Raw genomic sequence first — 143,319 nt, forward strand, 5'->3', positions numbered from 1 at the left:
GGCTTCTCCATGTAGCCCTGGCTGTCCTGGAACTAGTTCTGTGGACCAGGCTGGCCTTGAACTCAGAGATCCACCTGCCTCTGCCTGGGACTAAAGGCATGCGCCACCACTTCCCAGCTTGTTTTTCCCTTTTGAGATAGCGTCATCTTATGTAGTTTGGGTTGGCCTGTAACCAAAATCTTCCTGGTTCAGCCTTCAGAGTGTTGGGATTACAGGTGTGGAGAGCCACACCTGCTCTCCGTCAATCTTTGCAGAAGAAAAAGGAAGCCCTCCTTGACTCATTTATGAATGAGTTACAGCCTCGATAAGCAATGCACCCTTCCTTCCAGCACGGTAGAAAGGCTGTGTGCACCCTGCCCTATTGTAACAAAGGCATCTTGGTTAGAGAATTTGAACTTTGAATTTCTGATCTGATAGTTCTGCATTTGCCCCTTACTATCTGTGTGATCTAATATAAGTCACTAGGCTTATCTGGCCTGCTTCCTCACATTAAAACAGGTGTTTCCTTAATGTTCTCTGAACTTTAGTGCCTTGTGACTATATTGCTGTTCAGTTCATAAGAACTGATCAGCTAGTTATCTGACACTAGAGTGGGGACAATGAAAAATTCCTAGGCATACCTACCCTGATGTCATGAGGTAAAATCTATATCTATCTATCTATCTATCTATCTATCTATCTATCTCCTGTAGCCCGAGCTGACCTTGAACTCCCTATGAACCAAGGCTCACCTTGAAATTTGTATTACTATAGTATTATTTAGTGGGGGGATGGTATAAAGTGTGCCACAGACCTCATCCAGAGGACAGCTTGAGGGAGCCAAGTTCTTACTGTTGTGGGTTCCAGGAATCAAAATCAAGTTATTAGACTTGGCAGCAAGAGCCTTTAGCAGATGAACCATTTCTCTGGAAATTACCTTGAATTCCGACCATCCTGCCTCCGTTTCCTGGGTGTGGGAATTACGGGCAGATGCCATCAGAGCCACTTTATGTGATGTTGGGGATCAAAGCCAGGGCTTCCCAAATCTTAGTGTTCTACCAACTGAGCAACATCCCAGGCTCAAGATGCAAACATGAACTTTCTTTCTGAAAAGATAAAGTTCTCACTTTCATGGCTAGCTTGAAACTCTTCTGTACATCAGGATCATCTTGGAATTGGGAGGATTTCTCCTGCTCTGCTCTGGCACCCTAGGGCTGGGATTACAGGCATAAAACACCACACCCAACTTTTTTGTTTGGTTATAATACACTTTAAGGAGAAAAAAAGAGGGCAAGCAGGAGGTTATGTGCTCTGTTACTGGTACCCCCTGTGGGTGGTGAGAGGCCCTAAAACTAAGGGGATGAGAGGTGGTCTCTACTGCCTCCTTGAGTTTATAATAAATATAGTGGGAGGACAACATGGACAAGCAGATGGGGACAGTGCTTGCCACCAAACCTGAAGACCCGAGTTTGACTTCTAGGATCCACATGGTGGAAGGCAAAGAGCCAACTCTTTGCCAGCAATACAACTTTTACACATGCCAACTGTGGGTACACACATGCCAATACACATACACAAGCTTAAAAAAATGTTTTATGAACCTTTTGAGAATTTCATACAATGTATTTTGATCGTATTTGCCCCAACTCCACCCCTAAATTCATCCAGATACAGCTTCACCTACCCAACCCATAACTTTGTGGCTTTTTTTTTTTATTAATGAAAAAAGGCAGATAAACAACCAAAGATGTAGAGAGACGTAGGACTGAGGAGAAAGGCTGTGCAAGGACTCACTAGCCTCACAAACAGGAAGTGAGGGAAGTCTCCCAGGAGGAGGGGCTCCCACCTGAAGCCGGATGAAGGGTGCTTCTCCTGGCCCACACCCCTCACACAATACTCCCCCCTTTAACCCTCTCACCCCTCTCATTGTGAACTAACAAAATAAACAAATTAAGAGACTTTTTTTTTTTTTTTTTTTTTTTTTTTTTTTAAATTATGAATTTTTATTTTATGAATTTTTATTTTATTTAGTGTGAAGGTCTCAGATCCTTTGGAACTGGAGTTACAGACAGTTGTAAGCTGCCATGTGGGTGCTGGAAATTGAACCCTGGTCCTTCAGAAGAGCAGACAGTGCTCTTAACCACTGAGCCACCTCTCCAGCTCCGAGACTTTTACTTTTAAAAATTATTTACTTTTCCCAGATTTTAGTTGAGAATAACTTTATAATATTTTGTAATTACTTATAATATCTTTGCAGGGTTTCACTATGTTAGCCCTGGCTGTCCTGGAACTCACAGAGATCTGCCTGCATCTGCTTCCTGAGTGCTGGGACTATGTGTGTGTGCTACTCTGCTTAACTAACTTTATGATTTTTTTTTTAAGTATTGCTGCATGTGGTGGTGCACTCCTTTAATCCCAGCACTCAGGAGGCAGAAGCAGAGCAGATCTCTTTAAGTTTGAGGTCAGCCAGTCTACACCTTAAGTTCCAGGTAGTCGTTTATTTTTTTTTTTTTTTTTTTTGAGTGTTTTGCCTGCATGTTATTTCTGTGCACCAGGCATGTGTAGTGCCCACTTGGGCCAGAAGATGGCATCAGATACCCTGTAACTGGAGTTACAGATGATTGTGAGTGCTTGAAACCAATCCTGGGTTCCCAGCAAGAGGACCATGTGCTCTTAACCACGAAGCCATCTTATCAGCCTCAAGAACTTTAAAAAATTAGATTTTCTTAATGTTTTTTTTTTTTTTTTTTTTAATGTGCTTTGGTTTAAAAACATGTTGTTTGTCCTGATGTCTTTGGACATCTGTTTTAAGAAGCAGGCTGTAGGCTCAGTTGATAAAGGTGCTTGCTGCCAAGCCTGACAGCCTGAGTTCAGTCTCTGGGACCAATGTGATGGAAGGAGAAATCTGACTTCTGTGAACTGTCCTGTGACCTCCAGAAGCATTTGAACTTGTGGGTACTCACACAATAAATAAATCTAATTTCAAAAAATTAAGGCAAATAAGCATAGAAAGTCATTGCCCCTTTTCTCTTTTTATATATTTAATTACGTATATATTTGGTTTGGAAATAACATCTCCAGTATTTTCTCCCTCTCCATCCCCTACCTGTGACTTCCAGGTAGTTGGCGCTATTTAGAGAGAGACCTTGTCTCTCTAAATTTATTTTGTATTTTGCCTGCATGTTATTTCTGTGCACCAGGTATGTGTAGTGCCCACTTAGGCCAGAAGATGGCATGAGATACCCTGCAACTGGAGATGCAGATGGTTGTGAGCACTTGGAACCAATCCTGGGTCCCCAGCAAGAACAGCAAGTGCTCTTAACCACAGAGCCGTCTTACCAGCCTCAAGAGGAACTTTAGAAAACTAGATTTCCTTAAAGTTTTTTTTAATGGTTTACAAACATGTTGTAAACCCCATTACTCCTGTTTTTCCCAACCTCACCTGCCCCCAGTTACCCTCAAAATCTAGTTTCTCTTGGGAGATTTTTGTGTCCCTCCCTTAAGAGGAGATAAAGTCTCAAATAGCATTCAGCCCGGCCTGGCTCTTGTTACAGAGCCAAGAATGAGTGACCTTTAACTTTGGACACTCCTCCTTCTACCTCCCAAGCTGGGATTATAGAAATGTACTACCATGCCTAGAAAAAAAAAATGCTCACTGTTGCTGTAAAGCAGATTGCAAAAATATGCTTATGAATACCTCATTTTATACACTTCTTGTATTGATATGACTTTCTTTTTCAAGGAGGATTTACCTGACTCTAACTCTGGGTTGACCACATGACCCCTTTGGCTAACGGAGTATTAACAAATGTGGTTTAAGCAGAGCCTTTTTTAAAAACGCACGTACAGTAGGGTTGGCCTTGCTGCTGATCTGGGAACCCTGCCAACACCATGTGGTCTGATCTGGCCTGGCCTGCTGAGGATAACAGGTTACACAGAACACAGTGGAGCTTACTCAGTTCCAGCCAATCAGCCTGTCCATCACATCTGTGAGGGAGGCTGTCCTAGGCTGCCTGGCCCTGCTGAGCAGGCTCTCTAGCAGAACACATAAGCAGACAGGTTAGAGTCATGCTTCCCATTTTAAGCTACTGTATTTGTGGCGGCTTGCTGTACAGTGGAGGTGACCCAACACATGGTCCAGCCTTACTGAATTGTTTCATCTTTCCTTAGTGCAAACAAGCATAGGTAATATTCCAGTGAGGTAAAGATGGCGCTCAGTAGTAAAGGCCACGTGCTCCATACCTAGTGTGCATGTGAAAAAGCACGTTTGGTCTAAGCAGGTAGTAATGCCTGTGATCTCAGAACATGGAGAGCTAGACAAGAGGGTGGTCACTGTGACTGGAGGGCAGCCTAGGCTACTGGAGACTTGTCTCAAAACAAAACAAGGGCTATGTTGTCACACACCTTTAGAGGCAGAGACAGGTGAATCTGTTAGTTAAAGGCCACCTTTGTCTACACAGTGAGTTCTATCCAGGCCAGCCAGGGCTACAGAGTAAGACCCTGTCTCAAACAGCACAAATGCACACATACACAAATAATGACAATTCAAAAATGTTTGCACACACCTCGAATCTCAGCGCTTGGGGAGTCAGAGGCAGGTGAATTTCTGAGAGTTCAAGGCCAGCCTGGTCTACAAAGCAAGAACAGGACAACTAAGGCTACACAGAGAAACTGTCTTGAAAAAAAAAAAAGTTTGATTTATTGAAACCACAACTGCCATAAACACACTTTAAAAAATATTTATTTATTCATTATTTATACAGTATTCTCCCTGCATATACACCCGCAGGCCAAAAGAGAGTAACAGATCTCACTATAGATGGTTGTGACCCACCATGTAGGTACTGGGAACTGAACTCAGGACCTTTGGAAGAGCAGCTAGTGCTCTTAACCTCTGAGCCCAATCACAGACTTTTTATCTTCTTTTAGTTTTAAGATTCTGGTTCTCTTATACCGCTGTTCCTTTTCTTTGCTGTTGTCTTCCTAGGAGAAAGAGGGTGGTGAGGGCACGGAGCAAACATTAGACATTCTGGACAGAGAGGGAACTGGAGTGAGCTGATGACGGCGGTACCCACGCTAGGCAGGCTTGGCCACCTCGGTGCTGAGGGAATCCCATTCTACCCAACTCTGTATGGATCCCTGGTTCTGGTCAGATGTACCTGTGTGAAGCTGCTAACCCTCATGCTAAAATCTCCCCTAGGAGCCTTGCCCATGCTGGTGCACGCTGCCATCATTACAGCACTCAGGAGGCAGACAGAGGTGGATTCTGTGAAATCTAACACAGCTTGGTGCAAGCAGCAAGTAGCTGCCCAGACAGGACTATTATACATAGAGTGAAGCCCTGTCCCAACACCCCTCCCATACCCACCACTCTTACTACCACACCACAGACACACACACACACCCCTGCCAAGAAGTTTCTGCTTTTGAACTAGCTCAGGAGACTGGAGGCCTGGCCTCTACGTGGTAGTCTTGGTGGACCCTAGGCATGCACCAGGAAGTGCTCAATAAACAGCTCTAATAGTGCTTCCAAGGACCAGGCCTCATCACATCAATGTGGTCACAGACAGGCTTAACGGCCAGTCTAAAATCTATGCTCTCCATGGGGCCCTGCACAGGATTGGCAGCTCAGAGGATCCATCCTGACTGACAAAGGCAGCTCATCATTTAAAGGATTTCTGACCAGAGGAAACCGAGAACCAGTACAATCCTGTATGCTCTCTGACATCCACATGTGTGTAGATGCTCCCACACTCACACACATGCACATCTCACACAAGGGCACATCATACACAGACATACGTGCACACACACGAAGAAATTCACTAACATCACACACACATATCCATCATTGCACACAGACACAAATGTGCACACCACAGTCACACACATGCCCATCACACATGTGCACACAAACTCACACACATGCATATCACATACACACATGAATTCACACACATAAACAGGAGCATGCACATTACACACCAACACACTTACACATCACACACACAACACAGTAAGCAGAAATTGTCACTCACTGTTGCTAAGCCCGTTCTCTATTTTCTAGGAGGAACTACAAATCTTGAGTTTTATATATAATATTCTAGTTTTAAACTTAATTTAGGAAAAAAAAATTAAGAGCAACCTAAACTTCTTTGAGGGTCTTGCCTGGCCCATGAGTCAGACTTAATTATTAATAATAAATAAGTAGCTAGGCATGATGGCCCATGCCTTTAATCCTAGCAGATCTCTGAGTTGGAGGTCTACGTAGTGAATTCCAGGACAGCTGAGGATATATGTAGTTAGACCCTTTTCTCAAAATTAATCAATCAAATAAATAGAAGAAAAATAAAATTGTGAATTCAGAATATTTCTCACAAATGGTGAGAAACCAAAAGAGCATTAATAATGTTAATACATAATATTCACCCTATATTCCATGCCTTAGTTTCTTTCATTCTTCTTCACTATTCAAAAAAATGACTGTTTTCATGAACTTTTTTGGCTCCTAGTGACAGAGCTCAATCTAGCTCAACCCAAAAAGAATGCTGGAGTAGCTTTTATATCCTGAAAGTCAGGCTCATTCTCTGCATAGGACTGACTTCCGGTGCTGTACTGTAACCCCACAAATTGTCTGCCTCACCCCCATCTCTGGCTTCTGCTTCCCCGGCCTGCCGGCCTGGCCTACTGAGTGAGCCTGCTTGAGTAGTAGCCATGGCCTATTCCATGGCTCTGGCTTAAAAGGTCCAAGCCCTCCTCCTCCTGGATGATTATCCTGGTCCTGTTAGGACCAAGAGGCACAAGTCAGAGATTGGGAACTATCCCAGACCTCTTCCTTAGATCACAAAGACATGTCTACTGTACTTGTGTCTCAGGAATTCATTATCTGTCTTCATGGCTGCAGCCACTGTGCTTTGTCATGCATTGGTATTTCTGGTCTTGGAAGAAAATGTCTTTCTAAGTAGTTCTGACTTTGCTCACCTCAGACTAATCTACCATGCCTGGTGCAATCAAATCTCTTAGAACTGTAAAATCTGAAAACTGTGTTTCTTGCTTAAAATGTGTCGGTACATGATTTATATACCTGCTCTGAAAATGTAGGGTACAGCAGGATCCAATTTGTTGACTTTTGTTTTCAAGTGCTCACTTGAACCCCCTGCTGAGTGGCAGACAGCCAGGTTATCTTAGGAACAGAGCCTGAACTGGGATAGGCATTTAGCTGTTATTTTAGTAGCCTCACTGTTCTTTGTCACTGGGCTGTGACCACACTTGCTTGAATGGCCTGCCCACCCATAATGCATACTTCTGGTAAAAAGGGTTGGGGGTCCGTGTCTTTCTCTGGCTGCAAGCTACCTTACTCAGTAACAATCTCTAGCTACCTGGAGTCAGGAAAGGTAGTTTGGATCTAGTTACAAAATGTTCTTTTATTCTAAGGGTCAACAGCTCAGATGCCTCCTGGGGCCAGCAGATAGAGCAGCTTCTACTCCAGTTTTACCCACTAGGGCTTGGCACTCACAGTTGCCAAATCCTTTCTTCCTACTCCCCCCCCCCTCCAGGAGGAACCAACAATCTTAAGTTTTATTAAAAAAAAAAATACTCTGGTCTTAAGCTCAGTTTTACTTAGGAAAAAAAAAAAACTGAAAGGCAGTCAAAAAAAAATTTGTCAGAGAGTCTTTTATCTGGCCCCTTTTGCTGTCAGCCTGTGACTTCGGTTTTATTCACTAATCCCAGAACAATGGATGCCACCTGCCCTACATCTGCATAACTAAAATCGCCCTGGCAAGGATGTGGGACTGAACAAAGATTAGTTGTGAATTGGCTAAAGAAGGTTCATGACTTCAAAATAAAATCAAGCCTTTAGCTTTCACCTTCTGGTCTACCTGGACAGTTTCTGCCCTTCTGGTCTTAAAGCTACCCTTTCTTCCATGCCTCCAACAACCGTTTGAGACAGAGCTTTGTGTTCATCTGACTCTCCCTTTACCTCTTCCAGTTACCTATCCACAACCCTGTCACCACACCACCCTCCAAGATTTGATTCAAACCTCCCTTCCTCTGGGCGGCCTTTCTCTGACCTAACCCTAGGGCTTACCTCACATGTGCCAATGGCAGCCACAGCCACGATCCTAACCCCCTCTTTAGATGCCTGGCACACACGACCCTAGAAGGCAGGAACGGGTTTCCTTTGCCTCAGTGTCCCCGTGGGTGGCTTCATAGAGTAACTCGAACCTTAAAGGGGTATGAAAAATAACTGCCTTGACTATTCCCTCCCACACTAAAAATCCATTTGTGAAAAACCAGTGCTTTAAGGAAATGAAGCTGCAACTGGGAATGGTGGCAAACAGCTGTAGTTCCTGGTACTCTGGGGGGCTGAGACAGAAGGAGGGTGAGTTTCAGATCAGCCAGAGCTACAAATCAAGCTCCTGGGTTTGTTTGTTTAAGTTACAGGGAGTGGAGGAAGAACTAGAAACGCTGCTTGATGGTAGAACGCTGACCTGGCAGGCTAGAACTCTGTTCAGTCTCCACAAACATTCCAGCTCATACCTGCCAAAAAAACTGAGCTGAACGGGCTGCTGTGGTGAATACTTTCAATTCCAGCACTCAAGGAGGCAGAGGTGGGTAGATCTCTGAGTTTGAGACTAGCCTGGTCTACAGAGTGAATTCCAGGACAGCCAGGACAACACAAGAGAAACACTGTCTCAAAAAAAACAAAAGAGGAAAAAAAAGAGAGAGAGAGAAGAAAGAAAGGAAAAAAAGAAGGAAGAAAGAAAAGAAATTTAGTTTAGGTCCTAAACTTTAGGAGAATAGATTTCTTCTCTGTCCATGTGGTGGCGCTCGCCTTTAATCCCAGCGTTTAGGAGGCAGAGGCAAACTGAGTTCCAGGCTAGCCAGGGTTAGGTAGAGACTTCGCCAAAAAAAAAAAAAAAAAAAAAAAAAAAAAGGGAAGGGCGGGCGGAGGGGATGATCCCTTCACATGCTGGTTTAAAAACACAAAACGCAAGATTTTATTCATTCAGCTATGGAGACCACTCTGGCATGTTACTACAGAGTTTCTGAATGAGTTTCTTTCTCTGTGCTCAAGGGCTCCTGTGTCCCTAAAACTGTGTAGGTGAGGATGACCGTGAGGTTCCAGATCTGCGAGGAACTTATGGCCAGTTTAATGAGGGGTTGGGGAATCGAACCCAGAGCTTCATGCACACTAAGTGCTACATGCACTCTAACAACGGTACATACCCAGCCTGATTTAGAAATTCAAGTGCTGGAGGAGAATCTTCCCGCCCCATAAGATTCGGTTTGCAATCTTCTTGCCTTCTGTTGAGAATACCGGACTGCATCCTAATGGCTTCCCCGGCTTTCCTAGAGTCGGTGGAGATGGGGCTAGAACGGGGTAGGAACTTGCTAGAAACAGCTCTTCCCAGCAGCGGCCAGCTAGAAGGTGAGCAGCCACAAACGAAAGACCCTTTGCATAACCCATTCTTAAATCGGCTGAGGCTTGTACAGTTGTAAACTGAAACTTGGGGCAAGCCCTGGCGGTTACATTTTTACACAAAGAATACTTCCTTCTCCGCTGCGTCGATTACTTCCTGCGTTCTGTTCCCCCCTCCCCTCCCGCAAAAGCACACCCAAGGCCTTGGTGAGCTGCCGAGCTCAAGTCCAGCTACCCCTCCTACCTGAAGTGGCGACCTCAGAGGCTTGTCGGAGTTGCCTTCTCATTCATAATACCTGAACCCTCACGGAGGAAGGCCGGACAGGGGCCTTTCGTCCCTATTTAATAAAATCCTGGCTATGCAGCCGAAAGGGAAACCGATCTGAGAGTGTGCCACCCCGGGGATGAGCCCTGCGCCTCCGCCCTTGGCTAATTATACCGGAGATTGTGCAATGGGCCCGGAGCCATTCATCCTTTCATCCTGCAGGGCAGTGGCCGCTTCTCACTGAGTCTGCACTCTCCTGGGCTCCCTTGGCACAGCGAGGACCCGCGGCTGCTTGCCCGAGCGTAGAGGTGCAGGCTCTGCAGCGGCCGGGCGCGGCCGGAAGGAACTGATAAACCCGCGCGCGAGAGGGGTACCCCTCCCCCGCGTCGGAAGTGTCCTAGAGCGCCGGCCATTGAGAAATACTGAAGGGGCAGAGTGGGGTGAGGCGAGGACAGCTTCCAGGACCGAGGCTCGTGGCCTGCGAGCCCACGAGCAGCCAGGAGCTCACCCGGGCGGAGAATGAGGGCTGCGGGGAAGGCCTAAATCCCCGCTTCGCGCTGCGCCCCGACGCTCCGCTGGCTCGGAAGGCAGGATCTGTCCGGCTGCTGAGCTTGCCTGCCGGTCCCGCCACCGAGGGGTGATCCGGGCTTTCCCCGCAGCCCCCCTTACCCAGAGGAAGAGCTGCAGGGCCTCCCCCGCCCAGCCAGCTGAGTTAAGAGGCAGGCAGCTGTACTGGGTTTCTGTGAAGTTGTTAGCAGATCGATAGTTCTTTTGAAGTTCTGTGATCTTACTGATTCAACACTTTTTAAAAAGACAAGAGTCTCAAGTAACAGCAGGCTTTCCCCGGAACTCAATGACCTTGAACTCCTGACCCTCCTGCCGCCACACTTTTGTCAAAAAACAAAACAAAACAAAAATCACTCTAGTTTTGCTGTTGTTTGTGTTTTGTTTCTTTTTTTGTCTTGAGGCACGGTCTCATTCTAGCCCACGCTAGCGTGGAACTATGTTCCCCAACTGACATTGTTTATCTTGCCTCTGTCTCTTAAGTACTGGTTATACAGGTGACGCCACCATGCCCAGTACTGTCAGGCTGCTGCTGCTGCTTCTGAATTGAAATCTAAAATCAAAACAAACAATATTTTCAAATGTGTCCAATTACTTGGGGGAGGGGAACTATTTTAATTATAGTTTGTGGGAGTGACAGAGAGAATGAGAAAAATAATAAGCTGTCCATGGAACAAGTCAACACAAACACAAATATATCCTGAGATGTCACAACAAATTCTAGAAAGGGATCAGTGTGATCCAAGCGGTTCAGAAGACTCTGTAATGATGGGTAGGCAGCCGTTTTCCAGGATATGCTGCATACACAGGATAACCGGGCCATGCCACAAGCCTCCCAAACCTTCATGTCCAAATGGGAGAGCTAGTCATCCAGAACAGGTGGCTCGTCCATGTCTACAGGCTCTGTTAGTATTCATATAAAAATGCCATGCACACAACCTATCTTCTATGAGAGAGGTTTGCTGGATGGAGATGAAGATGTCCGAATTCATGCTTATCAGACAGCTAGTATTTGACTTGTTCAACTCTTTAACAGAAGTTCTAGCTCGAGCCTTACACAGGCAAAAAAACGATGCCCTTCCAGGTAGTGTGTAGTCATAGAGTCCTCCTAGTCAAAAGCTCTAGCAACAGCAAATGTCTCATTCGTGTGTGCCCGTGTAGGCTCAAGCACTGCAGGGGTGGGGCTGGGCGGGTTTTATCTTGGTTATTATACCACAGGAGCCATCCATCTTGCTTTTTAAGATAGAATGTTTTTGGAATCTGGGACTTGCCAGTTAGGTCACAGGAGTGACCAGTGAGCCCCAGTGGAATTTGCCTGCCTCCACCCATCCAGCATTGGGATTACAAATGCAGGCCACCAAGTGTGGGTTCTAAGGATGTAGCATAGGTCCTCCAATGGCCAGGCAAACCTCATACTAACCTATCCCCCTATCCCTGAACGCCTTGACTTTGTTTGTTTCTTTTATTTTCATTTTCTCTTACGTGTATGGGTATTTTGCCTGTGCGTATAACTATGTACCGTATGAGTGCCTGGTGCCCTTGGAGGCCGGTAGAGGATGTCAGCTCTTTGGAACTGGAGTCATATAAGGTTGTGGGCAGGCATATGGATGATGTGAATCATGCCTGGGTCCTCTGGAAGAACAACCATTGATCTTAACCACTGAGCATCTCTATAGATCCTGCCTCCCCGCACACCCCTCTTTCTAAGCCAAGGTCTCACTAGTTTGCCCTAGCTGCCCTGGTACTACCTTTGTAGACCTGCATGGCCTTGAACTCAAGAGATCTACCTGCCTTTACCTCCATAGTGCCAGGATTAATGGTGTCTACCACCACACCCAGCATGTCTCATATTCTTCATGGTCTCAAAAAAACAGAAACAAAAACTGAAGAGAGGAAAGGTTTGCTTCGTTAACCCTGTGAAAGCTGAAGAATAATAGAGACCTCACTTTCAAGGTCTCAGGTCTTCTTGGAGAAAAACAAAATGCAGGTGTTCACGAGGTCTAGTGTCTTCACCCCAATGGGTCACTAGCACTCAGAATCAAGCATCGAACCTCAATCTGTACACAAAGATCATGGTTGTGAAAAGCATGAAAACCACCAGTTTCTACCTGACTCAAAGGTGAAACTCTTAGTTTTCAAGCCCTTGTGGATCTCTCACTATGCATATTCCTCTACGGGCATCTCTATTTGTTTTGTATAGGGGTTTTGTTTTAGTTGTTGCTGGTGGTTTTATTATCACCACCACCATCACCACTACCACAATCAGGGTCTCACCATGTTCCTCGTTGGCCTGGAACTCATTATGCAGACCAGACTTAGCCTTAAACTCACAGAGATCCACCTACTGTTTTGCCTCCAGAATGCTAGAATTATAGACATGATCCACCATGCCTGGCTGGTGGTTATTTTATAGTTTTGTTTAAGACTGGGTCTTGCTTCATAGCTCTGTCCAGCCTAGGATTCTCTGTGTAGACCAGGCTGTATTTGAACTTGTATCACTCCTCCTACCTCTTAGAATGGGAGTATCCACTCCAGCAGCTTTCTACTTTTGAGGTAAATATTTCATCCCTAGTTTGTTTAGTAGCTCTACTTAGTTAAAATCTCTGTGGAATATCTCTCATGGCATATTCAGGAGGGCAGAAATTCACTGCAGGACTTCAGGAAATATCCAATGCCTCTTAACTCCTGGGATCCAGTGCAAAGTGAAAACATGGCATGCCCTTCAGAAATTGTAAAGGATTTCAATACCACAAATTTAAAGCCCAGGCATTTGCACAGGTTGAAGACCTGGGAGCAATCCTCCCCATTGTCCAATGGTGCATGGGATGGGTCCTCTCTGAAAACTTCAGGCGGGTCCTAGGCCACTGCCTGGGGTGGGGAGAGATGACTCAGCGGTTAATCTTCCAGAAGGCCTTGGTTTAATTCCTAGCACCCACGTGGAGGCTAACAACCAGCTACAATTCCAGTTCCAGGAGATCCAATACCCTCTTTCCTCCTCTCCCTGCACCACAGGTGGTGCAGACATGCATGCATGCAGCCCCCTCCCGCCCCACAACTCTAAAAAAAGAAAAGACAGGATGTGGGTAGAGTAATGAGGAGTTCTCTGGCCTCTCTCTTCCAAGGACCAGTAATTTGTAGTCCAGTTATGGACTTAAAGAGCTGGAGGCAAGATACATTATTCACCAGCAAGACAGACTATTGGATAACTTTACTTCATTTCTGCCTGCAATGCCAAGTTTCTCGGCTGATGTACCTTTTGTTTCTGTGTACAAACTGACTTTTATAAAAAGCACGCTCTAAGGTGTTGAACAACAGTAATCCCATCACTTGGAAGGCTGAGGCAGGAGGATCAAAAGTTCAAGCGCAGCTATACAAGTTTGAAGCCACCTTGGAAAACATGCTAGCAAAACACTTGTTCTCTGTCGGGGGGAGGGAATAAAAAAAAAGCACGACTGGCAAAGTCCAAACCACCCCTCTCTTTGCTGGGTTTCTATCAGAGTTGGGATATTGAGGCCAGCAGAGGCCACCTGCACTGCCCCCACCCAGCACCCTGCAGTGTTTCTCCAAGCTCTCCTCTCGGGCTGCATCTAAACTCCTCCCCATCTCCGCCCCGCCCCCCCCCCCCTGATTTTTTTAATCCAAAGGTTTGGGAGGAGGGAGGGGACAAAACAGGAGCCAGATGTGTTCTTGTCCTCCGCTCCCGCCTCCTCCCTCTTGGGCTTCCTAAAACCCGGAGCCCGGGAGACAAGGGATTCGGAGCCGGACAAACGGAGCGCCAACCACGCCGTTTCCCGGCTCCTCCTGGACTGGAAGCTAGCGGGAGGGGGGAGTAGAAGCGGGACTCGCTCAGTAGGCGGGACAAAGTGTTTTGTGTGTGTGTGTGTTCTCTCTCTCTCTTTTGGGGGAGTTGCAAGTAGGAAGCTTTTTGCACTCCACCACCTCTAGCCGCTGGGAAGACGTCATCGCTTCCGCCCTACTTCCTCCTCCTGTTGGCGGCGCTGAGAATCCAATATGGAGTAAATCGGTGGAGTGGCGAGATGGGGCTCGGACGGGGCGCCCTGCACCGCCTCCAAGGCGCACCTCCCCCGGCCGCAGAGCACTACCCGGAACCCTGATTGGCCCGGTCCCCGCGGGCGACCCCGGCCCGGCCCCAGTGCAGCCGGCTGCCCGCCCGCCGCCTCGAGCGTTCTTGTTTTTCTGCTGCTCTCCCCCTCCGGGTCCCCTTCCCAAATCTCCCCCTAGCACTGGCTCGGAGCCTGGGGGGGCAGCGCCCGCCGGGCCAGCGGCGTCCGCTGCTCCGTGCGCCCCTTCCCAGACCTCGCTCTGCGCTCGGGAGCCCCGTTTCCCCGCCTGCCTCGGCGCCCCCTTCATCTCTAGCCTCCCCCCCACCTCCACCACCAAATCAGGAGATGTCGGAGATGTGAGGAAGGGGGGCGAGCGCACAGGAAGATGAAGGGAGCCAGGCTGCCCGGCGCGGGACAGGCGTCTAGGTGAACAAGAAGATGACCGAAGAAACACACCCGGACGAGTAAGTCCGCCGTGGGTGGGTGGGATGAGGGTGCCCGGTGGGGTGGCGTGGGGGCCCCCGCCAAGGACGCAGGCGGGGACTCGTCGGGGGAACTTGGCACGGGGTGCAGCCGCTGGCTGGGCTGTCGGGGCTGCGCGCGGCTCTCGGGCTTGCCTGGGGGAGGCGGCAGGAACCGCCAGGGGTCTGCGAGTCCAGGTCGAGGCCGGGCCAAGGGCGCGCGGTTGACCTCGGGGCAGTCCCGAGGCCCGCTCGGGGCGGAAGCTCTGCCGCCCTGCACGCCGGGCATCCCAGTACCCGATGGGTCTGTGTGCTTGGTGACTTGGTGATTCCCGGCCCCACTGCCCGCCCCACGTCCTCTCCAGAGCCCTCTAGGGCTCCGGGCTCCGCCATTTCGGTTTTCTTGAATCGCTCTCATTTGCATACCACATTTTCATTCATAAAAAAACCGGAGGAGCTGGGGGTGGAGTAGGGAGAGGAGGGCCGGTCGGGCTCGGCGCGGGGTCCGTGTGTGTGTGTGTGTGTGTGTGTGTGTGTGTGTGTGTCTGTGTGTGTGTGTGTGTGTGTGTGTGTGCGCGCGCGCCCCGGGTCCGCGCAGCCGCCGGAGCGCGGGAGCAGCCCCGCGGAGTCCCGGTGCCCGCGAGCGTGTGCGCGCGCGTGTGGGCCGGCACACGCGCCCCGCGGTGTCCGGGCAGCTCCGGGGGCGGGAGAGAGCGTGCGGGGAAGCGCGCTCCTGGCTGTTAAGTGAGAGAGAGCGCGTGCCCGGCCCGCGGGCCGAGGGGGAACAAAGCTCTCGGTGCTTAGTCGAAGATACTTCTGCGCTGCCTCCCCGGGAGACCCGGGCCTGTCACTGTCTCCGGGCCGAGGAACGGCTGTCTCCCCTCTACTCCCACCCCCGCAGTCGTGCTCAGGGCTGGGTCTCCGCTCTCGGGTTCGGAATATCTCCCTGCGGGGCGCGGGGGGCGGGGTCGCCCGTCTTCCCTGGTGGTACTCGGCCAGGGGTCCGAGTGGTCCCCACTCTGCCACTGCGGTTCAGTGGCAGTGCTCGCTCGCTCACCACTTTTTTTTTTTTTTTTTTTGTGAATAAGACGTTCTCCTTTATTGTCACATGATATCCCTCCTCCCCTGCACATTCATAAATCCTGAGGCTGCCTCCGCTCCTTTCATTCAGTGCTGCCATTAGCCAAGGTGGCAGCGGCGCCCGCTTGGACTCCCGAATGGGTCAGTAGTCTCGTGCACGCTGAGGGGAGGGAGACCTGGGCCGGTGGAGCGAGGATGGCTGGAGACTGCCTCCCAAACCGTGGGTCTTTGGCTTTTGTGTGTCGAGACCCCCTCCCCGTGATCACTGACACTCTGGAATGCGGAGAGGGGAAGTGAGGCAGGACTGGGCCATCGGGAGGCTTAAAGGGCTCTTGGAGCAGGTGGCAGAAAGCTGTCTGTGCTCCACTGTAAGAAACCTCACTTTTTTTCTTCTTTGTTTTCTGTGCTGGGATTCCCAACCAGGGCCTGGTGCATCCAGACAAGCAAGCCCCTCTACTTCTGAGGTGCAGTCCAGCCCTCATTTGTTTTTTAAATGGCCCTTTATCCTTTGGTGTCCATTGTCAGGCCGGAAGCTGCCCTAATCTGTCAAGACACCTGTCCCACCTGCTGTACAAGTCCCGGAGCTTGTGTTGGTCTGTTTCAGACATTCTATTTTGCCTTCTGTACCTGTCATTGAAATCATGAAGGCGCGGGGGGGGGGGGCAGTCAGGAGTTTTAATGCTGAAATATGGAGGGGAAGGAATATCAGCTAGGCCTTGCCCTTTTGGAACTTGGCCAATAAGTAGTTCTTTTTCTGGATCCCTGTTTGTACTTGTACTTAGGAGCAGTGACCAGTACCTGTGCTGTTGGGGATTCTTGAGAGTTTTGCTTACTGTGCCTTAGGTTCATTGGCTCCTTCCAGCAGGAGCACAGGCCTGGCATGTGCCCCTTTGAAGCAGCACACCAGCCTTGCATCTTTCCCCACTTGCTGGCCCAAGCAAAAGGATTTCAGCTGGGGACACTGGCGGCTCTAAGTGAGCACCTCCCCATTCCAGTCTTGGGGAGAGAAATCAGAAGCCATGTTGAAGCTGGAGCTGGTGGCTCACACTTGTTATCCCAGCAGCAGGAGGATTGTCATGAGTTTGAGGCCAGGCTCACCTGCACAGTTCTAGGCCAGGTTGGGCTAAGAGTAAAATCCTGACTCTAAAAGTTAAAAAAAATTTCATTGAGACAGTAGATAGTATAGATGGCTTCTAGTTTTGGAGGTTTAGAAAGCCCTGGTGTCCGAACCACTGTTGAAAGTGGCTTTTTGGGAGTTACATTTTTGTTCTTGTCTTTAAGACAGGGCTTGCTATGAATCCACTGGATAGCTTGGAACTTTCATGGTAGGCCAGGCTGGACTCTGACCTAGAGAGATCCTTCTGTCTCAGCTTCCTGAGTGAAGGAATTACAGATTTGTTTCCTCATACTGGCTTTTGAAGTAATTCAATATGACTACTGTAGCAATGAAATATGTTAAACCCACTGCCATGTTATCTCCATTTATATTTGGGGAAACTGAGGAGAGTTTAAGCACTTTGCCTTTAGTCACTGAGGAAGTGGAGAATTCACTCAGCAGCCAGTCTCTGCAGAGAGTGGTGGCTAGCCGAAGTGAACCTGGTCTTATGCAGGCTAGGTGAGGGTGGCGTTTCCACTACAGCTGTAGCCCTGCCTCCTGGCCATATTTACCATGTCTGTGAATCACTCTGCTGGTACCTCATTGTTCTAAATTGGTGACAGTCTGTCGTTGCCATGGGTATTCTTTGAACACTGCTGTGAAGTATGAGGAGCATAAAAAATTAAAGGAAAGTCTAACAAACTTGGGGATGAGAATTCTGTATTTCTTACCAAGATTATGGATGGAGGTTCAGAGTAATACTGGAGCACTAGACCTATATTAAGATGAAACAAGTGTGGGACATTAAACTCAATACAGACAATGCTGAACCTTATTTGTGTGTATGTACAGTGTGTATGGTGTGTGTGTGTGTGTGTGTGTGTGTGTGTGTGCGCGCAGGTGTGCCATGTTGCTCCTGTGAAGGTAAGGGGATAACTTTGTGGAGTTGGTTCTTTCCTTTCACCTTCATGTGGATTCTGGGGACCAAACTCAGGTGGTCAGGTGTGTGTAGCAAGTACTTTACCTGCTGAGCCATCCACTGACCCCAGCGGGGCCCCAATTTTTGTTTTCTTAAGACAGGGTGTCATGAGTTCAAGCTAGCCTCAGACTCCATGTACAACCAAGGCTGACTTTGAATGCCTCCCTGATTCTCCTGTCTCTCCATTCTAAGAGCTGGGGTCACAGCTATACAATACCATGCCTGCTTTTGTACTGATATTTATGTACCATTAGTTTGGGTATGAGTTTGTGCATGAGTGTAGTGCCAGTGAAGTCTAAGAGAGAGCGTTGGATCCCCTAGATTTGGAGTTAAAGGCAGTTGTGAGCCGCATGATGTGAATGCTGGGATCCAGACTCCAGTCCTCTGGAAGAAGGGTGAATGTTCTTAATCACTGACCCAGCTTTCCAGCACCAGCCTTTTCTTTCTTTTTAATTATTTTTCAGAAATTCTTAAATTTTGAAACAGCCTTACTAAGTTGTTCTGATTGGCCTTAAACTCGCTCTGTTGTCCCGGCAGATTTGAACTTGAAATCTTCCTGTCTCTGCCCTCTGAGTATTGGAGGTCATGTATAAGTGTGTACCACCAAGCCCAGCTGACTGCATTAGTGTTTGTTTGAGACAGGGTCTCACTCTGTAGCCCTGGCTCACCTGGGACTTACTGTGTAGATAGGACTGCCCTTGAGCTTGCCGTAATCCTCCACTTCCTGCTTCCCTATTTCCACAACCCGGCTTCCCTTGGCATTTAAAAAAGCAGTGCTTCCATTCTGTGTAAGCAGGATCTTTTATTATTTGTTTGTGACTGTCTGTCTATCTATCTATCTATCTATCTAGAGACAGTTTTTGCTGTGTAGCACTGGCTGGCTTTACAGCTCACAGGTGTGAGTCCCTGTGCTGGAAATCTTTACAAGTTGATGTTGGAAATCTTTACAAGTTGATGTTGGAAATATGAATTGGACACGTGAAGATGGAATCATGGTCCGTTCATTAGAGAATGCTATTATCTTTGTGGCTATGGCAAGAAGTCTCACCTACTTTACTGTTGTGTGGAAAACCTACAACTATTTTTGCCTCGACAGCTTGCTTACTCTTGCTGCTTTTGTGGGTTTTGAGATAGGATGTAGCCCGTGAATTTATTATGTAGCTGAGGCTTTGAACTCATGGGAGTTAGATTACTTTGACAGTTTCTCTTCATTCTGGAATTCTGTTTTACTTCCCATCTATAGGTGAGTCCTACTCATCCTTACAGCAGGCTCTGAGCCATCCTTTTGGGAGGTTGTCCTCCGCTTCCCTTACTCTACCTCCAGTGGGGTCTTTCTCCTCTTGTTGTGCCGGTTCTACGCAGTTCTCACCACGTAGTTTCTCCCAGGCTAGATTCTGCATCACGCTTTCTGCATTCAGGGTTATTGCTTAGTGATTCCATTGCTTAGTTTTCTGCTGTTGGCCCAGTACCATTGAGGACATTGTGTTTGCTCTATAAATGTGTACTGAAAAAAGTAATAGATACGATTGTTCCAAAATGCTGTTTCAGGCTTGGGGAGGACCTGAGTTAGAATCAATCCCCAGAGCCCATATGAAACTGGACACGATGGTGCTCATTGGGAATCTCAGGGCTCCTGTTGACAGGTAGGAGACCTACACAGGGGAATCGCCAGAAGTTTGTGGGTGAGGTAGCCTGGCATACAAAGCAAATGAAGAAGAAGGCCCAGGGACTGGAGAGGTGGCTCTATGGTTAAGAGCATTTGCTGTTCTTATGGAGAACCCAGGTTCAATTTCCACATGGCAGCTCACAACTAACTCTAATTCTGGTACCAGGGAATCTGATAAGCTTTTCTGGCTTCTGTCAGCACCAGGCATTCACATGGTATACATACATACATACATACATATGGATGATATAGATAAAAACTAAAGAGAAATCAATACTAGGTAGAAAGCAAGGATCTATACTTGAGGTTGTCCCTTGACCTGTACATGGCCCAAATATGACCCCACCCTAACCCCTAGTCTTACCCTAATCCCTGTGTTGCTTGGGCTGGCATTGAACTCTTGTTTAGCAGCCCTCCTGCCTCTGTATCCCAAGGAGCCTGGACTGTTGCATTGTGTCACTGGATCGGTGCATTTTCCAGCTTTAGAAGTACATCTCTGGCATAGTGAGACAGGTCTGTGTTTCTGCCCCTTCAGGAAAGTCTGTGGAAATCACAATATTAAAAATTTGCAGTAGCTGCAGGGTTCTGGGAGTCTTCTCATTTGATGTTGGAGACAGCTGTGCTGATGAACTCCAGTACTGGCATAGGTCCGACATTACTAGCTGAACACAAGCACAGAGTCTTAACAGCAGATCCTCAGAATGGAGGAGGGCTAATGGAGGTAGAGCAGGAAGTTCTGATACATGCGGTTGTTTGTTTTGGCTCATTTTCTCTGAAGGGAATTAGACTGACTTTAAGACCTTAAAAATACTACATTGGTGATGGGGGCTCTTTCATGTTCTTCATGGATGCCCTGTGTGGCAGAGCTTTTAATGTATTCTTTCACAATTTCATGCACACACATACGTTGTCCTTTGTTCAGTTACCATCCTCCCACCCCACCATCCTGTCATCCTTTTGTTTTTCCCATCCAACCCTTCTTCCTCCCTCCTGCCTGCTGTTTTGTTCCTGTGGACTAATGCAATCAATTTTAACTGTGACACTTGTTTGGCTTAGGATATTTATTTTTTTCTTTCTTGTTTGTTTGTTTTTGTTTTGTTTTGTTTTGTTTTGTTTTGGAGACAGTGTTTCTCTGTGTAGCTATGGCTGTCCTGGACTTGGCTTTGTAGACCAGGCCAACGGAGAGCTAGCTCACAGAGGTCAGCCTGCCTCTGCCTCCCCAAGTGTGGGATTACAAGTGTGCCCCACCACTGCCCGCCTTCTTGGGATATTTCTAAGCGTGTCCCTGAACAAGTCACTGTGCTCTGAGGAAACCCATATGGTGTGTCATGGAACTACATTCAGAGCTGGGTGCAGATGTTACTTTTGTGTGTGTGTGCTTGAGACTGACCCCCTGCGTTTCATTAGGGTTTACCTGAGTGTGGGTGTGAACAAGTGTGTTTTCTACCCGCTTGCCCTGAGTAGGCACATACTTAAATGGCCTGACAGGTCATGGAAAGACCTGTGTTTGTGTTTTGTTTTTAGTGTTTTGTTTTCTTGTCTTTGTTTTCTGAAACAAAGTTTCTCAGTTTTAGCTCTGGCTGGCCTGGAACTCACTATAGACCCAGGCTGTCCTCAAACTCCCAGAAGATCTGCCTGCTCCTGCCTCCTGAGTGCTGGGGTTAAAGGTGTGTGCCGCCCTCTTCCCACTTCAGTCCCTTTCCTAGGTGATCTTCATTAAAAACACATTTATGTACTCTTTTGTACATGTGACTATCAAAGTCATGCTTACGGCCTGGTTGTTTTGTTCATAGTTATATTCCCCATGGATCCATTCATAAATGCATAAAAATGTGCCAGGCTAAATGTCAGTTGTCTTTCCCTTATTTGTCAGGTAATGACATCCTTTTCTTTCTGTTTTCATGATTTATTCCTCTTATTTCTTTCTGCAGTTACATAGCCTTGGTTCTCACCTCTAGCCCTGATGGCTCAAATAATCCTGGCTGGGCTTATATTTGTGTCCCATAGGAACACAGGGTACATAGGGAAAGTTTGCCGATGGTGTCTGAAGAATTTAATGACTTTTACATTCATGGCCTGACAGTGCGTATTGGTAGGTTTTCTGCAAACATACTGATAGAAGTTAATGGATTTTTTTTCCATTTAAAAAAATCATTCAGCTGCATAAATTTAATGATAATCAGTTTTTCTTTTTGGCACAGGGTCTCATGTAGCTTAATCTGGCCTGGAATTCACCATGTAGGGAATTATGACATTGAATTACCACACAACCCAGTTCTGGGAATCAAACTCAGGGCCTTGTGCATGCTAGGGCCTCTATCCTCCTAGCTAGATCACAATCCCATTTTTGCTTGTTTTTTTGAGACAAGATTTCACTATGTAGCCCTGGCTGGCCTGGAACTGTGTAGACTGGGCTGACCTTGAACTCACTGCTTCTGCCTCCTGGGTGCTGGGGTTAAAGGTGTTCACAGGGATTAAAGGAGTATGTCATCACTTCTGGTCCCCATTTGTTTTTTAAGACAGGTTCTTACTATGTATGTAGCCCAGGCTGGCCTAGAACTCACTGTGTCCTGGACAAACCTCACAGTATTATCCTCTTCTCTCAGCTTCCCATGTGCTAGAATGAGAATTACAGACATGAACCACTACCTCTAGTTTAGGAATATATATTTTCAGGACTGCCAAGACCAAGAGGGAGGCTGCCGTGATGGTATGGAATAAATATGGCTTTGGACAGATCTTACTTCTTTCCCCTTTCTGACTCAGGAGCTCTGGGTGGCCTACAGAAGTTTGCTGTGTTGGACTGGTCCAGACTGGGCTCTTAGTAGGGAGTGTAGAAGCCACCATAAAGCTTTCAGCTGACATCTAATGTTAGGAATTCACTGGACCCCATCACACCTGCTTCTTGTGTGACAAGGTATCTTGTCTTTTTGGAATTTACAATTTCAAGTATCTGCTGCCTTTTCTCATTGTAAAGTGGAGGAACTTGTGAAAGGAGAGCTTGAGCCTGAAAGTCAGGTTCTACTGTTTTTTTTGCTTCCCTGATGTCCTACTAGAATCTTCTAGAATAAAATGTTTTTCCTTTTTTTTTTGTTTTTGTTTTTTTAATGTAATGACCGACTGTCAGTCTCTTGGTCATTGTTTTGTTTTGTTTTTTTGAGACAGAATTTTGTTATGTACCTGACTGGCCTGGTCTGGCCTAAAGCTTTTGGTAATCCTCCTGCATCAGCCTTCCCTGTGTTGGATTAGAAGGATGTGTCAGGCTGCTTTTGGAGATTCCAATTTTTTTATAGCTTACTCTTTTATTGTCAGATTTCTCCCTTCCTGTTGTCACCCTTCGCAGTCTCTGTTCTTCTTGTCTGTAGAGTCTAAAAATTCTACTACCAACGGCTTTCAAATTGGTTCTAGGTCAGTAGGCTTGGAGTTGATGAATGAGGCTCAGGGTTCCCCTGATGACGATGCCTTAGGATGTGTTGTGAATACCAACACGGCATGCAAGCAATTTTGTATTTCCAACCAAGGAAACAAGGTAGAGCTGGGAGAGTTTAATTTAGCAGACATTTCAATAGTTTGGTTCATATCGCAGACGTCTTGGAGTTATACATGTAAGCAGTCTCAGTATAGTTACCGTTGCTTAAAGATTTAGTCTAGTCAGTTTTTCCTCAGGCCCTGTGTGGCAGGTTTCAGAGCAGGGCTTTTCTGTTTATTCACCAGTTTTAAGGGCCTTGCTTCTCTTTCTTACATATTTGTTTGTGTGTTTGTCTGTTCTGGGGGAAGTTAGGGGGCACTAGAGAAGAGGTGTTGATACTGTGTGTGGTAGATTTATATTTTGATGAGTGTTCCTGGGCCCTGGTTGCAAAACCATTCCCAAATTACTGTATTGCATGAAATAAGTAAGGCAGGGTGCAGCCGGAGGATGAGTGCGGACCAGTTCAGCTGCCGCCTGTCGTTGAATACAGAGACATCTGCCGGTAATCACGGGCTTGTCAGAGCTGTGACTCAGGCAGGCCCTGCCCTTGGGGAACTTACATTCTAAGGTTAGATGCCTTCTGGTGCCTTAAGGGTATGAGAACAGTTGTCTTGATTGCTACAGTTGTTTTCCCTTTTCTCACCTGCTAACCCCTGGTTGGGCTTCCGGCTTGTGTAGCTGAAGCTTCAGGCTGAGTATTTTTTTAGGATCTGAATGATGCTGTCTTTGGGCAAGCCTGACTAGCAAGCTCCTTGAATGGTGTCTAAGGCATGTTGTACATAAGTGTGTGTGCATAGTTTTCTGTGGGTGGAATATGTCTGACCCTCCAACATCCCTGTGCTGTAGGTGAAGAAAAAATTTTGAAAAGCTAACATCTTGCCTGAAGGCTAAGGATATAGCTCACTAGTAGAATGTTTGCCTAGCATAAGCAAGGCTACTCTAGTTGTTTTGTTTTACTTTGGTTGTTTTTTTGTTTGTTTGTTTGTTTTTGAGACAGGGTTTTTCTGTGTAGGCTGTCTTGGAACTTGATGTGTAGACCAGACAGGCTTCAAACTTAGATCAGCTTGTCTCTGCCTCCTGAGGCTGGGATTAAAGGCCTGAGCCACCACCGCCCAGTGAAGCTACTCTAGCTTTAATCTCTAAGCAAAGCACACACAAGACAATAATGCTAATAATAAATTTAAAGGTTTTATCTTGTTTTTACAGCAGGATTTATCTTTGTTTTGTTTTCAATAAAGTCTCATTCTGTAGCATAGGCTGGCCTCCAACTCATCCTGACTTAGCACCCTGAACACTAGGATTATAGGTATGGTATGATCTGCTAGGCCCAGCAGGACTTTGCTTGTTGTTAAGTTTTGGTTTTTGACACAGGGTTTCTCTGTGTAGCCTTGGGTGTCCTGGAACTCTCTTTGTAGACCAGGCAGGACTCTACACTCAGAGATCTACCTGCCTCTGCCTCCTGAGCCCTGTGATTAAAGGCGTGGGACGCCAGGACTTATTTTTTCAGTTATAAAAATTTCATTTTATATATGTGTTTTGCCTACATGTGTGTATGTATACCCAGGAGTGCCTGGTGCTTGAAAAAGTTGGAAGAGGGTGTCAGATCTCCTGGAATTGGAGCTACAGCTGGCTGTGAGCCACCATGTGGGTACTGAGAACTGAACTCAGATCCTCTTCACTAGCACTCAGTGCTCTTAATTACGGAGCAGTTTCACCAGATCCAGGATTTGTTACTTTAAGCCAGGTTCTTGACTTTAGATTCCACCTCTAAAGAAGATCATTGTGTATTATAACCTCACAGGACCTTATGTTCTTATGTAAAACATTGTAAATACATTGACTTGCATTTACTTAATAATACACTGTTAAGGAAATGAAATTAGAACTCAGACTCTTGTTTTTGTTTTTCTTGTTTGAGACTGGGTTTCTCTGTGTATGTAGCCCTGCTGTCCTGGAACTTACTCTGTAGATCAGGCTGTCTGATCTCCATCTTGGATCTCAGAGATCCACCTGTATCTCCCTTCCTGTTGCTGGGATCAAAGGTCACCACCGCCCAGCTGAGCACAGTCTTGTAAGCATTTTAATGCTAGGTGACATCTCTGCCAGTCCTTCCTTCCTCATTATGAATTGACCCTATGACCTCATTTAGGCTGGACAGATGCCCTGCCAGTGAGGTATACTGGGTGAGCTGTCCCCAGCCATTAAGGTGGCTTCCTCTGCTTGCAGTCTGGGCAGTGTGAGTACTTAGTGGAAAGAGAGAAAGCTGCCTGCCTTATCCCAGATGGAAAACCTTTATGAACAAAGTAGCCAACAGGACACACTTCACCTGGACCAGCTGATTAGGAATAGTGGCTTTCAAAAGGACTCTTGGACTGGACTTGTATAGAGATGGGATCCTGACTCAGTCGAGCCTGAGATGATGTGTGTTTTCAGAAAGAGTTTTAAGTTTTTATTTTACATATGTGGGTCCAGACCTATGACGTGATGAAACATACTTGGTATTAGTAATTCATTTGTTAAAGCTTATTGGACAAAGCTGTGCTTTATACCCCTAGAGATAATACCAAAAGCATCTTTTCCCATTCCTAGCAGAATTTCCTTTTTTACTTTAAGATAGGAATGAGTCGAGGAAAACTTTGTGTTTTTTCTTCTGACATTTAAAAAGAAAAAAAAAAGTTCACTAGTGTGGTGACACACACTTTCAATCCCAGCACCCGAGAGGCAGGGGCAGGAGGATTTCTTGAGTTCAAGGCCAGCCTGATCTGCAGAGTGAGTTTTAGGACAGCCAGGCCTACACAAAGAAACCCAGTCTCAAAAAACAAAACAAAAAAAAACCCCAAAACAACAGTAGCAACAACAAAACAGCCCCTTCCCCCTTCCAAAAAACAACCCTCCCCCAAAAGTTGTTTGTGCATAACAGGAACCCCAAGAAATCTGTCGCTTAGGTATGTGAAGTCCCCAAGTGTGATAATCTGAACAGGCAGCTGGCACTCAGTGTCTTCTAGAGAAATCAGTCGAGTACGGAAAGCCTGCTGGCCCTGGGAGGCACGCACGCTCAGCCCTAGAAGAAATCACAGGAAATAATTAAACAGGGAAGGTCAGAGAAGGAGGAAGCCCGCTTGTTGTTTCTGATGGAAGAGCATTGTTGTTCCTTGGGTCAAGACTGCAGTGTTTAAAGCTCCTGGCATGTGACTGCTTGGGGCTCTGATTGTATTTAGATTGTGGCCCCTTTAGTTTATTCTTTTAGACAGCAATCTTGTTAGGAAATGAATTGCTTTTAGGTCTTATCAGGAATCCGTGTGTGCCTACTCAGAAATGTTAAGTGAGAGTTGCTTATAGCCAAGTGTTTAAATGGGGTGACTGTCAAGACTATTAGAGTTTAATTTTAGGTGCCTGCAGTTCTCCCTAATTCTCCTGATTAAACACTTTAACATAATGGTTTCCTTAATTGGGATAATGATGGAATATTAGCATGCATATTAAGCCATTTACCTAAATCTGAATAGGGTTAAAATGTAAATTTCCATCACTTATCAGTTCTTACTCTTTTGAGGTAATTCCTGGTGAGAAATGGGAAGAGACTGGAATATGAATTGAAATAGGAAGGGCTATAGTTGGCTCTGGCTGCTGGAGATCTAAGAATAGACCACAAGGCTAAAATAAGTGAGACGTTCTTTGTTTCTCCCCAAAGAAGGACTAAAAATATGCAAGCCTGCCATTCTGCTGTGTGGGACCCTGTGCATTGTCTACCATGTTTTTCTTTCAGAGCATTGTGAGTAGGGCCTAAGGTCCGTTCCCAGGAACTATTCTTTAAAGCCACATGTGTATTTCTTTAAACTATGTATGTACGTGTATGTGGGTATGTGCATGTGAGTGAGGGTTCCTGAGGAGGCCAGAAGAGGGCATCATATCCCCTGGAGTTTTGAACCACCTGACTTGGGTGCTGGGAGAGGACCCCAGGTTAACTGCTAGAACAGTGCTTGCTGATAACTCCAGTTCCTGTGGGTCTTTCTAATTATTTTTTGTTTTGTTTTGTTTTCTTTAGTGTGGGAATGTGCATACCACAGTGACCTCTTGTTTGACCATGTGAGTCCCAGCAGTCATACTTAGGCTATGAGACTTTACACAGAGAACCAACTGGCCAGCCTTAATCTGCAAGTCTTGAATTGACTAATTGCCCATTGGCTCACAGCAAGTAGCTGGGGTCCCTTCTGTAATCAAGGGTAGCTTGTGAACTGACTCTGCAGTGTTACCCAAATATATGTGCACACAACAGTGTTCTCACTGTAATATGACACAGCCTCATTAGATACTGCTGATGTGGTGATAGTACTATTTATCTTATAGTTTTCTCAGCTCAAGAGTCATTAGGATGATACAGCTGTAGTTGCTCCAGGTGGGGGTGGGGTGTCTTTGGGTTTCTTCATCATAGTCCATTTAGTTAGACAGTTAGCAGCCAGCTGTCTGATGGATGAGGGAAGAGGGAAGCTCTTCCAGAGAGCAGAGGTCCAGCCCAGGTGATGTGGTGAGGCAGTACCTGGTCACCTGATGAAAGCAGGAGGTATTAGGAATGAATCTTGACTCTTTCAGCGCCGTCCATCTCCCCACCCCTTCGGTCACTGAACAAGATGCCTTTTCTGTGCGGTGCCCTTCCATCTTAAAACAGAGGAGAGGCTGCCCCAACTGTGAAAGCCTGAATGGATTTTTGAGAGCAGAGGAGATGTGTGTAGTGAGTTCTGGGATTCCGGACATATAGATTCCCACATCTTCTTTGCCACTAACAGCAGTGTGGTCTTGGCATGCTGGTACATGTACTTAGAAAATAACTTTGCAGTACTCTTCTAGAGGGAGATGTTATAAAGAAACCGTATAACGTCAAACAAAACTAGGGACTGTAGAGGCAGCTCAGCAGTTAAAGAGTGCTCACTGTTCTTTCAGAGAACCCAGGATCGGGTCTTATACCCACTTAATGCCATATATGCCTGTAACTCCAGTTCCAGGGGCTCTAATCCCTTCTTCTGGTCTTCTTGGGCTCACACAAGCATACAGTACATATAAACTCATGCAGGGACACACACAGAAATATGTCTTTAAAAAAAGATAAAGTTTTTTTGGCTGGGAGTATAGCTCAGTGATAGAGCACTTGCCTAGGATGCAGAGAGCCCTGGGTTTGAGCCCTTCTTCATAAACAAACAAAAATGTGTATCGCCAATATCTAAGTATAGGAGGGAGAGACAGGAGGATTGTGATTTCGAGGCCAGTCTGATGTACATAGCGTGTTCTCCAACATCCAGAGCTACATAATAGAGATCCTGTCTCACACAAAACAAAAGTAAGCACCATGTTCCTGCAGGTGCTTTAATTCTAGCACTAGGGAGGCAGAGGCAGGCGGATCTCAGAGTTCAAGGCCAGCGTGGTCTATAGAGTGAGTTCTAGGCCACCTAAAGCTACATAATGAGACCTTGTTTGAAAAAAAGAAAGAAAACTCTGATTCTTCTAGTTTTTTTTCTCTTAAATGAAAATAAATAATTGTTGGTTTTTTTTATGATTATACTAGCCAAAGCAAACTTTTGAGGTGAGTTTTGGCAGCCTCGTGGAAGGGTTTGCAGGGAGGGGTGGATCAGACAAGCTGGGGAGGGGCCTGCTGTTGTCCATAGGCTTTTTTCACAAGCAGGACAGGCCATCTGCAAGTTCATGCTTGGTGAGGCTAGAGAAAAGCAGTTAGGTTCACTGATCCTAACTTTGGAGGTTGCTGCATGGGACTTTTGTTCTAAGGCTTTTGAACAAACAGATGAAGTGGTAAATTGGTAATCTAGTTAGAGGGTGGTGTAGGCTAGTGGGAGCCTAGTGTCTGACACTCCTGATCGGACTTTAAGTTAAGCACTTAGGGTGTAGATGCAGAAAGGTGAACTTATGAGAGGTCGTTGGTGTGTTTGTCACAAAGTACTCAGGGCAGGTGTGCTGCTCAGAAGAGTAAAACAACTTGCTTTGAAGGTCAGGCTTCCTCCTCAGCCCCTGTGCGGGTTTCCGCTCTGTTAATTTTTGCGTTGCTGCTCCTCATCTCACGCCACTCAGAGACGTGGCGGGTGCATCGCCTTTTCTCAGTAGGGGAAAGCATTTGCCACTCACCACAACGTTGTAGAACTAGAGAAGATGCTGGCAAATGATGAGCTTAGGTCCCTTCTTCAACACGTAAATTGTAGCATGGCAAGGTAGTTTAAGGTCATGCAGCCATGGTGCGGTTTGAGCTGTGTCAGGGAGATAATATCAGGTCTTGGTCCCGTCCCATCTGGGATTTTATATTAAACGTTTGTGACCTTCGTTAGCTGTGAGATGTCAGAGCTTCAGGAGACAGGAAGAAGGTGGAGACAACATCAGTTCAGATCCATGTGGCCCACGTAGATGTTGAACCATCAACATGAACAGATTGCTAGCTTTGGTCACATGCTGTGCAAGGGTGAGATAGATGAGCCAGCTTCCAAATGCTCTTCCTGTGTGTGTCGCCTGTGGCTTAGTGGGGGTGGGGAGGGGTACAGGAAGTTTGGGAGTCGAGTCAAGGGGCCTCCAGATGGCCATTCTGAGAGAAAGAAAGATGAGCCCTCAGACAGACAGTTGAAATAAAAGTTCCCAGGATCTTGCTTCTGTGTTAAGTAAGGACAGTTTCTTTGGCTACCTACAGTTTTCTCTTGCTTCCCAGCCCAAACCCTCTATGCCAGTTAGTTGTACTGCCAAGGCCGTGTGGTCATAGGCAGCAGGAAGGAGTATCCGATATGCTGGTCCCCAGGGTGAGGGGCAGTGGATGCCAGGCTGGGTTGGGTGGTAGCTTAGGCATGGCGACTTTGTGCCAATGTACATTGTTACAGCAAAGGGAAAGAAGGAGGCATTGCTCTGTTGGTCCTAAAACATCCTTACTGTTTTTTTTTTTTTTTTTTTAAAAAACAGGCTCTTACTGTGTATCCCAGGCTGACCTAAAAGGCATTTTTTCCTGCTTAAGCTTCCTGGGTGCTAGGATTACAGACCCGTGCCACCGTGCCTTGCTGGCCAGCCTGCCTGGATCCTTCCCTTTTCTCTCCTCCTCTTCTCTTTAGCCCCCACCCTGCCCCTCTCTTTTTTGCTTTCTGCAAGGACTCACATAGCTAGCTCTAGTGTTTGCAGATGATTCCCCTGTCTCCACCTCCCATCTCGTAGGAACCTGTGCCGTGGCATCCAGTTCTTTGCCTGGCCTCCAGAGGTGGAACTCAGGCTGTCACCTTGTGTGGCAAGGACTTTGACGTGTGGAAAGAGACGTTTAAGTAGGACAGTGTCACCAACAGCTTGATTGGAACTCTAGAATGCTTCTGTTCCAAGAAATGAAATTTTAGCTAGTCATGGTTAGCTTATACCTGTAATCCCTGCACTCAGAAGGAGGCGACCTTCTCTGAAGGAGGAGGAGGAGGAGTTTGAGGCCAGCTGGTCTGAGTTCACTGTGTTCTTCAGAGGCTCGGCTCCCATGTGCACCCTTGTTCATGGGTTTCTTTCTCGAAGTTCGTCCTGGCCCAGCTCCTGGTGAGACAGTTGGAGGCAAATGAAATTGACCAGAAATGCCCAGAGGCATGCATCTGGTAGTTAAGGGCCTCCGAAGTTCACCAAGCTGTAACTTTCTATTGTACAGCACCCTGACAAGGTCATCCTGAGCGGGCTAGGGCCTCCGGAAAAGTCCAGACAGCCTTACCCTTCGACCTTTGTTTCTCATTCTTCTTTTCCCCTCTCCCCTTTTCTTTTTCTTTCGCCCTCTTGTTTTTTGTTTTGTTTTCCCAACATGGGGTTTCTCTGTGTTGCTCTGGGATTCATCCTGTAGACTGGGCCTGGCTTTGAACTGAGAGATCCCCCTGCCTCTGCCTCTAAGTTCTGGGATTAAAGGTGGGTGCTGTCATCACCCAGCATCCCTTCTCCTGTTTTTTGAGACAAGAGTTCCATGGGTAGCCTGGGCTAGCCTTATACTCACTGTGTGGTCCAGGATGGGCTTTAAACTCAGTCCTTGTACTTCTGCTTCTGAGTACTGGGATTACAGGTGTGTGCTGCAATATGGTTGGTGGTGGGGCCTCACGTAGCCCAGTTTAGCCTTAGACTTGCTGTGTAGGCAAGGCTAGCCTTGGATTCCTCCTGTTTCTGGATCCCCAGCACACACACCATGCCTACTTCTTTGTGGTGCCAATGGAGCCCCAGGCTTCATCCTTGATGAGGGATAGTACCACCTAAGCTGTGTCCCCAGCCCTGAACTTCATTTTTGATGTGATTTCCCCTGGTGATTCCTTTGCCAGGAGGCCAGTTTGAGACCTGTGTCCTAAACGAAAACTCTATCCCCGTGTTCATTTTCTTAAGTCTCTAACCACCGAGCACTCTGCAGTCTTAAAGGCCACCTTTGTGCCACACTGCAGCCACCCAGTGCTCTTAACAGTTCTTGAGTGTGTGTTTACACAGACTGCATTTTATGAAGTCCATAAAGACATATTTACCCACCGAGTCACCAGCCGCTCCAAAGGTCAGCTTCCCCAGGTTTGTATAAAAGGTACTTAACACCAAGCCAATTAACACTAAGATGGATGCCAATTACAGCACGGAAATGAGCAGTTGAGCCAACATTCCACTCGACACTTTTGTCCTCTGCGGCAGCGAGGTTTTCCGAGGTTTTCATGGCAGTTCTCCTAACCCGTGCATGGGTGGCCCATGGAAGCACAGAGGCAGAGGTGCCACTTGCCATCATCATGTGGGAGGGCTGCTTAGAAGACTGTGATGGACATAATTGAAGCCACTCCACGTCAGGCATTTTCCCTAACTCTACCCCCACTGTGTGGTAGGGAAGGAGAGCCAGACTGCCTTGCAGCTAGCTGCTTTCAAAGCTTCTCTTGAATCCTCAAAGGATTATGACTGCAGGATTCAAGGAAAGAATGTGCCTGGTACATGGAAAATGAACAATTAGAATAGGGAAGCAGTTGATGGTAATAACAGGAAAGCTTAAAACTTAAGAACTAACCCATGAGATTGACAGGCAGGTCTCCCCCCACCCTGCAGTGCCGTCATATGAAGCAAACAACCTCAGGCCTGTCCAGGGACCCCCTCCCGCATCCAGATGACAGCTGTGCATCCTATGCTGAGAACCCTACGTGGAGAGAGTGGGTACCTATAGGTGCTTCCGTTTCATGGACCCGTGTTTGAGGCAGAATCTCAGCTGGCCCAGACTAGCCTCTATCTTTGAACTTGGCTAAGGATGACCTTGAAGTGCGAGGATGATGGGTATGAGCCACACACACTGGGCTCTGTATTGGCCTTCTGCTGTTTGACATAATCTTGCCTCAGCCTCCAAGGTGTTGGGGTTACAGGTGTGAGCCACCGAGCCTGGCCTATCTGCCAAGGAGTCATGACCAGCACAGGGTGCCGATGGGACTACAGGAAAGAAACGTTCTCCAGGGCAAGAGAACTTAAGACAGTATGGACTGATAAGAACATTGGATGTCCTTTCTCATTCTGCTGGACACAGGCTGTCACTGAACTTGATGCTTGTGGCCGATAAGCCCCCATGGTCCTTCTGCGACTCCTGCCTCTGATTTTCACAGGTGGGCATGTGGCCCTGCCCAGTGTGAGTGATGGGAGCCAGAGCTTTGGTTCTTAGCAATCATGTAGCACGCTCTGTCACCCTCTAAGCCATCTTCCCAGTCCCTTATGATCATTTTGATATTCCTTTTTTCTGCCTCCTTTAGTTGTTTCCTCCCAGCTTTCCCTACATTGCTGTTTGTCCCAGGAAGTAAAAGTATCTAGAACGTCCTATTCTGTCAGGATGGAGACTTCTCTGAGAGCCCAAGGAAGCACTGATCTCAGGGCCCAGCTCAAGGGAGGTTGTCTTTTTGCTTGTCTTCTGTGCTCTTTGCACAGGAGGTGGGGCAGGGATAGGTAGTGTCTCCATGCATACTCATCCAGTGAGAATAAATATGGTTTGTTTGTTTGTTTGAGACAAGGTATTCTTATGTGGCCCTAGCTGGAACTCAGAGATCTGCTTCTGCCTCTTGAGTGCTGGGATTAGGTGTGCACAGCCACCACCACCCCCCCCCCCCAGCCTAAACTAGTCCATTTAACGTAGGGTTACTTACAGAAGAGCAGGCACTTTAAGAGAGCTACATTACTCAGGAAAATATCTCTCCTTTTCCCAGCAACTGTTAAACATCTAGGGATGGGGTTTTGTGAACCCTTTTCCTTTTTAGGACAGGGTCTTAGGCTGCAGCTTAGGCTGGCCTTGAAATTGAAGCTATCTTCCTGCCTCAGTCTGCCAAGTTCTAAACGTACAGGTGTGAGCCCCAACACTTGGTTATGATTAGTCTTTTGATTTAAGCCACTAGAGACCAAAGTTTAGGTTTGCAAAGCAAGTGGATGTGTGATGTTTGCTGTGCACTGGCTCAGCCAAGAGTGGCTTTAATAAGCCCGGCTCATGCCTGTAATCCCAGTACACAGGGAGGCAGAGGCAGGTGGAGCTCTGTGAGTTTGAGGGCAGCCTGGTCTACAAAGCGAGTCCAGGACAGCCAGGGCTACACAGAGAAACTCTGTCTTGACAAACCAAACCAGAAAAAAAAGAAGTTACTGAGAGCCAGGTGTGGTGGCATAGACTAATAATACCTGTCAGGAGGAGTTCAAGGGCAGCCTCCTGTATAACAAATTTGAGGCCAACCTGAGCTACGTGAGACTCATCTCCAAAACAATAAGGAACTGACAAGTCACTGAGCCTAGGGCAAAGGAGAAAGTGGTTAGATTTTTTTCCCCTGGCTCATGTAGCATCAAGCTATGGGACCAGAAGCTGGGTGGCCCTGCCCAGTTCCCAAGCTTTCAGGACTGGGGCATCCTGCCTCTTAAGGAAATGGTTCCCCTCTCTTCATTGGGCCATTCAAGTGGCACATGCGAGCCGCCAGTAATAGAAGAAAAGCTTGATATTAACTGTGACCTGTCCCTATGGGCTGCAAAGGGGAATGAGCTGCCAACCAGAAGGAAAGTACCTGTCACTGGCCCCACCCTTTGCTACCTCCCACACCTACCCAAATGTCAGGTGAACTCAGGGTTCTAATGGGATATTGTTCCTGCCTTTCTAAGAGCCTTTTGCAGTCTTGGAGATAAAACTATTGTGCCTCAGCCTGGCAAGGGCAAAGTGGGCTCATACCTAGCAAAATGAGGTTGTTGGTTGCAGGGGCAGAGATGGTGCTGATTGCTCGATCGCTAGTTTTTCTAAGATTTGTTTTTATGTGCATGTTTGTTTTGCTTGCATATGTTTGTATAACGTGTGTGGCTTGGTACCTCAGGAGCCAGAAGAGGGCACTGGTGTTAAAACTGGAACTGAAGTTAAAAACTGTTGTGATGCGGATGCTGGGAACTGAACTTGGGTCCTCTGAAAGAGCATGGAAGTTCTGTTGACCTCTGACCCAAATCTCGAGCCCTGATTTTTTTTTCCCTTTTGCTTTCATTAACATTTCACTTCATCGCTCCTGACTGCCGAACTTGCAGGGGGACCTCTGAATTACCAAGGGCACCTGACAGTCATTTCGCAGAAGCCCGGCCTCCTCAGGCGGGAGTGCTCCTGGTGGGAGGTGGGAGATGGAGCAGCGTGAGCACTTGTGCTTAAATTAGCTCAAAGTGAGAAGTGTAATTACTGTGCTTGCTCAGACCAAATGTCTGAACATTGTTATACAATGAGGTGTAATCACAGAAAAGGAGGGTGCACGGCTGCAGCACTCCCACAAAATAGCCTTTGTGTTCCCAGAGCCCCATGGCCCTGATTAATCTTCTGGGGGTGTGGAATCCATTAAGTTCAGGTGTGTGTACTGGACCCTTGGGGGCGTTTCCATCCTGCTCATTCGGGCACACAGTTACTTTGCATCTGTGTGTAGCAAGGGTCTGAGAGGGAAAAGGAAGCAGTGTTAAACACGAATTTTAGCTCAGAGTACTCCCATCACAGTAAAGATCCCAGAGGGAAAGCAGGATGGTGCCTTGCCACTGGCCCAATTATCTGCTGTTTGAAGGACGTTGCTGTGGCTGTCTGGGTATCAGCTTTCTTCCTCAGTGTGCATGTGTGTTAGGTGATCTTGTGTTCCTAACTGCAGGATCCATGGACTCCAGACACTAGACACTCATGGAGGGCCACGGATCTGCCGCTGTTAGTTATTGCTGTGTTGTGTGCCTGGGGCCCAGGAAGTGCCTGCTGAATGAATGGGTACACGAATGAACGAGGCACAATATGAATAAACGTCGTCTTATAAATACATAGTCCTTGAGAGAACTCAAGAAGTGCATTATGGAGAGTTAAGAAACTTTAAAAACAACTCAGTTTGGTCATAGATAAATAAGTTGTATGTATGTCTGGTTGCCATGCATTTCATTTTTGTTTAATTTTCATTGTGTATATGTTTGTGCGGTATATGTATGCAGGAGTTCAGGTGCCAGTGGAATCCAGAAACAGGCGTCAGACCTTCTGGACCTGGAGTTAGAGAATAGTCACTGAGAACCAAGCTCAGGTCCTCTGCTAGAGCAGTACTTGTTCTTAATTGCTGAGCTATCTCTCCAGCCCCAATAATAAAATTAATATATTTAGCCTTCTGAGTGTATTTGATTTTAACATAACATGGTTGGCTTGCCTGCACACTTCTGAAAACAATTAAATGTTGTGCTTCACATGTGCTAGAGTCCTGGGTTGGATCCCCAGGTCAAAATAAAACAGATTAGATCAAAGGGAACAGTCTTGGCATGAACATTCCATGGATATTAGCTATCACTTGTGTGAGTGTTTGCTCGTGCAGGGGTGCTGGGAAGCCACCCCAGGCAGAGCCTTGTCGTCTTCTACTAGCAGATCAGTGTTTTGAGGTTTTACTTGGTGTTCTCAAGAAGTCTAGTGCCTTGCTTCTTCTGAACTGAATCCTTTCTGGAAATAGTTGTCTCCTGAGGAGGGTTGCTCAGTTTGCCTATGGTTACTGTGGGACCACCATGCTTTTCTGCAGGGACTTCCTAAAGCTTGGACTCAGGGCAGCCTGGAGCTCTATACTTGGCTCTGGGGGTGCATTTTGACATTTCAGTGTGAGTCAAATGTTGCGAGGTTCAGTATTGCACAAGGGAGATCATACTGAAGTTCTTAGAGTGAGAGATGCTCCCGGTGTGGGAGGATTCATTTCTACTTCTCAATTTACTTTTAAAAGTACTCACTGTTGCCTACCCAACTTCCCTTCATCCTTTTTTGGATACTGGGTCAAGTTCTGTAACCCAAGCTAGGCTCAAACTTAGAATCTTCCTGTTGCCTCCACCTCTGCAGTCCTTTACTGTTGTGTATTACTGTGTGTCAGCTTTGTTTTATTTTGTGTTTTGCAGATCTTACTAAGCTGCCTTGACCTTGTGTGTGCTGCCATGCCGGGCTAAGCCCTGTAGTAACACAGCAAAGCTGAGCTTGCGTGGTACTGTGGAATGAAAGCTCTCTTGTGTGTTTGCATGCCTTTTGGGTTTTGCTAATTTCTGAATCACCAGGGGGTTTCTTTGGATACAGATAGTTTACAGAATTTCATGTATCTAATTTAAGTGACAATATAGAGTGTGACTCTAGTTAATGTCAAGGCAGTGCAATTTTATGAAGGCTGACAGTTTTTTCTGTCTTACTACAGCTTTAACTCTATAAGGACTGGAATGCTCCACTCCTAGGGCTTAGCCTGTCCCTTTCTCCCTCTCTATATAGGCTGACCTGGGTAGCATCCAGCCCTCTGACTTTACTGATTGTGTGCTGCTGACCTTCAGGCTGATTTCTCCAGTCTGGCCTTTTCCCAGGACTATTGGTTTCTGTAAGTGGCTGTGTGTGACAAGCACCACAGTGTGTGTGACAAGCAGACTGTGCTCCACCTCGCTTCCAGTCTTGGCAGGTGGCACCACCATTCTTTACTGTCCAAAATCTCTGCGATCTTTGATTCCCCCACCCCATGTCGCCATGCTGGGGATTGAATCCAGGGCCTTGGACACACTAGGCACTGTGCCACCCCTCTGGGCTTCATCTTCCCTGCTTCACCTGTCCATGTGTAATCATCCAGCACACCCCAGGTTAGCCACGGGCTCCCTTGGCCAAGTTGCTAAAGCCTCTCACGTGAGCTGTGGCTGTAGCCCTGGGACAACACCTCAATCTGGTCCCTGCGTTCATTTTTGCAGACTAGCTCCCCCCCAGGATCTTTTTGGAAATCACGTTGCTCACCTCTCTTCTAGTTTAAAACTAGATAGTGGTTCCCTCGGGATTCAGACTCCTGGCCAGGTTTACTGACTCAGCCTTCCTTGTCTTATGCTGTACATGCTCTGCTGTCTCCTGCCATTTTCCTGTAAGCCCAAGTGTCCGTTGCCTCAGCCTCTTCACCTTGTCAGTCCCTCTGGCTGGAATACTGTTTCCCACTTGCCCGGTAAGCCAGCTTCTCTCAGGCACCTTTGTCACCCTCTCTTATGTCTGCTACCTAGTGTCTGTTCCATTGGCTGTGTGTTCATGCCATCCTCTCTTCATATGAGCAGGAACACCTTTTGCATATTTGTGCTCAGAAAGCACCTGGATGGAACAGAATGGGAAGTGTTGGTGAAGTGGGCAACTTTATCTTGTACACGAGAAAGTTCAGAGCTCTTCCCTCACTGTTTGTTCTCTCCTTTTTGAAAAAAAGTCAAACAGTGTGTTCCTCCTAGAGATTTTTGTGTTGTAACGAAGCCATTTCCAGAGAGCATGAGGAAGTGAAGCCCTGACAGGACTGGCTGCCTACAGTCTCTGATCCTTTTTGAGATGTTGGGTTTCTGTGAGAGCCTGTGCCCCTTAGTCACCTAAGAACAGGTACTGTTCTGATGCCCTGCAAGTTGCGTTGGGAATGGTCTAACTTTCAGCCTGTGGTTAGCGAAACTGTTCCTCCTGAGTTCTCACTTTGAGTCTCTGCTGCTTGGTCCTAGGAGAGGCAGAGGGGTTGGGGGACCCAGCGCTGATCTTGGGGTTCTTTTGTAAACATTGACTCTGACATCTGGTTAGATGTAGTAAACTGGGCAAAAATGTATATCTCTCTGCTACCTCCCAGAAGACTAGCAAAATGGCAGAAAGGAATAAAAATACTGTACACCCACCCTCACCCCAAGCAACAAGATAGCAAGGAGATTTTTCAAAATGGAATGTCGGTTTGCCTGTCTGCCAGGTGAGCAGTACAAAACTGGGGATGGTTTGATTGAATTTTTGCTATGGATTCCCAAAGGCAGGGGTTGAGTGTGTAGTGCTCAACCAAAAACAGTGGGCCAAAGGAGAATTCCCCAGAATAGTAGCCCACATGGGAGGGAGAAGGCCCCAGCTCCGCAGCCATACATCAGAGCACTGAGACCATCCAGTCTAGACCCGGGAGAGAAGACCAGTGCTCCTAGAAGCATTAGCATGACAGCAAAGGATGCTCTTGACCCAAAATCACAGAATGTCCCAGCCATCTCTAGTTCCATTTGTGGTTTAAATAATAATTCATCATAGGAAACAGCAAAAACATCCAAGGAGTGTTTTGCTGTTGTTTTTCCCTCACACTAAGGGTCTAACCCAGGGATCCTCATGTGTTAGGTAAGTACTCAGTCACTGAGGTGCAACTTCAGTCCAACTGTTTTTGTTTTTGTTTTGTTGTTTGGCTCGGGATGGTGGTATGAGACTGTCTTTGAACTCTAGATTCTCCTGTGTATTCCTCCCAAGTGCTGGGATTACAAGCATGTACCACCGTGCCTATTTAAAAAATACAAAACAAACAAAACAAAAATAAAAACAAAAAAAAAACAGGATGAAAATAAAACTATATTCCAAGATGAACTCTACATATTTATACAGTAACAATCTATTTAACTATTGTAATTTCTTGGTGATGCTGGAAATGGGCGAGAGCTTTACCATAAGCTAGAGTCCTCCATGGCACTGTTTAAAAAGACAAAAAGAGAATTGTGAAGGGGCCAGTGAGAAAGACAGCTGAATGACCGTCAGCAAGCATTCATGTCTCAGCCATGTTTGGTGTGAGAGGCTGAGAGTCCATGGCTTCACTGGAAAGGGGTCTATACTTACCTTTCCTTACCTCCAGTGCCCAGAAGAGCTCAGCTTTGTCATGCTTTGGGAAGATGATGTGTCTACAGGGTTCTAGCTGAGGTCTTGCTTTTGTCTGTAGGAAGTTGGCAACGTAAGTAGAAAAGCTGCTGTGTGATTCTCCCTGAGTGCTCTCCAAAACACACTGTAGGAATTTGATGTGAAGACCGGCTAGTTCATTTTGGTTTAGGCAGCTGAAGAAAAGCCTCCCATTAGAGCAGAGAAATGACTCTAATCATAGGTAATTAGTAGGTTTTAGTCAAAAGGAGACTTGTCCCAAGTCAAAACCCACTCCAGTTGCTATCGAGAAAAGTTGGTATTGCTTGTGGATGTTATGAGACCTGAGTCATTCCTTGTTGCTGTGCTGGCCAATTTCTGATAGGCTCGGATCATTTTCAGGGTGTTCACACCATCTCAGCCTGATGCCAAATCATGCGTGCGTCTCAGGCCATGTTACGTCTCACGTGTTTCCGTTCAAAACAAGGAGAGCAAAGTCACGTCTTTTTCCTCTTTCGCTTTGTTGTGACTGAAATGTTCTTGCATGAACAGTTCCTGTATTCTTATTTAAAAGAAGACTCTGGCAGACTCAGACCTCAAGCTATCTTTAGTGGGCTGTGGGGTGTAAGTGATTTGGAATTCAGCTGTGCTTGCTACCAAAGCTGCTAAGCAGGCACGCTTGGATAGGAAGGACTTCAGAATGGCCTCCTGGGCTCAGAGAGCTAATTTCTCAAGTACTCAGTATGCCAGAGCCTCTCCTCAGGGCAGCAAATCCAGGGCTGTTTGCACCGGAGGCCTGGTACTTACTTGTTTAAAAGTCACCACCCTTGGCCCTGGAAAGGCAGCCATGCCTCGCTTGGAGCAGACAGGGGAAGGCTGACTTCACTTCAGCTTTGTGCAGTTTGACTTCAGCCTTTGGAATACAGAGTTCTTTACTTCTGTAGTGTAGCCGTGCACGGATCCGTCTCTCTCTGGTGGCTCAGCTGCGTGGTAGTACTGGTTCTTTGGTGTTTAAAAACTTGGAATGGCCCCTTGCCTCTGCTCCAGAAAGTTGTGTTTTCACTCAGCTAATGTTTACGGGGTTTCTGCCATATGCAGGCCCGTGCAAAGCACAAAGATGCATCCGATTTGGGTATGTCCGCAGCTCGCCCCGGTCAGGTACACAGGGACACGTGCCAGAGTCTTCTTTCAAATAGGAATGCAAGAACTGTTCAGGCAGGACAAATCTAGTCCAGGCCCTCAGGAAAGTGAAGGAGGAAGACTTGAGGTTGCTCTCCTTGTACTGAAAGGAAACACTGGGAGATGCACCGGTGGGCAAGCAGGGGTCAGGGAGCAAGGTGTGTCATGGCGGGGGTGAGAGGGTGTTCATTAGGCGGTGGAATTCAGGTAAATCCTGTTGGAGAAAGCAGTGCCTCCGTGGCCATAAAGGACAGCAGGTTTAGGTGTGCAGAGAGGGCATCTAGAGCATCTAGGTATAGGCTACAGACCCAGGTAGTAGGAAGCCCAGGGGAAGAAACAGAAGAGTAATTCACACTGCATAGTTAGCGTATACCAATTTCTTGCCTGAGGATCCACTCACATCATCCCATTTAATCCTCTTAGTAACTTTTTTTTTTCCATTAAGGGGAAAGAAAAAATAACTAAGTTCTGGAACATTTTGAACCCAAGGCAGTGTGCCTTCGCTTCTCAGGGGCTTCTCTTTTTGGCTAGAGCAAATGGTTACTCGAAGTGGGGAAGGAATAACTCTGAAAAGGTAAAGTTTGCTTTGGGACAGATGGGGAGTGCTGAGCTAATTACTCTGGAAGCTTCAGGAAGCCATTGAAGGCTTTTAATGGGGTGTGACCTGGCCACAGCAGGGGTCCCAGAGTCTGGTACCTCTAACCTCTCATTTTCCCCCATAACAGCCTGTGAGGTAGGTGCCTGTGGATACCCTGTTCTATCTGTAAATGGAAGTTAGTGCCAGTTTAGGGAGGACAAGGATTGCTAGAAGTAAACTGAGTATTGCTGTATGAGGTGAACTTGAGGTCAAAGGCAAAAAGGTCACTGGAGAACTCCCTGAGTGAGGGAGAAGGGGCTGGGTGAGTGAGAGGGCTGGGTTGCAGGTAGGGAGGCTGGGAGAGTCTGATGGCAATGGCTACAGGGTCTTCATCCTGTAAGAGGCCAGGTGTTGATAGAAGAGGAAGAAGGCTAAGGCTGGGGGGTGTTCCAGAGTACTCTCATTCAAGGCTAGACAAAGTGATAGAGGTCTCTCAGGGCATTTGGGGACCCCCTCTTTTCTCTCTCTCTTTCTCTCTCATCAGAAAAATAAAGGTTTACTAATTTACAGTTCTGGTGGCTGAACGGTTTGAGATTGGGTGGCCAAGTCCAAGAAGGAGCTACTTATTGCTGCAAGTCAGTGCAGGGCAGTACATGGCAAGACAGAGTGCTAGCTCAGGCCCCTCCTGCTGTTACACATCTCCCATGCAGCCGGGGCCCCTTTCCAGCACTTACATCTATTCCCTGCCTTCAGATACACTAGCTCGAGACTTCGGGAATTAAATGTCCAATAGTTGACATTTGGAGAACACACTGAAACTAGAGCAAAGGGACAACTGGATAGGTGGTGCATGACCTGAGTATTTGAAGGAGCTGAACGATGGAGAAAAATTCCTGGGCCCCTGGCCATCTCTGTACACTTAACTTTGTCACTAGGACTGACTGGCCTCAGCCTGACATAGTCTCCCATTCTCCCCATTCAGGAAACAGTGGCAGTTACTATGGTTTTGGCTCAGGATGTGGCTTAATTGTTGCTTAGCATCCATAAAACACCGAGTTTGACCTCCAGTACTGCATAAACCAGACATGGCCACACAGAACTGAAATCCAACTCTAGGGAAGTGGAGGCAGAAATTTGAGTTCACGGTAGTCTTTGCATGTGTGGTGAGTGAGTTTGAAGCCCACCAGGCTATACCCTACCCCATCTGAAAAACAGCATCAAAGCCCATCACTGTAAGAGTTTCCTAAGAAAAAGACAGAAGTAGGGTGATGTGAAAATCCAGCTTGTTTTTAAAGCTTTTCGCAGTTTTAGCTGGTATCTGAATTCATCCAGCTCATTGTATCCCGGCATCTTTGAGTCTGTCTGCATTAGCCTGGGAAGTGGATCTGCTGAGGTCCCTTGGGGTCTCAGAGAGGAAGCCAGACAGAAAGAGAACAGTGGGGAGGTCTTCCGTGTGCTCTGGAAGGCTATGCTATGGTGAGCTTCAGAGAGGGGAGGACTTCTGTCTTTAACTTCCTCAGGGTTTAGGTGAAGGCTGATTGAGTGAGAAGCCAACATGATAAGGCAGTTCGCAGCTTTTGCATTTAATTGAGGCCACTGTGAAAGGGAAGGCCCATTAATCCTTGTTGCTGACCATTCATAACTGCCCTGAGCTTTCATTCAGACAGTGGCCCCCTGCCGGGCACTAGCAAGCCCCTAAAATCCGTGACCTGGGCCTGAGGGAAGAAGCCAGCTGCTGCTATGCCCACCCTCCTATTAGCAATTGTTGGTCTTGTTGATCAGTTTCTAGCAGAAGCTGTGTTAAGAGGAAATAAGAATTTTAGTTATTTGCAACACTTTTTGGGATTTTGAGACAGGAGATTCTGTAGTCCAGGCTGGCCTAAAACCTGCTTGAACGTCCCAAGCACTGAGATTAATCCACTGTGGCCAGTGTTTGTGTACTTTAGGAAAAGGGGGGTAGAGACAAAACCAGAAAGATGTTCTTATGAGGGAGATGTTTCATCTTTAAGTGGGTAAATTACAGTGAAAGCTTTTTCTTAGAAGCAGCTTTATTTATTGATTTTTTTTTAATTAAAAGATTAGAGGGTATTTTTTGTTTTGTTTTTCAAGACAGGGTTTCTCTGTGTGGCTTTGGCTGTCCTGGACTTTGTAGGCCAGGCTGGCTTCAAACTCACAGAAATCTGCCTGCCTCTGCCTCCCTGATTGCTGGGATTAAAGGCATGTGCCACCACGCCTGGCTGGGTATTTTTTATTTCTGTGTGTGGGTATTTTGCCTTCGGGCATGCCTGTGCACCTTGGCGCATTCTCAGAAACTAGGAGAGATCATTGAATTGTCAGGAACTGGAGCTATGGATGGATGTGAGCCACTGTGTGTGCGCTGGGAATGGAACCTGGGTCCTCTGCAAGAGCAGCCAGTGTCCTTGACCATTGAGCCACCTTTCCAGCCCCTTACTGATTTTTTTTTTAAAGATCAGTTTTCTCTCTTGTAATTTTCACCGACTCTTACTTGTCCTCAAATTTTTCTCACAGTTTTTGCTTGTCTGATTTTTGTCTGATTTTCTATCTTAGCGATGAGGAAAACAGGCTCAGAAAGTGAGAAAGCTTGACCCCAGGTGATACCATAACTTTGGCTTCATTATCCAGAGTGGGCCAGTAGTGGATGAGAGGCCGGAGTGGATGAAGGAAGGCTTTAGAAAGAACACAGCCCTATGCTGCGTATCACAGTGTTTCCATCACTGAAGTGCCCATAAGGCAGCAGTGATTGCTAAGATTATAATGTGATTGAAATTTTCCGTTGCCCAGCAGAGCCACCCGTCATATCATGTTTGGGGTGATGCTGATGCAACCAAACCAACTCTAATGTCAGACACACAGGAGTTCAACCCAGTATGTGGACCAGGTGACCCTGAGGACGTGCGTCATGATGCCCTTTCAGGAAGAAGGTCTTCTCTCAGGACACGTCTTAGCTCCTGTCTCCTCCCTCTTGAGAGAAGATTTGGGAGATTCTCTGATATGTTTGAAAAAGGGAACCATAGACTGGGTGGCACCCATAAAAGTTGCTTATTTCTGGTAAGTCTCTTTACAGGGACTAATAACGAAAAGGTTAAACGATTGGTCAACAAATAGGTATTTGGTAAAATTGTGCATTTCAGCTTGGGATTTGGGGGAAAGAAGTATAAGGGTTTGTGGTGCAGGGTGAAGGGTGAGCTAGAGAGATGTGTTGTATTTCTCACCTGCAGTGTTCTGTGGTATCTTTTATGTATGTTAAGGGTTCTAAAAGAAGGACTTGAGGGCTGGTGAGGTGGCACCGCAGCTTAAGGACTTGATCACTCGAAGGGGGAAACTCAGAGAAAGGTGCAAGGAGAGAAAGGCGCAGGTTGACCCAGACCTCCACATACAAATAACTATACAAATAATACAAATACAAAACAAATAACTATATAATTTCAAGTACTTTTTAACTTAAAGGTGGCTAGAAGTTATGTGTAGGATGGCTTTTATAATGTGCTACTTTGTTTTTATCTCTCTTACAGTCACTTTCTGCAAGAAAAACTACTTGTTCCATGATCTTTGCCTTTTCAAGTAATCAGGGAAGGGTCCTGTTTGAACTGGCAGCATCTTGTCTGCTGCCGGTAGATTCCGCCGTACTGATGGAGGTCTGAATGACCACAAGTGATTCCTCCCTGCTCTAAGCTGACCTGTGCTCACATTCCTCCTTTCCGTTGCGTGACCAGCAATCCACTAAATGACACTTAGGAGGAGAGAACGTGAGACGGTTCCTGGCTGTTGAGCACAGCTTTTTAATGAGTGGCTTCATTCCCAAGAGCAAGTCCCACACAGACCTCTAGTTTGTGTTCTGGGTATTTGACAGATGACAGTTTCCTCATTTCAGCCCAGCGCACTGTACCATGAACTCAGGATCTCCTTCTAATGGAAACCCACCACATTTTCTTCAGAGCAAAATTACAGGGTGCATATTTTAACTCAGCTTGGAAGGAAGCAGAATTGTCCTCACATAAAAGTATGGGGGCGTGGAGAAGCAAGCAAGCAAGCAAGCAAGCAAACAAACAAAAAACCTCACAGAGGAATCACTGAGTCTCCAAGCTTGACTTTATATAGTATGACAGAGAAACTTAAACGTGCAAAGAAAAGATGCATTTCAGGTACGATGCATGAAGAATTAATATAGAATTGTAAGCTTGGAGAATTAGAAAAGAGACATTAGACAACTAATAGTAAAACAAACAGTTCCTTTTTTATTTTTTTGTTTGTGTGCATGTGAGCGCGTGCACACAGAGTCTGCAGTGTGCCTGAGGAAATCAGAGGGCAGCTGTGAGGAGGGAGTTCTTGTTTTCTGCCTTGTCGAGGCAAGATCTCTCCTGTCATTTCTGATGCTGCCCTGTACTGTGCGTCGTCCTCCAGGCTAGCTGGTCTGCAAGCTCCCAGGCACCAGGAAGTTCTCCTGGAAGGCAGTGCTAGGCTTCTGATGTACTTCACTGTTCCAGAAATAGAAGTTGCATTGTCTGGCCTATGTGGCTAGTGTCTTTACCTGCTGAGCCATCTTCAGGCCCTCAAAATAATAATAATAATAATAATAATAATAGTAGTAGTAGTAGAAATAATAATTATTATTCTACTAAATAATTATTATTTCTTCTAACAGCAGGCTAACTGATTAAAAGAGAAAAGCATAGCTAAAACAAAATAACTAACTCACAAATTATAAAACAAATGTAATGAAACAAAACAATTTTTTCAGCTTACTGTCAAAATGAAAAATACTGTAAGATGATTGTGGCTTGGGTAAGAAATATTTTTCATGTATGGTTGTTGGAAGTAGAACCGAGTGTTCTCTTTCTTCGGGGCCAGTTTTGTTGTTTGTATTCCTTCCTCCTTCACGGCAAGAAATTCTTATAGCAATGTAAAGATAAAATCAGATGAAAAGAGCCAGGTGTGGTGGCAAATACCCTTAATATCAGCACTCAGGCAGCAGATACAGTTACAGGTGGACCTCTCTGAGGCCAGGCTGGTCTACAAAATGAGTCCAGGACAGCCAAGGCTACACAAAGAAACCCTGTCTCCAACAAACAAACAAATGAAAACACATTTATGGGCCGTGGTGTTTAAAGTTCTGTGAATGGGAATGTTGATAAGAGCCTGGTAGAATAGTTCAGTTATGTGGAGTACCCCCATACTGTAGCCATGAAAACAGAGCTGTCAAGGAATTGGTGTGGTGTGCTGTGTTGTAGTGTTGTGTTACTGTTTGAGACAAGCCAGGATCACTCTGTGGTCCTGGCTGGCCTGTGCCTTGCTCTGTGGCCCAGGCTGGCCTCGAACTCACAGAGATCCACTGGCACACACCTTCAATATATAGGTGAAAAGAAGAGACAGAACTCTACCTGTGTGACAGGATACATATTTTACCTAAAATGTGCATAGTGAAAAGCACAGCTGGAACATGGTGTAAGCATTGGCTGTTGTCATTCGGGTATGGTTTGGAGTTGGAGCATGCATGTATGTGTGCGTGCATGCATGCATGTGTGTGCACGCGTGCCCACATGCATGTGCTTACATGCTTGTGTGTAAATTTAAAATGTTGTTCTGGGAAATTAGTCACTCCTACGTGGTATGTATGTATGTGGAGATGAGATTGTGGCACTTATAAAGGGTCAAGCTACCAGAAGTAACAAGGCCCAGTTGGGCTGCTGTTAAACTTTGTGATGCTAAAGTTAATGCTTTCCTTTAAAAAGGATGCGGGGGGCGGGGGGAGGGAAACCTGTGCAGAATGTTAAGTAGTACCCACACAAGGCCTTTGGTGTGATCGGGCCACGCCCCTGTTAGTAAGCCTGTGGTGCGCCTCACTTGCAGAGTCACAGAGAGACTGAGCAGATCATTCAGGGTCACACAGCTGGTGGCAGAGGATGGATTGGAACTCAGTTTGTCTGGATCTGGTGTCCAGGCTATTGAGAACCTCCTACATCTTTACAGAGCACCAACATTTGGTTCTGTTCATCTGGTGAGTGGCGCTGTCGTGAGCGCCAGTGCCAGGCTACTGACCCGACCAGGCTGTACTCATTGCTGCTTCACTCACTCCGCTGTGTGGCTGGGAGGGGCTTTGACCTTGAGGAACCATGGTAGGTTACCAGCCTCTGGTTATACAGAGCCCTTTTAGCTTTGTAACGTGGGCTTGTGGCAGGGTCCAGGTGGAGCCTTGCTATTTCTGGAAGCCCTTCTTTGCCTTTTCCTTTATTTTGGTGAGACTGGCCAGTCATCCTGCCTGAAGCTCTTCTGCCCAGACTGCCAGACATGTCTGTAGGTTTGTAGTCTTGCGTGAGGCTTGTAGACTGCAGACCTTGGGGAATGGTAAGGTGGTGACAGGAGTCCAGGTATCCACCCTCAGCTTTGCTCAACTGGGAGATCCCCACAATAATACCTTGTTACCCCAAAAGCTTGTGACTGGAAATGCTTGCTGTTTGGGAAAAATTGTATGTGTGTGTGTATAAATGTGATCTTGGGGATGACATCCAAATCTAAACCCAGAATTAAATAGTTTCATATATACTTTATTCTTGCAGCTTGAAGGCTAACTTATGTAACATTTCAAATACTTGTCTACATTTAGCAGGGCATGACAGTGCACACTTGTAATCCTAGCACTCAGGAGTTGGAAGGAGGAGGATCGGAAGTCCAAGGCTCCTCGGCTACCTAGAAGTTTGAGGCCAACTGGTGCCAGTTCTCAAACAAACAGCAGCAGTGACATTTCCAGGCCCTTGAGTTCTGTTTTTAGGGACATCCCTCTGGGCTTATTCTTTGCACACCTATTTGATTGATTGGCTGGCTAGGTGGTGGTGGTTGTCATCTCCTCCTCCTCCTTCTATTTTAGCAGTCTTGGGACTCCGAACCAGGTCCCAGTGAATGTTAAGCAAACTCTGTATTATTGAGCAGCACAAGTGATATCTTTAATAAACTTGCTTTAACAGAATTTAAAAAGTGTGTTTAATAAAGTTTTACTCTCACTGCAGATTTGCTAGTTTCTTCAAAATTCGTGTGTGGCAAGTATCTCCCTATTGATTCAAGTTAGAGCACTTCCATTTTTGTATCAGAAAGAAACACCATCAGCATCTGTCTGAACTTGTACCTTGCTGGGGACAGTGCCAGAGTCTGGTTAATGGCCTGAGGTGTTCCCCCCCCCCCTTCACATTAATGAAACAATGGGAGGGCATTGCATTCCTCAGAGGGGAGGTGGAGGCCAGCCTAGAATCACCTTTTTGAAACATTTTAAAGTGTATGGAGGTGGGGGCAAGGCAGGGAGCAGGCCCACACATGCCTCTGGTTGTATGTGGATGTCAGGGGACAGCTCATGAGATTCTGTTCTCTCCTTCTACCTGGAGAGCAAGCTCAGGCTTGGAGGCAGAACCGAGCCATCTTGCCAAGTCCTTCGTTTTTTTCTTAGGTATGGGAGAACCTTAGAAATCGTATTTGACAACACTGAATCATAGGTACTTTCTTGTTTTGTTTAAAGCAAAGCTGAAGTTGTAACCTTCTGCTAAAGGCCAGAGAATCTATGTTTCTCTTAAAAGATGCCAAACACCTTCTAGTGCTATTATACACTTTGAAGGGACTGGTGAGGGGGGAAAAATGCTGTTTTGAAAAAGCAAATTCTTCACAAGAAGGCAGCTATAGATGCCTTTAGAGTTAAGTTGGGGTGTTTGAGAGGGTAGGGGAAAGGAAGTGGAGAAGAAGGAAAGAGAAGGGCTGCTATAGTGCATCTTTCGGGAAAGAGTATGAAACAGCTATTGGGTTGGGAACAGCAAAATTGTTCTGGAGTCTGGCCAGGGAACGCCCCTTAGCTAGAGCAGAGTTAAGGGCTTCCAGGGGTAGAGGAACCAGAGCCTTTATCTATAGGCTGTGTGGACAAGCCGGGCAAGCCTAGAGACCTAGAGCTACAGTGGCCACTGTGCCTTCTACTAGGCCAGCAAAGTGCAGAACAAACCCTCTCATCCTGTCTGCTGAACCTGCTGAATGGTGGCTGGTGTGGTCCTTTGCCAGTAGATGTTGGCTCAATTGGCGGCTTGTGTGACTGGCCTGGAGGGCAATTTACCTCTAAGCCAAGGAGCACTGGGGATGTGGTAGCCTGAGAAAGACTGCTAAATTCCAGAATAGGACTGTCTAGAAACGGACTGTATACTGTATATTCAGGAGCTGATTCTTGCTTTAGGTATCCAGGAAATGTTCATGAGTCCAATGGAAGTGTGTTGATACATGTATGAGAGAGAGAGAGAGAGAGAGAGTTAGAGAAAAATTGCTTCCACTTCTTTACTGGTATAGTTGTCAGAGAAGACCAAGAGACTGTCCCACTGATAACAGCCCCTGCTATAAGTCCTTCAGTTTAGGGACCAACCGGTTGCCTTCTTCACGAAAGTCCACACAGAGCAGAGGTGGTTCCTGGCCTCCTTTCTGTACTCTTGGAGGCTTGTGAGGTGACCAGACATGGGGCTGTAAGCCTGTGGACCTTTGCCATTTTACAGGACCAAGTGCTGTGTAGAAGCTGGGAGTCAGGTGCCAGGCTGGGTGGCATTGCCTCACCATCATTTGTTGGACACCGATAATGTCTTTGGCCCTGCCCCTAATGGGAGACACGCAATCTCTACCCCGAGGCCTCAGATTGAGTTTCGTAAGCTTTGTATTAAAGTCATCTAGGCTGGATCTTGGCGGCTGTAATGCGCTAACCCATGAGGCACGAGCCTCGTGCATGAGTCATGGTTAATGGTAGTTAGAGACTGTCTAACCCGAGTGTTTTCAGTATTGGTGAAGTCTGTGTCCATATACTCATTTTTAGTTTGGTATATTTAAATGGGAAATGCATGTGTATTTAAATATTTCTGAGTTTGTTTTAACCAAGTACCGAAGTGTCTCCCTCCACTTAATGTTTTTACACAATATTTGTACACAATAGCCTAAGCTTTCTGTGAGAATTTTGTTAGCTTCAAAATTACTTAGAAGCATTTATGGTATGTTTTTAATTTTTTATGCTATTTTTCACTTTCAGGCCTTTAAAATGAAAGTGTTTACCCGTTGCTTTCCCATTATACAAACTGGGTACTGGGTGGGCTTACCGTTATTTTGTGCAGAAGCTAGCGACTGAGTCAGGCTGTTAGCCGTGGAAATGAGATGCCAATAGCAGGCAGTCCATGCTGCTGAGCAGTGGCCACCACCGTCGAAAGCCGTGTTCTGGAGCTGAAACCTCTCCTGCAGGTAGACAGGCCAGGAAAGGCCCATGCTTCTCTGTAAAATGGGAACCATGCTGTAAGGATAGGGTTGATAGACGTTTGACAAGTATCTGCTTACTAACTTTGCAGCCTGGCCTGTGATCTCAGAATCATAAGTGACCTTGTTTTTTTAAAGGGATATTGTTGCCTAAGGTTGGTAACAGATGGACAAGAAAAGTGTGGCTTGCACAAATGCCTGCAGAGGAAACAGAATAAGTCGCTGGCCCTGACGCAGCCACTGTCTGGCTCCTTAGATGCCAGCTGCTGTTACTGTGAGAGAAGGTGCCTTCTGAGGTTGGAAGGATCCTTCATTTACTGTGGTGAAAACCTCATACCAGAGGGCACACTGCTTTCAGATACATAATTTCATCCTTCTCCAAACCTGACCTGGGCACAATCCTTACTCATTGAATTGCTGGAAAAATCAACTTTGCGTACATAGTTAGGAAGCTATTTGGAATCCCCAATGCTTTTCTTTCTCTTAAACAAACAATGAAGCAAGCCTGGTGTGGGGACCACACCTGTAATCCTGGCACTCAGAAAGCTGAAAGATGACTTTGAGTTCGAGGCCAGCAGTGCTTTGTATTGAGCTCAAGTCTGCACCTGTAGACTAATGACACTAGGGAGGCGGGTGTCTGCATTTGAGGTGATGCTCACTTGGGCTTTCTTCCTTCCACCTTCACTGCACCTGCTCAGAACAAGCATTTTCCCAGCAAAGCTCCCCCATTCCAAGAGTTCACTGACATTTTCAGGCACTTGTCCTGCTTTTGATGGCTGAGGCAAGAAAATCCATCATTAACTCAAACTCTTCCCCTGGGGTCAACATGCTGTCATAGGTGAGGAGCAATATTGACTCCTCATCCCCCTCTCTCCACCCCCCTGCTGCTCTGGCCACCTGTGAAGCTGCTAACAGAGTCAACATGCAGTTAGTGTCTGGCAACTGGCTTCATCCTAGTGGCTGACGGGAGTTGTTTCCTTTCAAGACTCCTGGAGAGGAGACAGAATAAGTCGCTGGCCCTGGTCCATCTAGTAGACAAGCTTTCCCCTAAGTAAGAGGTAGATTCTTATTTTATGTTTCACAGGTTACCCGTCAAGGTTAATGCTCTTTTATGGTGTCGGGATTCTTAAGATTTTTGTGTTGGGGCTCCAGCTCTGAGCTAGGTAAGCGCTTCCCCTGTGAGCTGTACCCTGTTTTGCCTTAGGCCCTGCAAGTCACACAGGTGATTCTGTGGCTCAAGATGGTGGGCGTGAGGTAGTCAGGTGTGACTGTGCAGTCTTCTGGCATGCCTGAGACCCTTTGGCTTTATTCCATCAGCAGCAGGGAAACATGGACAGGTTCTATGATGGGGTGGTAGAAGACCCAATGGGAATGGGGGCATCTGAGGACATCACACTGCAAGACTGTCCCAACCATAGCAATTCATTGACAGGCCTGATGGAGCCTGTCTGTTTGGGGCATAGGGGTGGAATGGGGAGGGGCCTGCTGGGGCTGGGTAGTCAAGGTTCTGGCTGAGCTAGGGATCCCTACAGGGCTGCTGGAGAAAGGGGTCCTGAGCCGGTGGTGGCAAGGCATCGATGGGGTGAGGCCCTTTCCAAAAAGTCTCCCAAGTCTTGGGAGGGGCTGCCTGTAGAAACATGGAGCACAGCTGCTCAGCTGTGGTGGATGACCTGCAGATCAAGGTTTTTGTCGGCATCGAGAGCGTCACCAGAACAAATATTCATCCAAAAATAAACTTCCTGCTCTTCCTGTTTTTATAACTTGCCTATTTCCTCTGAGTTTGAGGCTGGTCTCCTGTTCCGTGGGTATTAATCTTCAGAGGATCAAGACCTCTATAGAAGTATTTCCTGTACATGTTTATCACTCAGCCCGAAATTATTTTCTCCAAATGATAAGAGAATGTCTCCATCCTGGTATGTCAGCCTTTGAGAATTTTCAGTTGGGAGTCCCAGGGATGAAGTGAAGGAGGTCAGAGGGGACAGGCAGTGGTGGCAAATGACCTTCAGTGCTTGTGGTTTTGTTTTCCTTACAGTGCGGTTTGTGCTCAAGAGTGTGTGCGTGCGGGCATGCATGTGTGTTATATGTATGCATATAGAGGTCAGAGGGAAATTGAGAGTTTATTTTCTCCTTCCATTATGTGGGTCCTGGGGCCCAAACTCCGGTCGACAAAGCTTGCCGGCTGCGTCATCTTCTCTAGCCGACTTAGTGTTTTGATGAGCATGTTCTGCCCACCTCCCAGGTTAAAGGTGGCTTCTTTGGGGGCAGAATCCTAGAAATAGGAAAGCAGTGACTTCAAAGGACCCAGAGTGAGGAAGGAACAACACAGGGGAAGACCAGCTGAGACAGTTCTGCTTCTCCTTCAGCTCAGCATTCCCTATCGGACTACCAGTGGCTCCCGTGGCTCCCACCCGGAAGCAGGGCATCTGCCTGCACAGACAGGAAGTTTGAAGGACTGCACACAGAAAGAAAGCCACAGTTTGGTCAGGGGTAGAGCTGGGGGACAAATAGCAGAGTTGGGGTCAGTAGGTATGGAGGTTTTAACTCGCTGGCCCTGGGCCACCTGCCTTGGGAGTCCCCCTAGCTGTTTATACTTAGAAACCCCAAGCTGGCATTCCAGTGAGAGCTTTAAAATAGATGCTTCCTTCACTTGAGTTTTGCAGAGGCTGAGGTGACTTGGCTGTGTGAGTGGTAGCTGGTACCACAGCAGAACTTGGAGGGAAACAAGCTAGGTACCTTTCATTGAGACCTACTTAGGCAGGGGCGGGGCTGCCACACTTTTCAAACACCACCAGCACATCCCCCCCCCCATCCAGGCGGCACTGTCAAGAATGACCGTCCCTAGACCACTGTCAAGTACTTCATCCACTAGTCATTTGGGTACTGAGCCTGAAAAACAAGCCAGCGTGGCCTGGCAGATGGAGTCAGTACAGAAAGTGTATTGGATTTTGAGGCCTTATTACAAAGATGTGCTAGGCATCTCATTAGTAATTATTTTCTCTTGATTACTTGTGGGAACAAAGTTATTTTAGATATGTTGAGTTCTGTCAAGTCTGTGGGAAAATTTCACATTGTGCATATGGCGTGAGTTCCATTTCTCTATTGTTAATGTGCTGTGGTGTGTTCGCAGGCAGTCTCACTGTTGGCCTAGCTGAGTGGTGACCCAGCCCTAACCCTAGACTTCCCTAGGGCAGTGGCTGGGGCACTGTAGGCATTGCTGTAGGCAGACAGTTAATCACTTAATAAGCATCACACAAAAGCGTGTGCATGAACACACACATACACACATACAGGCATGCTCACGCGCACACACACACACACTCAGAGGGTTTTGTTTTTTGTTTGTTTGTTTGTTTGTTTGTTTTTGTCTTTTTCTTAGTCATTCTTGCTGACCAGCCTCCTTCCTGGAAGCCTTTTTTCAGATGCAGCACACTTCCTGCTCTCCCGCCCTCGGGTTGGTCGCTAGTGGCTGGTTGCCTTTAATCCTTTCATGCTGGCAGCTTGTCTCAGAGGCTGGGTGCTCTGCTGCACCCTGAAGACTCTTCTGCCAAGCCAGGAGTGTGTGGTGGGTCCCATGTCCTGTCTCATGTCTCGTCCTGCGCTGTTGCCTACCCACACCCCACCCTGTTCCATCTCATGTCCTATATGTGTGTGTGGCCTTTGGGGTGAGCTCTCACAGAGAAGCATGTCCTGGGAAAACACAGGGTGGGTGTGAAGCCTGGGAAACTCCTGCTCTGGGAAGTACAGAAGTACACTCGCTCGACTCACCTCCTCAGTCTTCTGGCGTTACAGGAACAAGAGAAATTCTGCTTGCTGGCTGAAGCCCCAGATGATTCTGTACTGACTGAGGTCCAGGAAGGCTCTGCTTAATTGGACAGGTGCCATTTTCAGGGCTGAAGGGGACACGTATTTTACCAGCCACCACAGTAGCTGTGCGCTGACTCCATTTTTGCCCACTCTGTTTTCTCTTTTATATTGAACCATTTCTTTTTAAATCCAATCTACATGGGAGTAAGCATGGATTGAACGCACTATGCAAAGTTAATTAACAGAACAACCCCCGACGGTATCCCAGGTAGCCACTATTATTTCCCTGTTTGTAGGTGGAGCACCTACCTGCAGCCCAGAAAGACTAAATGAGTTGCCCCATGATGAAATTGGGTGTACGGTTTAGAGTTTAACTCAAGTCCTGTGTCGGGCAGCTGTCAGTGTGTGCCTTCCAGTCTAGCCTGGCCTCATGTCATTTGCGCCGACATTTGTTTTTGTGTCAGGGTGTCTGTTGGTGCAGGCTGGAGATGACACCACAGGAAGGCTCACCTCAGGGCTCCCTGGACCACTGGAGCTGAGGGCAGAAAGTTCTTTCTGTTATTCCTTTTGAAAAAGTTGCTTAATTTATCTTGCTTTTTTTTTCTTTTTTCTTTTCTTTTTTTCTTTTCTTTTTTTTGTTTTTGTTTTGAGTCTATTGTTTAGGCTGGCCTTGGACTCACAGCAGTTCCCCTGTCTCTGTCTCCCAAGCGATCACAAGTATGCGCCACCATGCCTGGCTCATCATGACTCAGTACTGTGAGCTACGGGAGTAACCGTATGGTTTCCATGTTCCCATGGAGGGCTCAGTGCTATCTGGAAAGGGGTGGTGTGACCTCTGGGGGTGGCCTCCAGCTGCTCTGGAGACTGCCCTGAGAGCTCACCCAGTGAGGTTTAGGATAGGAGCCATGTGCTCAGGAGTAAAAAGACAGTAGACTAGAGTCACGGTTTCAACCATCTCATTCTCTGCCTGCCGGTTTCTCCATCCCTCAAATCTAGGAAGTTAAGAAATCCTCGGGGACTTAAGGGGACATAGACAGGCAGAGTATATTTGGCATACCAGGTCGATGTCAGCTGACCTTCATAATGATGCTCTTTGATGCCACAAGGTGGATCAAGGTGATAAAATGTTGAATTATGGTTTGAACGTGTTTCTGTTTAAAGGAAACACGATCGGGGCGTTCTATGCACATGGACCTCTGGACCTTTGTGTTCAAGAGTTATTGTTTGGTGCTGGGGTCTCCTCTGGGAAGGCTTCATTCGCACTAGAATCTTAAAGGCGTTTGCTAGAAACACTCTCAGAGTCCTTTTGGAACTTCTTAGGTGGGGATAAAAGAACGAAAGACTGTACTGTGTAGGTCTGCCTAGGTCTTAAAGTTGGTGAGTCTGGGAACACGTTTGCAGCCCATTAGGATAGAGTATATTTTTAAAGAATTTAAAAAGAAACTTTTTTTTTTTTGAGACAGAATCTCTCAATGTAACCTGGCTACCTTATAGAAGTTCACCAAGTGCTAGCATTAAAGGCAGCCAATATGTTTATTTTCAATTGTGTATGTGCCTATGCTATCGGGAAAGTAGGGTATGTGCATGTTCATGCAGTTATCCATGGAGGCCAGAAGAGGGTGTTGGATCCCCTGGAACTGGAGTTCTAGGCCGTTGTAAGTCTCCTGGCTTAGATACTAGGAACTGAATTCTGTTTCTCTACAAGAGCAGCGAGCAGCATGCACTCATCCATTGAGCCCTCTCTCTGGCCCCCAAGAAGGCTCTCCTTAGATCCCTGACCAAAGGCCTGGGCAGCATAAGGAGACTCTGTCTTAAAAACCACCACCACCACCACCACCACCAAAACCACTGAGGCTCTGAAGAGCTGTGGCTCGCATGCACAAGGCTCTGGGTTGGATTCCCAGCAGCACAGAAATAAAAAGTAGAGTTGAGTGTGTGGCCGGCAGCAGGAGCCTCTGGTATAATGCCAATGGCTAGGCAGTTCCTAAGCAGTACAGCTAGGCTACAGCTAGGCGCATCAAGGATGCTGGACCAACGGCTTGTCGCCATGGAGACTCATGAGGACAAGTTCAAGGGCTGTGCCTTCAAGTTCACGCAGGAGGGTGGGGTGACCAAGCAACCTGGGTTCTTTCCTGTGAGTAGGAAGAGGCGATGTGTTCAGACTATCCTGAGGAATGGGTCAGAGGATATGGGTGTGAAAGAGCATGCGGCTTTGGAGTTTGGCTGGGTCTGATTCAGGCCTCTCTACCATTGTGTCAATTCAATCATAGTAACCAATGTTGTCCTGGCCCCACTTCTGTCTGTAAAAGGAGAACTTTCTTAGACCTCAGGGTTATTGTGAGGGGTGGTCAGTTAACGTAGAAGGTGCAGATACAGATACAGATACGGGACCCTCCAAAGCCCTGAGGACAACACCAGCTATAACCACAAGAAGTGGGCGTAGGCTCCTAGCTGGTCAACATACACTACCCACAGGAACTTGCAGTCCCTTGTGATGTGAAGCTTGCTCAGCTGAGGGAATTGCTGGCTCCACTCCGCCTTATTCAAGTCTTTCTTAGGCTGCTGTAGCAAATTGGGTGTTTACAGCCCTTCAGCCAGTTAAAACAGGATCTTATCTGCCCTGGCATAGGCTGATCTCCACCAGATGCACACTGACACTTTCATGCCCATGCTAAGTAAGAGGGGTGTGGAGCCGGTGGAATGTGGATGTAAAGTAGGTCTGACTTCTGCCTTTAATCAGTCCACCAGCTTCCTAGATCATATCGATCTCTAGTGTTATCTCTCATGGCATCAGTAAGTCAGGCCCAGATCTCAGCCCTAGCCTCAGGAAGGCCAGTGTCCAGCTGCCAGTGTCCTCTTACCTCAGCCTATTCCTAAGCCCCAGCAGGCTCTCACAGCACTGACTCCTGAACCTCACACACAGTAAGAACATCAGGAGCTTTGAAAAAGCAAGGGGCCAGGCTGCGCCCCAAACTGTATACCACTTAACAGCAGAAACCTCACTGCCGCCCCAAGTACACCCAGGATGAAGAACGAGTGGCATTGTTGATGGGAGAAAAGTCTGGTGCCATGACACACTGAGGTGACTTTTGTAGTGTCAGAACTAACCATGCTGTCTTTGGGTCATCCAGGGAAGTGTCACCCCAGTGGGCCTGTGTGATGAATTTGTGGTCTTGGGAGTGCACAGACACTTTAAAGGGAAGCCCTGATTTTTCACATGTGAAAACTTCCGTGTGTATCACTTAGAGATAATAACCTAAAGTTAGAGCCACTGTGCCATCATGCCTAAGTAGATGTGTTCAGTTTTCTCCAGTTGAAACCAACTATAGCATCTTAAAACAAAAATGCCTTCACAATATTTTTTTTTTAATTAGGGCTGAAACAAATATAATTCGTTTCAGTCATTTGACTTTGGCCCTGGGTAAGGACACTGTAATGGTGTGCACACAGGTGATGATGAGTGTGTATCTGGAAAGAGGGGTCTGGCACCTGGCCCAGCCAATGCTTACAGGATGGTCCCCTGCCTTCCTGAGTCTTCTGGAGGCCCCTTGCCAGCTTCTAAACCAGTGCCGTTTCAACCTTCCTAACGTTGTGACCCTCACGTTGTGGTGACCCTCAATCATACAGTTACCTTTGTTGCTACTTCATAACTGTAATTTTGCTACTGTTATGAATCGTGATGTAAATATCTGACACACAGGATATCTGATATATGCAACCCCTGTGATAGGCTCATTGGACCCCCAGAGGACTCAAGATAGACAGGCTGAGAACCACTGTTCTAGAGGAAAGGCTCATTGAGGCAGTGTCCATGCGGTGCTTCTGCCTGAACTTCCTTTGCAAGTTCCAGATAAAGTAAGGATGCCTGAGGAAAGACTGGGTTTCATGAGCATGCGTATGTAGCTCAGAGGTAAAGAACCTGCCTAACGTGCAAGGGAGCCCTGGGTTCCTTCGATCCTCAGCACTCCTTAAATCAGGAGTAATGGTGTACTCTGTAGTACTGGTATGTAGGAGGTAGAGACAGGAGAATCAGAAAAAGTTCAATGCCAATATGAACTACGTGAGAAAAAACAAAACAAAACAAAACAGAAAAAGACAGTGGGAGTCCATTCTGTGGACAGTTTACATGCTCCCTTGCTGGAAGCTGTAGTTAAGAAGGGACAGTCTCCTGCTGAGGAGTCATGCTTTGACAGTTCCCCTAGGAGTCAGCTGACACTTGGGCTTCCAACCTTGGGGTGGGTGGGAAGCAAGACACCTGGGGTAGAATTGACCTCCAGCCAGGTCTCTGGGTTCAGATCCACATGATAACCGAGGATGGCACCAGACTTGTTATAATGTCTTTCTTTGTAAAGTTTATTTGTTCTGTTGTTGCTGTTGTTAGACAGGGTCTTCCTATGTAACTTAGACCCCTGAACTTCCCTACCAGGTGCTGAGATTACTGCACATCCAGACAGATGCCGGGATAACTCTAGATTGAACGGGGGGCCAGGAGTTGGCCGGAAGAGGGTAAAGACAGGGCTGAGAGAGAGTGGCAGCCTGTGATTGAACTCTCATTCCTTCTTCCAAGTTCTGTTGAGTGTCTTTGATGCACTTTTTAGCCCAGCAAAACAAACTCTCCCCTGGGCTCTGTCTTGGGTCAAGATGGGTTTGCAGTTGGGGTTTTGTTTTTGTTTTTGTTTTTTTTCCTTTCTTTCTTCCCATTCTGTATCATGGTCAGGTAGTCAACAGCACTAAGCATACATCTGTATATTTACAGACATCTCTAATGTTATTCATCTCATGACGGAACCTGAAGAAAAGGGTAGGAAAACTCAAATGCTCCTTGATTGTAGCTCACTGGGGGAGCACTTGCTTCAATCTGCCAAGGTCCTGGGTCTGATGCCTCTAACACTACAAAACATAAACAGTTACTAAACAAAATCATCCTAAACAAAATATATCCTTAAAGTGAAATAGTGTGTGGATATGAAAAATAATGGCTTGTGTTGTGGGTGTTCCAGGGTAGAAAGATCAAAGAGATAAAAATCAAGGTTCAGGGGCTGGAGAAATGGCTCAGTGGTTAAGAGCATTGGCTACTCTTCCAGAGGACCCAGCACTCACATGATGGTGGGTCAGAACCCTCAGGGACTCCAGTTCCAGGAGATCAAACGACCTGTCCTCACACACTCATATCGTACATAGGTATGCGTGCAGGCAAAACACCAGAACACATAAAATAATCAACTTTTTAAAAGTCAAGGTCCAAAGACCATGAAGACTATGGAAAGGATGGTGCTTTTTTTTTTTTGGGGGGGGGGTATTTTTATAAACCCTCTCACTTCTATTTCAATGCTGGGATCACAGGCATGTGCCACTATACCTGGGTTTCTGCTGTGCTGGGAAAGATAATTTCCAGAGCTTCTTGTTTACTGATCAGATACTTCTCCAACTAGGTTGTATCCCAGCCTACCAAAAAACTTAAAAGATGGCTTCTAAGTCTTGGTGGGTGGGAGAAGGGCTGTGGTAGAATGTGCCTCTTAAAGTAACTTATGAATCAGAGGGCAGTCAGCTAAAAGAATCCATCTGTATTTACATTGTGAGATAAATTGGTGTAAGTTCTGACACCCCAGAATCTACCCTGCTATGACCCCAGGAGGCCACAGATGATAATGCTCAGTTCTGTTTTGAAGCCCTTGGGCTTTTCCCTTCCTCACCATGAAGCACAAACTGAGCCAATGGCATCTGGAGGTTCACCATCTGGGGCAGGGAAGGCAGATAGCTGAGCCCTGCAGTGAGGTTAGCTGTGACCCGCCTGCCTTTGCCTGGGGGACTGTCTGGTGGCTTATCTGTTGGCATCCTGTGCACCAAATTGATAGTGTGTTTGTTTCCAGCTTCTGAGTGGCAGCAAAATGGGTCCCACCCTGGTAATTTGGAATGTTCAAATGTTGAGACTTGTCCTTCTGGGTTCATTCCTAGCAGCAGAGCTCACAGGAAGCAAACAAATGGAATCTGTGGAAGCCTTCCTCCCTCCTCAAAGAAAGAAAGGCAGAGAGGTTCTTGGGGCATCAGAGACAAAGAACATCTGGGAGTGAACCTTGCTCAGAAGTGCTCTGAAAAACAAGTACACTCGGCCCTGCCACAAGAACACATTCGTAATGCATTCATTCATGCTCCAGCATCTGAATCTTAGTCTGAACCAGTGGCTGGAGCCCACGTTTGTTACATGTTCTCCACTTGGATACCTTCAGTTTCTTGTTCTCTTGCTGGGTGTTTTGAGTCTACAAGCTAATATGTGCGGCCTCTGAAAGGCACCCAGCTTGACTACCAACTGAGCTCAATCCCTCCCTCCCTACTCTCCTTACTCTTTTTTTCTTGTGCTGGGAGTCCACAAAAACTCACACATGCTACCTCAGCCATCTAGCACCCAGCTTCATCTCCAGCCCCAACAGGTTTCCTTGTTTGTTATAGGGAGGGTAGGTGGCCATGTGTGCAGGTCAGAAGACAAACTTGCAAGGGGTTGCTTTTCTCCTTCTACCATGTGGGTCTTGGGGATCAAAATCAGGTGGTCAGGCTTGACAGCAAAGGCCTTTACCTACTGAGCCATCTTGTCAGCATCTGTTTTGGTTCTTGTGGGGGTGAGGTTTGAACTCAAAAGATCCATCTGCTTGCCTCTGCCACTTGAATACTGGAATTAATGGCCTGCACCATCACATCGCACCAACCTGTTTGTGGGTGTTTTTGTTTTATGTTTTTGAAACAGGCTTTCTAGTCCAGGCTGGCCAGGAACTCACTGTATTGTCCAGGCTGCCTTCAAATGAGAGGCAGTCCTCCTGAGACTGGGGCTGGCAGGTGTGCTGCACCTAAGTTTGGGTGGTTGTTGATTACTGGGCTTTGTGAAGTTGGAACACAGCTCTCACATTCATGCTCTCCTCATCTCCACCTCTCACATGCATCGTCTCTCCCCCCAACTCTTCACACGTGTGTCCTCTTACCAGCACCCATATTACACATGACTAATGACAAAGCCCCACCAAAGTGACTGCAAGCTCATAGGATGGACTTGCAGGCTTTCTAATCCCATGAATTGTGTGTTATTTATACAGATAAATTATTCAGGAGCATTGCAGAGAATTCCTAAAAGAGATTGGCCAAGTATCTAGCTAGCCATTTGACTAAGATGGCTTCCTCATGGAAGGTTCTTTTCTTTACAAAGCACCCAAGTCTTGGATAAGTTTTATGCTCACTGATCTCAAAGGGAGTAGTAGACTTCCCTCAAGAAGAGGGGATTAAAAAAAAAAAAGCAAACAACAACAACAAAACACTTTTTTGTTTTGAGAGATGATGTCACCTTGTAGCCTTGGCTGCCTGGAACTTCCTGTAGACCTTAGACCGGGCTGGCTGGCCTCAAAATTCAGAGATCTGCCTGCCTCTGCCTCCCCGGTGTGCAGATTAAAAGTGTGCACCACCATAACTGCCTCCATCCTTTTAAAGGAGGAAATGTGGGAGCCAGAGGGCAACTTGGAGGAGTCATCTTTCTCCTTCCACTGTGTGAGTCCTGGGGACCAAACTCAGGTCATAAGACTTGGCAACAAGTACCTTTACTCAGTAAGCCAGCCATTCAGACAGCCCTGTTCCTAGACTTCTGCAGCTTATGAGCAGCTTCCGGTCTCCTTATGGCTTGGAGGAAGTGAAAGCACAGATTGGGCTGGTCTGATCAGAATGACATTTTGGTTTAGCACCAGTTCATGATCGGTGCAGTTTGAGATCCCTCTAAAAGTACCAAATACTCTATCCCCTTAACTTGATATTCCAGCCCTAGATACTGGTTTGGTTTCTTTAGTCAAGGTCTCGAGGATTCAGGCTTGGCCCTGAATGGCCCTCGGCATGCCTGCCCTAGGCTTGAAGGGAAAATTGATTCTCTCAGACACCTGACCCCCAGCTGGGCCCTAAAACCAGCACTTTGAGTACTGGTTTTTCCCTTTTTCTTGCTAATCTGGCCCTTGGCTTCTCCTGGGGTTTTCCAGAGTGATTTGCCTGATCTGTTAGTATTTGTTTTCCTTCTCCCTCTTCTCTCAGGGCTGTTCTGTATGCTGTGCTGTGCCACAGACCCTGTAGAGGGCATCAGTGCACCAGGGCAGCCCATGTCTGCTACATGCTGGCCACAATTCATGAGCAATCACGCCAAAGAGTGGCTACGGGTAAATGTAGGTTCCCTTTGCTTTTTTCTAGAGAAACCTGGGCCAAGTCCACAGTCCTGCCTCCAAAAGGTCTTCACGTAGTAGGGTCTCATGAAATGAACCAGAACACAATTGTTCAGGTCAGTAGTCCCTGTGCTTTTGGTGAGCATAGGCCTTCTGGTTGTGGCTAAGCCAAACTCTTCTTGAGATTGACCACAGAGAGCCAGTTAGACATAGGTCCATACCACAGAATACTGAATTTGCCTGAGGTGTTTGGTCACGGCACTACCATATCTGAACTTCTCCCAGGAGGTAACTGTAGAAATCTCTGCCCCCTTTAGGCATCATCCCTGCCTGTGGGCTGTCCTGGCCATTCTCTGTTGGATTGACTTTCCAAAGGTATTGCTAAGTGTGGGGAAAGCAGCATGTGACCGCCAGAAAGACAGCTGCCTTCATACACCCCAGCTTTCATCTGTGTCCTAGCAGCTGGCCAAGACTTTGTTTTCAAGAGAACACAAGTAAAGGCAGGAGAATGATGGTCTTTTGTTCGGATTTCTCCTCCCAGAGACTGCTCCCAGGGGTCCCTTCACCTGCATTATCCATTAATTCTGTAGACTCACTACCCCCCTCCCCCCCCAAAAAAAGTTTTCCTGCCAAAGAAAATGTGCACTGTGACTGGATGCAGGCTGTCTTAGGGCCTTCCTTTGAGGTGTGCCTTTCACTTCCTTGGGTTGGCACCCATCTCCATATGGGGGCCCTTTTGGTATCAGCAACAGTGTCCTAATTTCCTAAAGCCCATGATCCACATGGCCATTCAGCCTCCCAGAAAGCATCGTTCACTTCTGTTTGCTCAGTTTCCTGAGGGCTCCTTTCTGATCATCTTTCACCTCTTGCTTCACGCTCCAGGGACATGTGTGGTTTCCACCACTGCACAGATGTGCTTGTGGAAGGGAGGCATGGCTGTGGCCCGCCATGCCACAGCTGGTAGACTAAACTCTACCAGCAGTGGGGAGGGACTCTCTCTGGGTAGTGAGGTCAGGGTGCAAGGCAGAGTGCGCTGTTCCCACTGTGCACTGTGGCTCATGGCTTGAGGTGGAGAGGACCTTAACTAACATTGGAATATCTGATTCCAAATTGTAATGTTAAGCAGTAAGAAACCAATGCCTGACAGATGCACTTTTGTTGGTTTGATTTTCAAGGAGGGGTTTCTTTGTGTATAGCCCTGGCTGTTCTGGAGCTCACTCTGCAGACCAGATTGACCTCAGACTCAGAGATCTACCTGCCTCTGCTGCCTGAGTGCTGCGATTAAAGGTGTGCAACACCACTGCCTGGCATTTAAAAAAATTATTTTTATTTTTTGCTGACAGAGAAAAGATACAGGTGTGTGCACACATTCACACACACATTCTGTCTCTATACCTAGACCTATGCTAAGCACTAATGGTAGTGGGCACATTTATCCCATTCAAAAGAGTTGTGTGTGGAGAACTCAGGAATTCTTCAGCTGCTACGTATTTTGACAAGAGGAACCTATTTTTGTTTTTCAATACCTATTTGTTCCCTAACTCACAAAAGTACACCTGTCTAGCTTCTGTAACATTTTGTGCAGATAGTCTGTTAAGCACTGTGGTTTGGGTATACGGTAACTGTTAAAATGGTTTATTTCCATCTATGCCCATGACCGGACACCCTCCCCCCTCAATGTAATTTTTTTCCTATGTGATTCTTTCCTTTAATAAGTCTGTTTCATAAATATGTGAACCACAGAATAAAATGAACATCTTACGGAGTTTGTATTTTTCATATCAAGGAGAAAATAAGGTTTGGTTTTCTTCAGTTTTTTTGGTTTTTTTGTTGTCCCAGCCCATTTACATGAAGCACGGTCTCATGTAAGTCCGCTGACCTCGCGCTTGAATGAGCCAAGAGTGACCTTAAACTCCTGCTTCTCCCGTCCTAGTCTCCAGAGTGCTGGGATTACAGCTCTGCCACCACACTGAGCTAGGAATTAATTATGTTTTATCAGGAAAGGGATGGCTTCATGAGGTTATCCATAAATATTCTCATCGTACAGTAAGGAAACCAAGGCTCCGAGAAGATGAAGGCAGCCTGGATTTTGAGCCAAGGCACGCCTGGGTTCGTTCTTACTATAGGGTATTCCTCACGGTGCATTGCTTTCCATGCTAACTTCCAGATCTTGACATTTGGTTTTTAACAGTGAAATGCATATAACTGCTTAAAAGAAGAAGACAAAACTTGACAAATTCAGAAATGGCAAGAACCTTGACCTGAGTCTGTGTGGGGATGGAGAGGTGACGCGCTAAGAGCAAGGGACCCAGGTGAAATCCCCAGCACCAGCACAGTGGTTCACAACCACCTGTAACTCCGGGTCCAAGGGACACCCTCTGATGGCCTCCACTGGCACAGCACACACACACACACACACACACACACACACACACACACGCAAGTTCAACACTTAACCAACTAACAATAAATACATCTTTTCTAAACACTAGTTGGAGATGGTGCATGCCTTTAATATCAGCGCTTGGGAGCCAGAGGCAGGCAGATCTCCGTAAGTTCAAGGCCAGACCGGTCTACAGGGCAAGTTGCAGGATAGCCAAAACTGTACAGGAAAACCCTGTCTCAAAAGGCCGAAAGCAAAATGAGAAAAAGTTTAGGAAACAAGGGGTTGGTTTGCTGTGCTTCTCCTGCCTGGTTTGCTGTGCTTCTCCTGGCTGGTTTGGCTTCTTAACGGCCCACGCCAGAGAATGACCTTGTGAAGGTGTAGGATGGGAGCCTAGAGACAAAAAACATTCCAGATCCAGTGCTCTGAAAGCGAAAGAACTCCTGTGCACTAGAATGGCCACTACAGGCCAGTCCACTCTTGTCAGAAATGTCAGCACTGACCTGAACTTCTGAAGTATTCTGCAGCAGTTCCTTTGTGTTGTTTTGATAAAATACCATGGCCAAACCCAATTTATACAAGAGCTGCTTTTGGCCTTTGGTTCCAGGGGTGCCCATAATAGCAAGATAGGCATGCAACAGGCATCCAGAGCTGGAGCTGGCTTCGAATTTTCCTCCCTATAACCTCCCCAAACAGTACCGTCAACTAGGGACCAAATGCTCAAACAGCCAAACCGGTGGAGAACAGTTCTCATACAGCGCCCTGCAACTGCCGGCCATCTTCCTCCTCACAGGTCAGGGCTCTCCGCTGTCACCAGAGTCCACTCTACACGGTCAGGTGAGAATCAGAGGTGGCAGAAACCAAGTTTCAGTGGCTTTTATTTTCATAAAAACCAGAGCCAGAAGAGATGGCTCTGCGGCTAAGAGCACTCGTTGTGTTGGAGGCTTGGTTCCTAATACTTAAGTAGCAGCTCATGTGAGCTCCGACCCCCTTCCTCCGCAAGTACCAGATGTGCACACAGCACACATTTTTAAAGTATCCAGTGAGAGCCAGGTGATGGTGGCACATGTCCTTAATCCCAGCACTTGGGAGGCAGGGGCAGGTAGTTCTCTGTGAGTTCAAAAGGCCAACCTGGTGTACAAAGTGAGTCTAGGATAGCCAGGGCTACACAGAGAAACTCTGTCTCAAAAACAAACAAAAAATAAAACAAAACAAAAAACATGTCCACTGTAGACAACACTGGCAACCTAAGTTTGATTCTTGGAATCCTTGTAAAGGTAGGTAGGAGAGAACACTTCCATTGTGTCTTCTTGACTTCTGCATGAGTACTGTGAGTGCACACACTGTACTTGGCACCTAATATAGCTTAAACATGTGATTGGCCCATATCCTGTCATGTCCAGCTCTGCTTCTCAAAGTTCTTGGTTCACGCTGATCAGGATAGGGTGGGATAGGGTTGCTGAAGGTCTAAATTCTGTAGCCATGTACTCTTAGAGGGCGCTGTGTTCTCTGGCCACATAAACCTAGGGGATTCAAGGCTACAGGAGCCTGAATAGAATTCTCACAGATATAGGATGTTCTGTTCTCTCTCTATATACCTCTCCTCTTTCCGTCCTTCCTTTCCTCCCTCCGTGTGTGCGTGTGTGCATGTGTGCGTGTGTGCGTGCCCCCCCCACACTACCAATGAAGATTGGAAGCGAGCATAGTGTCCGGTATGGCTGGAGTTACAGGATGTTGTGAGCTGCCTGAGTTTGGTGCTAGGAACCAAACTCAGTTCCTCCAGGAAAGCTGCAAGTGCCCTTCACCACTGAGCCACTTCTCTAGCCCCTATTGTCATTATTAAATCCATAGTTTTTCTAACATGGTATGTATATTTTCTTTTGTGTGTTTACTTTTATTTTGAAATATTCCATTACTTGTAAGAAACTGGCAACAATAGTATAAAAAAACAAACAACCAACAAAACCCTTTATCCTATTCCCAATTACTAGAATTCCCACTTTCCTTTTATCCAGCGTAGTCTTTCTCTCTCTGGATGCACACGTTTACTACTGGGCTTGCTTGGTTTTGGGTGTGCACACACCATGATGTAGGTGCCAGTGTGTGTGTATGTTGGGGCTGGAGGACAAACCTCCAGTGTGTCCTATGGCTCTGTCTAAATTTTAATTATTCTAGACAGGGGTTGAGACAGGGTTTCTCTGTGTAGCCCTGGCTGTCAGAACTTGCTTTGTATACCAGGCTGTCCTCAAACTCAGAGATTCTCCTGCCTCTACATCCCAAGTGCTGGGATTAAAGGTGTGCACCACCACACCCGGCTCATAGCTGTCTTTTTAACATAGGTTCTAGGTATTTAATGAAGATCCTCAGCTGAGCAGTGGTCCTTACTTCTGTCTTTGTATTTTGAATTTGAATTAGTGAATTCTAACTTACAAAAGTCAGTCAATCTGTCTGTTTGTCTCTTTCTCCTTCTCTCGTGAGACAGGGTTTTTCTGTGTAGCCTTGCCTGTCCTGGACTCAGAGATCCGCCTGTCTCTGTCTCTGAGTGCTAGGATCACAGGTATGCATCATTGTGCCTACTAAAAGACTCTCTTTTTAAATTTTTAATACTAGTGTCTCATGTAGGCCAGGCTAGCCTCAGACTCACTGTGTAACCGAGGATTATCCTGAACTTTGGTTTTTCCTGCCTCCCACCTCTCCAGTGCTGGGATAGAAGGTGTGTTACTCTATTTAGTTTATACATTGCTGGGAATGGAACCCAGGGCTTTGTATGCTAGGCAAGCCTTCCAGCTAGTCTGCATTTTGATCTTCTAACTTATAAAACACTTTGATGAGCTATAGATTTTTTTTAATGCCTAATGGAGACTCCTTATGCTAAAGAAGTATCATCTCCATAGACTCCCTGTTGCATTAGGGCCAGCATATAGAGTCCTACAGCTAGGTCCTACAGCTTGCTGTCCTTAGGGGTGGGTCCTCATTTTGGTCCCACACTCCATCCAGGCCATTCTGGGTTAGTGAGGTTTGACATGGCATGGGGCTGTCCTACTATTTGTGGCCAGTTTGCAGTCTGTTAGACAACAGCCTTTGAAACTTTAAGTTAGTGATTGGCTGGGGTGGCTGTCAGTTTCAGGACTTGAAGGAAGGATGCTGCAGGGGATCTGGGCCTTAGTAAGACCTCAGTCTCTTGGAGTGGCTTCCCCTGCTTTCACAGTGCATCAGTATAGGGACTGAAGTGACGTCTAGTTTCATTGGTGGTTTTATTTACATGCTGAACAATACTACTGTTTTGTTTTGTTTCTCAGCAATGAGATTCAAGCCCTCTTCTCCAGATGATTTGAGCATGAAGTAAGTTGAGCCAGCAACTGCCACCTTACATAAGGCTTTGTTGGTATAAGAGACTACGGATGTGACTTATATAAGTTCTCAGGGAACATTGCCAAAGCCGTACAAGGAAGCTGGGAATGGGACCTCTCCTTCATAGAGTTAACACTGAGCTCATGAGCCAAGGCTTCAGAGCACAAGGAAGCACACATCAGCCAGCCTTAGGAAGGAATACCAGGCCTTCATTCCAGGGAATGATGGAGCCTTCACTGTGGCCTGGGGACATGTGGTTCATACCAGCCGGAAGACTTAGTCAGCCTCGGCTCCCACACCCACAGTGTCAGGCTGCAGATGACCTTCCCCAACCTCCCCCCCAACTGCTCATCCCCCCTCATCCTTCCATACCCCCATTCACAGGCATGGAAGCTCCCTGTCTGAGTAAAAGTGTGCCTTCTTCTGGTTCAGATTGCATCCTAGGGACTGAAAAATGTGTGTGTAAACATTCCATGAAACTTTCAAGGACAGCTCAGAAAGAGAGAAAAGTACCAGATGTCAGAGTGAATCCAGGTTTCGAGGTATTTCTTTACCCCCTGCCTTTGTCCTACTTAATGGAGATGGGGGACTGAAATAGTTATAACAAATCTCATGTATCATTTGGCGTCACCCCTAACATACTTAAGTCACTTTTACTTTTGAGACAAGAATCTCATGCATCCCAAGCTATCGTCAAGCTCTATGCAGCCGAGGTTGACCTTGCACCTCTATACTTCAGTCTCTACCTCTCTGTGTGCTGAAAAGTGAGCCACCACACCCTTGTTTATGCAGTGTGGGGAACTGAGTCCAGGGCTTGTACCTGCTATGCAAGCACTCTCCCAACGGAGGCACCTCCCTTGCTCCCAGTATTACTATTTATTTATTTTTGAGAAAAGGTTTAGGTGTATAACCATGACCTCAAGTCTTGCATCAGCTTCCTGAGTGCTGGAGGACTATATCCACCTCTGAAATTATAGTTAGGTAGAGGTTTTATAATTCCTGTAATTGGTAACCTCGTAGTACAAGAATCAAGCTGGACATAAAATGCCATGTGCACCTGCAATGCCAGTATTAGGGAAGCTGCGGCAGGAGGCTGGTGAGTTTGAGGCCAGCCTGGGCTGAAGAGTGACACCTGGTTACAGAAACAATGCCAGGCAGCAGCAGGGTCCCGGCTTATCCTGGTTCCACCAAAAGCTGCACAGAGACGGGTCCCTCCATCCTTGTTCTTTATCTGAAGAGTTACTTCATTCGGCAGGGCCACGGTCAGCTAGCTCACATTTGTGGGTCCACAGACTGGAACCCCAGGTCTTGAGCCACAGAAGAACTGGGACTCGTGTGTGCTTCAGACTCTTGTCAATGATTGATCATTGTGACTTACAGGAATTTTTTTTTAAACAGTATTTTAATTGAAAAGGCATCTGTCAGCTGTCAGGCTCCCAGTTTCCACTTTGGAGAAGCAGGATGTTGAATGTGAGTAATGACCCAACAGGCCAATAAAATGTGGACTGTAACCCTGGGATGACTCATCCAGTACAATGCAGTGTATTTGTCAAGGAGACTGAATCATATATGGGGGAACAACTTCTCAGGCAGCCAGCTGCTTCTCAGGTCAGCCAGAGAGGATCCATTTTTATCGGCAGCTTTATAGTAGCGATGATGCTAATAGCCAGCACTCGGGCTCCACGATGTAGAGGAAATGGCATCTCCAGGCAGGTACGTGCTGACTTGTTTGCTCAGCCTGTAGGTTTTCCTTGTTCTTCTCTCTTGTTTAACCTTTACCTCATTTGCTTGTAACCTTCTTAAGGGAGGAAAATTATTCTCAAGGATGTGTGTGTGTGTGTGTGTGTGTGTGTGCGCAAAAATAGATAACCACTGATCTTCTGGCGGACATACTTTTTATTCATTCATCGCCCTTTCTGGATCTCCTTAGAGATTTGGATCGGATCAAAATGGCTTTAACTCATCATTTTATATTAATAAGTTTTAAATGTGCTCCTCCCGAAGAGCTTACAGGGACAGCAGCCCTCCTAGGTGAGTAGTTGAGAATGTTGAAACAGTGAATAAGCAGAAGGGGGCAGCCGAAGGGTATTACCGGGTGTTACAGTTTAATTATGAATATCTTTTGGTGTCGGTCGTCCCCCCACCCACTCGTGACTTAATGGAAGACAGCTTTATTCCCCTCTTGAGTGATTACATTTATTTTCGCAGATCACAGTTTGCTTGTACTAAATGGTTCCAAGGTAGAAGAAAAGGGAGTGGGGCTTTGGTAGCCACATTTAATTATAGCTTCCGCATGACCTGAAGGATTGTCCCGCATAACTGGGAGGCCGTGGCTGCCTGTCTGACCTTCTCCCTTTCTTCCCTCACTAAATTTAAACAATGCCTGGCTAGTGAAGGCACATGCCTTGTTTATTTGCGTATACTAAACATTCCTCTGTGTGTTGACAGGCTGTTCCGTGTCTCCTCGTATTTTTAAAGGACACTTTTTTTAAGTCCTGCGTGTTCAGGACAGTTGCTGTAGCTGGTTTATGTCTGTGCTATGTCTGCCTTGCTGGCCGGTCTGTCCCCATTGGTTGGATCAGGACCTCTAATTCCACTGCCCATACATTTGTGTAAGATGATGCATTGGCAGCACAATCCCCTCTGTTGTGTAAATCCTCCTGTCACTTGAGAGCATCAAACAGATCTGGAGCTACTAAGCTGGGGAGTGAGGCAGGCTTTTGTTCCTGTTTTTTTTACTGAAGAACCTAGAGTGATGCCTTGTTTTCTTGAGGTCTATGAATTTTAAACTCTTGGTAAATATATTTCACTTATTGGTTTCAGTACATTCACAAATTTTGGAAGATTTTGCTCAGTGTGTTCTGTTTGTAGATTAAAGTGTGCTTTTATTCTTTTTTTTTTCTTTTTTTCCTTTTTTTCTTTACTAACAGGAACTCAATGACTGGCTCTTTGACCTCCCCACCTCCCAAGGGAGGAGCAGTACTGTTAGGCCACAGAAGAGGACTTTGCAGCCAGTCTTGAAAATACCTGACAAAAGGGAGTCATATGAAAGGGGAGGAGGTCCTCCCCTACTAGTGGACTTGGAAAGGGGCAGGGAGGAGATGAGGGAGGGAGGGTGGGATTGGGGAGGGAATGAGGGATACAACTGGGATACAGAATTAACAAAATGTAACTAATGAGAAAAATAAAATTATGGAAAAAAGAACAAAAAAAGAATAGCCAGCTTGTTTTTCAAGACAGAGTGCCTTTAAATTTCATTAATTTTACATTCTATAAATGAAAGCCACCTGTTATGCCATAACTTGCTAATTATGGTCAAGAACCGTAATGAGAAGAATAGTGTTTGGAATATGTGGGGATCTGGCTAAAAATTTCCCTGCCCACATCTGCAGTGCTTATTTTTGTGTGCATATGTGTGTACGTGTATATATAGCACACATTCTATAATAGCACTTGCTGATATTAAAAGTATTTAGATTCAAAATGAGAGCCCTTTTCCTTCTCATTAAGATTTTTGTTTTGAAGTCAGGAAAGCTGCTTTAAACATGTTAATTTGACTAGAATTAAAATATTTAGGTAGTGTTTGAGTAAATAAGAGTTTTAGTGAATTCCATAGTCAATTTGGGATTCACTTTGTCCAAAATTTAAGCAACAGTGGCCTTCGCCTACAATTTAGGAGGATTATTATGAACTCCAGGCCAGCCTGGTTACAGTATAAGACACCACACACACATACACACCTCTTTTTGTTGTTAAAACAACTTTATTCAGAGGCTTGGGGAAAGGTTGGAGAAGTCCATACTGTCTATTGTCCTTGGCAGGGCAGATCTTAGAGGTCTGTCCATTGCTTAGAGCCACTCTGTCTCTCTTAAAAAACAAAGGCAGAGGTAGGAGGATCTCTGTGAGATCAAGGTCAGCCTGGTCTACATGACAAGTTCCAGGCCAGTCAAAGCTACCTAATGAAACTTGTGTTTCAAAGAATTAATAATTAATAAAAACAATTATTTTTTTCTGTCTTGACAGAAGAATAGATCTTCTGAGTACACAGAAACAGGGTTCAGTTACGTGTCTCTCTCTCTCTCTCTCACACACACACACACACACACACACACACACACCCTCAAGGCCTGCAACAAAAATGAGTCCAAGCATTTCTTTTAAACCTCTTGATTTGTTGGTATTTTCTATGGTGTTATCCTGTTTTCCCCTTTTTTGTCGCACTGGGACTAGCCCAGGTGTGGACCAGTTCTCCCAGACCTCTGAGCTGTGCACACCAGCTGTGGCTGCTGCTCCCTTAGGTGCCATCGCTGCTGAGCACTGTGAGCCTCGGCCCAGGGTGATCATGGGCTTCCGAGTTCTTTCTCTTCCAAGAGAAGACTACAGAACCCAGCTGCGGCCAGAGGTCCTGTCCTTCAGTTTAGAAGTAGTCAGTGGATGTCGCCGCCTCTGTTGGCACACATGTGCTGGGCTTGACACCCTGGCTCAGCCCTATCCTAACTTTGGTGTTGAAAGAATGCTCCGTTCCAAAATCCACTTGATATTGGTGTTGGTGGCCATGTTTTCTGAGCCAAGTCAAGTGACATAACTGTGGACAAAAGATGCTCTTTCCCATTCTGTTTCCCTCTGTTTCTTGGGAGGTAGCAGTCAGGGAGAGCATTCTAAGAGCTCATAGTGTCCAGAGGATCTTAGTGGGCAGAGAGCTCTCCAGTCTCTGCTGGTTAGAAGACTCTCCTCCTCTTTTTAGGATCTATTAAAGTTATATTCACAAGTACAGCTATATGAATTCAGTAACTATTTCATAAAAACAAGCTAATTTAAAATCACTATAGACCAGCTGCCAACATTTAAAAATACTCACGTGCCTTAGAGATTCCTGTTTTTAGAGTCTACAGTCTGCCCCTGCCTTTCACATGTATTCGTGTATGCCGAGAATATGCCTGGCTCCCTCAAGATGCTTTTTACCTGTGTGATGCCTATGTTGTGCTGTCACACTTGTCCTGTATCTGGAGCATGTGTCCTCTGTACACACTCGTAGGCAGAGCTGTGTCATTATTTGGACACTGTAGGTTTTCTGTGTAGCTCAGAGAAGCAAAGTGTGGATTTCTTAAGACAAACCCCACTCTGAAGAAAGTCTAAATGGGGCGTATGCCCACTCTTACCTAGCCACAGTGGCCTGTTATTTTTTCCTTGGCATTCTTCCAGGTATACGTTTGCTGGCAGTTTGTTGGGTTAACACCTAGATTGTCTTAGGGTGAATGTGGGGCGGTTTGGGGAACCATGCACATTTCCAGTTGAGTTCTAAGTACCGACTCCTCGAGGCTGAGGAGAACCATAGAGAAAGCCAATACTTCAGAATGAGGCTGGCACTTCAGCTCCCCTAGAAAGAGCTTTTGGCTTGGATTGTTAATGGAATCTTCCTTGCTACACCTTCTGTGAGTGGTGCTGGGACTCAGCTGTGCTGTCTTCAGAGGTCATTGTGCGAGGAAATTCAGTGAGATGCTATCTTCAGATTCACCTCAAGTTAAATCATGAAATTGTGAAGAATGGAAACTCACATTCTCTGTGTCTGTCTCTCTGTCTCTGTCTCTCTCTCTCATCTCTTGCTCCCTCTCTCCCTTCTTTTTCTCCCTGCCTCTCTCCCTCCCTGCCTCTCTTTTTTTAAACATTGCTCCCTAGGTTGCGTGCCATGCTCCAGGACCCCTGGGCCCTGCTGCTTGACTGGGGCTCTTGCATTCCTTTAGATGAGCACAGACAGCATGTGTCACAGAGGCTGCTTGGGGAGGGTGACAGCAAAGTTAGTGTCTGTGGGTGGGCATGTGTTCTTATCACATCGCCAAAGAGCTGCAGTGTGCAAAATCTGGCAGGAACTTCTTCCAAAGAAAAAAATCAAGCCGGTCCCCCCCCCCTTTTTTTTCCTTCCTTCCCCCTGCCTTGAGTAATATTAAAAGCATGGCTAATTCCCATGGAGAGGAAATGGAAGTGTTAGAAAACTCTTGTAATTGTTTTAGTAATCTTTAAAACTGAGATCCGATGGAATAAAAAAGATCTAATAAAAATATCCCGGTTGGGGGGTGGGATCTGTGGATTGCATCGTAGACTCTTTAAGTGTTCATGAAGAACACTGTTGTCAAGCTGAGGACATGCTCAGTGGTTTAGAGCATGGGCTTTTTTTGTGGAGGACCCAGTTAGCTTTACAGCACCCACGTGGTGACTCACAACCTTCTGTAACTCCATTTCTGGGGATCCGACGTCCTATCTAGACAGTAGGCACATGTGACGTGTAGGCACTCACACAAAATAAAAACGAGTAATTTTTTAAGAATGCTTTTGTCTCCGAGCTTAGAGGGGCACACTGTTCTTTTTAAGGCATTTGATCTTTGAGATGATTTTAGAAGAAAAGCCGTTTTTCTTCTGTCAAGAAACCTAATACTTAGGAATTTCGAGTTGTGCACGAAAAGTCAGCCTTGGTATGGCCGCCTCAGTGAGGGTCCTACGAATGAGCAAATTGTTTCCTGTGTCAGTGGTGATGTTCCGCCTTAAAGACTTTGGGAATGTGCGTCAGTGCAGCCCAGACTTTCTGAACCCATGTCAGGTGACTCCCTTACTTCCCTCTTTTTTGTGTGACAAAATCCAGGACGCATGGACAGTGAGACAGCTCAGCAAGTAAAGGCACTTTGCCACCAAGCCTGAGGACCTACATAGTGGAAAGAGAACCAGCCTGTGGGGTTTGCCCTTTGACCTCCACATCCAAATTGTGACGTGAGCACCCCTCCCCCATACACGCAAACAAATCTTTTCTCATACACACACACACACACACACACACACACACACACCCTGTACTTTACCGCTTCAGCAGGCACGGTAACAGTGGTTATATGCGTTTTAGATTTCTAGAGCATTTTCGCTTTGCAAAACCGAAACTCCATACACTGTGATTGGCTTCCCCATCTTCCTCAGCCCGGGGCAACCACTATTCTGCTGTTTCCATGGCCTCTAGATAACAATATAAATAGAATGAATACTGTAGTGGCTTGTCGATTTTTGATACAGGGTTTCTCTGTGTGGCCCTGGCTGTTCTAGAACGCCTTCTGTAGATTAGGTTGGCTGGCCTCAAACTCAGAGATCCGCCTGCCTCTGCCTCCCTCCCCAGTGCTGTGGGATTAAAGGTGTGCACCAGCACCAACATACACCTGTTTTCCTTTTTTTTTTTTTTTTTGCTTTTGAGTGGGTATTTTACTTTCTCAAAGTCCATTCCATGTTGATTTCTTCTTTATTAACGCTGAATAATAATCTTCTGTGTGTGTTGCTGCATTGTTTAACCGGTCATCCCTGGATGGAATAAACAGGCATTTAAATTATCACCACCTCTTGGCTCATTGTGAATACTGAGGTGAAAAAGTGTTGGAAATAGCCTTTTGAGGTAGAATTGAGTTTCCAGAACCTCCTCGTAGGCTTACTTACTGGAGGAAATTGCTGGAGGCGTGGTGGCTTATTTGTGGCACCTGAAGAACTGACTGTCCTAGAGAACCAGATGAAGGCCAGAGAGAGATGGGTGGCCCTAGATAAAGGAACTGGCTGCCAGGCCTGATGACCTGAGTTTAATTCCTGGAGCCCTCATGGTAGAAAGGAAGAGCTGATTCAGGCTATTCTGACCTCCATACCTTCTTACACACACACCAGGCTGGCCTAAAACTTACAGAGATCTGCCTTCCTCTGCCTCCCAAGTGCTGGGATCGAAGGCGTGAGCCACCACACCCAGGTTATAAATAAGTTTAAATAACAATTTTAATCTTTAAAAAAGGGTGAGAAGGAGGTTGACGTGTGAGCTCAGGCTTGCTGACTGGAACTCACCATTGGCTCTGTAGAGAGTTGAAGTTGACTGGCATCATGTTACAGACCTTTTTAGACTTTTTTTTTGATACTAAAATGTTGCCCGCAAGGATGGCTTCCTTATGTTGACTTCAGGGAACCTCTTGTGTGTGCCAGGTGCAGTGGCAAGTGCCAGCACTTGGGAGTTTGAGGCAGGTGGATCTCTGAGTTCAAGGTTATCCTGGTCTTTATACGCACACCAACACAATATGCATCGAGGATTTGCCTTGAGGGGAAAAAAGGGCTCTCCCAGAGGACCCGAATTCAATTCCCAGCACCCACCCACATGGTGCCTCAGGTCTCACTGTAACTCCAACATCTGACACCCTCACTCAGACATACATACAGGGAAAACCCCAATGCACATAAAATAAAAATAAATTTAAAAAAAATAAAGAAAAAACCTCCAGTCTTCAACTCCCATTACAGGCGTTCATCAGCACACATAGCTTGTTACATTTATTTTGAAAAGAGTTTTCATGTTCTTTGTGTATGTGTGCGCGCCTGTGCACCTGTACTGTGGATTAAAATTAGGCCTTGTACATTCTGGAGATCACCCTGCCACTGAGGAACATTTCCAGGTCCATTTTCTTCCTTTGTCAAAAGACTAAAGTAAGATTTCCTCACTCTGGGAATTGTGTGATTGTGGAGTAACTCTGGTGCTGAGTGAAAGGGCTGTGTCGTCATTGTGGTCATGTGTCCTGGTGGGCTTCTGGTCGTTTTCTATTAAAGGTATTCTGTTGAGTTTTACTGCTAGAAGTTTTCTGCTTCTGCAGGATATTTCAGTAGCGTGTGCTTGCTAACACACGCTACTGTAGTGTTGCCTTGGCAACACTATAGGACTGTAAAGCCAATTTTTAAAAAAATCCAGAAGTTGAAAAGAGACCTCAAGAGCCCTTTGGCTCTTGCCCTCTGTCCTGCATCAGTGAAGGCTGTGGCTCAGTAGCAGAAATGAAGTGTCACACCCAGTTGTGAGGAGGGGGTTGTTACAGGCTAGGTCTAGTTATACTAATAAATCCCAAATGGAATGACCTCTGTTAGGGAGAAACAGCCAAGACGGACCCACCCCACCCTCCAGCTGTTGCTCTGTCCTGGAGTTGTGCTGTTGGTAATTCCTCTTCACTTAAAATTCCCTCACAGTTGTTACCTAAACCAGTAAATCTTAAAATCCCAACAGCACCAATCCAGGGACTTTCCCCACAGCACAGAGCCCTTGGGTGTAAATTGTGGGCAGCTGTGGGTAAGCATTCTTCATCTGTCCCCAGTCAGTAACGTGGAACGGCCCCTCATCTGCCTGAATGAGGGTCCTACTCTGTTGCTCCTGGTCCTTCTAGCTTAAAAAGAGCCTGTACTTACTTGCTTAGTGTCTCTTCAGCATCTGTCTGCAGACCTGACCACTGCCAGGCTGCCTCCTAAGTGTCTGCCGGGGAGTGGAGATTCCGCCCCTGACTGGAGCGCAGATACCTCGAACAAGTTTCATTTGTTGCTTATCTTTTCCTCCCTAGTAAAGGAGGTGACAGAAGCCTGAGTGAACAGGAACTAAATGAGTCACTAACTCTGGCCACCTGAAAGGACACCTCCTGGGTAGATCTGTCTAGCATATAAAGTGAGACTCGTAAAAACCCTGTGGGCTCTGGCTCCCCTTCCTTCCTGTGGGCTAAATTGTCACTTTTTGTTTGGAACAGATCTCAAGAGGGACAGGCCTGTAAATGATGTTGTAGGTTTTTGGATTTGGTAAGGTCCTGACCTTTTGACCTTGGGAGAGGGGCAGGGTAGCAGGAAAAAGAAATACATCTGCATTCCGGACAGAAGTAGTTGACTTTTTGGAGCGTTATTGACGATGCATAGACAGTGTATAGATTTCACACTTGCTGGCCACCCGGCGGCCAGTTTCTTGCTGACACTCTCCTTTCTTTGCTTTCACCAATAATGAGGACGAAAACAAAAACAGTTAGAGAAGGAGGCACCCAAGTCCAGTGGCCATGAGTTGCAGCCCTGGGTGGGAGGGTATTATTAACTTTAAGCAACTCCCTTTTGCTAGCCGTTCGTGTTTTTAAAAGCCTGGTTTTGTTTTACTGCTGGTGTACTTTAATCCATTCAGTGACTCAGTGTCTCTCTTAACTAGCCTGGAGATTTAAACAGGACCACGAATACCGTTTGTGTAAGCGTGAAGGGAAAGCCCGAGAGCATGACTGCTTTCAGGTGAAAACACAAGAGAAAGTTTTTTTCATGGTGGGTCAGTTTGTTTGCCTTAAGATCGAAATCCCTTAGATCTTAGTTAATTATGAACGCTGCCGAATGCTGACCCCAGGCTGGGCAGAGCACACAGACAGTAAAAGCAGAGCCCTAAACCTCAGTTCAGCTTTGACCATGTAACCTCCCCAGGCTCTCCTGTCCCCACTTCTATCGAAGTAGTCACCCAGAAACACAACCACGAAAGTAGTCACCGGTAGATACAACCCAAGGTAGAGCATATACTCAGTCTGTAAGAATTAGACGCATTCTTTAAAAGAAAAAAGGCTAAGTTAAAGAAAGCTTATTTCCAAAACTACCTTATGTTTTAGTGATTTTTGAACAAGTCTGGAATACAAAATGTCTCTGTGATTTCCTGAAAACACCTTAATGTTAGCATTTTTAAAAGGTTGGATATAGGGTAAGGTCATGGCAGACAGCGCAGGTGAAAGTCATTTCTGTGGTCCTGGGAGTCACTGTGCCCAGCAACCAGGTCATCACAGTGAGGGTGGGGTGGAGAATTCCTGTGTGCTTGGTTTTTGTCCTTTTTTTTCTGTTTTTAAAAGAATTTTTAAATCCCAACACAATGGAGTATTACTCTGCAATGAAAAATAAGGAAATCATGAAATTTGCAGGTAAATGGTGGGACCTGGAAAGGATCATCACTTTCCTGAGTGAGCTATCCCAGAAGCAGAAAGACACACACGGTATATACTCACTCATATAGACATATAACAAAGGATAAACCTACTAAAATCTGTACATCTAAATAAAATAATCAAGAGAGAGGACCCTGACTAAAATAATCAAACACCATCCTGAAAGGCAAAGAGGATGGAAGAAGAAGAAAACAGGAAACAACCTAGGAACCTGCCACAGAGGGCCTCTCAAAGGCTCTGCCCTGCAGACTATCAAAACAGACGCTGAGACTTACGGCCAACTGTTGGGCAGAGTGCATGGAATCTTATGTAAGAAGTGGGAAATAGTAAGAACTGGAGAGGACAGGAACTCCACAAGGAGAACAACAGAACCAGAAAATTTGAACACAGGAGTCTTCCCAGAGACTCATACTCCAACCAAGTACCAGGCATGGAGATAACCTAGAACCCCTGCACAGATGTAGCCCATGGCAGTTTAGTGTCCAAGTGGGTTACATAGTAATGGGAAGAGGGACTGCCTCTGACATAATCTGATTGGCCTGTTCTTTGATCACTTCCCCCTGAGGGGGGAGCAGCCTTACCAGGCCACAGAAGAAGACAGTGCAGCCACTCCTGATGTGATCTGATAGACTAAGATCAGAAGGAAGGAGAGGAGGACCTCCCTATCAGTGGACTTGGGGTGGGGCATGCGTGAAGAAGGGTGAGGGAGGGTGGGACTGGGAGGGGCTTGTGGGGGGATACAAAGTGAATAAAGTGTAATTAATAAAATAAGATTAAATTTAAATAATTGTGGTTTGCGTGTACCTTTGATGCTGGTGGATCTGTTCTCGTTACCAGAGGGCATCACAAGCATAACTTCCTGAAGCTGGTGTTTTTAAACTCAGTGATAATTACAGGTGCAGTTGGCAGCCTGCAACTGAGATGGGTGGCCATTACAGGGCAGGGGTCATCCTTGACCAGCCAGGGCCACTTAGAGTTGAAGAGGCCTGTGGCAAGGGTCTCTGCTCCCTGGGCCCCCAGGGTGGAGAGAAGAACTTTGGACTGTAAAGATTAAAGCAAAGATTATCTTCAGATTCTCAAGAGAAGGGCCTTCCTTCCCTGCTGACTGTGTATATTCAAGAAAGCACCAGGCCCTCCAAAATTAAGCAGTAGAAACAAAAGGAGACCATGAAAAAGCCCTTGAACAGGGCTTTCGCTCCCTGGTCCCTTACCTCCAGGGTGGGCTTGGGAAGGCCACAGTGACTGGCACAGAGAGTGACCCAAGAGCATTTTCCATCACCTGCCTTTGAGGACACTTGTAACGTTGCCTGAATTTGCAGGTGCTGAATCTCCCCCCCCCCCAAGACAAGATTTTTCTGTGTAGCCCTGGCTGTCCTACAACTCACAGAGATCCACCTACCTCTACCTCCTAAGTGCTGGGATTAAAGCCTGCCCTGCGATTGCCCAGTGAAGATGTACTTTTGATAACCCTTCCCCTCCAGGCCAGGTTTTTCACCTTGTTTTCTACTGGCCTGGGTGTGCTGTGATTTGAGATGGCAAGGTAGAACAGGATACAAGAGATACAGGATTAGGTGTGGAATTAACAATTTCATGTTAAATGCGGTGGAGTTAAGCTACCCAGTACAACCCTGTAAACTGTTGCAAAATAACCCAGACTAGCGTTTCATCAGGGAGTACCCAGTGTGAGTTCACACTGCCACAGACTTTCCATGTTCAGTGCCTGGGAATTCATCCCTGGAACTGGCACTCTGATCAAAGGCTCTTGGGAGCCACAGGAACTCAGGCTGTCTGTGTCATAGGTCTTCTCGTTCACTGGGAGCCTGGCTGGATTAAGACTTGCAGGGATCTCTGGTGGTCTGGTTTTCCCCAGGGCCTCTTCAGGCTCAGTAAAGATCCCTCGCTTTGTTTCTAGCCACTCACTTTTTTCCTCTGGCTACCCTGCCTTCTCTTGGCCACCACAGGCTGGCTTCAGCACGTAGCAGCAAAGAAAAAGGAAAGACCAGACTGCTTAGTAGTTACATTGTCTGATACCCCACTCAACCGTGAGACAGCTCGGGAAGTTTGTAGGGCCAGGGTAGCAGGCCCCACACAAGAGAATGTGCTAGCACATGCAGTGCCCCCGAGGCTGTGGCTTCTCTGTGCCCTGAAGGTGCAAGGTCAGATTGGAAACTGTACTGACAGCAAATGGTGATAGAAGGCAAAGTATAGATGTGTGCGCGTGCTCAGCAGCACTGAGGGAGGTATAGGTGGGTGTGAGTTTCTCATCAGAATTGCTGGTCTGTAAAGACTGGAGTTTGCAGCTATTAAAAAAAATGGTTGTGTATTAAATTTTCAACTGGAAAATAGAAGTCCCAACAGCTGAATGCTCTAGCGAACTTTGACTTGCTAGGATTCATTCTGAAGAATGATTCATAATTCGGTTTGATTGCCTGATTCAGTTTGCACTCATCTGTGCTGTCTGTCTCTTTGATACTGGAGGGGACAGGAGCTCAGTAAGTGCACGAGAATGTGCTGTGAGTATAGGATGCTGCTCACATGCTCCCAGGAAGCTCACGATGCCTGCCTGTTGCAATAAGTGTGTGTGTGGGGGGGGGGTGCGCATGAGCACACATGAAGGCCAAGATGAACATGTTCTGACCTCGCCTTCCAAGTGTAAATCGGAAACACCAGACACTGCTTCATTGGTTCAAGGCTACAGTGGAGTTTTAGTAAATGTTTTCTGTGGTTTGGATTTATAGATTCTTGGCCAGAGGGTCTGGGGTTCCTATAATGTAAGCGAGACCTTTTGGCCTAATTTCCTGGGTGAAAGTTGGAGCTCTTGGCACACACAGATTTTTAGATACCATTTTATATTTGGGGGTACCATGTCTGAAAACGTAACCTGTACACTTAAACAAATAATGCCTGAACAGGCACTGAAGACAAAAGTTGTCAGCGCTGTGCTGGGACCCCTGGAGCAATGAATCAAAAGCTCTCCACGGCATGATGACCAGGAGCGGGCAAGGAGCCTACTTTTTCTCAGAATGGCTCTGTGCCTTGACACTGAGTTCCAGCTAAAAGACTGGACCTGTTTGAGTGCACAGATTTTTACTTTTTTATTTATTTTTTATTCCCAGATACTAGGGAAGGGTAATTTCATAGATGACTCTGGAGTTTTATTTTGTGGTCAGCTGCACTGATCAGAAAAATCTGCCTTCCTGAAGTAATTTTAGCCCACTTTTCAGCTTCCCTGACTGACACTGGCAAAGGGTTAACGTTCAGAAAGGGACTGGACTGCTCTGAGAAGGTAGCAAATGCCCTCCTGGCCTTGCCCCCGGCCAGAAATGGCATCTTTGCAACTAAGTCTTCTATCCACCAGGAGGCTTTTCTTAACGCTGCTTTCCATAATGAGCTAACTTTCTAGGCAGGTAGTATCCATTTAAATAATTAATCTAGAAGCCCTATTTTCTATAGACGTTTAAACGGGCAGAGCAAATAAATGTTCTCGTTTAGATGGCTTGTGCAGGCCAGGGTACCCTGTAACTGCCATGGAGAACTTTTCTAGCCCGGAATCTGTGATTTATTTTTAAACCAGGGCAGTCATCTTTTATGAATTCTCAAGTAATTGACACTTAAGATAAACACCTGAAAAAGCAACATCAGTGGACTATGACCAGGACCTCTGGCTTCTCAACCTATCTGACTTTGCCACAGTATCTTGCTGATTAATTTTACAGAACCCACTAGGCATATATCATAAACACACACATCTATGGGCAATTTGGTGAAGTCTAAATGCCTTTATAAACCTGTAGGCACAAAGAGGACTGGGACATGGGGATGTGATTAAAATAAAGTGAGTCTGCCTGGCTCCAAGAGAAGCTGGTGTTTGGGCTCAGGAAGCTTCTGTAGAGGAGGGCCTGGCTGATCCTTCACTGGGTCTGCTGAAGTGGTGAAGGGCCTGGAAGTGAGTGAAGCTATTGTTTAGCCTGGTGGAGAGATAAAGAAGCAGTGTGATCCAATAAGGGCTAGCCTGCCGTGGGGTTTATTGGGAAGGATTTATGGGGGTATGAAATTGGCTCCATTGCTTAAGGAAAAGGGAGGAGCAGAGGGTCACAGACGGCAGATGGAGGTGTGCCTGCAGTGCCATCCATCCTGGGTTTTTTGACCCTGTCTGTTGCTGAGGCTGGACTCAGATGCTGTCTCCCTTCAGGTGCCTGGCAGCTGGCAAGGCCCACGCTCTGCAGCCTTACTCTTCAGTGGGCAGGAGTGCTGCAGTTTGCCATGAGAGCCAGCCTTCCAGCAAAAACAGTAAGCCGCAGCGTGGCTGTGACCCTGGCCTTACTGCAGGGTAGACTCTGTCTCCCTTTTGCAAAGGAAGTCCTCAGCACCTAAGGGGGTGGGCAAGTGTTGACCAGCCTGGCCAGGAAGGACAAGGAGCAACAAGGAGTGGCTCATTACCACTTCCTGTGGCTCCTTTGTTTACTTCTGTGACTCGGCCTCCCTCAAGTCTGAATGGAAACGTCACAGCAGTTTTGAAATTGCTTTCTGTGCATTCCGATCCTGCCATGGGACCTTACCTGCCTCCTTTTGGTTTTGAGTGGTCGTGGGACAAATTAGCATGTTGGGACCGACCATAACGGCTTTTCCTTAAAGAAACCACATTTAAATGGAATGGTCTCCAGTCTACCCAGTCTGGCTCAAGTGGTCATCACCTAGCATCGTTGGTAATGACACTGGCTGTTTGGGTTCTTCAGCTCACATTCTTACCTGGACTTCATGAAGTTGATTTTGGGGCCTCATCCAGAGTTTACAGGTCCTTTTCTGTGCATGTTGCAATTATTACCAGTTTTGGGAATTGTGTGTTTGTTTGTTGTTGTTGTTTTGTTTTTGACAGTAGTAGCATGACTTGAAATGTTTCTAAGGCATTTCAGCTACTAGTAGCTGTGTGTGTGTAAATGTACCTGTCTTAGTGCTTCCTTTTGCACACCCCTAAATAAACCCCACACCTGTACATGTTTAATTAGTTTTAAAAAGCAGGGAGGAGAAAGGGCAAGGAGATTTCCTCTACACTGTTTGGTAATAGAGCTCTGCTCCAGGCAGTGTGTGAGGGTCACAGATAGGAAGTGGTTGACTCATACCCAGACGTCATACATGCCCATGTCTGGTTTTAAGCCCCTATATTTCCTCCTGTAAAGGAAGTCTGTGCCTGGGGAAGGCACTTGTTAAAAGTAATCAAGATGGAAGGATAGAGGCCTTAGTCAAAGGCCACAGTGCACAGCCCTTGGAGCCTGGGAGAAGAGGTGCTGAGGTTTTTCTGTTTTGTTCTAATCTTTAATAAGTGTATACTTATGTAGTTTGTGGAACTACCACACTTAATGTAGCTCTTCCCTTTTCATGGATGTTTAATCCCCTCAGATGAAGGAGGCACAACCAAAACAGCAGAAAGTAAAAGTATGCTTTAACCAAGGTGTGGAGAACCCCAGGTCCTACCTCAGCTTCAATGGCCCACGCGTGCGTCTCAGAACAAGGCAGAGATGTGCTTGCCTGTGAGAGTGGCCACAAGGGCACCTTCTACCAGGTGTAGGTGAAGAAAGCAAAAGGGACTTCATTCAGAGAGGGGCAAGGCAGTGCCTGGGAGTGGGAAGGCTGTGCAGATGGCAGAAAGTCTGAGTGACAGATGCTGCCTTCTTTAGGAGGGGTGTGGCAAACAGATGTGCAGAGCACAGGGGACTCTCAGAGATTGTGGAGCCTCTGCCTGGGCACTGAGGCGGGACGCAGGCCTTCTCGGAACTCTAGCACAAGGGGGTCCTCGCTCTGTGTCATCGTTTTTCTCAAGTCTGTCACAGTGCCTGTCCTATAGAAGGTGGGAATATATGTTTTAAGAGGGGGGAAAATGAATTATATCCCAAGAAAGAAAACATCAAGTGAAAATTTAATTTCCCCTCAAATCAACAAAGAATGAAAAGAAGCTGTAGTTGGTTTTTGGAGGAAAAGGGATTCTTGGCAGTGGTACAGTAGAGCTTAGGGCAAAATCGTACATTTAAAGTGGAAAAGGGAGGCCGTAAGCAAAGGCTGCAGGGGTGTAGAGTTGAGTTGAAGTCTTTCCCACTTGTGCAAATGTTGAATGGCGACTTTGTGACTTAGAGGTGGATTATTGCTGTATTGTTTGCCAAATAGGATTCTTCGCTTCACAAAATGTCAAAGCTTGGCCATTTGTTGTAAACTAAGTTTAAAGGATTTAAGTCATTGTAATGTCCTTATAAGTTAACAGGCTTGACTTTGCAACTCGGATGTCAAATCCTAGAAATGAGTCTATTCGTTTGGTTAATACTTAACTTCCAGAAGCTGGAGAATGTCATTTATGCCTGTGTGCATCTTTAAAGACTCACAAGTCAAAATGTGTTAATTAGTGGCTATCTCTCTTAAGGTGGACTTTCGTATTGTATTACATGGTTTGTTTGTTTTTTTCTTGAATGTCAAGATGGTCTCTCGTTCTGGGCCATCATCAGGCACATTTCTGTGGACAAATCAAGGGAAGGGTTGGGTAGCGGCTGTCTTGCCCTGGGAAGCGTGTTCTGCAGCTACCAGACCGTTGTCATGCCCCTTCTTGTTGTCCTTTTAGTGACAGCTATATTGTGCGTGTCAAGGCCGTGGTTATGACCAGAGATGACTCCAGCGGGGGATGGTTCCCACAGGAAGGAGGCGGGATCAGTCGTGTTGGGGTGTGTAAGGTCATGCACCCTGAAGGCAGTGGACGAAGCGGCTTTCTCATCCATGGTGAACGACAGAAAGACAAACTGGTAATGATAGACATACATTGTGGGAGTTAAAATCGCAATGGCTGCTCTTCATGCATAAGTTACAGCCCTTGTCCCCTTTGATGTTTTTAATATAATCTTCCCTTTCCAGTGCAGCCTCTACATAGACCATGTAGAGTGTATGTGGACAAGGGTGTTTGACCAGTATGTCATTGTAACAGGCATTTAAAGGGAAAGTGTGTTCTTTATTGTTATAAGCCATGTAATGACAAACTGTGGACTCACGGTTTTTCATGAGAGATTTGGGTGGTAGAAGATAACGTGTGAGAGAGCATCACCTAACATTGGTTCCTTCTAAATCGGTCAGACACCAGAGCTAGGCTGGGGACATGGCCCAGGATGTAAGAGTGTTTGCTGTGAAAGCATGAAGACACGAGTCTAGATTCCAGCACCCACATGAAACATGGTGACCATGTAGGCTTTTTAACCCCAGCCCTGTGGGAGACAGGAGGATCATTGCCTTAGCTCTAGGTGCCCCATCTAGGAGGAATAAGATGAGGGTGGTAAAACTGAGCACCCAATGCCCTCCTCTGGCTTCCACTCACAGAAGTACACATACACTCACAAAAACACATACAGCTTTTGTTTCATAAGTAATTAGTAAAGTAGCATGATACTTCTGCAAGTAATCGTGTATATTTATAGACAAATACATGGAAGCATGAGACTTACACCAAGGGCAGGATAACATACTGGCTCTTGGAGAAACTTGGGTGGCCGGTTCCACAACAGTTTCTGACAGGGAGGAAGGTGGGATGCCCAAGTCCAGTTTATTCTTCTTTTAGGGGCACCAGAGCTCAAACCTAGGCATTCGTGCATGTTAAGTGTGTGCTTTAACCTTGAACTAGAGTCCCCATTAGTCTGTCTCTCCTTCCTCCCTACTCTCTGGCTCATCACTAGGCAAGTACACTCTCTGTAGAGTGCTGTGCATCCCCAGCCCTAAGTCTCTTAAAATTTACTAAACATAGTTAACTTTCCACTGTACTTGAAAGTAGGTATTCAGAAATCTGCAGTAACTGAAAATGTGATGGATTGTATAGGATCTCCCAGAGAAAATGCCAGTTTTGTGTTTGAGACTGTGGTCAAGTTTTATGTGTTATATGCTCCTTTTCTTCCAACCGCTTCTTCTGGGCGAAGAAAATTACCAGACAGAATAGTTGGTAAATATCACGAGGACAGTAACCAAACACACAAATACATTAAAGGCTCCAAATTATTTCTTAAAAAAATCAAGCTCCAAATTATTTCTTAAAAAATACGAAACATTTTGCTGTAGTGAGGTTATTTATTGCCTGTGTTTTCTTGAAAGCAGTTAGTTTTCTTGGGTTGTATTTTTCCTTCTAGTATCTTCTGTAACGCTAGATTTGTGTGTAGGTATTGTTGAAATTTGTTTTTGTCATTGAATATCTTGTTTTCTCCGCCTACGAGGACTGAGAGTTTTGCTGGGTACAGTAGCCTAGGCTGACATCTGTGTTCTCTTAGGGTCTGCATGATAATCCGTCCAGGCTCTTCTGGATTTCATAGTTTCTGTTGAGAAGTAAGGTGTGATTCTGATGGGTTTGCCATTATATGTTATTTGGCCTTTTTCCCTTGCAGCTTTTAGTATTTTTTCTTTGTTCTGTATACTTACTGTTTTGGTAATTATGTGACGGGAGGATTTTCTTTTCTGGTCTAATTTATTAGGTGTTCTGGAGGCCTCTTGTGTTCTTCTAGGCCTCTCCTTTAAGTTGGGGAAATTTTCTTCTATGATTTTGTTAAAAATATTTTCTGGGCCTTGGAGCAGGGAATCTTCTTTTTCTTCTATTCCTATTATTCTTAGGTTTTGTCTTTATGTGTTGTCTTGGATTTCTTGGATGGTTTGTGTCAGGAATTTTTTAGATTCATTATTTTCTTTGATGGATACATCGATTTCTTCCATTGTATTTTCTACACCTGAGATTCTTTCTTCCATCTCTTGTAGGCTGTTGGTTATGCTTACGTCTGTAGTTCCTTGTTTTTTTTTGTTTGTTTGTCTGTTTTTTGTTTTTTTTTTTGTTTTTTTTTTTTACCTAGGTTCTCCCTCTCCATGATTTCCTCCATTTGTGTTTTCTTTAATTTTTCTAATTCTTTCTTCAGATCTTGAGCCGTTTTGTTGATTTCATTCACCTTTCTGACTGTATTTTTCTGTTTTTCCTTCAGTTCCTTCGCCTGTTTCTTTGAACATTCCTCTATTTCTTTTATTTCTTTCAGTAATTTAATCATTTCCCCTCTGGAAGCCACAAACTGTTTGGCTGCATCTTCCTGTCTTAAATCACACAGCCACACACCGGCTTGTGCTTCATCTTTCTACCCCTGACTTCTTGTGTTTAGCTCCAAGACATTCTGATTCCTGTCCCTACTCCCGCACCATTTGTAGATATATCTCTTTCATTTCCCAGGTTCTGTAAGGCAGCGAGCCACTGTAGGAGCTCTGAAAGGGGCAGGTTGTTGGGGAGGGCTGGAGACATGGCTTAGTGCTTAAGAGCACTGACTGCTCTTCTAGAGGTCCTGAGTTCAGTTCCCAGCAACCACACAGTGGCTCACAACTGTCTAGCTAACCTTTGGGTGGAGGCTTAGTTCCCGGTGTCTCAGCTGGGTGTGAAGCACTCTTTTTCATAGGAGTGTGTGAGGAGTTGTTTCAGTGTAACCCAATTCCGGAAGGCACCACGCTCTGTGTTTGTTTTAGTTATGTATTTTAGCCTTTTAACTGATGGTGCTTCTAAGATACCCACTCAGAAGCAGTTAGTCAGAGAATTGATGGCAATAGGGAAAATCAAGTTATTCCGAGAAATTCTGTGTAAAGGAAAACTGCAGACCTGGCTAGCCTGAAACTCACTGTAAGTTCCAGGTTGACCACAGACTCGTGTTTGATCCTCCTCCTTCTACCTCCCAAATACTGAGATTAAGAAGAAACTGTGTTGGGATTACCATACCTGGCCTCTTTTCTTGTAATTGTACTCTTCTTTTCTTAAAGGAATCAACTCTACCAGTAGCACCTCCTTTTGGTGGGCTTTTAAAGACAGGGACTCAGATAGTCTAGGCTGACCTGAGTGCTTAGGTGAGGGTGGCTTTGAACTTCTGATCCTCATGCCTCCACCGCCCAAGATTACAAGCCTGTGCCACTGTGCCCAGTGTATTTGATGCTGGGCCCCTGGGACTTGTATGATTTGAAGGCATCCTTCAAGCTAAGCTACGTTTCCAGCCCACACTTCTTTTTTTAATGCTCCCTTCAATGAAAATCTGCTATTTAATCATTCACCTTTAGTGAGTGTCTTACTCATTCCTGAGCCTGTAGCATCATGAGTTGGATGCCAGGAGAAGAGAACACGGGCCTTTCTGGGGTTAGACTGGTCTTCCGGATGGTGACACATGTTATCCTACAGTATATAAAAAAAGACCTTTCTTTTAGTTTTATATTCTTTGTGGGTAGAAAGGCATAGGTATTGAATTACACCCCCAGTCCTTTCTTCTTCCAGACAAGGTCTCCTTATGTAGCCTTGAACTTTGCTGGCCTTAAACTTGCAATCCTCATACATCAATCACTGCTACACTACAGTCATGCGCTACTATGCCTACTTCATGCTCCTAGGACATTTCTGTCTGTCTGAGTCTTTAACGGCATTGTATACACACACACACACAACCTATGATGCATGCACACATGCTGCAATGCATATTTGAAACTCAAGGATACAGTTCAGCCTAGAGGACAGGGTTCAGTTCCTAACACCCACATCATTAGCGCAGAACTCCAGTCCCAGAGGATCTGACGTGTAGCCCACAGACACACATGCAGACAAAACACCCATACATATGAAGTCAAATAATAATAAAAACAATTTCAAAATAGTGTTTGCCAATAATTATTGGCAAACTGTCCAAAATTAGTATTTTTTTTTTTTAATTCTTAGAAGTTCAGATCTTATTACTAGGGGTGAGGGGCTTCCATTGTTCTCTCTGAGGTGGCAAGCTCAGTTTGCTCATTTTCAAGAAAATCTCTGCCAAATCCTCAATTCACCATTCTTGGTCTATTAGTCAATCTTTTAATAAGGATGATGATTCACGGGTAGGGAGATCAGGACTTTGAAGTCAGCCTCAGCTATTTATTGACTCTGAGGCCATCTTGGGCTACATGAGAGACCCCTGTCCAAAAAGGATGGGAAGAGAAGGGAAAAGAAAGAATTAATTAGTTCTGGCTGTGAAAGAGCTCAGAGTCAGCCTTACCAGCCAGTACCTTGATGGTTGTCCTTCCTCCCTGGTTGGAAGAGGGAAGACTTAGAAGACCCAGCATGTGCCAGCTGTGTATGCAGGCCAGGCTGGTGGGAGAGTCTTCCCATGACACCAAGAAATAGAGGGTAAAGGGTATACCTGAGTAAATGAAGCTGGCCTTGTGCTCGCTGACGGCTTTGAGTAGCAGGGAGCCTCTGGGCTGCCGCATCCATGCTGCTGCATGGCCGTTAGCACCCTCCACCCTAACTGCAGAAATGTCCACACAGAGTGAAGATGGCAAAAATGCTAGTGTGACAATCTCTCATTTCAGACTCCTAGAAAGGGGCTGGGAATCTCAGAGGCCCACAGATCAAACCAGGGGAAACACTACTGTGTATCAGTACAGGTGGCAGCGTTGTCTGGGAAAGGGACCATTTCTGTGGACCACAGTTGGATAAATTGACATCTGCACAGAGGAACATCGCACAGCCGACCCTCCTGACTCTAAAGTTTGGGTTGTTTGGTTGTTTTTTGCTCTCTCTCTCTCTCTCTCTCTCTCTCTCTCTCTCTCTCTCTCTCTCTCTCTTCTGGTGCTAGAAATCCAATACAGAACCTTAGGCATAGTAAGTATATGCTTTTCCACTTCACTGCATAGATACACACACACTCCCTAAGACATGATTTTTTTTTTAAATATTTATTCTATTTTTTTTACATGAGTGTTTGTCCATTTGTATGTGTGCCTGGTGCCCATGGAGGTTAGAAGACATCAGATGCCCTAGAACTGGTGTTACAGATGGTGGTGAGACACCATGTGGATGCTGGGAACTGAGCTTGGGTCATCTGCAGGACCAACAGTTATTCTCAACAGCTGAGCCATCTCTCCAGCCCCCTACCTAGCTCAAGACATAATTTTAAGAAAAACAAAATACAAGTAGCAAAAGCGATTTACAGGATTGGTTACAATCCTGTAAACAAACTTTCTGTGTGTATGTAAAAAAGGCACAAAAGGCTAGGGCTGCACTCACTGTGACAGTGGGAAAGGAGTGGGATAAGGGGTGGGAGAAGAACAAGGTTGGAGCCTTCTGCATTTGTGCGAATTACCTAATTCTTAGGCTGGGGCAGGGGCTCAGCTGGTAGGGTGCTTGCCTAGCATACGCAAAGCCATGGGTTCCATCCCTAGCATGGCATGAACCAGGCATGGTGACCTAAAACTGTAATCCCAGTGAGCAGGAGGATATGGAAAGTCATCTTGAACTACATGGAACGTTCAAAGCTAGCCTGGGTAACTGAGAGAGAGAGAGAGAGAGAGAGAGAGAGAGAGAGAGAGAGAGAGAGAGAGAGAGAGAATAACTAAATCTCTTTGTCTGTTTTGACAAAAATAATATAGAATAGTGAGAATAACTTAAGACTTCTAATTGAAATGTTTAGGTTCTAAAATGGATGACATTTATTAGTTAAAGCCTTGATTATTTGGTCTTACCCAGTTTGGAATGAGGCTGGCTGACATTTAGTCCTTGTGCTATACTTAGGAGAAAATGACCATGATAAGCAATTTAATCGTGGATAGAATTGTGAGGGGCCACCCTCTTTCAATACTGTGTTATATAATCAGCATTCAGTGCTGCTATTAATTTGTCAATTTGAATATTGTTACTAATTCAGAAAGCATGTAGTAGGCAGAAAATTACTTCTTTTTGCTTCGCTATAGTCTTGAAATTTGTGCTATTCTTTAATTCAGGTTTACCTTGATATAGGTAAGCCTTTACCTTTGCCTTCACTTAACCCAGATTAACGAGTTCACATTGTGTTAATGACAGAGTTTTGCAGAACTAGATGAAAGCTATGAAAACCCAGCAAAATCACTTTGGAGTTTGTAATAAAGCTATAGGAATAAATATAGTTGGGGATTGTTATTAGTGAGGACATGAAGTTGATATTTGCTTTGTTGCAAAGCTTATCTTCTATGATATGAAATAAACTGTTGTCTGTCAGCAGTAGCACTGTATTAGATGGAGGGTTACATTATGATACATCTTGCCATTAAGTATGGGACCAAAAGCAACACATAAGAAACCATTAGAGAACAGTTAATCAGTTACTAAGTAATTGTGAATGTAGTAAGAAGAAATGACAGGAGGGAAGGCAAGAGCCATCAGTGCAGAAGCCCCCAACACTGGGGGCAGGAGGAAGAGGAGTGTGACACAGGAAGACAGCAAGGACAGTGGGGCTTAGCAGAGCTCTCGTACAGAGCAGTGGTCACTGGGAATCAGCTGTTTCTTCCGGGTGGAGAGGTACACATATGAAGACCAGGGCTAGTTACCATCAGTGATGGTTCCCGATCGGGCTAACAACAGACACCATCATGGCTCCCCCACAAGTAACCAGCCTGTGTTTCAATCCTTTAGGTGGTATTGGAATGCTATGTCAGAAAGGACTTGGTCTACACCAAAGCCAATCCGACGTTTCATCATTGGAAGGTTGATAATAGGAAGTTCGGTCTTACTTTCCAAAGTCCTGCGGATGCACGAGCCTTTGACAGGGGAGTGAGAAAAGCCATTGAGGACCTTATAGAAGGTACTGGATTTGTCACTGTACCCTTAGTGGGACCGTGGAATATTCCTGATTCTCTTTCATTCCAACAGTCTGCCATCTGATATCTGTGGCTTGTTTTAGGAGGGTTTGGGACCGTTAGGTCATTAGGTGCTAGACTTCTCGAACACCAGGTGAGCAGTTGGAGGCAGCACAGGGGAAAGGTGAGGGGTTCAGAATGAGTGGCCCTGCTGGCTGATATACTGGGATTAGACAAGCAGGGAGCTCTGGCTTCCACTTTTCACCCATTTCACCTGTGCTGACCGTGGAGAACAAGGGCTTTGGCTGCTCTTGAGATGATTTACTGTCGTGCATGTAGCTAATCTGTAACAAGAAAGGCTCCATTAGAAAGGCCCCATTAGAGGAACACAAGCCAGAGCAGGGTAGAAGGCTCAGCAGCTTAGAGCAGTGGCTGCTTTTGCAGAGGAACCAGCTGAGGTTTCTAGCATTCCCAGCACCCAAAAGTTTTCCAGTGACCACCAGTAACCCAAGTTCCAAGAGATCGAAAGCCTACCTCTGGCCTCCATAGGCACTATACACATGAGGTACACAGACTTACATGCAGGCACAGCACCCATACACACACACACACATTTTAATTTTAAAAGAGATTAAGCCATATATGTGATTTGAATGCATAGATAACAAGCTGGAACTATACAGCAAGAATTATTTGCATGCAAATGTATACAAACAATAAAAAAGAGGATTCTTTTTTGTTGTTTTATTTTTAAGAACAATGGGATTCTTGTACTATTTCAAGTTAATATTTAAAATGTTTAAATGTATGAAATGCTGGGTGTTTGGGCACTCAGTAGGCAGAGACAGAAGGATCTCTTAAGTTTGAGGCCAGCCAGTAAGTTCCAGGACAGCCAGGAGCCAGGACTACACAGGGAGACCCTGTCCTAAAAGCCCAAAGAGAAAGTGTAACATGTCACCTCCATGATGGCTTGGCTGGTCATCCCTGGACTGGGTTCCATTGCTGGACTCTGCAGAGGAAGCAGAGAAGGCATTCCCGTAACTTGCTCTCTGACTTCCACATGCAAGCACCATGGTACAGGCATGCCTCCCCTCACTCACAAACATGCCAACACGAAATAAAACAGAGTTAAGAAAAGGAAAAGAAAAGGTGCTTTTTTTTTTAAAAAAAAAAATATAGAAAGTGCTTTTAAAATATACTTACAGTTTATCAACAGCCTCCAGTCATTACTAACAATAATGACTTATTTCATACAGGAGAAATATTTTAAGAGGGAAAGCATTTTATTACGTGAATTTCTAATGGTGGTTAGAAGCAAAGCCGGTCTGGAGAGATGGCTCAGTGGCAAACAGCACTTACTGCTCTCCCAAGGTACCTGGGTTCAATTCCCAGCACCTACATGCTTGTTCACGACCATCTGTTACTCCAGTTTTTAGGGGATCATCTTCTAATCTCCAGAGACACCAAACACACAGTTAGTGCACAAACGCAGATGTAGACAAAACGCTCCATACACACAAAAAATAGTAAGTCCTTTTAAAATTACTTATTTTTTATAAATTACAGTTTATTCACTTTGTGTCCCAGCTGTAGCGCCCTCCCTCATCCTCTTCCAGTTCCACCCTCCCTCAGCTCCTCTCATGACCCTTCCCAAGTCGGCTAATAGGGGAGGTCCTCCTCCCCTTCCATCTGACCCTAGACTATCAGGTCTCATCAGGACTGTCTGCATTGTCTTCCTCTGTGCCTTGGTAAGGCTGCTCCCCCCCCCCCCCGCACGCCCTCAGGGGGAGGTGATAAAGAGCTAATCACTGAGTTCATGTCAGAGACAGTCCCTGTTCCCATTATTAGGGAACCCACTTAGAAACTGTGCTGCCATGGGCTACATCTGAGCAGGGAGCCTAGGTCATATCCATGCATGGTCCGTGGTTGATTTATCACTCTCTGTAGCAATCTAGTGGGCCCAGGTTTTTTCGGCTCTGTTGGTCTCCTTGTGGAGCTCCTGTCCCCTCCAAGTCTTTTCTATCTCCCTCTTCTTCCCTGTACTCTGCCCAAAGTTTGGCTATGAGTCTCAGCATCTGCTTTGATACCTTGCTGGGTAGAGTCTTTCAGATTCTTTCAGAGGCCCTCTAATAATGTCTAAAGGAAAGAGCCTAGTGAACCATTGACATCATGAACTGCTGATTCAACCTGTTTTTAACTGTTAGAGACTGTGCAGAGACAACGTAGTTTTATCTGCTGAAAATCGAAAGGACTGTTTATGCCTGGGGCTCAGGCTCTGTGCTGGCAGTGCTTTGACCTCAGCATGGAAGGGCCTTAGGCCACAAACATTCAAATTCTTTACCTCAGCACAATTTAGTTACAAATCAGGATTCAAGGTGCAGGACCCTGAGGCATGGTAAAGCCGAAATAAGAATTGGAAGAAGTCATCACCAAAGCTGTTTCATTTGCTTAAGAAATGAGATTTAGGGAGATAGTTTAATGGATAAAGGAGTTTGCCACCAAGCCTGACAACCTGAGTTTGAGTCCTGGAACTCACGTGGTGGAAAGAAAGGACTAATTCCCACAAGTTGTCCTCTAGCCACATGAATGCCATAGTGTTCTTGTTCTCTATCTCATCCCCCGCCCCCTCCTTCTGTGTATACACACACACACACACACACACACACACACACACAATTTTATGTGTTTTATTAAGACTAAGTTTTTCTTTTAGATGTATCTATTGAATTGACCCAACATTACTGGCTCCTGTTAGTGGGAGAAGAAGAGGGGTGGGGAGTGCTGCACTGATTTGCAGACTGGATAAAGAGGTGAACAAGAGAATTAACCTTGAACCCCCAGATCATTTCATGATGGGATTAGCTGGATTTTCCAGCAGAAACGTTAATTTTGATCTGGAAAAGCAAAGCCAGGCCAATGGGCCTCTGGTTAGCATCTGCTTACAATGTGGCTCCCATAGTGCAGCCAGAGAGAAAGTGCAGTGCCAGAGCTAGGGTGAGCTGGTTGGTCAGGACTTCCTCATCAGTAGATAAAAAGGTGGGGGGAGGGGGGAATCCAGCTTCTCCTAGGCTAGGTAGGTCTTAATAAGAGATCTTTGGCTTTTCCCTACTCTGCTGGGACCTTGTGGTCACCAAGTGCCTAGCCTGGTGTGAGCCCTTCGGAGGAGTGGCCAGGCTCTGTTTACCTCCCAGCCTCTCATGCATATGTCAGAATAATGAGAACCACAGCAGGCAAAGTTTAGGGAGCATCATAGCTAGAGCCCAAGGAAGCAATTAAAGCACTGAATTCCTGTGTGCTTATATGCTGTGGTCAATGGACTGAAAGAATGGGAAAAAAATTTATTAAAACACACCTGTTTGTTATTGGCTTTTTAAGTCTGGGGACAGTAGTTAGGTGGCTAAATGCCTCTGGTGTACATGAGGCCCTGGGGTCAATCCCTAGCACTTCCAAAAGGAACGAAGGGAGGGAGGGAGAGAGGGAGGGAGAAATGTGCTTTTAACGGCTGTGCCTGTGGCCCAGTGGTAGAGTACCCGCCTAGCATTCACAGGTTCTGAGTTCAGTCCGCAGCACTACAGGAGGGGGGACAGCCACCCCAACACTTGACATTTCCTAAATGATTGAAGTCAGTTGTCTGCAACTTGGTTGATTTTGTTACATTCTCTTTTTTTAGGCTCAACAACTTCATCTTCCACTATCCACAACGAAGCCGAGCTCGGAGACGATGACGTTTTTACAGTAGGTTTCCTTTGTCCTTTGGTTCTTGTATTAGGTGATGAGTGTCAGAGAAGCTGCCCACTACGGACACTGCACTGTGGCATTTACAGTTGCAGTGTGGTTGCTATCGTAGAAAACTGTCGTCCCAGCTTCTCACATTCCAGTCTTGACGGCCTTTGCTCCTGCTTGCAGTGACTCAGCAGTGCTCATACTCCCAAGACCATCGATGTTCAGGTCCTTAGGGCTCCTGGCACGTTCAGGGGCCAGCCGCTCTGGTTTGCCCAGGACAATCCCAGGCAGACCAGGACAGTTGGCCACTGCCCTTGCAATCTTCTGCAAATACCAGGGCTGAAAGGAAAGCCAAAAGGATGGATGGACAGGAGACACACACATCTACCCACCCCACATGGCCATGTTTTCTCATACCCACAGACCCCAAGCAAGTGAATCCATATCTGAAATGAAATGTCTGATGTTAGGTTAGGGGGAAGGGCTTAGCATTTGGACACCACTTCGGGTAATGGGATATACCCGGGGGCAAAATGGTTTCCTGTTTTCTTCTCCACGGAAATCTCGTGCTTCTGAAGAAGCAGTTAAAGAGCGGTGCCTTGCCTGTCCACTTTTTGTGAAGCAGTAAGTGGGTGCATCTGGAAGCCTACCCAGCATCTTGACCCACAAGTAGAAAGGTGTTGTCATGACCCAGGCTGCATAGTACGAGACACCGGGATTCTCAGCACCTGTGGCTCAGTGTTGTCAACCTAAAGTAAAATAGAAAGTGAGGTTGAATGACAGTGCTTAAACAATGTCTCATATCTTCTTTAATAATTACCCGGTTCCCCCCTAGACTGTCCTTTTGTAAGCTGGTTTCTGTTGGCTTGTTTTAATTTCACATTTCAAAATATTGGGAGTAATTGATTAAACTCATTTCTCTATGTTTCTGGTTTGTGGCCATTGGTAAGAAAGACACTTCTTTGGGACTATTCAGTGTGTAAGCCAAGGTGCCAGTGATCACAGGGCCAGTGGCAGGGCCAGCAGAAATGAGTGTGACCCACAAGAAAGCCTGAGAATGGGCAGAGGGCAGACTGGAAGATAGTTCAATGTACACATAGGGTAAGGGGTCAGAAAACACCCTGCAGTGAGGAAAGGCTGAACAGGACTTCAGTGATGTTTGCACAGGGTTTTGGAAAGGGATCCTTGCTAGGGAGCTCCAGGTACAAAGGCTGAGGCAGGAGTGTGAGCTGTGGAGCATCATGGTTCAGATGCCACTGAAACACTGTGTAGTGGGGACCATTGGGAAATGAACTCGGCCGTCCCGCTTAGAGCGGCTGGTGAATGTGGCTCTGCACAGGCTTCATCTAGTGCTCCGAGCCGATCCTTCCAACAGTTGGTGTGTTGCTTACATCTGTTCCTTTGTCACATTTGGGGAGACAGACAACAGCAGGGAGGTTAAAGGTGGTTTCCTGTGCTGTAGAGCAAAAGCCTAATTCACAGCTGCTTCCCAGCTACCTGCCAGAACTGATTTATAGACAAGGGGGAGAAGGGAAGGGGTGATAGATGCCAGAGGCCGCTCTGTTCTTTTGTCCTTTAAGCCTCGGGGGATCCACACATCACTCTGGGGAAAGACCAAGAAAGGGGCCTTAACAGATCATATCCCATGTAGACCTGGCATAGGGGGTCAATTGCCTGTTTACAAACATGGTACCTCCCTTCCCCAGGAAAGGCCTGGCTTTATTCTGAGGCTGTTGACTGTGGGAAAATGGAGGAGTGATGAGGGGCTGACATGTCAGATTCCCATTCACTGACGGGCTTGCTGCAGCTAGATGTTCCATCCCAAGACAGTGGAGGAGTCTGAAGTGTGAGCCAAGGAACCAAGCAGCATTCCACTGCCTGAGTAGGCCGCCACTTCCCCAGGGGATGCAGGGCTCTGAAAAGTGTTTGGAAGACAAATGTTTGGAACTTGGAATTCTTATCAGAAAGGGTTTAAATACCACTAAGCACCCCCTTTTCTGCTTCTTGAGAATTATGATTGTCTTCAGAGATGACCACTTGTGTTTCGGAAACCCTCAGAGCTGTAACTGGAGAAATCGAGTGTGTGTGTTTTCTGTCTCTGGAGCCAGGCGTTTTTGTAGTTCTCGATATTCTTCAGGACTTGGGCACTGTGTGGGTGCTAAACTTGTGCACTGGGGGACACCAGTTGGAATTTGTCCCCCAATGGTTCACATGTAGGCAGCTTAGTCCCCAGTGTGGCATTGTTGAGAGTTGGTGGAACCCTGGAAGTGAGGCTTGGTAGGAGGGGTTAGGCCACCCTCAGAAGAGATTAATTAGTGCTGTTCTTGTGAGAGCCTGGTTGGTTCTTTCTCCAGCCAGACAACACAACAGAGAGGTGAGCGTGGGGTGATAGGGACTTCCGGCATTGCTAAAAGCAGACTTTTCCTCCTGTCCCCTCAGTGGATGCTTCTTCTCTCTCTCCAGAGAGGCTTGTCCTCAGCTGGCTCTGCTGAAGCCACTTGTTATGCTGTGGCAACTGGACAGTCTTGAGGAAGCCCTCATAAGCTTGGGCTACCAACACGGTAGCTCCGTGGACACTACCAATACGGTAGCTCCGGCATGTCCTCCGGGACCCCCCCCTGCAGCTCGGTCTCCAGGACCCCACAGAGGCAAAGGGGTTTGGAGCCAGCAAAGAAGAGGTGGGTGCTGGTGAGAAGAGAGACTGAGGAGACTGGAGACATTCTTGGCCTTCACAGCCATCTTAACAACACCTTCCAGATTCATTCCTGTTGCTGACTTAGCCCATTAGAACCCAGTGACTTCTTTTCAACAACAGTTGAAAACGAGGTGGGGAGAGGGGAAGCAGGGGCTCTTTCAGCATTCTAATGCTATACCATATACAACCTTGACTTTTCCAGAAAGGAGGGATGAGTGTGAGGGAGAAGGGAAACCAAGAGAGATGGGAGAAAGGAGAACACCTGAGTTTCAGCCACTGCATGCCTTTTCTTCCCTCTCCTCCCCCATCTCTGGGTTTCCAGAAGTTGGAGGAGTTCAGCTAAGAGTATGTGCTGGAGCCCTGGGTCTATGTGACTGTCACTGTACAGTGCAGTCATGTGCCCCGGCCCCACAGCCAACAACAGGGATTCAGAACCATGTACTCATGTCCCTTAATGAAATGGCATGCTGTTTACTGCCTGTGTGACCTGAACACATCTTTGAGTATATTTTGACACATCTCTTGATTATAATACTTAATACAGTGTAAATGCTTTATAAATACTTGTTAAACTATGGTTTAGAAAATTGTGGCAAGAAAAATATATCTACATATATTCCATATATCTACATAGTTAATGTAGGTGTTATTTGTTTTTCTGGTTTTTTTTTTTGGGGGGGGGGATAAGGTTTCATTGTGTGCCCCTGGCTGCCTTTGATAGCCCCTAGAGATCTGCCTGTCTCTGCTTTCCTGAGTACTGGGATTAAGATGGACATTACCACACCCAGTTTTGATTGTTGTGTTGTTGCTGTTGCTGCTTTATGTAGTTGATTGAATCCATAAATGTAGAATGCATGCATTCAGAGGATCCATTGTATAGCTGCTGTTTTGGGGTTTTATTGCTGTGGAATATAATGATGCGGTGATGGGGGAGGTACCACAGTGCCAAGATAGGCCCCTGAGGAGTTACACCACGCAACAGATCTGACATAAAGAGGTTTTGTCGTTGGTTATCAGTATTTACTGTTGATTTATTTTTTAGTTAAACAGTGGATATTCCTAAACTAGCTGTATACCCAAATCACCACACAGAGACTAGGATTTATTTAATTAACCTGGAGCACAATGCTAGGCAGTAGCTACTCCATCCTAAACCTCCAAGCCCTCATAGTTTCCTCCCATTATATTTGCGTTTAGTCATCTCTTAGGTCCGATTCGTCTCTCCTTGTGGTTCCAAGTCCTGTCCTGCCCATCACTCCTCTCAGACTCCTCCCACTCACTTCCTTCTTCTCCCCTCCCGACCAGGATATCCTACCCTATTCTCTCTGTTGCTCAGCATTGGGGCTGGTTGTTTTATTGAAATTACAGAGAACAAATGGTGGCATGTTTACACAAACTTGAGACCAGTGGTGCTTAGAATAAACATCACAATGCAATGTCTGTTTGAAACCAGATAGAGGGGTAGAGAAATCAGCTTTTGAATGAACAAGGGTAAATTGTATACATTCCACAAGAACATTATACCAACAAGGTTTATTGGGGGAAGGGAGAGGAGGGCCTAGAGAAAAAGTAGAGGCAGCAAGCAGGCCATGAGGGCAGAGAGAGAGGAAGAGAAAGGGACTCCTAGAGCAGAGAGAGAGGGGGAGAAAATGCAGAGACAGAGAGAGCTGGGGTGGTGGGCAGGCCCTTTTATCTGGTACACACCTGGCGCACCTGGAGGCAGCAGGTGATAACACAGTAATTGCTAGGTCCCTGAGGGCAGGCCAGTAGACTTACCTGCACAAAAACAAGCATAGCAACTCTTCTCCGGAAAAACTTTTCTTTGGGGGTGGCTTACAGGTTCAGAGGTTTAGTGGATTATCATCTTGGCAGGAAGCATTGTGGTATGCAGGCAGACATGGTGCCAGAGGAGCTGAGAATTCCACATCTGGATCGGCAGGCAGCAGGAAGAGAGTGAGCCCCTGGGCCTGGCTCAGACATCTGAGCACAAACCCCACTTCCAGTGACACACTTCCTCTAACAAGGCCACACCTCCCAATAATGGCTGTCCCTATGAGTCTGTGGGGGCCATTTTCATTCACACCATAGCCACCTAATAAAGAATAGCACATTAGGAGCAGATACATGATAAGAGCTGCTCAAATAAGTGCAGAGCTATGGGCAAGCCTTTAATCCCAGTGCTCAGGGAGGCAGAGACAGGTGGACTGCTGTGAGTCCAAAGTCAGCTTGGTCTACAAAGCAACTCCAGGACAACCAAGCCTACACAGAGAAACCCTGTCTTAAAAAAGGGGGGGGGGTGTCGTGCTACAGAGGATGTTATGCTCTTGAAGTCCCAAAACAGTTACTTAAGGCTGGACCACAGGAAGGCCTACCACTTTGTATTATTCATGGTTCTCTAGAGGGACACAGCTGATGGCATGAATATGTATCGTAAAGGGGGCTGGATTTGTTAGATTGGTTCACACACTGTGGGCTGGGTCGTTCAGCAGTAGCTGTCTGCACCATACAGTGCTCAGAACTTGGAAGATGCATATTTTACCATCTGCTGCTCAAGGCCTGGAGGATGCTTGGAGGCCTACTGGTCCTCAGTCTCCATTAGAGGGCAAAGAAGCTGGGTTTTGGGGCACGGCAGCAGCTGCAACAGAATAAATGCATGCACAAGCAAGAGATAAAGGCAGCAGGCAAGCTGAGAGTGGATGCTGGCCTATTCTTTTCTCCCTTGTGTACTTAAAAGGGTACCAATAGTGTACTTGTCCTTCACAGAACTGAGAAGCCCCTCAGCTCGTTCTGTGTGAGGTGTCACACTCTACCAGAACCCAGCAGAAAGAAGTGTGTGTGTGTGTGTGTGTGTGTGTGTGTGTCTGTGTGTGTATTTCGTGGTCCTTTATTTTTCTCTCTTCACACTGGAAATACAACTTTTCCCCCCAGCAGAATCAGCTTGTGGCTGTTTTCCCCAGACTAAAAATCTTAGTCCATCCTCATACCCTGTGCTTGAACCTATAACATCCCGTTTTTTGCAAGCATATTATGTCTTTCTGGCTATTCATTACAGTTGCCCCTTATGACTTCTTGGGCTCCTCCCAGCCACCCAGGCGTTAAAACCAAACTTTGTTTGTGGGGGGGGGCTGGGCTTTTGAGTATTTGCAAATTGCGCTTCTTTTCGGACTGCATTCAATAAACATCTTGAGTCTTTAAATCATCAGTTTGCGGATGCAGAATGCAGAACCCTGAAGACAGACTGTCTCCCCCTGTGTGATGGAAGGGGGTTATTTGGCATTTTTCTAAGAATTTGTTGTTATTCTTTGGCTCTGTTTTGAGTAACTTAATTTTTATTTTAAATTTTTGCTTTAACATTGTGTGTGCTAGTAACAAGTTATATCAAATATTAGTAAGACAAATGTAATAAAATGGTAACAGAATATCCAGGCAGGTTGGGGCAAACTGTAGGTCATACATGTGAGCTGAAGAGCTGTGTAGTCATAGTCATAGGAGCAAATCTGGAAGAGTTGGGTGGTGGCACCCAGTGTCTTCCACCGGAAGTCTGCTGAAAGGAAATCTGTGGCAGCTTTTATAAGTCACAGCAGTAGGAAAGTAACTGACAGAGAAGTCGGTACTCGGGCCTGGCCATGCTGTGTTTTGAAGAAGTGGAAGGCTGTGGGACTTTGGGCTAGAGTGGCTGGATGATATAAGCAAAGCTTAATGGGCCGTCCCAGTAGGAGCCTGGAAGGCTGTAGTTCTGGGAGCGATGTGGGCTGTGCAGCTTTGGGAGTTGAACTAATATACTTTACGTTATGGTTTGGCCATGAGTTACGGAGCAGAGGGAGAGGACAGGAAGTTTGAATGAGATGTCCCCCTGTAAGTCTCAGTTTCATACTTATTCCAAAAGGGTCGAACCAGGGCATAAAAAGGACTAAAACAGAAACAAAACCTAGCAATTTAAGTCAAAAAATCCTGCAGCTCAGCATCTGGCATCTGGAGCTCATGTGTGTAGTATTCCGGCCCCAGCATGCTTGGGCAGTCCCAGTTCCCCAGTTCCCTAGCTCCGCCATTGGCAGCAAGCACAGCTTGTCCCAGCTCTAACGGCTGCCCTCCTGGCATCTCAGGTATCCTGGGGTCTCCATGGCAACTGAGGCTTTACTTTCATCTGTGGCCTCTCGAATACTTGCCCATTCATTGTGTTGTACTCACCAGGAAAAGGCCAGTTTCTGTGAGTTGAGGACAGTCCTGTCTCAAGGGGGAGGGGGAGCTTTTATTTTCACTTAATATACATCTTTGTTTGTCAAGGTGCCTGGGAGCCAAGGTCACCAATGGAGCAGCCATGGCTGGTAGGAACCAAATATATAGACCTTCCCCGGTGGCCTAATACTGTTTTTGCATCTTAGAAAACCAACCTCTCTTCCCAAGGCCTTGCTGCCAGCCCTCTCCTCCCATTGAGCTACCTACTTCACGTTGATACCGGCTGGTCCTTGATATGTCTAAGATAAACTCAAGACTGGAAAACCAGGAATGTTGGCTCGTACCTATAATCACAGCACTTCAGACATAGAGTCAGAAGACCAAGCCAGCCTGGAGATATTGTGTGTGTGTGTGTGTGTGTGTGTGTGTGTGTGTGTGTGTGTAAGCATGCAGGCGCGCATATATGTGTTTTTGGAGATATGAAAACAAAAAAATCACTGGGACTAGAGAGCTGGCTCAAAGTTTGAAAGCACTTACTACTACTGCTAGCACCCAACTTAGGTGCTCACAACTATCTGTAAGCTCCAGGGATCTAGCGCCCTCTTCTGGCCTCCATGGGCACAAGCACTCATTTGCACATGATTTAAAATGAAAGAAGCGAGGTGTGGTGGCACACACCTTTTTGTATTTTATTTTATTATTATTTTGTGCATATGTACATGGCTGCTTGTCTTTGTGAGCACCACATTCATTCATGTGCCTGTGGAGGCCAGAAGAGGGCATCAGATCCCCTGGAATTGGGGTTACAGACAGTGGAAGCTGTCTGATGTGGGTGCTGAGAACCAGGGTTTTCTGCAAAAACAAGTGTGTTTTTCTGCAGCCCTCGACGCAGCACTGGGGAGGCAGAGGCGGCCTGGGCTATATAATGACTTCCAGGACTTCACCTGGAAACCAGACCCCTTCTCAAAAATAAGTAACGGGGATTAGAAGGTCCAAGAAGATGCCGTAGCCAGGAAACAGGTGGTGTTTGGATAGTGCATGTTAGAGTTTGTGTGCTTTTTATTTATTTGTATGTGTTTTTTTATTTATTTTATTTATTTGTACTTGTATGGTTTATTTATTTGTATGTATGTGAGTATGTGTTGCATATGCCATGACAGCCAAGGTTAGAGGACAGCCTTCAGGAGTCACTTTTCATGCTGTAGGTTCTAGGAAGTGAACCTGCTGAGCCATTTGGGGGGCCCTGTTTTGTGTGTGTGTGTATGTGTGTGTGTGTGTTTTGTTTTATTTTGTTTTGTTTTAATGACTCTTTCCTTCTCTCCAAACAGACAGCCACAGACAGTTCTTCTAACTCCTCTCAGAAGAGGGAACAGCATACAAGGACAATCTCCTCCCCCATGTCTTGTGAGCACCGGAGGATTTATACCCTTGACCAATACCCCATGGACCATTACCCCCTGGACCAGGTGAGCAGGAAACTTCCTTCGCTTAGAACCATAATGGTAGCTCTGCACCGGCCTTCTCCCTTCTCCCTAGCCCAAGCCACTTCAGTTCCCCTATTTTCCCCCTCAGCCATGGTAGAAATGCTGCTGGTGGCATGGTGACATCAACTAAGCCTCACCCTGGGTATGCTCTGCTGGGCTTAATCGAAGTCACCCAGGAGGCATGCTGTGGGCATCCCTAGTTTATAGATGAGAACGTGATAGAACTAGAGGAAGGAGGTCCTAGGCAAAAATTCGGCTGGGCTCCCTCTGTGTCCCTCCCTCCAAAGGAGCCTCTTGGCTATGAGAGCACAGGGCCCCCAGTCAAAGCTAAAGAATGCTGCACTTTTGGCTTGTGCTCCTGGCATGCCGGCTGCAGGCCCAGTCTTGCTCAGGAGGATGGAGCTGCAATCTGAATTCAATAATTCAACAAATACTTACCGAACGGCTGTTTTGTGGAACAGGTTCCCAAACCATGGGCCATGGACTGGTGCCTGTGTAGGTTATGTGGCTTTGAGGCTGGTTTGAAATGAAAAGAAGCAAGTACTGGCAGGGAGATTTTGTTTTGTTTTTGTTGCCATTTTAACATGGTTTTACTATATTTTAACACTAAAATGTTCTCTTTTTTAACCTGGGCATTTTGACTGGGCATATGCCTGGAATCCTGAATTTGGGAAGCTGAGGTAGGCCAGCCTGGGCTACATGGTGAGTTCCAGGTCAGTTTGGGCTAAAATAATAAGACCCTGGCTTTTTTTTTTTTTTTTTTTTTTTTTTTTTTTTTTTTTTTTTGCAGTAGTGGTTTTGCTTGCTTATATGTCTGTGTGAGGGTCTTGAGGGTCTGGGTCTGGAGTTTCAGACAGTTGTGAACTGTCATTTGGGTGCTGGGAATTGAACCCAGGTCCTCTGGAAGAGCAGCCAGTATTCTTAACCTCAGAGTCATCACTCCAGCCCCATGAAACCCTGTCTTAACAAACAAAAACTCAACTTTTTTCACATTTGTGTGTCTTATCTTTTCAGTCAGACTGCGATTACAATGCAGAATAGTGAACCTTGAATGCTTTCTTTCTTTCTCTCTCTCTTTTCTTTTCTTTCTTCTTTTTTCTCTCTTTTCTCTTTCTTTCTTTCTTTCTTTCTTTCTTTCTTTCTTTCTTTCTTTCTTTCTTTCTCTTTCCTTCTGTCTTTCTTTTTCTTTCTTTCTTGCTTGCTTGTTTGCTTGTTTGCTTTCTTGACTGCTTTCTTGCTTGCTTGCCTGCTGTTTTCACTCTTAAAGCAAAGGCACTTGCCAAGTAATTAAGCCTAGAGACCTGAGTTTGCATGTAAAGGTAGAACAAGTGAACCAACTCCATAGAATGGCTTTCTGACCTTTACCTATAAACTGAGATTGGTCTCATTGTGTAGTCCCGGCTGTCCTACTCCACAGGGAATTTGTTTCTTGCCTACTCTTGCTCTGTAGGCCAGCTTGTCCTGGAACTCAGAGAGATCTGCTTGCCTCTGTCTCCGAAGTGGCGTGGGCTCTGCGGACACGCTATACAGTTAGTAGTATTCGAGCTCCTGGTTGCTGGGCTTTGGGAGCGTGATTAATTCCAGGGTTCTGTACTTGCAGGGTGAGAATTTACCGGCTGAGTTAAAAACTGCTCCTAAGGTGGGCAGACCATCCCCTGTGTGTGGTCACTCCAACCAAAGAACTGGCAAAAACTGCCTGGTTCAGGGCACAGTGTGAAAAGCAGACAAGCTTGTCCATTGAAGGGTTTCAGTCTTTTGACAGAATGCTTTGAAGGAGGGCGGGCAGGTGTTTTTCTGTGGCTTGCGGTGCTGCCGCGGTGCGTAGCGATGTCTAATTTGTCGGTGGCGCCGCCTGGGGCTGTAATACGTCCGGTTTTTCTTCTGCTGCTTTCAGTGTTGGTGCGGTATTGCCGTGCGGCGTGGCAATGTCTAATTTGTAGGTGGCGCCGCCTGGGGCTGTCACAATGTCTGTTTTTTCTCCAAACAGCGTGTGCCAAGGTCCTACCCTCAAGTCAGCTTCCCGGAGGAGGAGGAGGAGGAAGAAATCGTTCGCATCAATCCCCGGGAGAAGATCTGGATGACCGGGTACGAGGACTACCGTCATGCGCCAGTGCGCGGCAAGTACCTGGACGCGGGAGAGGACAGCGACTCCTCCTACGTACGCTTCGCCAAGGGCGACATTCCCAAACACGACTACAACTACCCCTACGTGGACTCCTCGGATTTCGGCTTCGGCGAGGATCCCAAAGGCCGGGGCAGCTCTGCCGTGATCAAATCGCAGCCGCTCCGGGGGAAGTCCCGGCGGCGCAAGGAGGAGGGCGAGCGCTCGCGGTGCGTGTACTGCAGGGACATATTCAACCACGAAGAGAACCACAGGGGTCACTGCCAGGATGCACCCGATGCCGTGAGAACTTGCATCCGCCGCGTGAGCTGCATGTGGTGCGCCGACAGCATGCTATACCACTGCATGTCGGACCCTGAGGGAGACTACACAGACCCTTGCTCGTGCGACACCAGTGACGAGAAGTTTTGCCTCCGGTGGATGGCACTTATTGCCTTGTCTTTCCTGGCCCCTTGTATGTGCTGTTACCTGCCCCTCCGGGCCTGCCACCATTGTGGGGTGCTGTGCAGGTGCTGCGGAGGGAAGCACAAAGCCGCTGCGTGACTCAGTGACTCAGTCTCCCCCCTCCCCCCCCCCTTCCTTCTCCATCCACAGCCACAGGGAATTTGTTTCTTGCCCACTCCCAGTCTCCTTCTTCCCTCCCTGCCGACTCCAAAGGGCAAGGCCAAGAGGTGGCTGGGCTCCCTGGTCCCTTGCAACATCATTCCAAACCTGGGGAGGCTGCCACACTCTCGCAGTGTTCCGAGGAAAGAGCCTTCCGCTTAGACTCGTGTATTTTACCAGCCTGTAATCATGCTGTCTTACCCATGTGTTGATTTTCTGGCCCCGCTCCCCACCTTTTCTGTTCTAAGGAATCTGCAGTGAAAATTGCTGGATTCAGGGGGTTCGTAGTTGGTTTTTTATTTTCCCCCACAGAGACCATTTTTTTCCCTGTTGCTAACCAACCCGGGTTTCTCCGAGATGTGACCAAATGCTGAAACCCTCCCGGAAGTGCTGTGACCTGCAGCATGTTATTTGAGGGGCCAAGCCGGACAGCAAGCTTGTACCACAAAACAATAGTGCTTTAACTCCCAAAGCCAAATCTCTCGCATCAGCTGCAGTTTCTGATTTTAGCCCATCATCATCTCCCTCTCCCGAAACAGCCACCTTTTAAAAATGACTTGAGAATTGAGCCTTAACTTCAGATTAACTTGTGAGAATCAGGAAAAATTCCTCAAATTGCTTTGCGTCCTCTTGGACCAGGACTAGCTAGCAAGGGGATTTCAGTTTCTCTGAGCCTGCCCCGTTTACCCCTAAAATAGGACCTTTTAGAGCTGTGTTGCCACTTCTAAAATCCTAGCAATACTAGAATAACACATCAGTGAGATAAATTTTACTCATTATTTTGCAAACCAAATAGATTTATTCAAACACAAACCAGTGTTCTATGGACAAGTTCCAGTTGAAAAACACTAAAGTTGTGGTGAATAAAACTGTAGCTGTTCCATACCCCCTGCAACTATTTTCTATTATTCAGGGGACATTTTGTTTAGGCGTATGATTTTGTTTTAATTTGGGGCTCGATTTTTCATTTATTCTTGGGGGAAAAAAACAAGGCCATATGTAAAAATCCTTCCGAAGCCGAAGTGTCTTTTCTCCTGTCACTCCACACCCACACTTGCCACTTGGGGTGCATAGGGGTGCATAGATAAGGGTAGGTCGCCACGCCATGTAAAAGGCTTCTGATTCGCTGGAGGGGGGGAGAAAAAAAATATATATATATATATGTTGGAACGAAGAGCCAAATCTTACTGAAGAGAAAAGTGAAAATGTTTGCCTATACCTAGCATAGTACAATCAAAACTTCATGGGGACCATGAGGGACAGGCTTGTCGCCACTGGCCGACTGTTCTTCCCACCGAGATCTTTCCATGGTAATTACCAGTGGAAGGCAGGCTCAGTCCCCTGTCTTCCTTCCCCCTCCCTTTATTGCACACAGGACATCAGTCTTCAAGGAAAAGGACTTTTTCCAGTCTGTCAATCACACTGGGAAAATGCTAGCCATGATTACCTTCATGGCAATGTTTTCTGCTCGCCTGACAGCCTGTCTCATTTCTTCAGACAGATCATCAGTGTAGATAACCCGTGTGGTTTATGCGTTCGTTGGTAGATGTTTTCCTTTGTTGAGATGACTGGTTGGGGCTGTCTGTTGTAGAAAAGGTGCAGAGAGTCTCCACGCCGGGAGACCTCAGACTGCCTCCAGCCAGCCTCCAGTGCTGTGGAGAGACTGTCTGTCCCCAGCCTGAGGGACTTTCCTCAGGCCCTTTCACCTCTCTACAAAGCACAACACTAAGCCACGCTTCCTCCGATCTCAGTTCAACTGCCCCTATTTATTTCAGTAAGAACACACATCCCAATCACTCCGCGTTGGTTGCCGTTGTCATTGTTTGTTCTCTCTCCCCCCTTGCCAGCTCCCACCCCTCTTCAGAGTTATGCTAGTAAATCTTACTCCGCACATCATTCTTGGTTTGTGAAGGCAGCGGTTCAGGGCACAAAGACAGCCATGGGGACACTTGTGTAAATACGTCTAATTGCCACACTGCAGCTGAGCGGTGTGTAGAGTTTTCCCAGTCAGCTTTGCCATACTGACATCAATCATTTGAGAGAAACTATTCAGATTTTATTTTTATACCCGTGATAACAAAACCTAACCAAAAGGTTTCCTGTGCAGACGCTTCCCCGACTCTCACCCCAAGCTGTTTGCTCACATTAACAAAATTAAAGTGCCTGAAGCATAATTCATTCACCTGTATACTAAAACCCCTGTTGTATTGATTTTTTTATAATAAGCCTTTTTACCTCTGTAAAAATATATATATACAAGTGTATGATGTACATTTTAGTTCTTAACTTTTTTTATGGTTTCTAATATGTATGACCAATGTAGCCATTGCTTTAAAATGTACCATGTAAATATAAACACATCCTATCAGACCGTTGGCTTTGCGGTATTTGTCTGGCTGGAGGATGCTTTAAAATGTACCATGTAAATATAAACACATCCTATCAGACCATTGGCTTTGGGGTATTTGTCTGACACAGGATGGGATGGCGTTTCTTTTGAAGAACATGAGGCATGGGGCTGTTTTTTTTGAGGCCCTTCCCACATTCGTGGGGGCGGGGGGAGATCATGTTTGGCCCTCCTCAAACAGAGGCCTTCCTTTTTGTGAGCTATTTCCTCCCATCCCTGTGGAAGCCCAGACAGAGCAGTTGGGGGTGGGAGGAATGGGGATGGGAGGCAGTTCCCAGAAGACTACAGCGACTGCACCAACCAAGGTTCCGGGGCAGTTCTGCCCACTTCCCAAATGGGTGTTTTGGGTGCTGGAAAGCTACAGTGGCATTCCCCGGAGAAAATACAATAGATCTTTGAAGTTACGTATAAAGTGGCTCCTCTGTAGAACTTAATGGTGTTCTTTTTTAAAAAGAGGTATATAGAGACCCCCTTCCATTCCAGGTTTGAGAAAGGGGTTGTTTTTAAGCCAATGACAGAGATGGGTGCTAAAAGGTAGGAAACAAGCTGGGAAGTGGCGCACAGCTTTAATCCCCGCACTCAGGAGGCAGAGGCGGGCTGATCTCTTGAGTTCAAGACCTCGTTTGACCTACGTCCCTTGCTGTGTTCAGCAGCCATGAAACCAAAGCTAAGAATGGGAACTAGGTGACCCTACAGTCATGTGAGGCAGAGCGCCTAAGCAGCCTGGCTGGTGACAACCCCCAAGTCCTTAAGGGCCTTGTCCCAAGGAAAGTTGAGCCAGGACTAATCCACCTTCTCTGACTGCCACAGAAATGCACACGGATATCAATACCAGGAACTAGGCTGGCTGTGAGTCTCATTTTAGCTTTCCACAAAATGAAGCATTCACACTCATTTCACACTGAGGAGGCCCATGGAGAAGTGATGTTTCTTGATCAAGCTCCCAGAACAGTCTGCCATTATAATAATGACCTTTCTCAGTGGCCTCAGGTGTAAACGCTACAGGACCCAAATCCAGGTGCTTGGTGTTTCCATCTTGCTAAGGGAGACAAAGGTAAGATTCTAATCTACAGAGTCAAGGAGATTAGCCTGGAACCATCATACCACAAACATACTACCCTAGCTTGTTTAAGTTTTTTTTTTTTTTTTTTTTTGTTTATGCTTGAAATCTTATTTTTTTATTTATGTGTTGGTGTAAATATATTCAAGTGTCCATGGAGGCCAGAAGAGAGTATCAGACCCCTGGAGCTGGAGTTAAAAGTGGTTGTGAGCATTGGAAGAGGGAGAAAACAGGGAACAGGACAGGAGCCTCCCACAGAGAGCCTCTGAAAGACTACCCAACAGGTATCAAAACAGATGCTGAGACTCATAGCCAAACTTTGAGCAGAGTGCAGGGAATCTTATGAAAGAAGGGGGAGATAGAAAGACCTGGAGAGGACAGAAGCTCCACAAGGAGAGCAACAGAACCAAAAAATCTGGGCACAGGGGACTTCTCTGAGACTGATACTCCAACCAAGGATCATTCTTGGAGATAACCTAGAACTCCTGCACAGATGTAGCCCGTGGCAGCTCAGTGTCCAAGTGGCATTCCCTAGTAAGTGGAACAGGGACTGTCTCTGACATGAACTCAATGGCTGGCTCTTTGATCACCTTCCCATGAGGGGGGTTGGGGTGCAACCTTATGAGGCCACAGGAAGACAATGCAGCCAGTCCTGATGAGACCTGATAGACAAGGGTCAGATGGAAATGGAGGAGGACCTCCTCTACCAGTGGACTTGGGGAGGGGCATGGGAGGAGATGAGGGAGAGAGAGGATGGGATTGGGAGGGGATAAGGGAGGAGCTACAGCTGGGATACAAAGTGAATATACTGTAATTTATAAAAAAATAAAGACAAACAAGTGGTTGTGAGCCACCCAACCGGGTGCTGGGAATTGAACCCCAGTCCTGCAAACAGGCATGGACCACTCTTAACCTGTGAGCCACCTTTTTAACCCATTGTCATTTCTGCCCCACCCCACCCCAACATCTGTTGAATTTATTCAGTGATGCAAAACATTTACCTTTAAAGTGACTGAGAATTATTGAGCCTTAACTTGAGACGGTATGTTGAGGCAAAGATGACTCAAAAAAACCTCTCAGTGTCCAAGAAGCACTTGCTGCTTTTGCAGAGGACCTAGCTTCAGTTCCCAGCACCCACGTGACAGCTCACACACAACCTTTCATCACTCTGGTCCCTGGCAATCTGGCATCTGGTACCCACTTCTGACTCTGTGGACACCAGATACACACCAAGTACACATACATACATACAGGCAAAAACATTCAAACACAGAAAATACAAATCCTAAAAAAACAAACAAAAATAAAGCACACAAAAATAAAAACAAAACACTTAAGTCCAGGCAGTTGTAGCACACGCCTTTAATCCGAAAGCAGAGGGATCGGATGGAAGCCTGCTCTGCAGAGAAGTTCAGGACAGCCAGACAGCCAGGACTGCATGGAAACCCTGTGTCACAAAACAAAACAAACAAAAAAACACCTTAAGCAAGATGTGGTGACTTATGTTTATAATCCTAGCACTTGAAAAGTCTGAGGCAGGAGGATTGCTTTGAATTCCGTGTCAGCTTGAGCTTTAGCCAGCCTGAGCTGTAAAAAACACACATTGTATCTTAATCAAGTACTCACAAGGTGCCTCTCGGCTCTGCCCATCTCAGAACAGATTCCTGTTTCCAAAGGCCTTTCTTCTCACTGGTTGGTTTGCCTGTTTAGCTCTGGGCATCACACATGCAGAGGCTGGAGGAGTGGCTGCCCGAAGGAAGAAAATTTTCACCTTGATGTGGCAAGCGGGTCAGGTGAGGTGAGATAGGGCCTGAAGCCTTGACAAGGGCCCTGCCCTCCTCTGTAGCTGTTCTGTAAAGTGATCCCAAGGAGGCAGAACGCTTCCTTAGTTCCTTGTTTGTCCTGGCCCTGAGGAAAGATCAGTCGCTGGGGAATGCAGCCTACTAAAGGCACAAGAGGCTCAAGCATGTGGCAGATACTTTGTTAGTCTATCTGCAACTCCATACTTCTTTTTCTAACTGTAGTTCTCAGTTTGGTTGTGCTTGCTTCCTTGCTGACACTCCCAGACATGTTAACAGACAGCCAATACCTGCAGAGCTGATCCTGGCAGAGGTGCACGGCTGGATTCTGGGTAGCCAGAATGTGCAGCATGGAAAAGGCCAGTGGCCTTTGTCTAAGAGTTCTTAGAGAGAGCCGATACCAGCTCAAAGGAACTTGCCCGAGATCAGTACATTCAGGGCACTGTCTACCTGAACTCAGGACACTTCTATGGACTCTGGGGTCCTTTCCTGCAAGTCAGACCTTCAGTCAAGTCACCTTGGCTACTTGCAAGGGGAGAAGCATGGCCTATGAAGCCCTGTTTATGGGACCTGCAGGGGAGTTTGCTGTCTGTCATGGAATGCAAGCAGGCCTGTAAATGGACCAGAACTTGTGAAATCACCTTGAGCTACAGGCATTTACTGCAAGCCTTTTTGGGCTTTGTGCTGTGTGGAAGGAGATGGTTGGTTACCTTCCTCACACTTGGTAGATTTGTTTTCCTTCGTCGCAGTGCTGGGGATCAAACCTAGGGCCTTCTACACACCGGGGTCCCACAGCTGCTACCCTGGCCCCATGTGTGTAGGCCTACGCCAGATTCTTAAAATCCAAGGAGCCAACCCCGCCATAGTGTCTGGCCTCAGCTGTTCTCAGTCTTGCATCTTACACGTCTTATAAACCAACACCAATGGATGATACTGCCAAGCTCTGCATCCAACTTGGGATGGAACACCCCTGCACCCCACCCCCCAAGCCACAGCCTCTGTGTACTGAACCTAGAGGGATGCCTTCCTAGGCCACTGACTCAGGATCAAGGAACCTCTTCAGCTTATTTTCTCTTCTTTTAAAATTAAGCTGGATATCCACAGGATGGGCACTCCAGGAGGTGTGGGTTTTGCCTTCAAGACATCCCTATGCCCCTCCCCCAGTGGTGTTAACCTCATAGTTACAGAAATTGCCTTTCATCCTGCTCACACCCTTCCTTCAGGAACAATAAACACTTCGTTCCTGACTGTGGATGTGACAGGCTAAAGTGCTTTCTTCCTTTCAGCTCCCTGCTCAAAGCTACAGGAAGTACTGAAAGGGAGAACAAGCAAACTGTACAAGCAAACTGCAGCAATTTGGGGCTCATCTCAGCAGTAGAACTTGGCCCTTGGTTCTTTCCCCAGCACAAAACAGAACACTGGATATTTGTATGTGCCAAGCACAGTGGCACCTGACTTTAACCCCAACACTTGGGAGGTAGAGACAGGTGGATTTCTATGAGTTTGAGGTTAGCCAATTTGAGGTCTCACTGTATAAAGCGACACCTCTTCAAAAAAAGAAAGAAAGAAAGAAAGAAAGAAAGAAAGAAAGAAAGAGAAAAACAACATTTTTTAATTTTTTAAGTGAGTCTAATAATTTAAGGAAGAGAGCTGCCAGTGTGTGCTGCCATGGCAAAAGTCAGGCACTCAGACTCATCTGAGTTTTAAAATCATGCCTGACAGTTGCCCAGTGAGATCTTCCTCGTGGGGAATGGAAAATGCAGTTGATGACCATCGTCCATGATTTCATCTTTGGTCAGAGAGCTGTTGTCAGTTTTCGTGTTAGGGTAAGGCTTCCTGGCTATGTGTCAGGGATGGGGCAGGGGTGTATCAGGTGAATGGTGGGGAGAAAAGATTCCGTTGGGCACGATAGCATCTCCGCAGACACGATGTAATGCTTGCTGTAATCTCTGCACTCAGGAGGCAGAGGCTGGAGGGTCAGAAGTTCAAGGTCATTTGAGACCAGCCTGGGCTACATGAAATCCTATCTTTAAAAAAAAAAGTGGGGGGTGGGGGCATAGCTCAGCGGTGGATGAACATTTATGGGATCGAGGAGCAAGGTGTGTGCGTGTGTGTATGTTTGTGTGTGTAATATATAAAATAATGAAAATGAAGTGGGTCAGCTCTCAGAATAGCAGGGTCATTCGCTGTACTGTTTCTTCCAAATGGGCAAAGTATGCGGCTATAAAGTTACACTCGTGCAAAAGACAGAAAACAGAAGACAGAATGTTACAAGATAATGTGTTCTCAGATTCTACAGTGCAGCTCACTTTTAAGAAGGTGTTGCTTGCCAGTGTTACCACTGAAGGCCAAGTGGATTTCTGTGATCTGAGCTGTTGCCTGAAGCTACATTGATGTCCATGGCACCCATGGTACCCAGAAACCATGTGGAAGTCCGTGATCCATGCTGCCACTGGCTATGAAGGGCCAGGACATATCTTTTGCGGTGGTATTGATGAGTTCAGCGTTACAGCTGGGAAGGAGAAGCTTAGGCGGCTTTAGTGACAACTTCTGTTCTCCCATCTCAAAAGAAATAAATAGTCTAGACAGGAAGCCATTGAAAGGAACTCTTAGAAGTTGTGATTGGAGTGAGGTGGAGGCTAGAGAGATGGTTCAGCAGTTAAGAGCACCAGCTGATCTTCCAGAGGACCCAGGTTCAATTCCCAGCACCCACATGGCCCCTTAAAACTGTTTGTAACTTCAGTTACAGGGTACCTGACACCCTCACACAGACATACTTACAGGCATAAAAAAACAAAACAAACAAAACAAAACAAAACCCAAAAAACAGGTGCACATGATTAATTAATTAGTTGTGATAGGAATGCTAAAGTTGATGCCCACTCCTGACTCTGGCAGGAGTGGGGTAGGGAAGGACTCAGTTTCCTCTGTAGGCCAGGCTGGCCTCCAACTCACAGCAATCTGCCTGCCTCTGCCTCCTCAATGCTGAGATTAAAGGTGTGCACCACCATGCCCAGCTGGACTGTTTTCTTCAGAGGGTTGGCCACTGGGAGTTTGTCCAGGGTCTGGTTAGTAGATAGGCAACACAAATTGCACTTGGTATTTTTTTCTTTCTCTTGTCTTCTTCTTTTGTTTTGGAGGAGGTCACAAGAGAAAGGGTGAACTTAGGAGGACTAGGAAGTGATCAGGGTGCATTATTTGAAATTTCCAAATAATCAAAGTATTATGGTTAAAAAAAGAAAGGGGGGAAAAACTGTCACAGGTTTGGCATAATAACAAAGAACTAGCCACAAGATTTCAAGAAGTTATTAAAATCCTCTTATTAGGTAGGCTTAGTGGCAAACACTTTTAATCCCAGCACACAGAAGTCACAGGCAGATAAAGGGCAGCCTGATCTACATAATGAAACCCTGTCTAAAAAGAGAAACAACAACAACAACAAAAAAAAAAGAAATTAAAACACAGAGAGAGAGAGAGACTCTCTTACCTTTCCCATAACAGTCTGAGGTCAGATTTTCTATGTAAACATCATCAAAATAACACCCGAGGGCTGGAGAGATGGATCAAAAGCTAAGGACTGCTCTTGTAGATGACCCAGGTTGGGTTTTCCCCGCCAGTACTAGTGTTTCACAACCACCTGTAACTCCAGTTCCAGGGGATCTGATGCCCTCTTCTGGACACCTTGGGCAATGCATGCATAATCCATGCATAGGAGCAACAAAACACCCACACACATAAAATAATAAAAATTTAAATTAAAAAATATCTATGTGCCAAGGGGTGGGGGGTTACAGCCAGGATACAAAGTGAATAAATTGTAATAAAAAAACAATAAAGAAAAAATATCTATGTGTACCTACACAAGAGCTTTTGGAATCTTCAATAATTTTTAGGACTATAAAGGGATATTGAGAACAAAAGGTGTTTGTCCTCTTCCTCTTTCTAGTCGACAAACTAATTTTTGGTAATCTCCAGCCCCCCCCCTTTTTTTATTGGTGTGTGTGTGTGTCCAGAATTTGTCATCAGATGTCAGTTTATCTCCATCTTTTTTTTTTTTTTTTGAGACATGTTATCTCACTGAACCTGGAACTCATCTCTTAGCTTCAGAGATCCACCTGTCTCCCCGACTCCCTAACTTCCTGCTCCCAAGGTTTCTTATGTGAGTTCCGGGGATCTGAATTCAGGACTTCCTGTTTGCACAGCAGCCACTTCACAGAGCAATCTCTCCTCTCCCCCTCCCCCCCGCCCACTTTCATATTTTTTCTTGTAGGAGACAAGGTCATATGTAGCCCAGGTTAGCCTTGAATTCATCATGTGGCCAGGAGTCCTCCTGCCTCAGTCTCCCAAGTACTGGGAGTACATACCCAATTTGTCAATTCTGCTCTTCACTCTCTTCCAGTGTCAAGTGGCTCTGGCTCTCCTGGTTCTGGTTACTTAGCATCCCTTCAGCGCCCTCTGTATCTTAGCTCAGGCTTTTAGTTCTTCGTTCTAAGTCCACAGAGTCTGGCCCAGCATCATACAGCTTGTCACTAAGCAGTTATCTGATCCAGCGTTTAGTTCACACAGGACAGTAACATTCACAGAGATGTGTGACTTCCGGGACTTGAGGACAAGACTGCTATCCTTCTGCCGGCCCTTTGTTGGTGTTTTTCTGTTGCGTAGGGAGCCATGTGGCTCAGCCTAGTCATCAAACAAGACAAATGTGGGGTGAGTGGCCCTAGCCTTCCAAATGGGTGCTGGCAGCTTCTTTTTGAAGCTCTATGCCTGCCTAGTTTAGATATTCATGCCTGGTGACTGTTACCCAGGATATGTCTGAGCCAGCCAACAGTTGGATCTGCTGCCCACTTCTTGGGATCCTTAAAGGAGAGAATTCAGAATAGCTCCTGCCCACCCCCCACCCCAACGAGCAGCTTCATTCAGCACCCTGACCTTTCTTCCACTGTCTGTCACTCCCTTTAGCAACTAAACATCTTGAAGAATTGACACATGCTTGCTAGGGGGGTTGCGGGGAGGGGGCACAGGGGGTGTCAACAACTGGGATGTGGCTCAAATAGTAAAGTGCTTGTTTAGCACTGGGATGGACCCTCTGTACCACTATCAGCACCACCACCACCAGAAAACACCAGGCTGTCTAACCGGGGCAATAACTTCCACCCATACAGAAAACAGTCATCAACAAAGGGATTGAGTGCCATGAAAATGATCCTTTCACCCCATCTGGCTCAGGGGCTGACATGAATGGCAGGAAATCTGAGAATGCTCTCCTTCGTGAAACCCAGGAAAGGGAATGTTCACCCAGGCCTTTGGCTCCTGATTTTTCTTTGCTTGAGGGTTGTTGCCAGGTTTCTAGTTCCTAGGAGCCCTTGGCAGGCTGACAGAAGCACCTAAAGCCATATCGGGGGCAGCTTGCCCTGCACCCACACTCATCTGGGTGTCCTTGGCATTGATATCTGTGGCTTGATGTGAGAGCTGACCCACGTAGCTTCCTTCTTTTTCAGGCCTGGATTACCACCACCTCCAATTCATGCTTGCCATGCTCCTTCGGTAACTATGGTTGCCTTTTGGGTAGCTTCCAAGAACTCTTCTCCTTGCCAAAAGAAAGAAGATCGATCCTGTCTGCCCAGCCTTAAAAGCTGGCAATTACAAGAACCATAAAACCATCTTGTACAGTGCAGTGACAGAGAAAGGTCTACACCCAGGACCTTTTGAGTCTCCCCATCTGGGCTCAGGAAGTGTGCTGTGACTCCTACGTGGTGCTCTTTGGTGACTGTCTTTGTTTCTTTGCCAGCCTAGTGCCGCTTAGAAAGCTCATCCCCCCACAGCCAAAGCCCAGATACTTAATGTGGTCTTCCATTCTGCAAACCTAAAGTACACCTCTGTGACTTAATGTAGGGCCTCCTTGGACACATGCATGCCCCCTGAGGCCCATTAATCAGCATCTACGTTTGTTTTGCAGAAAATGGGCCACCAAGAAGGAAGCCTGAGTCAGAGCATGGGACCTGGCCATCTGTGGCCACCACCTCCTGCTACAGCAGGCTTGGCAGGGAAGGAAGTGGTGGGTTTTTCCACTGATGTTTTTGGTTTTGAAGGGAGGGAGAAAGTGGGAGAGAGACAGAAAGAGACACACACAGAGAGAGATTTAAGGTGCACATATAGAATAATACCAAATGTAAATACATTTGCAGTATTCCAGAGACTAGAAAATTTATGTGTTCTTTATATGTTCTGCATGACTCATCCCTCTCTGGAAGATAGAATGCATGGCACTCAGCCTCTGTATTTTGAAAGTTGTTTTTTTTTTCCCCCAAATGCTGAGAAGAGACAAGGCCCATGTTTCTTACCCCTTCCTCAGGAGAGTTGTGTCTGAACTTTCAAGTAGCTCACCATTTGCTTCATCCCCTCTCATCTGACTAGGGACATTTTCCATTTTTTTCTACAAAAAAAAACTGGGTCAGTTGCACCATGGGTACAAAGGCCACCCTGTGGAAAGGAAAGAAACCCATGCCTTCTGGAGTCTGACCTGAGCCTAGAAATCGGTTGGCAGGGCTCATAAAGGCGCCTGAGGTAGCCCAGGCAGGGTTTGCATCAGCAAGGTTGGTGGCCAGGCCAGGAACAGGAGTCTTTCTAGGATTCAGTCTCCCCAGCTACCGTCATGTACTGCTCTGAGGCAGACACATGCTTTGGCAGGAGCCACAGGGCATCTGCCCAGAGCTGGGAGTCTCTGGGAACAAACTGACATCCAGGCTGCAGCCTGGCCCACAGAAGAAGCCATACAGCAATACAGCAAGTAAGACAGTTTCTCAGATCAGTCTCATTCCATTGCTGCCAGGGCCATGAGGAGACTGGCCCATGACCTAGAGAAGACCACATTTTTGTTGTTGTTGTTTTTCAAGACAGGGTTTCTCTGTGTAATGGAATGTTGGCTGTCCTGGTCCTGTAGACTAGGCTAGCCTTGAACGCACAAAGATCCGCCTGCCTCTGCTTCTGCCTCTCAAGTGCTGGGAAAAGGTGTGTGCCTCCACAACCGGCAAAGATATTTATTTATTGTGTATACAGTGTTCTGACTGCAGGTACTGCTTGCCAGAAGAGGGCACCAGATCTCACTTTAGATGGTTGGGAGCCGCCATGTGGTTGCTGGGAATTGAACTCAGGACCTTTGGAAGAGCTGCCAGTGCTCTTAATCTCTGAGCCATCTCTTTAGCCCTAGAATCCCACAGTTCTTCTTTTGTTTTACGAGATAGAAGACAGACTCACTTTCTGGGTTCACAGGCACGTTCTATGTTCACTGTCTCCTATTTAAACATTGAGCTCTGACCCTTGGAAGATAACTTAGTGACTAAGGGCAGTTGGTAGGCAAGCCTGAGGACTTGGGTTCAAATCCCAAAAACCACATAAAAAAAGGCAGGCATGGCTACATATGCCCAATATAGCTACAGGTTCAGTAAGAAACTCACTCTCAAAGAATAAGTCAGAGAGTGGTACTGCAGTACACCTAGTGTCCTCGAGGAATTTGCACACGCATGTGCACACACACATAGAGACACATACACACACACATAGACAGACATGCACACTTTTTAAAGAAAGCTCTGTAAACCAACGTGGAAGCTCAGGAGGCTGAGAAAGGAGAACCACATAAGTCCTAGGCCTGTTGGGTAAAACCGTGGCTCAAAAAGCATAAAAAACAAAACAAAATGAAAAAGGCAGCAATCTATCTCTGAAACCCAACACTTTCCTTTCCGGAAGCTGTGTCAGACTTGAGTGTAAGGATGGAAAACCCTGCATCTGACGGCTGGAACCCCAGGCCTGCTGTGGACTGTGCCTCCTGCTTCAGGAAGCAGTTGTTGGAATATTTGTCTTCTAATAATTTGCTGAGCTTAAGCACAACTTGTGTCTTGGAAGGTTTTTGTGTTTTATTTTATAAGATGGCTAAGAAAAAGAAACATACCCCACAGATAAACCTGCAGTCCAGAGGCCCCTAAATATACCTGTGCTAAATAAATGTACTGGAGCTAAATAAACAGTCTCCACAACCCAGCATTCACTCCTTTGCTTCCTGTGCCTCAACCCCTACCCCACTACCTCCATCCATTTTCCCTGATCCCACCAGCCTCAGGGCATAGCAAAGAGACTTGATGCTCAAACTGGGAGCCTTTGCCCCCAGTTCCTAGTGTCCTACAGTTGGTCTTCTCCTAACTGTGGCCAATGGAAAGATCTCGAGGTGTCAGTACATGGTCCCTCCCAGGCCCTCCCCACTCCAGCGCTGCACCTCATGTAAGCCCCTCAAGATGGATTACACTGCAAGGTGACAGACAGCTGACATCGAGGGACCTGGGTAAGAGCAAAACGAATCTTGATATTAATCCAGCTTACTAATGAGACCGCCGTCTGGCAATTTATTTCACAAACGACCACCAACCCCCCCAAAGGAGTGCACTTATAGCTTGTCATTCAGGAGTCAGGCATGGTGGCGCACACCTTCAATCTCAGTACTCAGGAAGCAGAGGCAGTTGGATCTCTGAGTTCGAGGCCAGCCTGGTCTACAGAACGAGTTCCAGGACAGCCTGGTTTACACAGAGGAACCTCACTAGGGGTGGGGTTGGGGAGGGGCTTGTCTGAGCCCAAAAGGGACAGAGGCAGCTGCAGAGCAGATGTGCTCCGACCCTAGGAGGGACAGAACACAAGAGCTTGGCCACCCCCATTCCAGCCTTGCCCCTTGGGCAGCTCTGGTTGCTCTGGATACCATCAGTGACCCTGCTCAGTCAGCAGGCATGACTGTGTCCTTGCCAGTTCCTGAATGCTGTCATGGTGTGATGCAGGTGGGTGAGGGAGCCTTTGTGTTCTTTGTGTTCCTGCTTCCACTCAGATCTGCCCCTAGGTGCTGTGTAGTGTTAAGTCCTTTGCTGCCAAGTGTTACCGTGCTCAGAACCCTGGAATTTCCCTTGGTGCCCACAATGTAGAGTATTTGAGCCAGTGACCCTCGACTGCTTTCTTGCTTTCATTCTTTCTTTGAATTTTGCGGACATTGGTGTTTTGCCTGCATGTGTGTCTGTATGAGATTGTCAGATCCCCTGGAACTGGAGTTACAGACCGATGTGAGCTGCCATGTGGGTGCTGGGTATTGAACCTAGGTCCTCTGGGAGAGCAGCCAGTGCTCTTAATTGCTGAGTCATCTCTCCGGCCCCCTTCAACTACTTTGTAAGGTAGTCTTGCTTTTGCTATCAAAAGAAAGCATTTGGCTGCTGCATGCCTGTAGCCCTAAGACTTCGGATGTGGGGGCAGGAGAATTAGTTCACCGTTATTCTCAGCTTTGTAGTGACATTGAGGCCAGCTTGAACTAAATAAGACACTGTCAAAACGAAAGGACAGTGTTGTGCTTGAATCTGTGCAGGGACATTTCCTTGAAGATGCTCTGTAAAACAGTCATCAGTGACAACAAAAAGTCCTAAAGGTTCCTGAAATGTGGTACACTGAGTCGCTTGTTATGGCACACACCAATAAGAGCAGCACTCCAGAGGCAGAAGTAGAGATGCCCATTGAGCACACCCGCCGTCCATTCATGCCACCCACTAAGCTATTTTTGAAAGAGCCCAAGACTCACTGCCCATTTGACCCCCTGCTCAGATATCTGATGGAATCATTAGGAGACTTCCCTGAACAGCCAGGGGCAGCTTTAATATTTCATTACCTGGCTACATCTTGGGGAATGCACTCCTCTGCCTCTCTGTCTCTTCCTAGGCCCCGCTCAGCCTGCTATTAACAGTCCCCAAAGCCTTCTCAAAATCTCGTGATTTCCCAAAACTGCTCAGTGTGGGGGGTGGGAGTGGGGGTGGATGGGGTGAACATCATTAGCTCCTGGAGCTTCCATGGAGGATGCTAAGGAAGAGGTCCCTCCTACCCACCGGCAGAAAAGACTCTGAAAGCCATTATGACTCTGGCAGGGATTCAATTACTTCAGCTCTTCCCAGCTAAGCACTTTCTTCCACCCAGCAAAGCTGCCAGCCAGCCCTGCACCGGTCTGCAAGTCACTGCGGCACTCCTGGAGGTGACCGAGGTTCTCCTGCAGGGCTGAGTGCCAGAGGACCTAGCCTGCTTCTTATTGCCCAGAGTTTCAAGTTTATTTCTTTAAAAAAAATATTTTTTTTCACACATGTCTGTGAATTGTGTGCTTGCATGCCTACTGCTCTGGGCCAAGCAGAACCCCTGGAACTGGAGTGAGTGACAATGTGGATGGGAAGAATTGAACCCAGGTCCTTTGCAAGAGCAACAAAAGTTCTTAAACACTGAGCCATCTCTCCAGACAGCACTTTTCCCTTTTTATTCCCTCAAGCCACGGTGGCCTCCTCCTTCTTCAGATGTTCCTGCCTCAGGATCCTTACACTTGCTGCTCCCTCCATCTGAAATACACTGCACTTCCATTTCTGTGTGGCTCCATCCCTTGTTTTCTCCAGGTCTCTCTGATTATTTTTTGCCCTGTGTGTGCGTGTGTGTGTGGGGGGGTAAAGGATGTGGGAGGGGTGTTTGATCTCACTACATAGCCCTGGTCTGGAACTCACAGAAATCTGCCAGCCTCTGCCTTTGCCTCTGGAGGCCTGGGATTAACATCTGCTGCCATCATAGCTGGCAGTTATTATCTCTTTCCCTCCAAGAACTGTGACATGCACCTGCACTCCCCTAAATGAGGAGGCAGGAGGATCCCTGAAAGTTTCCATTGTGAGGTCAGCCAGAGGTACTGAGATCCTCCTAAGACAGAAAGAAACCATCCAGCACTCGAGGAGGCAGAAGCAGATGGGGCTCTGTGAGTTCCAGTGAACTCCAGGACAGCCAGGACTACACAGAGAAACCTTGTCGAGAAAGAGAGAGAGAGAGAGAGAGAGAGAGAGAGGAGCCTTCCAGGGCTGAGTGTTTGCATGCATGAGGCCCTGGGCTGAATGTCATTATCTCTACCACCTCACGTCACTTCACCCTCATACTGTACAAACCATACTTTACTCCCCTGAAGCCCATAGTTATGTGTCTTGGCTCGTCCCCAGACTTTCTTTTTCCTGGAAGAGCACCTGCTATATGGTAGAACTCCGGGGAGACTTGGAAAACCTGAATTTCAGGCCACTCTGTCTCCTGGGTCCTCTCAAGAATGGGATGGTCCCACAGCTCAGAAACAGGAGGCTGGGGCAGGAGAGGACCTTAGGACAGTGTTCGTGTGCACGTGGTGCATGTGTGTACCCACATGTAAGTGCAGGTCACTTCACAGGAGGCCACTGACACTGGAACTCCCTAGAGCTGAGGATCACAAGTAGATATAAGCTGCCTGATTTGGGTGCTGGGACTCTGGTCCTTTGAAAGAAACTGACACACTTTTAAATCCTGAATCATCTGTCCAGCCCTTATTTTTTTAAAGTGTGTGTGTGTGTGTGTGTGTTTGTGTGTGTGTGTGTGTATGAGTATAGGTGCCTGCTGCTAGGCCAGAGAGGCCTTTGTCCCTCAGGGGTGGAGTTACAGGTGCTTGTGAGCCACCTGCTGTTGGTTCTGGGAACTGCACTCAGGTCCCTGCTGCTGCTGCTACTGCTGCTGCTGCTGCTGCTGCTGCTGCTGAGCCATCCCTCCAGCTCCCGCTTGAGCTGTTTTTAATCTACCTTGAGTCCTTTCTGTGGGACTTGGATTTTCAGAGACTTGTAGATGAAGTGCTTTTGTGCTTTCTTGCGAGCAGGGACACTTTCTGAGCAGGCCTGAGGGAAGCCCCCGGAGACCCTGCTGCTTCGGTTACCTGAGGTCTGAGGTAGGACTTTCCCTGTAGCGTGGCCATGCTTCTGTGCAGCCCCTCATTCCTCCCCTGTCACCCTGCTTCCCCTAGATGTCATCCGAATGACTGATACGCAACATATGGGGAAGTAGATGGCAAGTTCCTGACCAACAGTCGATGACTCCACCTGGCAGTCCCGGGCTGTGCAGAAGACTGCACAAATATGCTTCCCAAGACAGATGTTTAGGAGGGGTTCTCCATGAGGGTAACAGTAGCCTAGCTCTAGGTGGGGGGAAATGGGGTGGTATGTTCTCTTGAACTATAAGTGTAATTTTTCCATGTGCAAGGGTTAAAGGACTTTCTATGTGTTAGGCTAGCACCCTACCACTGAGCTGCTCCCAACTCATAGTTTTAAGTCTTGATTTTTACAATTACACACACACACACACACACAGAGAGAGAGAGAGAGAGAGAGAGAGAGAGAGAGAGAGAGAGAGAGAGAGAGAGAGAGAGAGAGAGAGAGAGAGAGAGAGAGAAGAGAATGTTCCATGACATACTTACAGAAGTCAAAGGACAATTTCCAGGTTGGCTTTCCTCTTCGGCCACGTGGGTACCAGTGAACTTAGGCTGCCAGGCTTGGCAGCAGGAACTCTTCCTGCTGAGTTATCTCACTGGACCCCTTATGTTTTGCCCTCTCTTCCCTTCTCCTACCCTTCCTCTTTGCTTCTTCCTGCCTTTCCTATTCTGTCTTTTTTGAGACATGATCTCTCTATCTGTGTAGCCCAAGAGACTTCAGACTCTCATCATTCCTCTTACCTCAGTTTCCAAAGTATTGAGCTTCTAACTGAATTCTGAGGAAGGAAGGATGGGAAGGAGGGAAGGAAGGGCCAGGGTGTCCGCCCCAGAAGCAGCAGTTCCAGAACAGTTCCTCACTAGCTATGTCACTTCAGAGAAAACACTTTACCTCTCAATTGGGCATCCGGCGCTTGGGAGGCTGAGGTGGGAGAATTATCATCATTTGGATACCTGCCCAAGCCCCTTATTGAGGCCCCATCTTGACGGAGGAGAGAGGTGCGCAATAGGACAAGAAAGACTGGGGGGGGCAATTGTAAGGAGCCTCATCTCAAAGATCAAAGCCCCATGGTCTCTTTTCTAAGGTGCAGACAGAACCTCTCTGCCCCACAGGAGGCCAGACTGAAAGCATGGTGGGAGTTGGGGAGGTGGAGTTGGGATGGGACAGACAGATGGGTAAGACAGGACACACAGTCCCCTTGTATGCTGTCATGGGACTGTTTTCATTGCGTCAGGTACTAACTAAACCCTGGGTAGTCGACTGACCCTGGAGTCATATATATTTATCCTGGTCACCGATCTAATCCTACAAGGCTGAGAAGGAATTTCGCCCCCCTCCCTCATGCCCTCTCTGGGGGTACAATAAACTGCTATTTGGGACCCACCCAGTCCTGTACCAAGCAGATGTGGCTGTTGGAAGCCAAGGCTTGGTGGCCCAGAGCTGTGGAGCCAGGGTCCTAAGGAGGGGGCTGGCTGATGGCTCAGAGCCGCCCTGCCCTGCAGGTGGGGAATGGGTTGGCTCTAAGAACCTTGGTCTTATGGTGGGAGTGAAATGAGTTCAATCAGCACAAAGCCTCTCTCAGAATATTAGGAGGTCTACAGCAGCAAGGAACCCTCCCCAGAGCATCTTTCCCCAGTCTGGATTCCATTCCCACATAATGGGGATCATCTGTGGATTTATTCACAGAGAAAAAAGTGGGAGCAGAGTTTGTGTGGGGGCACCTGCAAGGCACTTCGCATACCTCCTGTTTTTACCAGAGGGGGACACTGAACGACTCACAGAGACGGTAGGGTTGTTCCCACAACCACACAGCAGGCTCAGTGATGGAACACCCATGCCGAAGCTGCTCTCCACCTGTCTGCTGCTTCCGTTTTTTTTTTTTGTTTTGCACTCTGGAATTTTCCATTCCATTTGTTGAATGCCACTTGTGAGGAGGGCTGCCTAATGCGTCTAAGGTAGGAATGTGCTAAATGGCACTATATGCACGATGGCTTCTCCCACATTTTGGTCGCATCAAACGCCACGCCTTCCTGTAATTATGAGACATTCTACAATGGGAATTTGTGGCAGGGAGGGGGGAAGGCCTTTCGTGCAGCTGTGCCCTGTAGGTTAGGAGCTATGGTGTGGTGAGTTCCGGGGCCGGGACCACTGAAAGACCCTATGGAAACCTCAGACCCTTTCACATGCCTGAAAACCGTACTAGGAACATGGCAGAGAGAAGAATGTTATTCACCACCAAGTGCTGAGCAAATGTCAACAAACACATGTGATGAACACAGCAATGCAGATACACCAGACAGAGCTTCTTCCTCAGGGCATCCAGGGGTGCAGCACATTTCCAAGGCCAGTCTCCATTTACATCTCTGTGTATGGCTGTGGCAGAGGCAGGAAATTCAAAACCTACCCCAACCACTTCCTTTTATTTTGACCCCCCCCCCATGTTGGGGCTAGAAACCCTGTCTCAAGCAAGCATAGCAAAGCTAAGTTCTCAGGACACAGTCATTCCAATGCTGTATAGCCTTTTACAATAAATACTTTGTAAATGTTAACCTCTCACACAAGACTCACAATTATATATATATTTACTTTTATTTTTAATTTGTGTGTATGTGTGTGTGGGGGTAATGGTTCATGCAGGTAGAGTTTGAACCCAGCCTGATCTACAGAGTGAGTTCCAGGACAGCAGCACAGAGAAACCCTGTCTTGAAAAACAAAACAAGACAAAAACAAAAAAAATCATATGATTCCTAAGCCAGAGTTTTTGGGGCTGGTATGGGTGTTTGGGGACTGTGCTATGACTCACTGCATTCATTAGCATCCCAGGCCCTAGAGATGCCAGCAACATCTGCCTCTAGGCGTGGCAACAAAGAATGTCTCCAGGGACTGCCAAGTGTCCAAGGGAGTGGGAAGACAAGACATCCCTACTTGGGAACCAGCCTTCTGACACAATGGCCAAGAGAAGGTAACATGGAATAAAGTAGCATGTGTTTCAAAAGAAAAGCCAACATGTACAGCACCAACATGCTGCTGCCTGCCCCACTGATGATGACTGTTTCTGATAGAAGGGGTAAAGATCAGGAGCTATTTGTACAAGAGCAAAAAAGTGGAAGGGCTGAGGTGCGAATGGGTGTCAGGATAAAGCCAACGGTAGGCTCAGTACCAACAGACAGCTCCCCTGTGCATGGCAGATACATTTCAAGACCCTGGTGAAGGCCTGAGCTGCAGGAAGAAACTAGCCCTGCGCACAGTGTCTTCCTGTACACACAGACTCGTGATAAAGAATAATTTGGGTCTTGGAGAGGTGCCTCGGTGGTTGAGAACACGTGTTGCTCTTGCAGGGGACCTGGGTTCAATTCCCAGCACCCACATGGTGACTCACAACCATCTGTAACTCCGGTTCCAGGGCATCAGACACACTTTTCTGACCTTACATGCATGCAGCAAAATACTCATACACATAAAATGATTGAAGATGAAAAATAATCTACAAGGGAGGCACAGTAAGAGAGCAGCAGTAATAACTAATAATAAACGCAAATGTATATTCAAAGGTTACTTAAAACCTGTGAAATATTTATGATTTTTCCATTTATTATTTTAGACCACAATGAGTACAGGAAACTGAAGCCACGGATATAGAAGGTCTATCATGTTAGAAAAACAGGAAAATACTTTAAACAGAGAAAACATCTTGCAGTATGATGGTGGCACACACCTTTAATCCCAGCACTAGCGAGGCACAGGTGGGTGGATCTCTGAGTTTGAGGCCAGCCTGGTCTACAGAGTGAGTTCCAGGACAGCCAGCCCCCCCCCTTTTTTTTTTAAATTTGAATGATGTTTTGCCTGCCTGTATATACTCTGTGTGCATGAAGTACCTGAGAAGGCCAGAAGAGGGCAACAGAGCCCCTAGAACTGGCTGTATAAATAGTACAGTCTAGATTTCCTTTGAATTGAAGAGTTTAAGTTAGCCTGGGTAAAACTCCATTTTGAAATCTTTTAAAGAGCCATCTTGACTGGGAGCTAAATTCAGGTACCAGGAAGTATCACAAAATGTGCACTTGGCAGAAAACAAAGTTAACTCTCCTAGCAACAGCCTTCAGAAAATATCACAGAATAAATACTTTATAGAAAATAGAGACACTCTCCTGGCAATAATCAATGAGAATCGGTTGGGAATCAGGTGGGAAAATTCTCCCCAATTATGCCCCAAACAGCGGGGGCTTCAACAGGGTTCCCAAGGGAGGAGAGTGGAAGGAATTGGGGGGTGGGGGGAACAAGAAGCGCAAGGAAGAAAGCCAAGTTTGTTCATCTGATCAAGGCTTCATTTATTAGAAATTTTTACCCAACTTATATAGGGAGAAGGCAGGAAAAGGGGGAAAGTAATTAGCTGCTGCAGGAGACAGGAAGAGTGCTTTCATGGCTTAACTATTGTACCTGCAAGATACCATAAGGATGTTCTCTTAAGATATCTTACGGATGCTCTAACAAAGGATGTCCTCACAATCTATCACCCATGATTTAGGGTCTAGATAACTCTTTCACTACATAGCTTTAGGTCTCCACTAAATGACCTTTGCTCTCTACTTGGCTTTGGCTTCAGTAACTACCTTTGTCTCCACTAGATAGCCTTGGCTCACTAATTGACTTTGGCTTCTGTAGATAGCTTTGGCTCCTGGCATCTCCTCCCTTCTTAAACAATTTAAGAGGCTAGCAGGTAGATTTTGAACATGAGGTCTTTTGCAGAAGGTGGGCATTAACCAGAGGTGGGAAGTAGTGACCTGATCCTCCCAAGGCTTTTGCAGCCTTTTTGGATGCCTTTTTGGGGAGGAGAGGGCATCCCCAGCAGGTTGTGGTTAGGGGTAATCAGACACCAACCTCACTTCTCAGGGGACTCAGAAGCGGGCAATGGGCCCTCCCCTTGCAATGTCATCTTGCACCCCATTACAGGTACCCAGGAAAGCATTTATCTGAGTTTCATTCTGTTCTCATGAGAGCCAAACATAAGCAGTCAAGGCCCATGTCTGTCAGCAGTCTTCCTCCATCTCAGTTAAGCCTCTGTCAGCCAAATCAAGTCTGTGATAATGGACTTGTATGGGTTTAGATGCCAGGGAGTCAATTTGCTGTTTTACAAAGCCAGTAAGTCTTTTAATGACCCAAGGGCCAAAAGATACGAGGAGAAGGAAACCCACCAAGGGTCCCAAGATTGAAGGAAGGAGGGTGGTGAGCCAGGGAGAGGTTGAAAACCAAATATGAAACCAACCTTTCTCTTGTTCTCTCTGTCTCTTTCTCTCTTCTAAGCCTCCCTAACCTTAGCCATGCTGTCCCTTACAATCCCAGTATAATCTGTGTAAAAGCAGCACTCTTCCTTAAGGACAGCACATAAGCAGTCATCTTGACTGGAGGGATCTTCTTTGACATTATTATCAGTGTCAGGAGAAAACTCCTCATCCACTTGTTGCACCAGGCGTCCCAGTAGCCATCAAGCTGCATCCTTTTCCCGTGAAAGAAACACAGACAGCTCCTCGTTCCCATATGAGTACAAGGTTGGGTCTATGCCATTGATTTGTTAAAGGATTTCTCCATTTTACTTTAGCAAAAGTTTTTTGGCTTTTGTATGCCAAAATCTATCTGTTGCAGATTTACCATGCTTATCCAAATTTTTCAGAAAATTTAGGTGTCCAGGGGAGTGGCTCCCCCTTCTTTGTTTTTTGCAAGTAAATCTTAATTGTTTAGTGGGCACACTCTAATATGCCTTGTCCTTGAAGATAGCAAGGTATTCCAGTTATGTGAGAAACTTGAAACTGTTGACAAATCTTTTAAAAGATTTGTTAGTATATCCTGCTCCATTGTCAGTTTTAAATTGCTTAGGAACTCATAGAACATTAAAAGCCTGTAGACAATGAGCAATAACATTTTTTGCAGTTTCTCCTGTTTGAGGGGTGGCAAAAATGAATCCAGAATAGGTATCAATGCAAACATGTACATATTTTAATTTTTCAAATTTAGGAATTATGAGTAATAGCCTTTTGCCAAATCTGATTTGGAACCAATCCTTTAGGACTGACTCCTAAATGAGAAACAGGCTGAAATTGAGGTCAAATTCTGCAAGCCTCGACTATAGCACGTGCCTGTTTCTTAATCAACCCATATTTAAGTCTCAAGGTTTGACTATTAAGATGATGCATGTTATGGGCATCTTGGGCTCTTTAACTGTAAACAATAAACTTTGGTGGCTTTATCTGCCAATGCATTTTCTTTTAGACAGGGGTCCTGGCAAATTAGAATGAGCCCTCAAATGTCCTATAAAAAGGGGAAAGGTTTCTTTTTTTTGTATCAAGTTTTGAATTTGTAAAAATAAAATTCCAGCAGGAGAAAATATCTGGATTTGACCTGCAGTCTCTAACCTAGGAAAAGACAGAGCTACATATGTACTATCTGTAAAAATGTTCAAAGACTGCTTATTAAAACTTTGAAACATAGCCAATACTACAGATAACTCTGTTATTTGTGCAGATGTGCTATACATTTGAAAGGACATTGTTTTTCTTTTATAAGCACAGGCAGCAACACCAGATCTCACTATAAATGGTTCTGAGCCACCATGTGGTTGCTGGGGATTGAACTCAGGACCTTTGGACGAGCACTAGCTCTCTATGTTTGTGACTCTGTTATAATAAGCTTACATATGTTAAAATGCCATATTTATTAGATCTTTTACAAGTCTGACAGCCTGCATATTTGAATTACTCTTTGTCTACCTTTATTATGTGCTCTAAACTGCATCCTATAAAACAGGATGTTATAATCTCTAATTTTAGCATATATATATTTGTATGTTTTAGAACCAAATTTTAGGTAGATTTACATAGACAAACTTTATGGTTATCCATTTTAAATTTAACCTTAAAAAAAAAAAACAACCTAAACAAAGGGACTAGGTAAAACTCAATCTTGTACTCAACTATAATCTTTAGCATAACTTTAGATCTGTTCTTTTTAAACTAAAATCAAAGCAAAATGTTTAACTAAACATAATTTGTAAAGGGGCTAGCAAATCTTATCAATCCTATAATATTGTATTAAAATTTAACAGCAAAAAATTAAAGGACAAAAGTGTTACTTAGCATTAAACAGAGAACTAAACTTAGCCTGCAGCCTTTAGCAAAAATAGACTATTCTGGCCATACCAGATCTATAGGCCAGAAAGAAACAGCATTAAATCATTTATTTAGGTAATGTCAGCCAGGCATACTTTTGACCTCCCCCAAAGGGTTGAGAAACTGTTTTTAAGTTTTTTTGTTAGACTGTCTAAGGGTTATTATTTTAAAATATCTGATAAATTTTAAAATGTTTTATAGAATTTAACTCTGATGGTCCAAGACCAAACTTAGAGGTGTTGATTTAAACTGTCTCATGTCTAAAAATATTAATATCGTCAGTCAGATTTTAAAATACTAATTGAAGTCCAGAGATAAACATGTACATACATAGAGACACAGCTAAGGAACACAGAAACCAACATTGTCCTCTTGGAGTAACCAAATACCCAGATACCAGGATTTGACTGGCCTGGAAGGAGTGGACTCCCTCATGGTTCCTCTTCACAGCTCCCAGATGGAGAGCAGGCTCTAGCAGCCTTCTTTCTACACAGAATAGGATCCCAGATTAGGGGAGCAATTAAGGGTTCTTTTTTCGGAAACCGGGGTGTCCCGCAGATTTCCTTGACCAGATTGGAATCCAGACCTTGCAAGCAAACCAAAACCAGAGACCAAAACAGACACAAAAACAAAACACAGAGACAAAGACAAAAAAAGCAACCGCGGTACCTGCTTTTTAAACATTTAAATATATGTACAGAGCATAACCATGATTTTAAAAGTCAGAACTAGAAAAACTCAGAATTTATCAGTGAACACAATTTAATCTTTAAAACTAGAAGTGGCTCCATTCCTCTGGTTTCTGTCCTAGGGCTGGCTGAAGCTGACACTGGCTGAAGCCTGTGGGAGGGGGCAGGGTAAACTGCCGCTCCACTGAGCAGTCCTGAATCCTGCTCAGCTCTGCAGCTGGCAGAGGCAGGTCTTAGGCCGATTCTGAGGGTTTGGGGGAGCGAGTGAGCGTTCTCATCCACCCAGTTCTCCTCAAGCCATCCAAGCCTGGCCCACAGTAGGGGAGTGGGAAGGAGACAAGCAGCATCCCCTGTTCCTCCTGCTCACCTTGCTAGGCTCCAGGCTCCGCTACTCGCCTTTTGCCCCGGCCCACCTGGGGGCCTTTTTTCTTTGTTTTTGGGCTGGAGGGAAGCACCACAAGGGAAGCAGGCGGGAAGCAGGCAGGAAGCAGGCTATGAGACTTAGCAGTTTCTTCCCCTGACTCTGTTTCATCCTCACTATCTAGCTCCTAAATATTTTTTTGCTCTCAAATTACAGAAATCTGTTTGAGCTCCCTTATGAACACTTGAAATAACCTTAGAAGTACCTCTCTCTCTCTCTCTCTCTCTCTTTTTTGACTGCTCTAATTTCCCAAGTAACTTTTTAGCTTTTGAGATTCCCTTTTGTTTACCCTTACTCCTTTCGCCTCAGTCCCTGTAAGAAAAAGACATGCTTATTCAAATCTCGTCCCATAACTCGTCATTCTGACTTACCTCTCAGATCAAGCTCACAGACGGGTGGCTCTGTGGAGATCTCATGTAGTTTTACTTCCTGGTGGAAACGCTGAATCCTTGTGTATTTTAGTGGCCACTTGAAGAACGACGTTCAATCCAGATCTCGTAATCACATTGGGCGCCAGATATGCCCCAACCAGCAGGGCTTCAACGGGGTTCCTAAGGGAGGAGATTGGAAGGAATGGGGGGGGGGGACGAGAAGCGTAAGGAAGAAAGCCAAGTCTGTTTGTCTGATCAAGGCTTCATTTATTAGAAATTTTTACCCAACTTATATAGGGAGAAGGCAGGAAAAGGGGGAAGGTAATTAGCTGCTGCAGGAGACAGGAAGAGTGCTTTCATGGCTTAACTATTGTACCTGCAAGATACCATAAGGATGTTCTCTTAAGATATCTTACGGATGCTCTAACAAAGGATGTCCTCACAATCTATCACCCATGATTTAGGGTCTAGATAACTCTTTCACTACATAGCTTTAGGTCTTCACTAAATGACCTTTGCTCTCTACTTGGCTTTGGCTTCAGTAACTACCTTTGTCTCCACTAGATAGCTTTGACTTTGGCTTCTGTAGATAGCCTTGGCTCACTAATTGACTTTGGCTTCCGTAGATACCTTTGTCTTCACTAGATAGCTTTGGCTTTGGCTTTCGGCACCCAATGTTTCAGATACAGTTCAGAAGAATGGCAATTGTGATTATATGCCTTAAGTAAGTGTGATTCAGAGAAGGTCATCTCGCCCCTTTAACTTTTACCTAATCCTGTAATGTCAAGGCACGTGCTCCCCCCATTTGCTGTCATAGAAACATGTCCTCTCCCCCCCTACTTGCTTCCATGGAAACCCCCTGCTTGGAGACTTTCCCTTTAAAAACCCTGCTCACTCAGGGCTCGGGGTTCCACTTCTCTACTGCTGCGTCAGTGAGACTTGGGTCCCGAGTTTGATTGCTTTTGTGATAAAGCTCTCTTGCTACTGCATCGAGTCGTCTCCTGGTGGTCTCTGAGGGTCCTGTGATCCTGGCATTACAGATGATTGATATATAACATTTATAAAAGCATTAATGAAATTATTTTATGTCTGCACACTTAAATTTAGTTCAAATTCTGCTCAAAGAAACCTCATATCTCTGCTTATAATTTCATTGTAGGTTGCTGCCTTGCTGTACTGAAATCCTTTTTCGGAAAGCTTGCATTGAAGACATGATATGAGAAACTAGCTTCACAGCTTAAGTAAGTTCTCCATTATTTCGAGGCTAATTATTTCTTTCATCAAGGTCTCTGTAAGAGATATTCTTCTAAATCACAGACTTTTTTTTAAGTACCTTCTTGCAACTTTCAGAATTGTATTTAACATTGCTGACTTACAGCTATAGTGAGTGTAGTCTGGGGACAGTTGAAAGTGATGTGTGGTATGCCTACAAGCAAAGCATTGAGAAGGCCAGCAATACCCTGGTGAAGCTAGACAACATACCACCAAACATCTAGCATCTTCCCTGGTTTTTGTTTGTTTGGTTTGGTTTGGTTTTTGGTCTCACTAGGTAGCCCTGTCTGTCCTTGAACTTACTAGGTAGATCAGGCTGGCTTTAAACACAGAGATCTAGCTGCCTTTGCCTTTCCAGTGATAGGATTAAAGGTACACACCACCATGCCCCGGTGTCTTCACTGTTTTTTTTTTTTGTTTGTTTTTGTTTTTTTTTTGAGACAGGGTTTCTCTGTGTAACAGAGCCCTAGATGTCCTGGACTTGCTTTGTAGGCTAGGCTGCCCTCAAATTCACAGAGGTCCACCTGCTTCAGCCAAGTGCTGGGATTACAGGCATGCACCATCACACCCAGCCTGTCTTCCCTGTTCTTGATGCCAATGGTTCTTGATGCCAACCAATCAAAACCCATTCCTGCTAACTTCTAAAATGTAGCCTCTGAGCACAGGCTTATATGACCACATCCCACCATGACTACAGTGTCAGTCTTTTGGGTGGGCACAGACTGATGTCCTCCTGCAGTCTGGGATTCGAAGCATAGCACAGGGAATCTAGTACCTCAGCTACTACTCTTCTACTTCTGATCTTTCTGGGAAATTCTGATTTAGCAGAGTCATTTAGTGAAGTCTTCAGAGTGTGGCATTGACAGCTATAGAGTTCCCAGTTCAACAGTCCAAACCCAGACTTCATCGTTACCCTATGAGGTAGAAACTAGTATTCAACCCACATATACGTGAGCAAACTGGGCTATAGGAAAGAACAGCTGAGGATGTGGGCCAATGATAGAGCAGCTGCTTAGCATGGAAATGAATGGCCTAGGGTTCCACCCCCAGCACCAAACACACACACACAGCCTGTTTTGGAATAAAGCATGTTTTATAATATGTTAGGAGCTGAGTATCTTTATCTTAGTGTTAGAGAGAGTACCTGCCTAACAAGCACACAGCTCTGGGTTCAATTTCCAGCATTGCCAAATGTTATTTAGATCAGAGTCTATCCAGATTGAGTACACATACATTTGGCCTAGGCCCATCTACCCCACAGCCCCAAGCATTTGGGGGGAACGAACAGTTGTTCAGAAATTTGTTTTAAAGACTTTGAAATGCCCAATTGTGAAAGAAATGTTGAGGTAAATTCACCACGCACAGACTGGAAAACAGGTTTCATCTAGGGTGTCACCTAGGAAGTGATTGCCTCGGGTAAAGACTTCTAAGGCTGGAAAATTAAAGAATCATCTCTACTTAAAAAAAAAAAGACTTCTAAGGCACACAATGCCCAGCACTTGGGAGGCTGATGCAGGCGGATCTTTGTGAGTTCAAGGCCAGCCTGGCCTACAGAGTGAGTTCCAGGACATCCAAGACTACACAGAGAAACCCTGTCTCAATAAAATAAAATAAAATAAAATAAAATAAAATAAAATAAAATAAAATAGTCCCTAGGCTGGAAGTTCAAGTTGTACACTTAAAAGGAAAATAAAAACAGGCAGGAATTCTAATTCTCAGTGGTGCTAACACACAGCTAATACACGCCTGTGATCCCAGCACCGGGGAGATGGAGAGGAGAGAATATGATGTTCAAGGTCATTCTCAAGCTACACAGTGAGGTGGAGGCCATGGGCCAGCCTGGGCTAGACAAGACCTGGTCATTCACAAAAGCAAACAGCAATATAATTAATCTCTGAGTCCTAAATTTACCAGAAGACTGACCTCCCCAGAACACCCTTTTCACACAGCCACAGACACTGAGGTGGGAGAACCCATGATCTCTGCATGTGTTCGCTTGAGAAAATCTGAAAATCCAGAATAGAAGCAAAAAGGAATTTCCGTTGGTGAATTCTAAGTTCACCAGAAAAACCAGTTCCACAGAATGCTCCATTCACAGACTCAGAGAGGCTAAAGCCCAGACAAATGTTTAAGACTATCCGGGCTGTGGCTTTCACATTTGGCTTGCAGAAGAATCACCTGGGGAACTTTTGAAAATTCCAGTGTCTGGGTTCTGATTCAAGCAATCTGGGGTCGGCCCAGAAGGTTCTATGTTGCACTCCTCCCCAATTCTCTGACAGATTCTGATACATATGTTATGAACTACAGGTTTGGTCAAAGCCTGTCATTTTACAGATGAGGAAATGGAAGGGTAGAGTGGATGGATGTTTTCCCAGGAACACGGTCGCTTGGCAAAGTGTAGCTCACACACTTCCTATATCCATGGCAGTGGCACAGCTGGCATCTTGGCTCCCCCTTAGATATCTCTGTTTCTGTCCTTGTGGCCTTTCCTTGAGGCGACCATGTTGCTGCTTCTCCTCCCCTGGCATTCCCAGAGTGCCCTGAATGATGTCTTCGGGGCCAGTAGTCCATGATGGGTTTTTTTGGGCCCTGTGTCATAAAGCACACTGTATGACCTGCTTGTCCTTGCTGGCCCTCCACAGCATTGCAAACAACAGTGAATGACTAACAAGCTGTCTTCAACATCGGCTGTAAAATGACTTGATAAAGGTAGAGGAGTGTGGGGTGCCCTCATTTGGGGAATGCCAGGTGTTACCCTCTCAGCAAATAGATGCAGGGCTTACCCCCCCCCCCGTTTACAGATGGAGAACAGCGCCCCAAGAAGTTGGTGGCTTACTTCAGACCTTGCAGCTAGGCAAGGGCCATGTGAGAAACGATCAAGCAACTTCCTGTCCCATCCTCTGCAACTCCATTAAGGTGTCATGTCCAGTCTCTTAAGAGACAAGCCAGCCCCACAGATGGCTGGCTAGGGGCCAGGAAAAAGCAGTAGTCACGCCGTGGGGACACCAGAGCCCACACTGACCGTTAGCAGATGGCTGTCCAGATCTCTGGGGTAGTCCTCTAGTCAGAGCTGCTAACTTGCACTCACCAAGAAACCTGAGGCATCCAGAGGACGGTCCATAAAATAAGTGGCCTTTGTTCTCCAAACATGGTGTCATTCTGTGGTAATGCCGTGTCATCATGCCCATGTCATCATGCTTCAGGCCCTGTGCTCCACGCCCAGTGCAAAAACGTTGTGACACTCATGTGCATGGGTACATGTGCATAGGTAGAATAAATATATGTTTTTGTTGTTGTTTTAGAGATAGCATTTCTCTGTGAATAGCCCAAACCACCCTGAGTGCTGGACTTAAATGCTTGTGCCTCTGTATCCACTGTTTTCATTTTAGCGGACTGGGTCCCATTGTGTATCCCAGTTCCCGATACTCACTTTGCAGACATCCACCTGCCTCTGGCTCCCAAGGGCCAGGATTAAAAGTGTGTGACACCATGACCAGCTGTTCCTCATCCTAGAATTAACCTTTAAAAAGTGTAGTTTTCAAAGCCACCCTGGTTCACAAAGTGAGTTCTAGGCCAGCCAGGGCTACATCGTGAGATCCTGAATGGAGGCTGAGGGGAGAGGGTAAAAGTCAAAGTGGCAACTGCTCCAAGCCTCTGGCAACCTGTTGATTGCAGATGAGTAACCAGCTCAGAATTGTGGGTTAAAGCCATAGCTGGAACTGGGTGTACTCGACTTCCCAGACGGTGCTCTGAATAGCAGACGATTCCTCGTCTGGATGAAGTCCACTAGATCTCCCTGCTCCTCATTTCCCGAGAACCTATGCTGCAGTTCCCACATCTGGGAACTGAGTACACCAAAGCGCACTGGAAGGCCTTTTCTTCCCAAGTCAGTTTAACTAACACATGACGTATCAAATGTGTTTACTTTGCACAAAATGAAATGAACTTTGCGGCAAACTGATTTTCTTCTTTTTGTTCACTATCATCTTCAGTTTGATGTATCAGTTTTAAAATGTACAAGACCTGTATCAAACACAACAAAAGACAACCTGGCTCCCATGTGCTTCGCTCCCCGAGGCCCTGCTTTGTGCAGGAATGCTGCACAAAGCAAACACTTCAACAGCAGCACACCGTCTCAGCTCATGGCCCTTTGCATGTTTGATGTTCAGAGGTTAGCAGCCTATTAAAATGTTTCCATCACTTCTACTTTTGTTTTGTTTTGAGACAGGGTTTCTCTGTGTAGCTTTGGCTGTCCTGGAACTCACTCTGTAGACCAGGCTGGCCTGAACTCACAAAGATGGGTCTGCTTCTGACTCCCATGTGCTGAGATTAAAGGCATGTGCCACCACCCTGCTCATCACTCCTACTTTTAAAGATGTGTGTTAAATTCAGTCACCCAAATGGCTACTAAGGTGTCAAAAACAGGTCTGGGTATGGTGGCACATGCCTGTAATCCTAGTGCTTGGGAGGTAGAGGCAGAAGGACCAGGAGTTCAACATCTGCCTGAGCTAATAAGAAGTTTCTACCTCAAACTAATATGTGGATGGTGAATGGCTCAGCAGCGAAAAGCACCTGTCACACAAGCCTGAGGACCTGCGTTCAATCCCCACACTCACACAAAGGTGGAATGAGAAAACCAACTCCATGAAGCTGTCCTCTAACCTCCAATATGTACACAGTGACACAGTGTGTTGCTACTCCTACGTCATAGACACACATAATATAGACGGACAATAATGCTTTCACAACATGTTAAAAGGGCCCATCTTGTAAAGTCATTTTCGTTTTTTGAGACAAGGTTGTCTTATGTAGCCCTAGGAAGGTCTCACAGAGATCCACTGGCCTCTGCCTCCTGAGTGCTGTGAAGCACCCATCTTTTGAGTTTGGCAATCCAAGCTCCAGTGAATGTCATTATAAAAGCAGATGCCAAGTGTGGTGACACAAACCCTTGATGCCCACACCCAGGGGCCAAGGTAGAAGTTAGTAAGGATCAGATGCTCAGACATGAAGCCCTGGGTTCAATCCCCACAAAAATAAATAGTAGCATCAATGAGATGGCTCAGTAGGAAAAGGCACCTGTTGCCAAGCCTAAGGGCCAGAGTTGGATCCCAGGGACCCACAGGGTGGAAGAAGAGAAGCAACTTCTCCAACTTATTCTCTTCCAGGTGCATTACCTCATGCAGGTGTCCATACACACTCGAAATGAATACATAAATATGAAAATGTTAAAAAAATAGAGAATTGTTGAAACGAGAAAGTTAAAAAAAAAAAGGAGGGGGAAGAGCACTGTCTGCTCTTCCAGAGATCCTGAGTTCAATTCCCAGCAACCACAGCAACCACATGGTGGCTCACAACCATCTATAATGAGATCTGATGCCCTCTTCTGGAGTGCAGGTGTACATGCAGATAGAGCACTCATATACATAAAAATAAATAAATATTTAAAAAAATGTCATTGTGATGTGCTAACTAGTCCAGTTACTCTAAACTGCTGACTTGCTCAATAGGGCATATTTTGTACATTTCAAAGACCACTGTATTTGCTGGGCACAGTAGCACATACTTTAAAGCTGGCATTTTACAGATAGGAAACAACAGAAGGACTCAGAGTCAGAACTGTGCACCAGCTCCCCATGACAGTCTTTGGGGGCATTCCTCCTTCCTTTTCCTCTTTCAATCTTCATCAGCTTGAGAGCCTATCTTGACCCTGCCTCTCATCAGAGGCCCCTGGAACAGCTCTTTTCTTTATATACCTTAATTTGACTTAGCTCAGACAGAGCTCAGGTCTGGAGTGGCTCATGCCCCTGGGGCCAGCTGAAGGGCAATCTGACATGAAGTGATATCAAAGTGATATACTATGCCCATAGGAACTTGCCCTTCTGTTTTTTGTAAGCCCAGCCCATGGAAAAAGGAAAGCAGACACCCTGAAAACAAGTGAATGACTTCCTGGCCACAGGCATGGAGAGCCAGGAAGCCGGCTACGCTTTCAGGGGCTTAGAATGGGTGGCTTTGTCCTGCCAGGTGTTCATTCTGGTCTGAGGCCCTGACGTTTATATCAGAACCTGACAAATGAGCCACTGGTTTCTGTAAACTCTCTTCTCACAACAGGAAGGCAAGTTGGGGAGAGCATGGTGGCTAAGCTAGCACGGGCCACTGGGATCCTGAGAAATATTTGAATCATTGCCTAAATCAAGAACTTTCTGTGTCTGTAGAACTCACTGAGGCTGGTGTCTTAGTTAGGGTCACTATTGCTGTGAGGAAAGATCATGAACAAAAGCAACTTGGGGAGGACAGGGTTTATTTCACTCACAGTTCCACTTCAAAAACAGTAGGGCCAGGGTGGGGGGGGGACTCACACAGGGCAGGAACCTGGAGGCAGGAGCTGACAGAAGCCATGGAGGAGTGCTGCTTACTGACTTGCTCTCATGGCTTGCTCCTCTGCTTTCTTATAGAACCCAGGACCACCAAGCCAGGGATGGCCCCACCAATCGTGGGCTGGGCCCTCCACCACTGATCACTAATTAAGAAGTCGCCTTATGGCTAGACCTTATGGAGGCATTCTCTCAGCCGAGGCGTCTTTCTCTCTAATGACTCTAGCTTGGGTCAAGTTGACATGAAACTAGCCAAAACAGTTGGCACGGTGGTGAGCAAGCTCCCAGGGCTGCCTTCAGTGGGGCCGCCCCGCTGCAGAGGCCTAATCATGCAAGAGAACTGTGGGAAAGAGTGACTGTGCTTCTCTGCAGAGGGGTTGGGTTACTGCACAGCTGAGTCCACGCTCTAGCCTTCTCTCCCTCATCTCCACACTGTGAACAGAAATGCCTTCTAAAGTGGCTGTGTTAACTTTCAGGAGGCCAGATCTGGGTCTGCTGTCCCTGCAGCAGGCGGACATGATTAGTGGTTGGCCTATCTCTAAAAGCCCTAAGGAGCAGGGGGAAGGAAGGAAGGAAGGAAGGAAGGATGTGTAGGATAAACAGAACAAAGCAAAACCAAAAATAAGCAGCAAGAGAATGCCTCAGACATACACGGATCTGTAAGGCCACATTCTCCTGGGAGAGCTGGGGGTTAGTACCTGGATTAAATGTTTTCACATTCAATGGAAATACCAAAGCAAAAACAGCTGGGGGTGGGGGAAGGACTTGGTTTAAGTCCCCAAAACAGATTTCTTTTAGGTTTTTCAAAATTTAGACACTTTAAAAATGTATATAGTAAGAGCTGGGCACGGTGGCTTCCTGGAACTTAGTGCGCAAAAAATGGTGACCATCACGACTGTCTCATCATTATCTCTATGTTCTCGTTGCTTCCAGGATGATGACCTCCGGTGGCTCTCCTGAAAATTCAAGACATATTCTTGTCTCCAAAAGGCAGTAAATCAAGACAGGAGAGTCTTTCCTCCAGAGGAATTTGAAACGAAAGTGTTTTACACAGATGGGACTAGATGTGCAGAACTACAGCAACTCAGGACTTTCACAAAGGCTGTGTTCCCAGGCACACAGGAGGCATCCTGGTGAGCGAGCAGGGGAGTCCTGAGTCTCTGATGGATAAATATTAATAGGAAAGCCTTTGCCTTTGTTCTCATAGAAAACTCCCAATTAAGTGAAACTTTTGGCTGTTTACAATAAACCAAAATGTTATCATGAAGTTAGCAGCAAAAATCTTACAACGCTCACCTTGCTTCTGAGCTCTGGTATTCTAACTGCGAAAGACCCCTCCTGAGGCTGCCGCCTAGCCTCTGAAACTGAAGACAGTTGTCTGTGTTGTAACGAGCACCCCCAAAGACTCTCCGTCCAGCACTCTAAATTCAGACACGCTGACCTGAATCCTGCTGGAAGTGCGAAGAGAGAATGAAGTCAGGGAGAGATCTTCATCTAAATGAAAATCCTTTATGGTGACACTGTCAGAAATCCAAGCTAGCTGGGAAATGTTTTCCTCATTTCTCTTCCATAAATCAGTAGACAATCTTGGCAGGCTCTGCTCCTCTGCAGAGGCTGGAGGTGCAGCTGTGGGTCCAGGGAAGGGTTTCTCTCTTCCTTCTCCCATCATGCTTGCTTTCCTGCCTTGCACAGATGCAGTCCATCTCTGTTGGCCTCACGGCTAATTCTTTCAGCAGACAGCTGCTGACCTGAAGGAGTCAGTGTATCCTGGACAACAGTAATAGTGGAGGGTGGCAGGGAAAGTCCTCCTCCTGGGTGCAAAGCCTGCTGTGTAGCAAACTGTTTCTTCCACTCTGACTTGCACTGGCTTTTAACCCAGTGGTCCAGAACCTGGAGCGTGGGAGAGCAACTGATGCTTTGCCATCGGAGCCACATTTAAGTTTTTCAGTCACCAATGCAGTGGTGGAAATAGCTGGGAAAACACCTGAGTTCAGTCCTCTCTGAACTTCTCAAACGTGGGGATTTCATTACATGTACCACTCCATGTAGAATTCGGTTATTCAACAAAGCTGTGATGCAATGAAAAGGAGAAAACTTCCATCCAGAAGGTTCCCTGTTCCTGAGGCCTTTTATACCATGTTACATGCAACCTAACCCTAAAGCTCACACAACCCTAACCTAAACTCTAACCATAGCCCAACCCTAACCCTAGTGCCACCCTAACCCTAACACAACCCTAATCCTACCCCTCAAACAACCCTAACACTAATCCTAACCCTGAATTGAACCCAATCCATAAAATATCCCTAATCCTAAACCTAACCCTAGTACAACCCTAACCCTAAACCTAGCATAACCCTAACCCTAACCCTAACCCTAACCCTAGCACAACCCTAACTCTAACCCCTAGAACAACCTAACCCTAACCCTAAACCTAGCACAACCTTTAGCCTAAGCCTAAGCCTAACCCTAATCCTAGCACAACCCTAAATGTAACATTATCCCTAGCACAACCCTAACCCTAACCCTAACCCTACCACTAGCAGAACACTCACCCTATATCCCTAACCCTAGCATAACCATAACACTAACACTAACCTTAACCCTAGAACAACCCTAAACCTAACCTTAACCCTAACTCTAGCACAACCCCAAACACTAACCTTAACCCTAGAACAACCCTAACCATAACCCTAACCCTAGCACAACCGTAACCCTAACCCTAGCACAACCCTAATGCTAACCCTAGCACAATCCTAACCCTAATCCTAACCATAACCCTAGCAGAAAGCTAAGAATAATCCTAACCCTAGCACAACCCTAACCCTAACACTAACCCTAGCAAAACCCTAACCCTAACTCTAATCCTAGTATAACCCTAACCATAACCATAACTCTAAACCTAAA

General features: G+C 46.3%; 1 protein-coding gene and 1 long non-coding RNA gene across 6 annotated transcripts; one reads left to right on the top strand and one right to left on the bottom strand.

The window, feature by feature from the left end:
- Positions 1-3,736: 3,736 nt before the first annotated feature.
- On the bottom strand, positions 3,737-10,255 carry LOC110560395 (uncharacterized). Of its 4 annotated transcripts, none has more exons than XR_009585130.1 (4): positions 9,648-10,255; positions 9,211-9,405; positions 8,069-8,205; positions 3,737-4,962 (listed from the first exon to the last, which is right to left on the bottom strand). It is a non-coding gene; the product is annotated as an uncharacterized LOC110560395 (long non-coding RNA). The 4 variants fall into 4 exon arrangements; XR_009585132.1 differs by having other exon boundaries at positions 9,211-9,354; positions 9,648-10,254; XR_009585129.1 differs by having other exon boundaries at positions 4,678-4,962; positions 9,211-9,333; positions 9,648-10,250.
- Positions 10,256-14,045: 3,790 nt separating this feature from the next.
- Positions 14,046-109,499, top strand: Spred2 (sprouty related EVH1 domain containing 2). 2 transcript variants are annotated; one of them, XM_021656277.2, is made up of 6 exons: positions 14,046-14,760; positions 85,255-85,432; positions 92,086-92,254; positions 95,920-95,984; positions 104,172-104,309; positions 106,315-109,499. In XM_021656277.2, exons 1-6 carry the CDS (start codon positions 14,735-14,737, stop codon positions 106,990-106,992), a joined length of 1,254 nt encoding a protein of 417 aa, XP_021511952.1. In that variant the 5' UTR covers positions 14,046-14,734; the 3' UTR covers positions 106,993-109,499. The 2 variants fall into 2 exon arrangements, with proteins under 2 accessions (XP_021511952.1, XP_060221693.1); XM_060365710.1 differs by lacking the exon at positions 14,046-14,760 and adding an exon at positions 69,448-69,600.
- The last annotated feature ends 33,820 nt before the right edge of the window (positions 109,500-143,319 follow it).

The sequence above is a fragment of the Meriones unguiculatus genome, chromosome 12, assembly GCF_030254825.1.
Source record: "Meriones unguiculatus strain TT.TT164.6M chromosome 12, Bangor_MerUng_6.1, whole genome shotgun sequence".
NCBI classification, from domain to species: domain Eukaryota; kingdom Metazoa; phylum Chordata; class Mammalia; order Rodentia; family Muridae; genus Meriones; species Meriones unguiculatus.

What these genes read in the sequence shown, in the direction of transcription:
- Spred2 (XM_021656277.2), top strand. Translation starts at nt 14,735, where the DNA reads ATGACCGAAGAAACACACCCGGACGA. An exon ending in CATTGAGGACCTTATAGAAG is followed by an intron (nt 92,255 to 95,919) that starts GTACTGGATTTG and finishes CTCTTTTTTTAG; the next exon opens with GCTCAACAACTTCATCTTCC. An exon ending in GAGACGATGACGTTTTTACA is followed by an intron (nt 95,985 to 104,171) that starts GTAGGTTTCCTT and finishes CTCTCCAAACAG; the next exon opens with ACAGCCACAGACAGTTCTTC.